Raw genomic sequence first — 144,179 nt, 5'->3', positions numbered from 1 at the left:
TGGGGTTACATGCTATGATGCAGACACATCTGGGGAATATGCTATGATGCGGACACATCTGGGGAATATGCTATGATGCGGACACATCTGGAGTACATGCTCCTATGCGGACACATCTAGGGTACATACTCTGATGCGGACACATCTGGGGTATATGCTATGATGCGGACAGATCTGGGGTAAATGCTATGATGAGGACACATCTGGGGTACATGCTTTGATGTGGACACATCTGGGGTACATACTCTGATGCGGACACATCTGGGGTTACATGCTATGATGCAGACACATCTAGGGAACATACTCTGATGCGGACACGTCTGGGGTACATGCTGTGTTGGCGCCACATGTGGGGCTACATGCTGTGTTGGGCCACATCTGGGGTAAATACTCTGATGCGGACACGTCTGGGGGTACATGTTATGATGTGGACACATCTAGGGTACATACTCTGATGCGGACACGTCTGGGGTTACATGCTATGATGCAGACACATCTTGGGAACATACTCTGATGTGGACACGTCTGGGGCACATGCTGTGTTGGGGCCACATCTGGGGCTACATGCTGTGTTGGGCCACATCTGGGGTATATGCTATGCTGCGGACACATCTGGGGTATATGCTATGATGCAGACACATCTGGGTACATACTCTGATGCGGACACATCTGGGGTTACACATGATGCGATATATTTTATATTTGGGACCTAACCTGGGTAAGGTTATTACACTACTTTATTTACAGATGCCTAACCAGGCAATAGAACCTGTCTTGACCCAGGTATAAATTAATACTTCACTTTTATTGAGATAGGTATAAAATATAATGTAATGTACTACGTGTGTCCAACGTGCACTCTTTAATTGAACTTAGACAAAACCAAAAAATGAGAAGTGTTAAAAGCACAGTGCACCACTACACTGATGAAAATATTAACTGGACAATTAGAAGGGAAGAGAGATGTGCACTATCTCTCACCCTATGTGCCTGTAGGCTTGCGCCTACTGATATCACTGTGAAGGACAATCAATACCGTAGCAGCGTCCGCGGTATCCCTACCAGCTGAGAATAGTTGTCATGGCAACCTTATAAAGTGGTGGGAAACAGTCAGTATCAACCCACTATACACATGGCGCATTACGCGTCTCAAATAGTCTCAGACTGGGATTTGTAGCGATTGGGACCGCACCAAGGACTTAGTGCCCAGCAGTGAATGCCCAAGATAGCTTAATGGTTGGACTGAACCAAGCACCATCGGCCTGATGACCGCTAGATGCTAGTACACAGTGGAGTGGTGCAGAGCGATTAAAAACTAACACTGCCCCCTGACATGTTTCGCCAGTATTCTGGCTTCTTCAGGGGTGAATGGGCAGCCATGAGTAACCCCGGCCACCTAGAAGTTTAAATAGTGTGCGAACTGATTGACAGGTTAGCCATCCTATCATCCAAAGCGCACAAGGTACGACCAACCAATCAGAGCCATAGACACTCCCTCATAACAATTCGATTGGAATACCAAACTCCGTCGCCCACTGTGCACGTCATCAGTGACGCACTGCGCCCAGAGTAGCTGCGCGAACACTTGGACTATGTCCGCTGAACCTACAGTACTGCGCATGTGCCCGTCACCGACTAGACACGTCCTCAAGGACGCGCTGCACCCAAAGTACCTGCGTGTACACTTGGAATACATCTGCTGATTCTGTGGGGCTGCGCTATACGTGGATGCGCACGGACTTAGGTCAAAAAAAGAGGTGTGGGGGAGAGAAGAAAACTGCGCAAATGGATGATGCGCCAAGACTTAGAGCTGAAAAGTGTTGTAGGTAGGAGCCACCACAGGCCTCACACCACAGCGATATACAAAAGAGCACCTTACTAGGTGCTACTACGCATATGCCCACTGATAAACAAAGAAGTGAAGCAAAACATAGATGCCCATCTGCTCAGCTGGTAACTATAGTAAACATACTAAGGGGCAGAAAAGAACATACATCGCAGGTATAGAGCCAATTGGCCAGTATGTAGCTATAAACGCGTTCATAACACTAGCAGGAAATCAGCCAACTACGACTACAAATAGTATTGCTATATGATGACACATCCTCTGAAGAATCAGAAGAAAGTGATTGGTTGGGTAACATGTGCACTGGTAACATGTAACATGTGCACTGTCCAGGGCAGGTGTCAATGTTTATATGTTGCTAATAACATGACACCAGAGTGGCCCTTTTAGTCAAATAGATGGTTGGGGTCCACAAGAAAATTCCTTGGCTCAATGTCAGAATACATATATGAAAAAATTGTCAAATAGAAAAGATAGAACAGGAGACTACAAACCTTCCTTAATTATCCAAGGAATGCAGTGAAGGCAAATCCTTCATTGAGCCCTTTGGGGCTAAGACTGTCCAAACGATAGATCCATCTAGTTTCTTCTTTCAATAGAATGGCATCCAAGTCTCCCCTCCTAGCTCCCAGGGTTTTTCTACAGATTCCCCAAAATTTGAGTACCTTGTAGTCACCACCATGATGGTCTCTAACGTGTCTGGAGATCGAAGTGTCTGCCTTGGTATTGATGCTGCTAATATGCTGACAGATCCTTCTCCTAAATTCTTGGGATGTCTTTCCAACATAGATCTTGAAACAGGGACATTGGATGGCATATACAATGCCTTTGGTCTTACAATTAATGTATTGCCTTATCTGGTATTCTCTTTTGTCAACAGGATTAACAAAGGATCGACATTTATTAACAAGAGGGCAGAAGACACAGTCCCCACAAGGGTAAGTGCCCACTACGTTAGATTTAAGCCAGGTGGTTTTAGGCGGTGCTTGGCTCTTGGCTTAAATCTAACCACTTTATAAGGTTGCCATGACAACTACTCTCAGCTGGTAGGGATACCGTGGACGCTGCTACGGTATTGATTGTCCTTCACAGTGATATCAGTAGGCGCAAGCCTACAGGCACATAGGGTGAGAGATAGTGCACATCTCTCTTCCCTTCTAATTGTCCAGTTAATATTTTCATCAGTGTAGTGGTGCACTGTGCTTTTAACACTTCTCATTTTTTGGTTTTGTCTAAGTTCAATTAAAGAGAGCACGTTGCACACACGTAGTACATTACATTATATTTTATACGTATCTCAATAAAAGTGAAGTATTAATTTATACCTGGGTCAAGACAGGTTCTATTGCCTGGTTAGGCATCTGTAAATAAAGTAATGCTATGATGCGGACACATCTGGGGTATATGCTATGATGTGGACACATCTGGGGTACATGCTCTGATGCGGACACATCTGGGGTACATGCTCTGATGCGGACAAATCTGGGGGTACATACTCTGATGCGGACAAATCTGGGGGTACATACTCTGATGCGGACACATCTAGGGTACATACTCTGATACGGACAGGTCTGGGGTACATGCTGTGTTGGCGCCACATGTCGGGCTACATGCTGTGTTGGGACACATCTGGGGTATATGCTATGATGCGGACAGATCTGGGGTATATGCTATGATGCGGACATATCTGGGGTATATGCTATGATGCGGACACATCTGGGGTATATGCTATGATGCGGAAACATATGGGGTACATGCTCTGATGCGGACACATCTTGGGTACATACTCTGATGCGGACACATCTGGGGTATATGCTATGTTGGGCCACATCTGGGGTATATGCTATGATGCGGACAGATCTGGGGTATATGCTATGATGCGGACAGATCTGGGGTATATGCTATGATGAGGACACATCGGGGTATATGCTCTAAAGCGGAAACATCTCGGGTACATACTCTGATGCGGACACATCTGGGGTTACATGCTATGATGCGGACACATCTGGGGTATATGCTATGATGCGGACACATCTGGGGTAAATGCTAAGATGCGGACACATCTGGGGTACATACTCTGATGCGGACACATCTGGGGGTACATGCTATGATGCGGACATATCTGGGGTATATGCTATGATGCGGACAGATCTGGGGTATATGCTATGATGAGGACACATCTGGGGTACATGGTCTGATGCGAACACATCTGGGGTTACATGCTGTGTTGGGCCACATCTGGGGTATATGTGCAGCACGCCAGACCTGCAGGGTATTGCGAAGTGAGGTCACGGTTATGGGCAATCGAGGGTTACTCACTGTTCATAGGAGAACCCTGGGCAGGCATGCGACAGTGAAGGAGAGGCTGACACAAAGTTCCTCTGGGGCACACTCTGTATATAGGGACCAAGCCTGATGGTGGATGAGGTGCCCTGGATGTTGCAGGTGTTTTGAGTGCCTGGGGCAAGTTCCCTTTAAGGATCGTGACGCCAGTGCCTGTAACGGTGGCACACCGGTTTTCAATAGCAATAAGTGAGGTACACAGGTAGTATAGTGTCACGACTGTGACTGATCCAGACAGGTCTGGGAGGAGAAGGTCGCAGCAACTTGCTACTCGCGATAGCTTGTGAGTTTGCTCCGTGGTTCAGGGTATGTCATCTGGGTTTTGCCTTGTGAACCTTTTTGTCCTGACTGGGAGTTTGTAGGCATCCTTCTCAGGTGAGTCCTGTCTGCCACTCCCAGCTACTATATTAATTTCACTTTCACTTGCAGTCATTGCCAGATATAGTCCTTACTTCCAGTGCTACTCTGACCTTGGAAGGAGATCATTTGATGGTGTTGCTGTGGAGCTCTTGTCCGGCGTGGACTGTCGTGTTTGGGATCGCCTTCTCTGCTCGTGACTGGATAAGTCTATCTCTGCTGTTGTTTGTTTGTTGCTGTCTTCCACTGTTGTTTTCCTAGACGTGAGTGATGGTGACTAGCGCTCCCATCAGCCTTTCCCCAGTCCAGTCTTGTTAGGGCGACTGAGGGTTTAGGCATCCTGCTCGCCGCACGGGTTCACACCCCGTCTAGGGTATCAGGGCAGACAGGTGCCAACTTAGGGTTAGTCAGGGGTGGCCATTCTATTTCCCATCCGTAGATAAGGGTCCCCCTTCCCCTCCGTCTAGTGCGACACGACTGCTGCTGGGATAGCGGTCGTGACAGTATATCTGGCCTTTTAAAAAAATAAAATAAAAAAAAAGTGACATTTCTTTTTTTTTTTTTTTTCTTTTTTGCTTGCTGTTTTGCTTTGTATTTTGTCTGTTCCACTATGGATCCGGTTTCGGTTTTGGCGAAACAATTACAGGGGTTATCCCTTGAAGTGGCAGGATTAAAAGCAACAGTGCTGCAGCAGCAATCCTTGGGTTCCACCGTTGCTACGGGAAACCAAGGTACTCCTGAGCCAAAAGTGGCTTTACCTGATAGGTTCTCTGGAGGGAGAGACCAATTTGTAGACTTCAGAGAAGCTTGCAAATTGTTCTTCAGGTTACGCCCTAGATCCTCCGGTGGTGAGGAACAACGGGTGGGCATTGTAATTTCTCTCCTGCAAGAAGATCCGCAGGCTTGGGCTTTCTCCCTACCATCAGACTCTCCGGCCTTACGATCAGTGGAGGAGTTTTTTGAAGCCCTGGGTCTCGTATATGATGACCCGGACAGAGTCTAAGCTACGTAGACTTCGGCAAGAGAACCGGTCTGCTGAACTATATTGTTCCGAATTCCGTAGGTGGGCTACTGATACGTTATGGAACGACTCGGCCCTTAGGAGTCAGTTCTGCCAGGGGTTGTCTGAAAAATTAAAAGACTGCGCTGGCGGTATACGAGGTCCCTGGGTCTCTTGAGGCTGCTATGTCTCTGTCCATAAGAATCGACAGACGACTCAGGGAGAGACTATTAAATTTTACGGAGGCCTCTATAGCGCAGGGATCGGTCTGTTATGGTCCAGTCGAACCAATGCAAATAGGGGGCGCCACTAGACGGGTGAATCCTCCTAAGTTCCGCCGTAGGTCAGAGGTTTGTTTTCGTTGTGGGGGGAGGGGTCATTTTGTAAAGGTTTGTCCCTCAGAACCCAAGAGACCACAAACAAAGGAGCCGCCGGAAAACTAGAGTCCCCAGATTGTGCGGAGGAGAACAGTCTGGGCGTATTCGTTTCCTCCATACGCATGTCTCAGTTTTTGTTGTCCGCTAGCGTTGAGGCGGGCAATAAAACTGAGATCTGTTCCGTCTTTTTGGACAGTGGGGCGGGGGTCAACTTGGTGGATTCACGGTTTGCTCAGGCTCTGGGTTTTACTCCGGAACCGGTATGCAGAACTATTCCTGTGTTTGCCATCGACTCCTCCCCTCTTACTCAGAGAGAGTTAACTCAGATCATCCATAATATCCATCTGCAGGTAGGGGACCTCCATAAAGAGCATATCTCTTGTTATGTCCTGGACGGTCTTCCGGCTCCTATGGTATTGGGGCTTCCCTGGCTGGTGACTCACAATCCAGTGGTGGATTGGCAGGCCGGGGAGATTGTGGATTGGAGTGAACATTGTAAGGACAACTGCTTGAGTAGTAGGTGCTCTACACTCTCTGTAACATCTTTACCTGCCTTTCTGTCAGATTTTATGGATGTGTTCTCTGAGAAGGGTTGTCAGGGGTTACCACCTCATCGTCCATATGATTGCCCTATTACCTGGGGCAAAACTACCTAAAACCCGGTTATACAATCTTTCCGGCCCGGAGAGGAAGGCTATGAAAGATTATATTTCGGAGAGTTTGGCTAAGGGAGGGAGAGCAGACAGGAGAGCAGACAGGCCGGCATCGCGTAAGGCGCATGCGCGATTCTCTTACATGATCGCGCTTTTGTCAGCAAGAAAGACGGGATCGCGCGGCGAATCAGGAGGACGGCGCATGCGCAGGTTTCGGAAGCGCCGTCTCGGCGACTGAGCCGGCTGTCAGTTAAGGAGCATAGAGGAGGGGTTAGGGCAGGGGCGGTACGGCCAGAGGAGATGGAAGGGCTACCCCCTTGACTGGTTGCATGACTGTTGGAGCACCGAATGTGAAGTTTATAAGACGATTTTTTGAAGTATAAAGAGCCCAGGAAAGCGGCACTAACATGGATAACAACACACTCAAGATAATCTATAAGGTACTGTTGCTAGTTTATAAAGTGAAAATGAGGTGAAAGGTTCGCTTTAAACCAGATAACTATCCGGGATCCCTATCCTCTTCCTCTCATTCCCGACCTCTTTAATCAGGTTGCTGGTGCTAAATGGTTCTCCAAAATGGATCTCAGAGGAGCCTATAACCTGGTTCGCATCAAAGAGGGGGGTGAGTGGAAGACGGCCTTTAATACTCCGGAAGGGCATTATGAAAATCTGGTCATGCCATTTGGTCTTACTAATGCGCCTGCGGTATTCCAACATTTTGTCAACGATATTTTTAGTCACCTTATCGGGAGATTTGTTGTGATATATCTTGATGACATCCTGGTCTATTCACCGGATCTGGATACACATAAGATCCATGTGAGACAAGTGCTGCAGATATTAAGGGCCAACAAATTGTTTGCTAAGTTAGAAAAATGTATGTTTGCCGTAAAAGAACTGCCATTTCGGGGGTATGTGTTGTCAGATTCAGGTTTCCGCATGGATCCAGAGAAAGTCCGGGCGATTATAGACTGGGATCTGCCTGAGAACCTGAAGGCATTGCAACGCTTCCTGGGGTTTGCCAATTTTTATAGAAAGTTTATAAAAAACTATTCCTTGGTGGTCAAACCACTGACGGACATGACCCAAAAGGGATCCGATTTTTCCAAATGGTCACATGCAGCCAAAACTGCCTTTGCATCTCTGAAGGAGAGATTCACCTCGGCCCCTATTCTCGTACAGCCAGATGTCTCGCTTCCTTTTATTGTAGAGGTTGACGCATCAGAGGTGGGGGTGGGAGCGGTACTATCTCAGGGCCGGTCCCCTGGTGAATGGCGTCTGTGTGCTTTCTTTTCGAAGAAATTGTCTACTGCAAAAGGAACTATGATATTGGCAAAAGGTGAACTTTTGGCTATTAAGTTGGCTTTTGAGGCGTGGCGTCATTTTTTGGAGGGGGCGGTTCATCCCGCCACGGTGATTACTGATCACGAAAACTTATTATATCTGGAGTCTGCTAAACGTCTCACCCTTTTTACTAGGTTTAATTTTGTAATAACCTATCGCCCGGGGGCAAAAAATACTAAGGCGGATGCATTGTCTCAAAGTTTTCCTGGAGGGGGTGATGTTGAGGTACCAGAGCCCATTTTTCAAAAGGGGGTGGTGGTCTCTGCATTACACTCAGGTTTGGAGGGGAGGGTGTTGGAAGCTCAGGGGGACGCCCCGGCCTCCTGCCCCTCGGGTAAACTGTTTGTGCCAGAAAATTTACGACTGGAGATACTAAAAGAACACCATAACTCCACACTGGCAGGACACCCAGGTAGTAGGGCAACCTCTGAGTTAGTGTCTCGTCGGTTCTGGTGGCCTAAATGGCGCCAGGAGGTGTTGAATTTTGTGTCTGCATGTGCTACCTGTGCTCGTTCTAAGGTAGATCATACTCGTCCGGCAGGGCGTCTTTTACCTCTGGCCATCCCCAACAGGCCTTGGACGCACCTGTCAATGGATTTCATTACGGATCTACCAGTATCAGCGGGGAAGACTGTTATTCTTGTAGTTGTTGACAGATTCAGTAAAATGGTGCACTTTATTGCTCTTGCCGCATTGCCTAATGCTAACACACTGGCTCAGGTTTTTATTGACCACATCGTGAAGCTTCACGGGGTCCCTTCCGATATTGTTTCGGATCGTGGTAACCAATTCGTTTCTAAATTTTGGAAAGCTTTTTGTTCTCGTTTAGGGGTTCATCTGTCGTTTTCTTCATCTTTCCATCCACAGTCCAACGGTCAGACTGAACGTACCAATCAAAACCTAGAGACATATTTGAGATGCTTTGTTTCCGAAAATCAGGAGGAATGGTCATCTTATTTACCGTTAGCCGAGTTTGCCATTAAAATCGACGTCAAGAATCCACCGATAAGTCACCATTTTTTGGTGCGTATGGTTTCCATCCTCAGTTTTGTACGTTTAGTGAGGGGGGGCCGTCTGTGATTCCCGAGGAGGAACGATTTGCGTCTTCACTTTCTTCAGTGTGGCAGAGTGTGCAAGAAAGTTTGAAGAGAATTGGTGGTAGATACAAACGTGCGGCTGATAGGAAGCGCTCTGAAGGTCCGGACCTTGGGGTGAATGACTTGGTGTGGTTGTCTACCAGAAATATCAAGTTGAAGGTTCCCTCGTGGAAATTAGGTCCGAGATTTATTGGTCCTTATAGGGTAATTAAGATCATTAACCCGGTGGCTTTTCGTCTGGAGCTACCTCAGACTCTAAGGATCCATAATGTCTTCCACAGATCTCTGCTTAAGAGATATGTAGAACCTCCTGAACCATTGCCACTACCGCCTCCACCGGTGGTTGTTGATGGCAGTCTTGAGTTTCAGGTAGAAAAGATTGTTGATTCACGATATGTTCGCCGCTCTCTTCAGTACCTGGTGCACTGGAAAGGTTATGGTTCCGAAGAGAGAATGTGGGTTCCAGCATCAGAGATAAAAGCGGACAGACTCATTCGGGCTTTTCATAGCTCCCATCCGGAGAGGCCTGGTCTTGAGGGTCCAGGGGCCCCTCGTAGAAAGGGGGGTACTGTCACGACTGTGACTGATCCAGACAGGTCTGGGAGGAGAAGGTCGCAGCGACTTGCTACTCGCGATAGCTTGTGAGTTTGCTCCGTGGTTCAGGGTATGTCATCTGGGTTTTGCCTTGTGAACCTTTTTGTCCTGACTGGGAGTTTGTAGGCATCCTTCTCAGGTGAGTCCTGTCTGCCACTCCCAGCTACTATATTAGTTTCACTTTCACTTGCAGTCATTGCCAGATATAGTCCTTACTTCCAGTGCTACTCTGACCTTGGAAGGAGATCGTTTGATGGTGTTGCTGTGGAGCTCTTGTCCGGCGTGGACTGTCGTGTTTGGGATCGCCTTCTCTGCTCGTGACTGGATAAGTCTATCTCTGCTGTTGTTTGTTTGTTGCTGTCTTCCCCTGTTGTTTTCCTAGACGTGAGTGATGGTGACTAGCGCTCCCATCGGCCTTTCCCCAGTCCAGTCTTGTTAGGGCGACTGAGGGTTTAGGCATCCTGCTCGCCGCACGGGTTCACACCCCGTCTAGGGTATCAGGGCAGACAGGTGCCAGCTTAGGGTTAGTCAGGGGTGGCCATTCTATTTCCCATCCGTAGATAAGGGTCCCCCTTCCCCTCCGTCTGGTGCGACACGACTGCTGCTGGGATAGCGGTCGTGACATATAGTGAACCAAACGTTGCTTTACTTATAAGAGTCCAACTTTGTACATCAAGATGGTAATGCAGTCCCTTATATCAAGTGCTTTACAAGCAGGCTTATTTCAAATACTGGCAGGTATAATCTTGCAAGATACTTGGAGGGTAATCAACAACACACTCAGAATCAGGTTGTACCTTCTCCTCAGAAATAGTGTACACTGTTCTTTAGAACTCCTGTCTGGTTTCTATCCCAAGGCCCGGATGCCTAAATGCTGGCTTTAATCCTTGGTAAATAATCTTCCTCCCGTATTGACCCTTGCTCTCACTTTATAGTTCCTCTGCCCATCAGTTTACTTATCTGAGCTGGTTGCACTGTCTCTGCTTGGCTTGAGGGTAACTGCAGGTTTCTCCCAGGAGGCACATCTCTTCCCTTGGGGTAATCTTCTGAGCTAATTGTGGCTCACTTTATCAACAGGCAGGCTATAATAGTTCACTAGCCTCCTGATAGCAACTAGCAGCCTGGACTATCTAGCTGCATGTCAGGAGGAGGCCCTCAGCATATCTCTGGCTAAGATGCCCTCTCACTTCTGTGTCCACAGACTCCTGACTACAGACTAACTCCTCCCTGTCTGGGCCTGAACATTTATACTAGGGGCTCCCTATCTCCCTCTAGTGTCTAGGATGCCTAACTACACCCTCATAGGCCTGCTATGCATGTCACAGGGGAACAATATACACAAAAGCACATAGAAAATACATTAAAGTACATGGTTAAATATAATATCACTGTCCCTTAAGAGTAGGAGTAACACGTGACCCAATTGACCCTTGTGTAGTGCCCACCACTACCTAGTGGGACACTACATATGCTATGATGCGGACAGATCTGGGGTATATGCTATGATGCGGACAGATCTGGGGTATATGCTATGATGAGGACACATCTAGGGTACATGCTCTGATGTGGACACATCTTGGGTACATACTCTGATGCGGACACATCTGGGGTATATGCTATGATGCGGACACATCTGGCGTATATGCTATGATGCGGACACATCTGGGGTACATGCTCTGATGCGGACACACCTGGGGTACATACTCTGATGCGAACACATCTGGGGTACATGCTGTGTTGGGCAACATCTGGGGTATATGCCATGATGCGGACAGATCTGGGGGATATGCTATGATGAGGACACATCTGGGGTACATGCTCTGATGCGGACACATCTTGGGTACATACTCTGAAGCGGACACATCTGGGGGTACATGTTATGATGCGGACACATCTGGGGTATATGCTATGATGCGGACACATCTGGGGTACATACTCTGATGCGGACACATCTGGGGTTACATGCTATGATGTGGACACATCTGGGGTATATGCTATGATGAGGACACATCTAGGGTACATACGATGATGCGGACACGTCTGGGGTACATGCTGTGTTGGGCCACATCTGGGGTATATGCTATGATGCGGACAGATCTGGGGTATATGCTATGATGCGGACAGATCTGGGGTATATGCTATGATGCGGACACATCTGGGGTACATACTCTGATGCGGACACATCTGGGTGTACATGTTATGATGCGGACACATCGAGGGTACATACTCTGATGCGGACACATCTAGGGTACATAATCTGATGCGGACACGTCTGGAGTAGAGATGTCGCGAACATAAAATTTTCCGTTCGCAAACGGCGAACGCGAATTTCTGCAAATGTTCGCGAACGGGCGAACCGCCATAGACTTCAATAGGCAGGCGAATTTTAAAACCCACAGGGACTCTTTCTAGCCACAGTAGTGATGGAAAAATTGTTTCAAGGGGACTAACACCTGGACTGTGGCATGCCGGAGGGGGATCCATGGCAAAACTCTCATGGAAAATTACGTAGTTGACGCAGAGTTGGATTTTAATCCATAAAGGGCATAAATCACCTAACAATCCAATTTTTTTTTGAACAACGTGGTTTAAAACATCCAGTGTGTGTATACGATCAGGTATGATGTTGTATCGATCAGGTAGTGTAAGGGTTACGCCCGCTTCACAGACATTGACAGACCAAACTCCCCTTTTGATGGACCGCAAACAGTCCATTTGCCCAACCGCAAACTCCCCATTTGTACAAGGTTGGATACCAAGCTAGCCATGTCCAGTTGATGTCATTGAAGGTTTCTTCCTCCACCCAGCCACGTACAACACCAAGGGTCCCGGAAAGGTGAATTGAATCGATTTTTTGAACGGGGAGATGGTTAAAAAAACGCTGGCTCCCTCCCCTTTGTTTGAATCCATGGTCACTGCGTCTGTGCCGTGCAATTTACTGTCCCACCCGATATGAGTGGTATTTTCTGTAGTTCTCTCTTCTCATCAGTTTAATCCCTGTTACGTCCCCAATCTGGGGTCCATTTAATAAATTGATTTTTCGAACGGGGAGATGGTTAAAAAAATGCTGGCTCCCTCCCATTTGTTTGAATCCTCGCCATGGTCACTGGGTCTGCGCCGTGCAATTTACTTTCACACCCGATATGAGTGCTATTTTCTATAGTACTATTCTCATCAGTTTAATCCCTGTTACGTCCCATATCAGGGTGGGATTGCCTTTTGTGAAAAAAAATAAGGCCGGGTCCCTTCGACTGCCTTCACAGTGACAGACCAAACTCTGATATACCAAACTGAATTGATTTTAGGAACCGGGAGATGGAAAAAGCAGCTTGGTCGGTCCTCTTACTCCCAAGTTGGGGCACTGCGCATGCACAGAGCAATGTGCTGTGACACCCTACATGAGTGGTGTCTTAACTAGTACTAATACTATCAGTTTAATCCCTGTTACGTCCCCTATCCGGGGACGTGTGTCGAATTGATTAACCATTGTCGAATTAACGAACCATTACGACATCCTGGAATAATTTAGTTCTGAGCTTTGTACTTGCTTTGTATTGGAATTGATGGGGATTTTTTAAATTGTCTGCATTATTTCTAATAAACTATTAAGAGACTTTATTATGATTTTTTTATTTTATGTATTAAAAACCCACCCATACAACTTAAAAATAAAAAATAAAAAAAATTAAGTTTTTTCTATGAAAAATTATCCAGCCGATCGCTTTTGGTCTAATCATAATAAAGCAACGGCCTTATCATCTGGGGTGTGGCAACATTGCCAACACACTCATAGAGGTGATGATCGCTTCATTGTGATACGCAAGCCCCTTCACCACAACAAGGTAACGATCACGAAGGGGAATTGACACTTGCATGTGCCTTTTTTTTGTTTTGTTTTTGCAGCCACAGTGCAGCACCAGAGGCCAAAAAAATTAGGCATGTACAGTCGTGGCCAAAAGTTTTGAGAATGACACAAATATTAGTTTTCACAAAGTTTGCTGCTAAACTGCTTTTAGATCTTTGTTTCAGTTGTTTCTGTGATGTAGTGAAATATAATTACACGCACTTCATACGTTTCAAAGGCTTTTATCGACAATTACATGACATTTATGCAAAGAGTCAGTATTTGCAGTGTTGGCCCTTCTTTTTCAGGACCTCTGCAATTCGACTGGGCATGCTCTCAATCAACTTCTGGGCCAATTCCTGACTGATAGCAACCCATTCTTTCATAATCACTTCTTGGAGTTTGTCAGAATTAGTGGGTTTTTGTTTGTCCACCCGCCTCTTGAGGATTGACCACAAGTTCTCAATGGGATTAAGATCTGGGGAGTTTCCAGGCCATGGATCCAAAATGTCAACGTTTTGGTCCCCGAGACACTTAGTTATCACTTTTGCCTTATGGCACGGTGCTCCATCGTGCTGGAAAATGCATTGTTCTTCACCAAACTGTTGTTGGATTGTTGGAAGAAGTTGCTGTTGGAGGGTGTTTTGGTACCATTCTTTATTCATGGCTGTGTTTTTGGGCAAAATTGTGAGTGAGCCCACTCCCTTGGATGAGAAGCAACCCCACACATGAATGGTCTCAGGATGCTTTACTGTTGGCATGACACAGGACTGATGGTAGCGCTCACTTTTTCTTCTCCGGACAAGCCTTTTTCCAGATGCCCCAAACAATCGTAAAGAGGCTTCATCGGAGAATATGACTTTGCCCCAGTCCTCAGCAGTCCATTCACCAAACTTTCTGCAGAAGATCAATCTGTCCCTGATGTTTTTTTTGGAGAGAAGTGGCTTCTTTGCTGCCCTTCTTGACACCAGGCCATCTTCCAAAAGTCTTCGCCTCACTGTGCGTGCAGATGCGCTCACACCTGCCTGCTGCCATTCCTGAGCAAGCTCTGCGCTGGTGGCACTCCGATCCCGCAGCTGAATCCTCTTTAGGAGACGATCCTGGCGCTTGCTGGACTTTCTTGGACGCCCTGAAGCCTTCTTAACAACAATTGAACCTCTTTCCTTGAAGTTCTTGATGATCCTATAAATTGTTGATTGAGGTGCAATCTTAGTAGCCACAATTTCCTTGCCTGTGAAGCCATTTTTATGCAACGCAATGATGGCTGCACGCGTTTCTTTGCAGGTCACCATGGTTAACAATGGAAGAACAATGATTTCAAGCATCACCCTCCTTTTAACATGTCAAGTCTGCCATTTTAACCCAATCAGCCTGACATAATGATCTCCAGCCTTGTGCTCGTCAACATTCTCACCTGAGTTAACAAGACGATTACTTAAATTATCTCAGCAGGTCCTTAAATGACAGCAATGAAATGCAGTGGAAAGGTTTTTTTGGGATTAAGTTAATTTTCATGGCAAAGAAGGACTATGCAATTCATCTGATCACTCTTCATAACATTCTGGAGTATATGCAAATTGCTATTATAAAAACTTAAGCAGCAACTTTTCCAATTTCCAATATTTATATAATTCTCAAAACTTTTGGCCACGACTGTACACATGCCTGAAAAATAATGTTATTGTTGCAGCCGCTGTTGTAGCAGCAGCCGGAAAAATTGATGTTTTCAAGGCAGAAAGGTGACTAAAACATTGCGGCTTGAACCCTAGTTGGTGGCGGAAAATTCACGAAAGTCATCCGGTATGCAGACATTAAATACAGCAGCGTGGGGACCATTTTGAGGCCAAGGCATGTCATCAGGCCTTTTGTTAGTCAAACGTATCCCCCACTGTCAGTCCCTTCGGGATCCATGCCTCATTCATCTTAATGAATGTGAGGTAATCAACACTTTTTTGACCGAGGCGACTTCTTTTGTCAGTGACAATGCCTCCTGCTGCACTGAAGGTCCTTTCTGACAGGACACTTGAAGCGGGGCAGGCCAGAAGTTCTATCGCAAACTGGGATAGCTCAGGCCACAGGTCAAGCCTGCACATCCAGTAGTCAAGGGGTTCATTGCTCCTCAGAGTGTCGATATCTGCAGTTAAGGCAAGGTAGTCTGCTACCTGTCGGTCGAGTCGTTCTCTAAGGCTGGATCCCGAAGGGCTGTGGCGATGTGTAGGACTGAAAAAGCTCTGCATGTCCTCCATCAACAACACATCTGTAAAGCGTCCTGTCCTTGCTGCCGTGCAGGGGCGGTTTAAGTGCATGATAGGCCCGAGGCTGTCTAGCCAACTTGGGCCCCTCCCTCCATTTTAGTTTAGTTTTTTTTTTGTATGAAGAGGCTGCGGTGCTTCATGAGCGCCACAGTCTCTTCCTAGGCTATATGACATCTTCAGACTAAAAAAAATAAATACTCCAAATTGGGTCCTAAACTGAAAAATTTGGTCGCCAAATTTAAAATACATATAATTGTAATAAAAAAGACATGGAGGAGAATACAGCACCACATACCTCTTACATCCAGTGACATCTCCTGTCAGGTAGACCTTCTCGTTCCTCTTCTCCTCCATTTGACCCAGACTACCATGGCAAATTCTTTCAGCCACATCTCGTCTCTACAGTTTGTAACACAGACACGTTAGATTTCTAAATTTTTCCATCAACCTCCTCATCCTGGTGTCCCCACAGTGTCATCCTGCTGCCACCCCCAATACTGTGCCCATTGTGCTCCCCAATGCCCCAGGTACTATACTGCTGAAAAAATCATGACCCTAAAAGACATAATTGGAGTCATTTATCAAACTGGTGTAAAGTAGAACTGGATTTCCAAAAGAGCTGTCAAATATGAAAGGTGGAATCTGATTGGCTGCTATGGGCAACTAAGCCAGTTCTGCGTTACACCAGTTTGATAAATCACCCCAAATGTTCCTATAGTGTCCACAGCAGCTATAATGTCCCCTAGAGTGCCCCGAGTAATAATACCACCCTCTATTGTGCTCCAGGCAATAATCCCTATATAGTGTCCCCAGAAATAATAGAATGACCCCTACAGTGCCTCCCCAATAGCAACACCCCCATATAGTAATTTCCACCACACTGCCTCATATAGTAATCCCCCCATAGTAATTTGCCCCCACACAGTAATTTCCCCCAAACTGCCCCCATATAGTAGTTTGCCCCCACACAGTAATTTCCCCTACATAGTAATTTGCCCCACACTGCCCCCACATAGTAATTTCCACCACACTGCCCCCACATAGTAATTTCCCCCACACTGCCTCCAAAGTAATTTGCCCACACACTGCCCCACATAGTAATTTTCCCCCACATAGCAATTTCCCCACACTGCCCCCACATAGCAATTTCCCCACACTGCCCCCACATAGCAATTTCCCCACACTGCCCCCACACAATAGTTTCCCCCACACTGCCCTCACATAGTAATCTGCCCCCACATCGTAATTTGCCCCTACATATCAATTTCCCCACACTGTCCCCACATATCAATTTCCCCACACTGTCCCCACATAGAAATTACCCCACACAATCCCCACATAGCAATTTCTCCCACACTGCCCCCACACAATAGTTTCCCCCACACTGCCCCCACATAGTAATTTTCCCCCACACTGCCCCATATAGTAATTTGTCCGCACATAGCAATTTCCCCACACTGTCCCCACATAGAAATTACCCCACACTGTCCCCACATAGAAATTTCCCACACACTGCCCCCACATAGTAATTTGCCCTCACATAATAATTTGCCCCCACACTGCCCCATATAGTAATTTGTCCCCACATAGCAATTCCCCCACACTGTCCCCACATAGCAATTACCCCACACTGTCCCCACATAGCAATTACCCCACACTGTCCCCACATAGCAATTACCCCACACTGTCCCCACATAGCAATTACCCCACACTGTCCCTACATAGAAATTACCCCAACTGTCCCCACATAGCAATTACCCCAACTGTCCCCACATAGCAATTTCCCCCACACTGCCCCATATAGTATTTTGCCCCCACATAGTAGTCCCTCCCAGAATAATTTGCCCCCACAGAGTAATTTGCCCCCACACTGCCCCATATAGTAATTTGCCCCCACATAGTAGTCCCTCCCATAATAATTTGCCCCCACAGAGTAATTTGCCCCACACTGCCCCATATAGTAATTTGCCCCCACATAGTAGTCCCTCCCATAATAATTTGCCCCCACATAGTAATTTGTCCCCACATAGTATTCCCTCCCATAATATTTTGGCCCCATACAGCCCCCACATTCCCCCCCCCCATGTATCTTCCCTAATATGTCCTCCTGTGAGTGTCCGCCCCACATGTCCCCCAAAGTAGGCACATGAAATAAAAAAATAAAAATTGAAAAAAAATGAAAAGCTAAATACTCACCTATGTCCAGGGCCAGGCGCTTACTCGCAGAGGAAGGCGGGATGAGGCAGGCGCGTCACAGTGCTGCGTCCGGTCACAGGCACGCAATGACGTAATCACACACGCCTGCGCCAGGATTTCACTACCTGCTAGGCCTGGAGCCTATGGCGGTTATCGGCGACGGGACAGGGAGCTATGCGCTCCCGTGCCCCGCCACAGTATGTGGGCGTTCGGGTCAGCGTTGGGCCCCCCAGCAGTGCTGGGCCCGGGGCTGCCGACCCGAACGTCCCTATTGTAATCCGCCACTGCTGCCGTGGTCGTGGTAGGAGGAGGATTACTTTCACCTCTTCCCCTGTTAGATTCCCGTTGTGCTGTGACATCCCCCTTATAAGCTGTGTAAAGCATATTTTTTTGTTTTGTTTTGAACTGCTGCATCCTTTCTGACTTTCGGTAAGTTGGTAACATTTCCGCCACTTTCTGCTTATACCGGGGGTCTAGTAGCGTGGCCACCCAGTGCAGGTCGTTCTCCTTCATCCTTTTTATACGAGGGTCCCTCAACAGACATGACAGCATGAAAGACCCCATTTGCACAAGGTTGGATGCCGAGCTACTCATTTCCCGTTCCTCGTCCTCACTGATGTCATTGACGGTCTGTTCTTCACCCCAGCCACGTACAACACCACGGGTCCCAGATAGGTGACAACAACGAGCACCCTGGGATGCCTGCTGTGGTTGGTCTTCCTCCTCCTCAAAGCCACATTCCTCCTCTGACTCCTCTTCCTCATACTCCTCTTGCAGCGTTGCCGCAGGTCCGGCAAGCGATGATGACAAGGCTGTTTCTGGTGGTGATGGTGACCACAACTCTTCCTCTTCCTCTTCACGCTCATCTACAGCCTGATCCAGCACTCTTCGCAGGGCACGCTCAAGGAAGGAAACAAATGGGATGAGGTCGCTGATGGTGCCTTCGGTGCGACTGACTAGGTTTGTCACCTCCTCAAAAGGACGCATGAGCCTACAGGCATTGCACATGAGCGTCCAGTAACGTGGCAAAAAAATTCCCAGCTCCGCAGAGGCTGTCCTAGCACCCCGGTCATACAAATACTCGTTGACGGCTTTTTCTTGTTGGAGCAGGCGGTCGAACATTAGGAGTGTTGAATTCCAACATGTCGGGCTGTCGCAAATCAAGCGCCTCACTGGCATGTTGTTTCGGCGCTGAATGTCTGAAATGTGCGCCATGGCCGTGTAGGAACGCCTGAAATAACCACACACCTTCCTGGCCTGCTTGAGGACGTCCTGTAAGCCTGGGTACTTAGACACAAAGCGTTGTACGATGAGATTCAACACATGTGCCATGCACGGCACATGTGACAATTTGCCCAAATTCAATGCCGCCAACAAATTGCTTCCATTGTCACACACCACTTTGCCGATCTCCAGTTGGTGCGGGGTCAGCCACTGATCCACCTGTGCGTTCAGGGCGGACAGGAGTGCTGGTCCGGTGTGGCTCTCTGCTTTCAGGCAAGTCAACCCCAAGACAGCGTGACACTGTCGTATCCGGGATGTGGAATAGCGCCTGGGGAGCTGGGGGGATTCAGTTGATGTGCAGCCAGACACCGCAGCAGAAGAGGACTCAGCCGAGGAGGTTATGGAAGAGGATGGAGTAGGAGGAGTAGAGGAGGTGGCAGTAGGCCTGCCTGCAAGTCGTGGCGGTGTCACCAACTCCGATGCAGAGCCACGCATTCCATGCTTGTCAGCCGTCAGCAGGTTGACCCAATGCGCAGTGTAGGTGATATACCTGCCCTGACCGTGCTTTGCAGACCAGGTATCATTGGTCAGATGGACCCTTGCCACAACACTGTATGCTAGAGATGCCATGACTTCCTTTTCAATCACTGAGTAGAGGTTTGGGATTGCCTTTTTTGAAAAAAAAATTTGTCCGGGTACCTTCCACTGTGGTGTCCTAATAGCGACAAATTTTTTTAAAGGCCTCAGACTCCACCAGCTGGTATGGTAAAAGCTGGCGGGCTAAGAGTTCCTGTCACGGCTGAGGATGGGGGAAACCCTCAGCCGTGAGGTGCCAGGTGTTGAAGTAGCTACTCGGCCATGAAGCCACAGGACAGGGAGCAGGTCACCTCCTACAGCGTCCCTACCCTGACCCTAACTCCTAACCTGCATGGGCCGACCTTTAAGGTAGGAGGGCCCATGCGCCGGAACCTCGGAGCCCTATCTTACCCTCCGCAGATCCCTGAGCTAGGAGCTGGGTAAGGCAACCTACTCCTCCTTGACACGGAGGAGCAGGAGCCTCAATGGCCAAGCTGTTGGGAAAAGGGGGACAAAAACAGCAATACGGAAATGGCAGGTGAACAGACATTCACCAACCTGCCACAGCCCTGCTGACTGGATCCCTAAACAGACAGGGATCCAGAACCGTTATGCTGCACAAACACATATGAAAATCCCAACAGACAAACTTGCTACAACACACACATAAAGACATAGGCATACATAAAACTTTAACTTAAACCTATGAACTCAAACTTAAACTATGACCACAGTGGTGGCTCTCACTGGCGGATGACAAACACAGGAGGCTGCTATCAGCAAGCATGCTGAAGCAACCTACTGAGCTCTGCAAGAGAGAGGGTCTTTATAGGCCCCAGTGGCCACACCCAAGGATTGGACACACCCAGTGACATCACACACACACTGGGAAGGAAGTTAACCCTTCCAGTAACACAGAAGGGAAAACAAACATACATAAAGGGAAAGTGCACACAATAACTTACAACACAGTGCACACAACAAACACACCTAACAAAAGGAACGTCAGGTGAGACCGCATGCCAGGGCAGCAAGCTGCCTAGCGACGCTCAGGCTGCTCTGCTGCTAACAACAACACTGGTTGCCCGCGGCAACCACAAGTGAAGCCACAGACAAGCAGCCCTCACCCGTGGTTGAACGCCCATACAAAACCGCAGGCAACCGCATGCGGTAAAGGAGTCACGGTCATGGGCATGGCCGTGACAGTTCCGTCAAGCCAGCTGTCAGACACCGGGCAAGGGGGTGACTCTGTGACATTGGCTTCCTACGCTCAAACATTTCCTTTACAGACACCTGACTGTAGGCAGATGAGATGGAACTGCTGAAGGCGAGAGGCGGAGTGGCGGGTGGTTGAGAGGGGGCAAGGAGGACAGCAGTGGTTGACGTGGCTGAAGATGCGGGACCAGGAGGAGGATGGTGGCTTTGAGCTTGTGTGCTGCTTCTACTCGTCATCATGTGTTGATCCCATAGGCGTTTGTGATGTGCGATCATGTGCCTTCGCAAAGCAGTTGTACCTAGGTGGGTGTTGGATTTCCCACGACTCAGTTTCTTTTGGCACAGGTTGCAAATGGCATCGCTGTTGTCAGAGGCAGACACACAAAAAAAATGCCACACTGCTGAGCTTTGCAATGACGGCATTCTGGTGGTGGCAACAGCATGTGTTGATTGGCGTGCTGTCTGGCTGACCCCGGGTGCCGATACATGCTGTCTGACTGTGCCACTAGCTCCTTGCGACGACCTCTCCCTGCTTCCAACTTGTCTCCTCCTTCTCTCTGTCTCCCCTTCTGAACTTTCCCCCTCTTCTTCTTCTCTTCGAGCAGGCACCCACGTGGCATCCACGGACACATCGTCATCATCAACCACTTCACTTGTATCTGACACCTCAGCAAAGGAAGCAGCAGCGGGTACAACATCATCATCATCATCACACTGTACGTCCATGTGTATAATGCTGCCTGACTGAGACATATCCCTGTTATCTCCATCCTCTGACAATAATGGTTGCGCATCACTAATTTCATCCAACTGATGTGTAAATAACTACTCTGAGGGATCAAGTGAAGCGGCTGTGGTGGTAGTGGTGGTGGTGGCGGCGGGCGGGAGAGTGGTAACTTGAGAGCAGGTGACCAAAGCTCAGCTGGAGGAGGATGGTGCGTCAAGGTACTTAGCGGAAGCTGTTGAAGATTGGGTGTCCTGTGTAAGCCAGTCAACTATTTTCTCTGAATTTTTTGGGTTCAGGGTACGTGGCCTCTGAACACTGGGCATTATTCCAGGGCCAGTGGAAATCACAGCACCACGAACACGACGGCCCCTGCGGCGTGGCCTGCCTCTGCTTGTCATTTTTTATTAGATAAGTGTTACTATGCGTGCAAGGTACTGTGCCACCCTATATAAGTGGTGGGCAGTGGGCACAGTACAGTCTGTGTGGGCCTGACACACACTGGCTTGCAACTGTGATTATATCACAGAAAAATATTAAATAGAATTTTTTTTTATCTGCGAGGTATTTGTGAGTGACACCCTGTAACGGTATAAGTGGAGGCCAAGCCACTAGCCAGTGGCCACAATACAGTCTGTGTGGGCCTGACACACACTGGCTTGCAACTGTGATTATATCACAGAAAAATATTAAATAGAATATTTTTTTATCTGCAAGATATTTGTGAGTGAGTGACACCCTGTAACGGTATAAGTGGAGGCCTAGCCAGTGGCCACAATACAGTCTGTGTGGGCCTTACATACACTGGCTTGCAACTGTGATTATATCACAGAAAAATATTAAATATAATTTTTATTTATCTGCGAGGTATTTGTGAGTGAGTGACACCCTGTAACGGTATAAGTGGAGGCCTAGCCAGTGGCCACAATACAGTCTGTGTGGGGCTGACACACACTGGCTTGCAACTGTGATTATATCACAGAAAAATATTAAATAGAATTTTTTTTTATCTGCGAGGTATTTGTGAGTGAGTGACACCCTGTAACGATATAAGTGGAGGCCTAGCCACTAGCCAGTGGCCACAATACAGTCTGTGTGGGCCTGAAACACACGGGCTTGCAACTGTGATTAGATCACAGAAAAATATTAAATATAATTTTTTTTTAATCTGAAAGGTATTTGAGTGAGTGACACCCTGTAACGGTATGAGTGGAGGCCTAGCCAGTGGCCACAATACAGTCTGTGTGGGCCTGACACACACGGGCTTGCAAATGTGATTATATCACAGAAAAATATTAAATATAATTTTTTTTTATCTGCGAGGTATTTGTGAGTGAGTGACACCCTGTAACGGTATAAGTGGAGGCCTAGCCACTAGCCACAATACAGTCTGTGTCAATGTAGGATTGGCACACTCAAAACATGCGGAGCCCCACGGAGTTGAAACAATTTATTGTGACTACGTTTGATAAAATATGATAAAATACAATAAAATACATAAAATTAAATTAAACAATGGTTGTAGTTTTATAATGTTCAGATCAACTTGTTGCAGATAAGGTGCCCTGAGTATTTTCAATGGCGGATGGGTCTGCAATGACACACAATGGATTCTGTGTATGTTCAATTGCAGATCCTAACAACAGGGTGTTAACATGCAAATAAACCGCACTCTATGTCGCTGCAATTCATACATATACAGGTTATAAATATTCAAAAAACCTGTTAAAATTTCCGGAGGTTGCCGAAAACGATCTCTCAAAAAAGAATCCTTTCAGAAAGATTTTTCGCATCAAACTCCGGTTGTATTCACATACGAAAAACACTAGAAGACTCCACATGCAAAAAAACGCATACAATGGTTTTCTATACAGGCACTATATTCCTATCTCTTTGTGCCTATAATTACTGCAGTCCATGCGTTTCCTAATTGTTATAAACTCCGTTTTTCATAAGAGTTTCTGCATGCATCTATATTCGTATTTTTTCTCAAGGATTGTCAAAAATTCTATTCAGGAGGATCCTCAGAAAAGTTATTCCACACAAAGTCCCGATTGCATTCACATGCAATATTCACATACAGTCGTGCTCTATATGGACACTATGTTGTTATTTCGTTATAAGATGTAAGTTTGTACCGATAACCCAGTCCTTTCCTTACCTGTCCTTTTTATTCAGCTAGTTTTTCTGGGTGGTTGTCACTTCCGACTTTAGGCCGGCGTCCCGGTCTTTGCTGTGTCGGCGGCTTAATATTCCCCAGTAATGACTTTCAGCTGGTTAAAGGCAGGTTGATATAGAGCGTCTTGTTTGAATCCTCGATATCCTTTAGTTTTTAACAGTGCACTGTTCTTTCGGGGTTCAAATCCTTCAGGGGTGAAACTCTCGCCAGGCGCGTTTCGGGGATACTCTCCCCTTCCTCAGTGGCATCACCCCCTATAAGTGAATGGTGGGTTTTTATATCCCTCAATGGTCTTGTGAAGAAAAATGTCATGGGAAAAAAAGGGAATCATGGGAAAACAGTGTTCTGGAAGAGAAGGAATATGGATTCTCCCAATATGGATCTTCCCCAACTATACTTCTTTTTTCAATCTTAATAGTCCATGATCATTCCAGAATTCATAGATAATATAATTTTGTTGATTTTCAAGTGTTTTTGTGCATGCGATTTTTAATTGCGTTTTTTGTGCGTTTTTTTAAAGATGCGTTTTTTTTATATTTGTTGCATTTTTTACTTCTGAGTCTGCTGTATACCATATTTTCTCAAAATAACATTCATAGATAGTTCAGAATTCGTAAATAATATAATTTTGTTGATTTTCAAGTGTTTTTATGCATGCGGTTTTTAGTTGCGGTTTTTGTGCGTTTTTTTCACCATTGATGCGTTTTTTTTATATTTGTTGCATTTTTTACTTCTGGATCTACTGTACACCATGTTTTATTAGAATAACATTCATACTTAAAATTATGAGGCAATTTTAGCAGTAACCTTCAAAACATTGGCCTCAAATTGGGTCGGATGGCGATGCATCTGACACATTCAGGGAAGAGTCAAGGGGCGCACACCCGTAGTCCAGAGAGAGTCACAGTGCTGATAAACAGCCTAGCATGCGACTCTCTGTGGACACACGGGCGGACGACCCACTATCTTATAAAAAGCCGAATATTTCAAGCTCTGAGTTTAGCCCCTTTGGCATCATGCTTCCAAAATCATATATACGCCTCGATTCCGCTCTCGACATTTTCTCTATGTGATTGCCCCCCCTCCAGTGTGTGTCTATCTTCTCCAGCGTCATAAATGTCAGGCCTGTACAGCTTTTATTGTGCATCTCTTTAAAATGTTTAGATAATGGATTATTTTCACATCCTTTTGTGATATTATTAAGATGTTCTGATATTCTCACTTTCAGCTGTCTTTTAGTGCGGCCAATATACTGTTTGGGACAAGGGCACTGGATTAGATAGACCACACTGGTGGAATTGCATGTCAGAGGTTGTTTTACTGTCATCGAGAAGGCGTTTTGGGTTGAGGAAATTTCTGTCGTTTTTTTGGGAAATTTGGTATTCCTACATCCTACGCATGTTCCGCATCTAAAGAAACCTTTGGTGTTCAGCCAGCCTGATGTATTTATTTTCTTCTTTTTGTCCTTTATTGAGGGGGCTATTTGTATACCCAAATTGGGAGCTTTAGTATAGGTAATGAGTGGTTGAGCTGGTAAAATAGGGCCAATTGTTTTATCATATAGCACGTGGTGCCAATGTTGTTTAATCAGTTGTGAAATTTGTTTTGATTGAGCATTGTAAGGCAGGATTATTCTGAACTCAGAACTTTTATCAAAGTTCTGTGGGGATTTAGTTTCAAAAAAGGACCCTCTGCTCAGCTGCCTCACCTTTCCCAATGCTTCTTCAAGTATTTTAACCGGGTAATTCTTTTCTCTAAACTGCAGATTAATTTTTATGGCTTCCTCCTCAAAAACTTTATTTTCAGTGCAGTTACATCTAATGCGGCGGAACTGCCCGAGGGGGACGTTTGTGAGCCATCTTGGCAAATGGCAGCTAGAGAAAAGAATAAACCCATTTTTAGATGTTGGTTTGTGATAAGTATTACACAGGTATTTGTTTTCTTTTTTTGTTATTTGTATGTCTAGGAAGTCTACCTTTTCTTTGTTCATGCCTGCCGTAAAACATAGGTTATATACGTTCTTATTCAAATCTTGCATAAACTGTTGTAGTCCATCTTCACCATTTCTCCAAATGAAAACAACATCGTCGATGTAGCGCCGCCATAGGACCAGGTCGCCCGCAAGCTTGGGATCTATAAAGTCATGTTCCCACTGGGCCAAAAATAAGTTAGCATAGCTGGGGGTGAACCTTGTACCCATGGCGGTGCCCCGCAACTGTAAATAATATTCATCATTGAAGAAAAAATAGTTGTGGTGAAGGATATGATCCACACCCTCTATTATAAAATCTATCTGTTCCTGCTGCATAGTCCCATTGGAATTCAGTTGTTCCCTTAGGGCCAAAATTCCCTGTGTGTGGTCTATTATCGTATAGAGGGACTGTATGTCCAGTGTATTAATAATCCACTCCGATTGGACACAATACAGTCTGTGTGGGCCTGACACACACGGGCTTGCAAATGTGATTATATCACAGAAAAATATTAAATATTATTTTTTTTTATCTGCGAGGTATTTTTGAGTGAGTGACACCCTGTAACGGTATAAGTGGAGGTCTATCCACTGGCCACAATACAGTCTGTGTGGGCCTGACACACACTGGCTTGCAACTGTGATTAGATCACAGAAAAATATTAAATATAATTTTTTTTTATCTGCGAGGTATTTTCTGTCACACCCTGTATGAATGGTGTGCACACAGTACTGTCTGTGACTGAGCCTGCAGCCTCTCACACACGGGCAGGCAACTGCAATATATATATATATATATATATATATATATATATATATATAAAATTAAAATAAAAGGCTGACTGATGTACTAGCCCTGAAAAGGGCTTTTTGGGGTGCTGTCAGGACGCTGTCCTTACAGCAGATGAGTCTGTGGACACAGAACACTGCCCTAGCTAACGCTTTCCCTATTGAATCAGCAGCAGCACTGTCCCTCCTCTCACTGAGAATGCAGATTCCGAATGAATCTAAAATGAATGCTGTCCAGGAGGTGGGAGGGTCTGGGAGGGAGGGTCTGCTGCTGATTGGCTGGAATGTGTCTGCTGACTGTGAGGTACAGGGTCAAAGTTTACTCAATGATGATGTATAGGGGGCGGACCCAACATCGCATATGTTCGCCCGCCGCGGCGAACGCGAACAAGCTATGTTCGCCGGGAACTATTCGCCGGCGAACAATTCGGGGCATCTCTAGTCTGGAGTACATGCTGTGTTGGGGCCACATGCTGTGTTGAACCACATCTGGGGTATATGCTATGATGCGGACAGATCTGGGGTATATGCTATGAAGCGGACACATCTGGGGGTACATGTTATGATGCAGATACGTCTGGGGGTACATGCTATGATGCAGACATGTTGGTAGTACATATGATGCGGCCACGTCTATGGTAGTACATATGATGCGGCTTATGCTTCTTATGGTGTACATCCTTGGTATATAATTTTGAGGGGGGGGGGTGTGGGGGTCCAGGATGTAAAGGGGTGAAAATTGGGGTATAATAATTTTGAGGGGGTATGTCACAACTAGACAGCTGAGAAGCTCTGACAGGAGCTTTCCAGATCCTCCTCCTTGAGTTTCTTTGTTTTGGTTAAGTTCCTCATCTCGTTAGTCTATCTCAGCTGTCATGCAGTTGGACTGATTGCTTCCCTTTAAGTTCCTCCCCATGATGCATTAGGTTACGGCTTATACAACTTCCTGGAGTGTGTGTGCATGCTGTTTCTATTCCTCAGTCCTCTGCAAGATAAGTGCTGTTCCTTTATTTGTGATTTTCTGTCTGCTGGATTTTCAGGTGACCCTGACTCCCTCCGTATCTTGTGTAGGGAGCCGGTGGTCGTGTCCCCTCACTATTGTAGGGTCTTCAGGTTTTAGATAGCCGAGGTACGTGGATATGCGCCCATCCACCTTTGGGGTGTTCGCATAGGCTGAGCAAATTAGGGAGAGTGGCAGGTCTCATGTAGGGGTCTCCCTTTTGTTCCTTAGTTGTGGATCCAGTGAGTCATTAATTGTATTGCATTGTCTTGTTTCCTGTACACCATCCGTGACATTATAAGCCGCCAAAACCGTCTCAAGCATGGATCCGGTTTCAGTTTTGGCTGAGCGCTTCCAGGGTCTTTCATTGGAGGTAGCTGATCTCCGTAAGACTTTTTCTCAGTTTCAAGTGACCGGTTCAGCTTGCGTTCATGGAGTTTGTTCTGAGCCTAAGATCTCGCTCCCGGATACGTTCTCCGGGGGTAGTGAGTATTTTGTGCGTTTTAGAGAGGCTTGCAAACTCCATTTTCGCCTTCTTCCCCATTCCTCTGGTGATGAAGAATGGAGGGTGGGGATCATTATATCGCTGCTCAGGGGTAACGCTCAATCCTGGGCCTTTTCGCTGCCGGAGGGGGCACGGCCCCTCCGTTCAGTGGATGAATTCTTTTTAGCCCTGGGTCAGATATATGATGATCCGGATCGTATTGCTCTGGCTGAGTCTAGACTACGTCTGTTATGCCAGGGTAAACAATCCGCAGAAATATACTGCTCAGAATTTCGGAGATGGGCAGCTGATACTGGTTGGAATGATGCTGCACTCCGAAGTCGATTTTGCCATGGTCTTTCAGAGGGATTGAAAGATGCATTTGCCTTTCATGAGAGACCTACCTCCTTGGATTCTGCTATGTCTCAGGCCGTTCGTATTGACAGGCGTCTTAGAGAGAGAGGAGAGATCTCTCCTTCCTGTCATACTCAGTCCCGGGACAGTGCAGCGGTCTCTTTCTGTGCGCAGGGATCTCAGTCGCTGTCAGCCCCTTCTGAGCAGGAGCCCATGCAGCTGGGGTTGATTGCCTCGGACAATAGAAGATTCAGCCCGCATGGGAGCGTTTGTTTTTGTTGTGGAGGTATAAATCATTTGGCAAATGTTTGTCCCTCTAGGAGATTCAGGCAGTCTTCTGGGAGTAATAAAGAAACAAAAAGGAAAAAATATTTTAATAATGTTCCGTCTGTTACTATTGGCAGGGTTGAGGCGGAAATTGAAGGTTTTCCGTTTGCTTGTAGTTCCCGTTTTGTCCTGCCTGCTAGGGTGGCGCTAGAGAGCAAGAGCATTTTTTGTGAGATTTTTGTGGATAGTGGAGCAGCTGTCAATCTCATTGATAATCAATTTGCAATAACTCATGGTTTCCAGGTATGCACTTTGGGAAAGGATATTCCTGTTTTTGCTATTGATTCCGCTCCACTTTCTCAGAAATCATTAAAGGGCATAGTTCACAATATTCGTTTAATTGTGAGTGATGCTCATGTTGAGGATGTGTCATGTTTCGTCCTTAGCGGTTTGCCTACTCCTCTAGTGTTGGGGCTACCCATGCTCACTAAACATAACCCCACCATTGATTGGCAAGCGAGGCAAATAAATGGTTGGAGTGACTTTTGCAGAGAGAATTGCCTCATGACATCTGTTTCTGAGGTTTCTACTAAGACTGTACCACCTTTCCTCTCTGAATTTTCGGATGTCTTCTCTGAGAGTGGAGTTCAGGATTTGCCCCCGCACAGGGAGTACGATTGCCCTATTAATCTCATCCCAGGCGCCAAACTGCCTAAATCTCGTTTATACAATCTTTCCCAACCTGAGAGGGTCGCTATGCGTGCTTATATCTCTGAGAGTCTGAGAAAAGGACACATACGACCCTCGAAGTCACCTGTTGCCGCTTGTTTTTTCTTTGTTAAGAAAAAAGATGGTTCTTTAAGACCTTGTCTGGATTTCAGGGAGCTCAACAGTATCACTATTCGTGACCCTTATCCGCTTCCTCTGATCCCGGACCTGTTTAACCAGGTTGTTGGGGCTAAAGTCTTTTCCAAATTAGACCTAAGAGGGGCATACAACCTGGTCAGGGTCAGAGAAGGAGACGAATGGAAGACGGCTTTCAATACCCCTGAGGGCCATTTTGAGAATTTGGTTATGCCTTTTGGTTTGATGAATGCCCCAGCCGTTTTTCAGCATTTCGTGAACAGCATTTTTTATCATCGTATTTACGTCAGGTCTTGCTCATCCTGCGGGAGAATAAATTATACGCGAAACTGGAAAAATGTGTGTTTGCGGTTCCAGAAATTCAATTTCTGGGGTTTCTTCTCTCCGCTTCTGGTTTTCGCATGGACCCCGAGAAGGTCCGCGCTGTACTTGAGTGGGAGCTTCCTGAGAATCAGAAGGCGCTGATGCGTTTTTTGGGCTTTGCCAATTATTACAGGGAATTTATTTTGAATTATTTGAATTATTTGAATTATTTTGAATTATTCCTCTGTTGTTAAACCACTCACTGATATGACCAGAAAGGGGGTAGATTTTTCTTCCTGGTCGGTAGAGGCGTGTAAGGCCTTTTCTAATATCAAGGAGAGTTTTGTTTCCGCTCCCATCCTGGTACAACCTGATATTTCGTTACCCTTCATAGTTGAGGTTGATGCTTCTGAGGTAGGGGTGGGTGCGGTCTTGTCTCAGGGTTCCTCTCCTGCCAAATGGCAACCATGTGCCTTTTTCTCGAAGAAACTCTCCTCCGCAGAGAGAAATTATGATGTGGGAGATAGGGAATTGTTGGCCATCAAGTTGGCTTTTGAGGAATGGCGCCATTGGCTAGAGGGAGCCAGACACCCTATTACCGTGTTTACTGACCATAAAAATCTCGCCTACTTGGAGTCAGCCAAGCGTCTGAACCCGAGACAGGCCAGATGGTCTTTGTTCTTTTCAAGGTTTAATTTTGTTGTCACGTTCCGCCCTGGGGTTAAGAATGTGAAGGCAGATGCCCTGTCACGTTGTTTTCCGGGAGGTGGGAATTTTGAAGACCCGGGTCCCATTTTGGCTGAAGGTGTGGTGGTCTCTGCTCTTTTTCCTGAATTGGAGGCAGAGGTGCAGGCAGCCCAGTCAGAGGCTCCTGATCTTTGTCCTCCTGGGAGGTTGTTTGTGCCTCTCGCTTTGAGACACAAGATTTTTAAGGAACACCACGATACGGTCCTTGCTGGGCACCCGGGGGCAAGAGCCACACTGGATCTCATCGCTCGGAGATTCTGGTGGCCTGCGCTTCGTAAGTCGGTTGAGGGTTTTGTGGCAGCTTGCGAGACTTGCGCTCGTGCCAAAGTCCCTCATTCACGGCCATCAGGTCCTCTCCTTCCCTTACCCATTCCTTCCCGTCCTTGGACACATCTGTCCATGGACTTCATAACGGACTTGCCTCGTTCCTCGGGGAAGACTGTGATTCTGGTGGTGGTGGACCGTTTTAGCAAAATGGTGCATTTCATCCCTTTTCCTGGTTTGCCCAATGCTAAGACGCTGGCGCAGGCATTTATTGACCACATTGTCAAATTGCATGGTATTCCTTCAGACATAGTCTCTGATAGGGGCACGCAGTTTGTTTCCAGATTCTGGAAAGCTTTCTGTTCTCGCTTGGGGGTTCGGTTGTCATTCTCTTCTGCTTTCCACCCGCAGTCGAATGGCCAGAGCGCGTCAATCAGAATCTGGAGACATATCTGCGCTGTTTTATGGCGGAGAATCAGGAGGATTGGTGTTCTTTTTTGCCCCCTTGCTGAGTTTGCTTTAACCACCTCCGGACCGCCTAACGCAGGATCGCGTTCCGGAGGTGGCAGCGCTGCGCACAGTCACGCATATACGCGTCATCTCGCGAGACGCGAGACTTCCTGTGAACGCGCGCACACAGGCGCGCGCGCTCACAGGAACGGAAGGTAAGAGAGTTGATCTCCAGCCTGCCAGCGGCGATCGTTCGCTGGCAGGCTGGAGATGTGTTTTTTTTAACCCCTAACAGGTATATTAGACGCTGTTTTGATAACAGCGTCTAATATACCTGCTACCTGGTCCTCTGGTGGTCCCCTTTGTTTGGATCGACCACCATAGGACACAGGTAGCTCAGTAAAGTAGCACCAAGCACCACTACACTACACTACACCCCCCCGTCACTTATTAACCCCTTATTAGCCCCTGATCACCCCTAATCACCCCTGATCACCCCATATAGACTCCCTGATCACCCCCCTGTCATTGATTACCCCCCTGTCATTGATCAACCCCCTGTAAAGCTCCATTCAGACGTCCGCATGATTTTTACGGATCCACTGATAGATGGATCGGATCCGCAAAACGCATCCGGACGTCTGAATGAAGCCTTACAGGGGCGTGATCAATGACTGTGGTGATCACCCCATATAGACTCCCTGATCACCCCCCTGTCATTGATTACCCCCCTGTCATTGATTACCCCCCTGTAAAGCTCCATTCAGATGTCCGCATGATTTTTACGGATGCACTGATAGATGGATCGGATCCGCAAAACGCATCCGGTCGTCTGAATGAAGCCTTACAGGGGCATGATCAATGACTGTGGTGATCACCCCCCTGTCATTGATTACCCCCCTGTAAAGCTCCATTCAGATGTCCGCATGATTTTTACGGATGCACTGATAGATGGATCGGATCCGCAAAACGCATCCGGACGTCTGAATGAAGCCTTACAGGGGCATGATCAATGACTGTGGTGATCACCCCATATAGACTCCCTGATCACCCCCCTGTCATTGATTACCCCCCTGTCATTGATTACCCCCCTGTAAAGCTCCATTCAGATGTCCGCATGATTTTTACGGATGCACTGATAGATGGATCGGATCCGCAAAACGCATCCGGACGTCTGAATGAAGCCTTACACGGGCGTGATCAATGACTGTGGTTATCACCCCATATAGACTCCCTGATCACCCCCCTGTCATTGATCACCCCCCTGTCATTGATCACCCCCCTGTCATTGATCACCCCCCTGTCATTGATCACCCCCCCTGTCATTGATCACCCCCCCTGTCATTGATCACCCCCCTGTCATTGATCACCCCTCTGTAAGGCTCCATTCAGATATTTTTTTGGCCCAAGTTAGCGGAATTTTTTTTTTTTTTTCTTACAAAGTCTCATATTCCACTAACTTGTGTCAAAAAATAAAATCTCACATGAACTCACCATACCCCTCACGGAATCCAAATGCGTAAAATTTTTTAGACATTTATAATCCAGACTTCTTCTCACGCTTTAGGGCCCCTAGAATGCCAGGGCAGTATAAATACCCCACATGTGACCCCATTTCGGAAAGAAGACACCCCCAGGTATTCCGTGAGGGGCATATTGAGTCCATGAAAGATTGAAATTTTTGTCCCAAGTTAGCGGAACGGGAGACTTTGTGAGAAAAAAATTAAAAATATCAATTTCCGCTAACTTGTGCCAAAAAAAAAAAATTTCTATGAACTCGCCATGCCCCTCATTGAATACCTTGGGGTGTCTTCTTTCCAAAATGGGGTCACATGTGGGGTATTTATACTGCCCTGGCATTCTAGGGGCCCCAAAGCGTGATAAGAAGTCTGGTATCCAAATGTCTAAAAATGCCCTCCTAAAAGGAATTTGGGCACCTTTGCGCATCTAGGCTGCAAAAAAGTGTCACACATCTGGTATCGCCGTACTCAGGAGAAGTTGGGGAATGTGTTTTGGGGTGTCATTTTACATATACCCATGCTGGGTGAGAGAAATATCTTGGTCAAATGCCAACTTTGTATAAAAAAATGGGAAAAGTTGTCTTTTGCCAAGATATTTCTCTCACCCAGCATGGGTATATGTAAAATGACACCCCAAAACACATTCCCCAACTTCTCCTGAATACGGCGATACCACATGTGTGACACTTTTTTGCAGCCTAGGTGGGCAAAGGGGCCCATATTCCAAAGAGCACCTTTAGGATTTCACAGGTCATTTACCTACTTACCACACATTAGGGCCCCTGGAAAATGCCAGGGCAGTATAACTACCCCACAAGTGACCCCATTTTGGAAAGAAGACACCCCAAGGTATTCCGTGAGGGGCATGGCGAGTTCCTAGAATTTTTTATTTTTTGTCACAAGTTAGTGGAAAATGCTTATTTTTTTTTATTTTTTATTTTTTTTCATACAAAGTCTCATATTCCACTAACTTGTGACAAAAAATAAAAACTTCCATGAACTCACTATGCCCATCAGCGAATACCTTGGGGTCTCTTCTTTCCAAAATGGGGTCACTTGTGGGGTAGTTATACTGCCCTGGCATTCTAGGGGCCCAAATGTGTGGTAAGGAGTTTGAAATCAAATTCTGTAAAAAATGACCTGTGAAATCCGAAAGGTGCTCTTTTGAATATGGGCCCCTTTGCCCACCTCGGCTGCAAAAAAGTGTCACACATCTGGTATCTCCGTAATCGGGAGAAGTTGGGGAATGTGTTTTGGGGTGTCATTTTACATATACCCATGCTGGGTGAGAGAAATATCTTGGCAAAAGACAACTTTTCCCATTTTTTTATACAAAGTTGGCATTTGACCAAGATATTTATCTCACCCAGCATGGGTATATGTAAAAAGACACCCCAAAACACATTCCTCAACTTCTCCTGAATACAGAGATACCAGATGTGTGACACTTTTTTGCAGCCTAGGTGGGCAAAGGGGCCCACATTCCAAAGAGCACCTTTCGGATTTCACAGGTCATTTACCTACTTACCACACATTTGGGCCCCTAGAATGCCAGGGCAGTATAACTACCCCACAAGTGACCCCATTTTGGAAAGAAGAGACCCCAAGGTATTCGCTGATGGGCATAGTGAGTTCATAGAACTTTTTATTTTTTGTCACAAGTTTGTGGAATATGAGACTTTGTAAGAAAAAAAAAAAAAAAAATCATCATTTTCCGCTAACTTGTGACAAAAAATAAAAAGTTCTATGAACTCACTATGCCCATCAGCGAATACCTTAGGGTGTGTACTTTCAGAAATGGGGTCATTTGTGGGGTGTTTGTACTGTCTGGGCATTGTAGAACCTCAGGAAACATGACAGGTGCTCAGAAAGTCAGAGCTGCTTCAAAAAGCGGAAATTCACATTTTTGTACCATAGTTTGTAAACGCTATAACTTTTACCCAAACCATTTTTTTTTTACCCAAACATTTTTTTTTATCAAAGACATGTAGAACTATAAATTTAGAGCAAAATTTCTATATGGATGTCGTTTTTTTTGCAAAATTTTACAACTGAAAGTGAAAAATGTCATTTTTTTGCAAAAAAATCGTTAAATTTCGATTAATAACAAAAAAAGTAAAAATGTCAGCAGCAATGAAATACCACCAAATGAAAGCTCTATTAGTGAGAAGAAAAGGAGGTAAAATTCATTTGGGTGGTAAGTTGCATGACCGAGCAATAAACGGTGAAAGTAGTGTAGGTCAGAAGTGTTAAAAGTGGCCTGGTCTTTCAGGGTGTTTAAGCACTGGGGCCTGAGGTGGTTAAATAACCGTCGTCAGGAGTCCTCTGATAAGTCACCATTTTTTGGTGCATATGGGTTTCATCCGCAGTTTGGGACTTTCTCGGGAGAGGGGTCTTCTGGTTTACCTGATGAGGACAGATTCTCCTCGTCTTTGTCATCTATTTGGCAAAAGATTCAGGATAATCTAAAGAGCATGAGTGAGAGATATAAGCGTGTGGCAGATAAGAGACGTGTGCCTGGTCCGGACCTGAATGTTGGTGATCTGGTGTGGTTGTCTACCAAGAATATCAAGTTGAAGGTTCCCTCCTGGAAGTTGGGTCCTAGGTTTATTGGGCCTTACAAGATCCTGTCTGTCATCAATCCTGTTGCCTACCGTCTTGATCTTCCTCAGACTTGGAAGATCCATAATGTTTTTCATAAGTCCTTATTGATACCTTATGTTCAACCTATTGTACCCTCGCCTTTGCCTCCTCCTCCGATTATGGTTGATGGAAATCTTGAATTTCAGGTCTCTAGGATTGTGGATTCTCGTCTTGTCCGCGGTTCCCTCCAGTACCTCGTTCATTGGGAGGGTTATGGTCCTGAGGAGAGGATGTGGGTCCCAGTGACGGACATTAAGGCCACTCGTCTCATCAGGGCTTTCCATAGGTCCCATCCTGAGAAGGTGGGCCCTGAGTGTCCGGAGTCCACTCGTAGAGGGAGGGGTACTGTCACAACTAGACAGCTGAGAAGCTCTGACAGGAGCTTTCCAGATCCTCCTCCTTGAGTTTCTTTGTTTTGGTTAAGTTCCTCATCTCGTTAGTCTATCTCAGCTGTCATGCAGTTGGACTGATTGCTTCCCTTTAAGTTCCTCCCCATGCATTAGGTTGCGGCTTATACAACTTCCTGGAGTGTGTGTGCATGCTGTTTCTATTCCTCAGTCCTCTGCAAGATAAGTGCTGTTCCTTTATTTGTGATTTTCTGTCTGCTGGATTTTCAGGTGACCCTGACTCCCTCCGTATCTTGTGTAGGGAGCCGGTGGTCGTGTCCCCTCACTATTGTAGGGTCTTCAGGTTTTAGATAGCCGAGGTACGTGGATATGCGCCCATCCACCTTTGGGGTGTTCGCATAGGCTGAGCAAATTAGGGAGAGTGGCAGGTCTCATGTAGGGGTCTCCCTTTTGTTCCTTAGTTGTGGATCCAGTGAGTCATTAATTGTATTGCATTGTCTTGTTTCCTGTACACCATCCGTGACAGGGTACTGATTTCATTGGGGGTCACATGTGGGGGTACCAGATGTGGTTGAGGCACATAATGAGATTAGTGTAACATCTGATTAAACATCTAAATATAATTGTGGTATACATTTTTTTTCAATTCTATGTTGGTGGTGGGGGTGTTTGGATACACAAAACATAATATATACCTACAAGTATAAGATAGAACTATACTTCTATATATTCTGGGCACTTTTTCAACGATATTATGTGGGTACAGCCTGAAGCCGATCCTCTCCTCTGCGCTTCCTCCTCTGGAATCTCTCAGAGGCAACAGCGCTCTGATTACGTCACTGGGCTCGGCGCATGCCCAGTGACACTATTGAGGCTGTTGCCCTCTGGAGCAGGAGTATCGTTCAGGCGCAGGCACTCAGCGATACTGCGCCTGCGCGGGATTTCGGGCGCCAAGAGAGGAGGACGCAAGGATGGTGGGGTGAATAAATTACATGACGTAGTGGAGGGGGTGGCGCCGTTCGGCAAGGATGTGGGAGTAAGTTTATTTCTTAGGAGGCGTGCTGAGCTTGGAAGAAAGGCGGGCTGGGCACTGCAGGGGGGCGTTACTGGGCATTAGAGGAGAGTAATAACGCCCCTCTGGGCACCTTGAGGCTGAATTAGCATATCAGAAAAATTGCTTTTTCATCTGAATGAAAAGTTGAATAAAAGAAAGAGGACACATGCAGGAATGAAGGTACTTTATTGCACATTGCTATGTTAACAGTTTTATATGCTCAAAATAGGTGACAGATTCCCTTTAAATTATTTCTGTCATTTAACCACCTCCCGTCCGCCCATAGGATGTAAACGTCCGGGAGGTGGATCTCTATTTCTGAATGGACGTTCCAGAACGTCCGTTCAGAAACTGCAGCTGCACGCTAATCAGTGACAGCAGGGCAACCCAGAGAGAAGGCAGGGACAGTGCCCAGTTGTCCCTGCCTTCTGGATCGCTGCATACACAGCGCTCACCGAGCGCTGTGTATGCAGAGCAGGAAGCGCTATGCGCTTCCTGTTCCGACCCGGCGGTCATGTGGCCGCCGTGACCGGAGAGTGCAAGTGCTGTGTGAGGTCTTTCAGAGGCCCCCAGCCTACTATGTCAGCCCCAGTTACAGGAGAAATCAACAGTGAAAAAAAAAAGAAAAAGTGAAGTAAATGTCCCCCAGAGGTCTTGTATGACCTTATGGGGGACGAAAAGTGTAAAATAAAAAATACAAAAATAAAGGGTTGAAAAAATAAAATAAAAAAAAGGTTTCACATGTAAAAAAAAAAAGGTAAGGAATAAAATAAAATATTTGGTATTGCCGCGTCCATAAAAAGCAGTTCTATAAAAATATCACATGACCTAACCCCTTGGGTGAACACCGTAAAAAAAAATAATTGTGTCAAAACAAGCAATTTTTGTCACCTTACATCACAAAAAGTGCAACACCAAGTGATTAAAAACGCGTATGTCCCACAAAATGGTACCAATAAAACAGTCACCTCATCCCGCAAAAAATGAGCCCCTACATAAGAAAATCTCTCAAAAAATAAAAAAATATATAGCTCTTAGAACATGGAGACACTAAAACATCATTTTTTTGGTTTCAAAAATGCTATTATTGTGTTAAAGTGAAACAAATAAAAAAAAGTATACATATTAGGTATTGCCGTGTCCGTAAAAAAACAGCTCTATAAAAATATCACATGACCTAACCCCTCGGGTGAACACCATAAAAAAAAAAAAAAAAAAAAAAAAAACTGTGTCAAAACAAGCAATTTTTGTCACCTTACATCACAAAAAGTGCAACACCAAGTGATTAAAAACACGTATGTCCCACAAAATGGTACCAATAAAACCGTCACCTCATCCCGCAAAAAATGAGCCCCTACATAAGAAAATCTCTCAAAAAATAAAAAAACTATAGCTCTCAGAATATGGACACATTAAAACATAATTTTTTTGTTTCAAAAATGCTATTATTGTGTAAAACTTTAATAAATAAGAAAAAGTATACATATTAGGTATCGCCACGTCCGTAACAATCTGCTCTATAAAAATGTCACTTGACTGAACCCCTCAGGTGAACGCTGTAAAAATAAATAAATAGAGACTGTGCTAAAACAACCAATTTTTTGGTCACCTTGCCCAATAAAGTGTTATAATGAATAATCAAAAAATCATATGTACCCAAAAATAGTAGCAATTAAACTGGCACCTTATCCCCTAGTTTCCAAAATGGGATCACTTCTTGGGAGTTTCTACTGTAAGGGTGCATCAGGGGGCTTCAAATGGGACATGGCATCTAAAAACCATGTGGAGTTCCTTTTCTTCTGCGCCCTGCCGTGTGCCCATACAGCAGTTTATGACCACATGTGGGGTGTTTCTGTAAACCGCAGAATCTGGGCAATAAATATTGAGTTTTTTTTGGCTGTTAACCATCGATGTGTTAAAGAAAAAATTTGATTAAAATGGAAAATCTGCCAAAAAAGTGAAATTTATAAATTTGATCTCCATTTTCCTTTAATTCTTGTGGAACACCTAAAGGGTTAACAAAGTTTGTAAAATCGGTTTTAAGTAACTTGAGGGGTGTAGTTTCTACAATGGGGTCATTTATGGGGGTATCCACTATGTAGGCCCCACAAAGTGACTTCAGACCTGAACTGGTCCTTAAAAAGTGGGTTTTGGCAATTTTCTTAAAAATTTGAAGAATTGCTTCTAAACTTCTAAGCCTTCTAACGTCCTAAAAAAAATAAAATGACATTTCCAAAATGATGCCAACATAAAGTAGACATATGGGGAATGTTAAGTAATAAATATTTTATGAGGTATCACTTTCTGTTTTAAAGGCAGAGAAATTGAAATTTAGAAAATTGCGAATTTTTCAAAATTTTTGGTAAATTTGGGATTTTTTCATAAATAAAGATGAAATATTTTGACTCACATTTATGACTATCATGAAGTACAATGTGTCATAAATGTTGACTGGTCAGGTGTGCATGACTCAAAGGAGATCGCCACGCCTCCAATATATAATACAAAGAAAAAATGTGGGGGGTTGAGTCAGCACAACCCGTATGTAGGTGCATATCACTATGGCGAAATACATATACACCTGATTGTCTTCCCAACATAGAATTTGCCGCACTTGCAGAGCAACAAGTATACCACATACGTGCTCCTGCAATTAATAAAGCTACAGATTCTATGTTGGATCCCTGCAAACTGGATACACTTTTTTGGGGAGTTATATTTACACAGTGAACAACTCCCACATTTAAAGTTCCCCTTTGGTAGCTTCTCTGATAGCCAATTATTATTTCTAACAGGGGCAAACCTGCTCCTTACAAGCTTATCCTTGATTGTATGGCTTTTCCTAAAGGATATAAGTGGTTTGTGTTCAGTGAGTTTATTCAGGGTCGCATCTCTCCTCAAAATGTCCCAATTTTTGAATATCACAGAACGGATACGTTCAGCCATAGGACTATATTTAAAGGAGAATGCGAACCTGGAACTCGCATCCCTGTCCTGTACCTGTTTGTTCCTGTCGTCACTCCTATGGAGTAGAGCACTTTGAGAAAAAGTCTCTTCAACTTTCTTCATATCCTAGTGATTCCTCTGCATAACCTCTTTCCATTAGGCGTTGTTTCAGTTCTAATGCTTGTTTATGGTAGCCCTCATCCTTACTATTTATTCTTCTGAGTCTGATGAATTGGCCGTATGGTACAGCTTTTTTAACACTTCGTGGATGGAAGCTGTCGTGGTGGAGCAAGGAATTGGTCGCCGTGGGCTTCCTAGAGCCCTCTGTGACCAATCCGTCGCTCTCAACCACGACAGCCACATCCAAAAACTCCAAACGTGTACCCCCAAAATTCAGGGTGAATGTCATTCCCATGTCATTTGTATTCAAGTATTCCACAAATCTTTTACATTCGACTTCTGTATCTTCCCACACTATAAACACATCATCCACAAACCGTAAAAACGTTTTCAGATGGGATAAAAAAGGATTTGAGATTGAAAAGACAAAAGAGTATTACACTCACCGGTAATCCGGTTTCCTGGAAGTCTCCATGACACCAAGTCCTGAGATTGACTTTCTTCTGATTGGATAGGAAAAACACAGAGAGGTTAAAAACCCCACCCCCACCCTTCATCGCCAGTGTATTATAACGAAAACCCCAGGATAAAAGGATCATAGATATTAGCAGAAAAAATAAGGGTGGGATGTATGTGGTGTCATGGAGACTTCCAGGAAACCGGATTACCGGTGAGTGTAATACTCTTTTCCCCAGTCGTCTCCATGACACCAAGTCCTGAGACAATATCAAAGATACAATTAGGGGGGGGACGACTGCAGACAGGACCTTACGTCCAAATCTTAGGTCATCATTAGCAGCTAAATCTAGTCTGTAGTGTTTAGTGAAAGTATGAACTCTTTTCCAGGTTGCTGCCCTGCAAATCTGTTGTAAGAAGGCTGAAGCTTTTTCCGCCCAGGAGGCAGCCATGCCTCTCGTAGAATGTGCCTTTAGGGAAGCAGGGACATCTTTTCCCTGAGCTTTATACGCTTCGGAGATGGCCATCTTAATCCATCTGGAGATAGAACTTTTCGCCGCTTTCTTTCCCTTGTTAGGACCTGAAAATTGGACAAACAGATTTTTGTCTATTCTCCAAAGACTGGTAGCTTCCAGGTACTTTAAGACCGCTCTCCGGACGTCTAGTGTGTGGTAAGTGATTTCCTGATCATTTTTCGGGTCGTCACAGAACGAAGGAAGAACAATGTCCTGAGACCTATGGAAGGTCGAAACTACCTTGGGGAGGAAAGCCGGATCTAATCTGAAAATTAATTTGTCCTCAAATACTGAAAGGAACGGTTCTTGGATGGACAAGGCCTGTAGCTCACAGACCCTTCTGGCTGAGGTTATTGCCACCAAAAAAATAGTTTTAATGGTTAGCCATTTGATGTGTGTAGAGTCCAAAGGTTCGAACGGATCGGAGTTTAGACCCCCTAGTACCGTATTGAGGTTCCATGGTGCCACCATGTTTCTAATCGTAGGTCTGATCCTATCTGCTGCCTTAAGGAATCTTGATTTCCAGGGATGTTCCGTTAGCTTGGTATTATAAAGTGCTCCTAGAGCCGATACCTGGACCCTAAGGGTATTGGGTGATAGACCTAAATCTAGCCCTTCCTGAAGAAAATCGAGGATTAGTGGGATGTTGGCTCTGAACTGGTTGAAGGTGGTTCCAGACCAATCAGCAAATTTCTTCCATATTTTTAGATACTTGTCGTTGGTACTTTGTTTCCTGCTAAGGAGTAAGGTGTTCACTACTTTTTTAGATAAACCTAACTTTAATAAGTTGGATTCTTCAGAATCCAGGCTGTTAATTTTAGTATTTTTAGGTCTGGGTGAGTAATGGGTCCCTGACTTAGAAGGTCCGGCCTCAGAGGTAGAAGGAGAGGGGCTTCTATGCTGAGGGCTTTCAAGAGAACCAACTTCTCTTGGGCCAGAAGGGGGTTATCAGGATTAGCGTACAATTTTCTTTTAGGAACTTCTGTAACACTCTGGGGATAAGTGGAAATGGGGGAAACGCGTAGACTAAGTTTGTTGTCCAATTCTGGTTGAAGGCGTCTACTGCCCGAGGTTGATCCCTGGGGTTGAGGGAGAAGAACTGGTTTAGCTGATGATTTCTCCTGGATGCAAACAGGTCTATCGTCGGCCTGCCCCATTTCTTTGTGATTAAGTGGAAGGTTTCTGGTGCTAACATCCATTCTCCTGGGTCTAGTCTGTGCCAGCTTAGGTAATCGGCCTGAATGTTTGAAACTCCCTTCAGATGAACCGCTGAAAGAGATTGTATGTTGTCTTCTGCCCAGGAAAAGATTTTGTTTGCCAGGCTCTGTAGTAGGCGATGCCTTGTGCCTCCCTGGAGTTGGATGAAGGCCACGGCTGTAGCGTTGTCTGAGTAGACTAGGACATGACGACCCTCTGCCAACTGACTCGTGTGTTTCAGTGCTTCCCACACTGCCCTCAGCTCCTTGAAATTTGAGGATTGTTGTTTCATGTAATTCCTCCATGTTCCCTGGTAGGAGTTCCCCTGGACGACCGCTCCCCAACCGTGGAGGCTGGCATCTGTTGTAATGACTAGAGGGAGATCTTGTGCCCAGAAAATCCCATTCTCTAGGTTGGATTTGCTGAGCCACCAATTTAGTGATTTTTTGGTCTCTGAATCTAAGAATATTTTCCTCTCTAGAGTTAATTGCGATCTGTTCCATTTGTCTAAAATGAACTTCTGGAGTGGCCTTAGATGGAATTGTGCCCAGGCTACTGCTGGGATGCAAGCTGAAAGACTCCCTAACACCTTCATGGCATGTCTTATTGAACAGAATTTCGCCTTCTTGAACTTCCTCAAAGCTGTTTGAAGTTTTACTATCTTTTGAGGTGGAAGAAAGGATCTTTGGGAAACTGTGTCTAGAGTTATGCCCAAAAAAACCTTCTGTTTGGACGGGATTAAATCCGATTTTTCCCAATTGATGAGCCAACCTAGGCTCTGTAGATGATCCAGGACTAACCTGAGATGGATTTCCAGGGTCTCTATGTTGTCTGCCACTACCAGTAGGTCGTCAAGATAGGGGATCACACAAATTGCCTTTTCTCTCAAGGTTGTCAAGGCTTCCGCCATTATTTTGGTGAAAACCCTTGGGGCAGAAGAGATCCCAAAGGGGAGACACCTGAACTGGAAATGCTGAATGCTTCCCTCCAACTCTATTGCAAACCTTAGGAACTTCCTTGATGACCTGTGAATTGGGACGTGATAATAGGCATCGCTTAAATCTATTGTGGCCATCACTGCATCCTTCTTTAAGAGCTTCACTGCCGACTTCAGAGTCTCCATTTTGAATTTTTGATATCTCACATATTTGTTTAGGTGTTTCAAATTTATAATCACTCTGGATTTCCCGTTTGGTTTCCTTATAATGAAGAGACGGGAATAGAATCCCAGTCCTGTCTGATTTTTTGGAACGGGCTCTATCGCGGCCAAAGTTAACAAGTTCTTTATGTTGTTTTTTAAGGTAGTAACTTGAGATGGGGGAAGGGTAGTGATCACATATTTCTGTGGAGGGGGAGAGAGTAGATCTATCAAATAACCCTCTTCTATAATACTTAAAATCCACCAGCTGTTTGTTACGTGCTCCCAAGATCCTAGAAAGGAGCTGAGTCTTCCCCCCACTGGTATGGCGTCATTGTTTGCTGTTGGATGAGGAGGCTTCAGCACGATTTGGGTTGAAGAGGAAATTTCTCCCCCTGCCTCCCTTCGCATAGCTCCACCTCCCAGTCTTCCCTTTATCTTTTTTATTCTCGGGCTGAAAGAATTGGTCACGAAAGGGCTGCCTTTTTTGTTTATATCTCTCCTCTGGGAAACCCCTTTTTTTATTTGTTGCGTTCTCTAGAATTTTGTCTAAATCTTCTCCAAAAACATACTGACCGTGGAAGGGGAGTGTGATTCATTTATTTTTAGACGTGATATCTCCTGACCACGCTTTAAACCATAGTGCCCTTCTCGCTGTATTTGAGAGAACAGCTGTACGGGCGGACAGTTTAACTGATTCGGCTGCTGCGTCTGCTAGAAAGGAGGTTGCCATCTTTAATAAAGGCAAGCTCTCTAGAATTTGATCGCGCGGTGTCTTATTGACCAGATGTATCTCCAGCTGTTCTAGCCAAAGGTTTAGTGTTCTGGCCACACATGTAGAGGCAACGCCCGGTTTGAGAAGGGCTGCCGTAGTCTCCCAGGTCTTTCTTAAGAGACTCTCCGTTTTCCTGTCTAGAGGATCTTTTAACTGTGCTGAGTCCTCGAAAGGTAGAGCCGTATGTTTCGCCACCTTAGCCACTGGCGCGTCTACTTTCGGTATGGTCTCCCAGTCAGTACAGTCCTCTTGGCTAAAGGGGTAGCGCCTCTTTATTCCCCTTGGGATAAAGGATCCCTTATCCGGTTTTTCCCATTCTGACCGAATTAATTTTTGGACACTGTCTGGAACTGGGAAAACCGCCTTCTTCCTTTCTCTTAGACCCCCAAACATTTCTTGTTGGGTAGATTTAGGAGCTTTTGGCATCTCCATCTGAATGGTGGCCCTGATAAGTTCATCAATATCTTCGGGATTAAACAGGAAGCGCTTGTATTCACCCTCTTCATCTGAAGATGCCGGGTGTTTTTGCACTGATTCGGAGTCTGAGACCGCCAGCCCCTCAGAGTCAGAATCCAGGATAAGCGATTTAACGCTACGGGAGTCCTGAGGGGGGGGGGTAACTTTGGGGGGAGTAGGTTCCCTGGCAGTTAAGGCCAGCTGAACCTCTTCCTTAACCACTTTTCTAATGTCTTCAATTAAACTAGACTCAGATTTGACGACACTGGAGGTACACTCTTTACACAGGGGCTTGGATCCAGTGGGAATCAATCTTTTGCAGCAGATAGCACATTTTCTAGTTTTTTTTAGTTGTAGAAGCCGAATCCTTTTCTCCCTGAAATGGTAAGGGAGGAAAGGATGAGCAGACTGAACCATCTATACAGAGCATGTGCCTGAGAGTAGGTTACTCACGGTCCCAGAGCCCGGCATGAGGGGGGTGCTCATTCTGACTCCCGACCGCTCCAGAGATGCTCCACCATACACGTGAGCCACGCTATGCAGGGCGCCATTACACAGGTCCTGTGAGGTTTTATAGTGTCCTCTTTAGGCTTCAGGACCTGTGGCGCATGTGGCTGACGTCAGCGCGCTTTGCTCCGCCCTCGGCATCTGATGTCATCCGCCTGCCGGCCGGAAGGGACGCATCACAGTGACGATCCGTCGCGTTCCTCCTTCCCCCTACATCAAGCCCTCCGGGGCCGCCGCAGAGGGAATCTTCGCAGGGGCAAACTACATATGCGCCCGAGCCCGGCCTGGACAGAGGAGGAAGAGCTGCACTGCAGATCCGACCTCGGCCTGCAGATGAATGAATCCAAGTTAGCCCAAACAATCTCCGTGCACCTCTTCTGCTTCCTATCCTGATGGGACAGGAAAAACACTGACGATGAAGGGAGGGGGTGGGGTTTTTAACATCTCTGTGTTTTTCCTGTCCAATCAGAAGAAAGTCAATCTCAGGACTTGGTGTCATGGAGACGACTGGGGAAATCTGTCCTCCAATCTAGCTCGATACATGTTTGCGAAGGTACAGGAGATGGGGGTTCCCATAGCCGTACCCAACTTTTGCCTGAACCACTCATTTCCAAACCTAAACACGTTATTGGTTAAAATAAAATCCAGTGCTTCAACAATGAACTCATAAAACATACTGCTCTTTCCTAAGTTAGTTACGATGTCAAGGACCGCCTCCACACCCGCACCATGTGGGATGCGGGTGTAGAGGCTTTCCACATCGAGAGACACCAATTGGTACCCCCTTCTGCCAGTGTATCTCTTTAAGAGCCAGTAAAAATTCATTGGTGTCCCTGAGGTATGCAGGGGCACTTGCCAAAGCTGGTCTCAAAAGCCAGTCAATATATTTTGACAGAGGCTCAATCACTGAGCCAATCCACGACACGATAGGACGTCCCGGGAGTTGGCTCAGCGATTTGTGGATCTTTGAAAGGAAATACCACGATGGCTTAGCTGGAAATGAAGGTACCAATTTATCCATCATATTTTTTGCAAGGAAACCCAGTTCCACATATTTTGAAACCAGGCATCTGAGCTTTCCTTGGATATTAACTATGGGGTCACCCCGTTCCTTTTCATAGATGAGTGTGTCCCCTAACTGTCTGAGGGATTCACTCACGTAATATTCCCTAGACATGAGTACTACATTGCCCCCCTTGCACATTGGAGTATAGTACAGCCCGAACATCTCGCATCACCTGATGTTGAAAAATGTCAATGCTACTGCCGGTGGGCATAGGGGAGCAAAAAGTGGACTTTACACCACCTGTAAATGAGACTCTGGGGGTATCGCTTGGACCAGCCTCAATAAGTGTTGTCCCCGTAAGAAACTCTAAACAAGCCAATTCATCTTCATCAAACTTAGTGGACACATTAAAACCAACAAGGTTAGGACAGACTGGTATTTCTCCTTGGGTGCGGGGGACAATTGATTGCGGTGTGTCCTTGAACATTTTGTGCGAATTTAGTTTTCTAGTTGCTTTGAACAGGTCCACTTCGAATGTAACTGGGTCGAATTGTTCAGTAAAGCTGAATCCGAGCCCCCGGCTGAGAACTCGGACACAGCCCGGTGGCAATACAAGATCCGTGAGGTTAATCACCAAGTTCTCATTTGGCGCTACAGGGGCGGTTATCTCCTCCAAGACACTTGTTTCTTTTCCCTCTCTGATTTTCTGATCCCTTTTCGTTTTTTTCTGCGGCCCCTTCTAGTGCTTTTCCTAAAGGGCCATTTGTCTCACTCGTAACATCTGTTGCCATCTGATTAGGTTCATCTGATATACTTGAGTCCGAATCCGTCGTCCAATAATCATTATTTTGGCGGCAGTTCGGTTTTCTTCTTTGTTGTCTGAACCTCCTACCCAATGCACCCGCACGAATAAACTGAACGCGATCGCATACAAAACTGAATGAACTTGCTTGCGAAATCGCGCATTTTTCACAGAACGCATCAGGACCTATTCCGCTAACGCTCGTCTGCAAAGGGCCTTACTGTACTTTTATACCATAAAACAAACTTTTTAGCAAGAAGAAAATCTTATAGTCCAAAGTCAGGGGACCCAGCAGTGTCAGACCGCTAGGATATGCCACCATTGTCTTATAGGTGTGGGTCCCATAGCCCCAAAAGTGTTGGAGGACGCACTGCGCAGCCACCCTCCAATCATTTTCTATGGGGCCGCAAAAAATAGCCAAGCGCTGGCTCGGCTATTTCTGTTGGGCCCATAGAAGTGAATGGGAGTAGTGGCCAGTCATTCCCATTCACTTCTATGGAGAGAGTGCTTGGTGGTGGCCGGACCGGAGTTCTCCAGCCACCACCTTGAAGAAGTTCCTGATATAGGTGCGGGTCCCAGCGGTGGGACCCGCATCTATAATCCAATGGGGGTATATCCTAGCGATATGCCCCCATTGTCTGTAATGAGACAACCCCTTTAACCCTTTACATTGTTAAGTCAGGTTTTGAGATCCTGCAGAGGATTACAAAACAGGAATTAAATAGATCCGTGCCATTTAATGCCCCATTCACACGTCAGTGTTTTCCATCAGTGATTTTGAGCCAAAACCAGGTGCGGCTCTAAACACAGAACAGGTGCAGATCTTACCCTTATACATTATGTCTGTGGAGGCTCCAATCCTGACTTTGGCTCCCAATCACTGATGGAAATCGCTGACCAAAACACTGACATGTGAATGAGGCTTAATGCATCAGTTTCGGCCGGGTCCGGATCTATTAACTCTAAACTGAAGAAAATAAAATAAATGGATCCAGTATGAAAATCAATGTAAGTCAATAGGTGCCAGATCCAGTATTTTCGCTAACAAAAATAAGGGATCCGGTTTGTTCTGTTTTGCAGACCAGACACAAAACTGCAGCTTGCAGCGGTTTTGTGTCCAGTCAATAAATGCTACAAAACGGAACGAAATACATTTTCATCAGTTTTTCCTCATTGACAATGATTAGCCCGTTTTTTAGATCCTGTGCTGAATCTCAGAACCAGAAAGCCACAACACAAGTGTGAAACAGGCCTTAGCTATGACTGCTCAGCTCAGCCTCCCAGAGTCAGGCACCCAAGTTGCTCTCTCGACGTAACCTCTTCTTCGTAGCCATTGGTCCATAATCCATATCCACAACTGAATTCTTAGTCTACTTTCACACTGGCGTTTTGGTTTTCCGTTTGCGAGATCAATTCAGGCCTCTCACAAGCGGTCCAAAACGGATCCGTTTGCATTCTAATGCAAAACGATCCACTCAGAATGCATCAGTTCAGTCTCCATTCCGCTTTGGAGACAGACACCAAAACGCTGATTGCAGCATTTTGGTGCCCATCTGATGAAACTGAACCAAAGGGATCCGTCCTGGCACACAATGTAAGTCAATGGGGACGGATCAGTTTTCACTGACACATCAGAAAACGATCCGTCCTCCATTGACTTTCAGTGGTGTTTAAGACGGATCCGCCTTGGCTATGATAAAGATAATACAAACGGATCCGTTCTGAACGGATGTTGACGGTTGTATTATATGAACGGATCTGTCCATGACAGATCCGCACAAAATGCGAGTGTGAAAGTGGCCTTAGATAACCCGAACCTTGTACGCCGAACTTGAAACATGAGTTCACTCAACACTAGATAAGGTCTTTTTAGAAAGGCGAAAGAGCATCCAAACCATTGTTCATAAGAACACTTGTTCCTGATCACTGCCCCATATGTAAAGGTAGACAGTACAGAAAAGTGGCGGAAATCTTTCATAATTCCATTTCGCTCAGCGCTACCTGACTGCATCAGCACCTTTCCAAACAATGGAATTTGTATTGAAAGTATAAAAGGAGGCCTTGAAAGATTGAAAGCAGGAAAAGGTGTTATTGCAATTATGCCAGAGACCTAAAGAACAGCCCTGATAAATCCCTGGCCATTTGTGGATTTCTTTTGCAACCTTCACATACGTTGCTTTTTATAAAGCCATGCATGATGCTTGCCTCAGGGACTCTACCACCCTGCTCTCCACAGGCCATGGACTCCATGTCAGCACCACCCTTCTCCGTGTGCCCAACTTAGGAGCAGTGTTAAAACATATGGTTTTCTAACGGGCGTACTGCAGAGAGAGAAAACATTTCTCCCACGCTACATTATACAGCAGTGGCATGCACTTAAATTAAAAAGGTGGGGGGGGAGGCGGCCTAACTGAGCGACCAGCAGATTTTAAACTCGAAAACCGTTATTAGCCATCCTCCACCAACCCGTCAGAACCCGCCGTTTTTCCCTACAAAGCACTGCGTCACAACGCAGCATTTTTGCCGTACAATACGGCAGTAGGAAGACTCTGTGCTACCCCGCCCTCGTGTGATTGGCGGAAAAGCAAGCATGAAGCGTCGTGCGCAGGCGCTTAGAGCTCTAGGCCAGGCCCGGCGTGGAGCGGATGGGGATAGGTCTGACACAACGGAATTGTGTCACGTGGGGCGTCGTCGGCCGGCGCGGAGGTCGCTGGAGTCCAAGATGGCGGCGGAGCTAGTGGAAGCGAAGGTGAGACCGGGAAAGATGGGGGAGGTATCGTGAACCATGCGTTCTTGGTATTGTTTTATAATGCGGCGTCATCTTAATTGCTCAAGAATCCGTTTATAAGAATTTGTTATCCCGCAGCTCTCTGTACGCGGCTCCCCGCTATGCGCCCGTTCTTACTGCTTCTCTGGCAGTGGGGTAAGTACCCGCGTCACTCACATTTCCTGTCAGGTGATAACAAAGCGCATTCTGTAATTTTCGCTCGCAGTCTGCCCATCTGACGAACCCATTTCGGGTGGCTCGAGGATATCCGGCTGCTTGCCTTTCTTGGGGCTGTAAACTGTATGGCTAAAAGATTATCCACTTGGACTATGTTGAAGGCAGTATAATATGTCAGTCCCAGCAGTAGCATGAAATGACAGAAAAAATAAGTAGCGCTGAACTTTTTTTTATTTTTTTTTGTCTAAATTGTCTTTAAGAAAATAGAATTTTAAGTAATCCTTTTGTAATTAAAGTGATATTCCACAGGAACGAGTGAACATTCTCTATCATTGCTCACACTACTGCCAGTGTGCCGAGTAACTTATTACAGGGCTGGGAACTGGACTAGAGGCCTACATAAATACGGAGAGACTGCTTGCTGTCCTTACAGCTGTTGGGCTCCGTTAGGCTGCACACTGTTCGTTTCCATCATATGGCAGAACCAGCGAAGGAATGGAACAGAACTGGTGCAGAGTTAATGCGATCTTACACTCTGTAGTGATGGTGCAGTGTCATCACAGCTTCCTCTCCTGTTCACTTGAATGGGATGAACAGCTGTAATTCCACTGAACCACCACTACAGAGTAGATGGGGTTAACACATTAAAGGGGATGACACATCCTTGATAGATCATCAGTATCTGGTGGGGCCCAACCCCCCCAGGACCCCTGCCGATCCCTGTATGAGATGGCTGCGGCGCTGATAGTAGCGAAGAGGCCTTCTCACAGTTTTTCCCTGGCCAGTGATGGCACGTTAATGTGTCACATGGCCTAGGTGCAGCTCAACCCCATTCAAGTAAATGGGGCTGAGCACGATTCCAGGCACAGCTTGCTATACAATGTCTGTGCTTGGTAAGGGCTCTTTCACACTTGCGTTGTTGTGTTCCGGCATAGAGTTCCGTCGTCGGGGCTCTATGCTGGAAGAATCCTGATCGGTTTTATCCTAATGCATTCTGAATGGAGAGAAATCCGTTCAGGATGCATCAGGATGTCTTCAGTTCAGGACCGGAACGTTTTTTGGCCGGAGAAAATACCGCAGCATGCTGCGCTTTTTGCTTCAGTCAAAAATCCTGAACACTTGCCGCAAGGCCGGATCCGGAATTAAGGCCCATTGAAAGGCATTAATCCGGATCCGGCCTTAAGCTAAACATCGTTTCGGCGCATTACCGGATCCGACGTTTAGCTTTTTCTGAATGGTTACCATGGCTGCCGGGACGCTAAAGACCTGGTTGCCATGGTAAAGTGTAGTGGGGAGCGGGGGAGCAGTATACTTACCGTCCGTGCAGCTCCCGGGGCTCTTCAGAGTGACGTCAGGGTGCCGCACGTGCATGGATCACGTCATCCATGCGCATGGGGCGCTCTGACGTCATTCTGGAGCGCCCCGGGAGCCGCACGGACTGTAAGTATACTGCTCCCCACTACTACTTTGGCAGCCAGGACTTTAATAGCGTCCTGGGTGCCATAGTAACACTGAACGCATTTTGAAGACTGATCCGTCTTCAAATGCTTTCAGTTCACTTGCGGTGTTACGGATCCGGCGGGCACCTCCGGCAAATGGAGTGCACGTCGGATCCGGACAACGCAAGTGTGAAAGAGCCCTAAGCTGCACCTTTGCTCATCAGGGTAAAGCTAAAGATGGTGTGTGGACGCGCTGTTCTAGACAGCAGGTGAACAGGCACAAGATCTCAACGCTAGACCAGAGGTCTGGCGCTGTCGATCTAAAAGGGAGGATGGTGTCAGTATGGAGCACCAAGGGAGTCGATGGAGCGGTGCATAAGCCCTCCTTCATTAGCATATTTATACAGGTTTGACATTCTCCACAATGCTACTACCTACAGATAAGATGAGCATCATTTAATCCCTTCCCAACCAGCACCATACTGGCGCCCGCTCTGCTCAGGAGCTCATAGCAACAGGGTGCCTTCTTTTTCATACAGCAGACACCTGTGACCGGCGATAATGCTGGTTTCAGACATTTAACACGTCTGATGCCGCGGTCAATCCTGACCACGGAATCTGAACTTGTGCAAACCCGAAAGCAAGGGTATGCGCCAGCGGCGATCGGAGGAGCTGCAGCTTGTATGCAGCAGCCCCTGTAATAGAAAATGAAAGGAGGCTGCTGCACAGTGTTTCCTGTGGAGCCCCTTTCTGTAACAGGGCCCCATAGGAAACTAGTACATTTCTCATAGACTCCAATGCTAATGCATTGGCGTCTGAGTATCAATCTAATGATTTCTTGTTATAATTCCATATGGGAACCATAAAAGTGTCCTAAAATATAAAGTTTTTAAAAATTCAAATCATGCCCTTTCCCCAAAAAAAAAAAAAATACACATCCTGGTTATCGTCACGCGAGAAAACACCCGTATTATAAAAATATCTTCGGCAAACAGGAAATAAAGTCAAAATGGTCGATTTGCATTTGGTTTCTTCATTTCCCACAAAATATTAAATTAAGTGATCAAAAAGTCATACTCACACCAGGATGGTATCAATGAAAAGTTAGGCTACTTTCACACTTGCGGCAGTGTGATCTGGCGGGCAGTTCCGTCGTCGGAACTGCCCGCCGGATCCGCCGATCTGCCGCTGACTGAAAGCATTTGTGAGACGTATCCGGGTGCGGATCCGTCTCACAAATGCATTGCAAGGCCGGATCCGTCTTGTACATTTTTTTTCACATTTTTACCGATATGCGCATGACTGATCCGGCATTCGGGTATTCTGAATGCCGGATCCGGCGCTAATTCATTCCTATGGGAAAAAATGCCGGATCCGGCGTTCAGGCAAGTCTTCAGTTTTTTCCGCCGGAGAGAAAACCGTAACATGCTGCGGTTTTCTCTTTTGCCTGATCAGTCAAAACGACTGAACTGAAGACATCCTGATGCAAACTGAACGGATTACTCTCCATTCAGAATGCATGGGGATAAAACTGATCAGTTCTTTTCCGGTATAGAGCCCCTGTGACGGAACTCTATGCCGGAAAAGAAAAACGCAAGTGTGAAAGTACCCTTATAGGGGTCAGAATATTGCAACGAAAAAATAACTGATTTTGGCAGAACTCTGGCTGAATTGCATTTTTTTCCCACCCCATCTGGAATTTTTTTTCCTGCTTCCCACTACATCATATGCAATAGTTAATGGTGGCGTTGGAAAGTACAACGTGTCCCGCAAAAAACAAGCGCCCATACGGCTATGTGAACGGAAAAACAAAAAGGGTATGGCTCTGGGACGGCAGGGGGCGCAATATGAAAACTCCAAAAATGAAAAACGAAAGGGTTAATCAGTCAGCAACCCTACCGGGCTATATGCCTGGTTGTATAGAGTTGATCCAGGTGACAGTTTATTTAAATTGCCAAGCATTTAAATGCTGGATTGGTATATGTATGGAAAAGTGTTTTGTTGAGTGACCAACCACACTTCTCTATCTAGCAGTCTAATAGACTACCTGACTGTATTGTGGAGAAGGGATAATGCTATGGGGTTGTTTTTCCAGGGGTTCGGCTAGGCCCATTAGAATGCTGAAGCATTAAAGCATCACTAGCTTTTCAAAAACTTTTGAGATGTCAAATATGAAAGTTTTGATCTGAGATCTCTAGACCGGCGGGTGGGAGAGAACACGTGGTTCACTTTCCCCTTGTTGCCGAGGACAGAATGGATACCGACCTATAGACGTCTATGGAGCCAGTCTCGTGCAGTGAGGAGATAGAACACTTCTCTCCCTTTGCTCTAGAGACGTTCAATATGTCTCTGATGTAGCAAAAAAAAAAAAATAGTAACTGAAAGAGACATTTTGGACAATAGTTTTGCTTCTAGTTTTGTGGGCAGAGTTCTGGGAAGACCCTTTTCTGTTCCAGCATAGCTAAACCCCGATGCGCTCTTACTTTTCTTCCAGCTCTGAACTCTGACAGGAATAAGCCGGTTGTATAGACAGTGGGAGCAGGGAGCGCACCAGTGGCAGGGGCAGACTGGGCATGCGCTGCTTTTATTACGAAAAGCAGCTCATGTGCAGTTAGAATATAGCCATGGATGAGCTTTCTCTAAAGCTCCTCCATGTCGCGTACAGCCATGAACGAACTGGTTGCACGCAGAGCGGGGCTGAGGGGGCGGGGCTCATTATAAAAACATTACCATTCAGAATTTTTTTATAAAGTATATTAGGAAACTCTTTGTACGTATGAAACTGGCTGACCTGTTAGGCTCCATTCACACGTCCACAAATGGGTCCACATCCATTCCGCAATTTTGCGGAACGGGTGCGGACCCATTCATTCTCTATGGGGATGGAATGGATGCGGACAGCAAACAGTGTGCTGCCCGCATTTGCTGAGTGACGCCCTGATCTTCTGGTCCACAGCTCCGCAAAAGATAAAACATGTCCTATTCTTGTCCGCAGCTGTATTAATCTTGTATAGTGAACGCCGTAATGGGGGGGGGGGATCAAGATTGCTAGTTCAAGGTTTTTTTCATTGCTTCACCCCCCCCCCCCCCCCCCCCAAAAAAAATAATACAAAGTGGTCAAGATGTAATACACACTCCATAATGGTATCAATAGAAACTACAGATCACCCTGTCTGTTTCACTGCATAGGGAACACTGTTGAGACTAAACCCATAGCGGCAGAATTGCCCTTTTTATTCCTATTTCCACCACATTTACAATTTTATTCCAGCATCTGGGGCTATGTGAATGATAACTTTTACATTATGGCTCCAGGAATGCAAGGAGTAAAAAACAAAAAAAGGGTTAGGGTACATTCACATGGCCGTATGTATTTAGCATTCTGCAAAACGCGTATTCACAAAATACAGATGTCCGCATGGCATCTGTTTGCAGACCCACTGACTTCAAATGGGTCCATGGTCTGCTTTTGTAGCCAAGATTAGGACATGTTTTATTCTTGGCAGAACGGTCATACAGATGTCGAAAGCACACAAATATACAGTGAGGAACAGAAGTATTTGAACACCCTGCGATTTTGCAAGTTCTCCCACTTAGAAATCATGGAGGGGTCTGAAATTTACATTGTAGGTGCATTCCCACTCTGAGAGACAGAATTAAAAGAAAAGTTCAGGAAATCACATTGTATGATTTTTAAAGAATGTATTTGTCTTGCACTGCTGAACATAAGTATTTGAACTCCTGAGAAAATCAGTGTTAATATTTGGTACAGAAGCCTTTGTCTGCTATTACAGAGGTCAAATGTTTCCTGTATTTCTTGACCAGGTCTGCACACACTGCAACAGGGATTTTGGCCCACTCCTCCACACAGATCCCCTCTAGATCTGTCAGGTTTCGGGGCTGTCGCTGAGCAACACAGAGTTTCAGCTCCCTCCAAAGATGTTCTATTGGATTTAGGTCTGGATACTGGCTAGGCCACTCAAGAACCTTGATATGCTTCTTACAGAGCCACTCTTTGGTTATCTTGGCTGTGTGCTTCGGGTCGTTGTCATGTTGGAAGACCCAGCCACGACCCATCTTGAATGCTCTGACTGAGGGAAGGAGGTTGTTGCTCAAAATCTCACAATAAATGGCCCCATTCACCCTCTCCTTAATACAGTGCAGTCGTCCTGTCCCCTTCGCAGAAAAGCACCCTTAAAGCATGATATTACCACCCCCATGCCTCACAGTAGGGATGGTGTTCTTGGGATGCAACTCATCCTTCTTTTTCCTCCAAACATGACGAGTGAAGTTTAGACCAAAAAGTTCTACTTTGGTCTCATCTGACCACATGACTTTCTCCCATGCCTCCTCTGGATCATCCAGATGGTCATTGGCAAACTTCAGACGGGCCTGGACATGTGATGACTTGAGCAGGGGAACCTTCCGTGCAATGCATGATTTGAAACCATGACTGTGTGTAGTGTTCTACTGACAGTGACCTTTGAAACTGTGGTCCCAGCTCTCTTCATGTCATTGACCAGCTCCTCCCTTGTAGTTCTGGGCTGATTCCTCACCTTTCTTATCATCAGTGATGCCACACGAGGTAAGCTCTTGCATGGAGCCCCAGTCCGAGGGAGACTGACAGTCGTCTTTGGCCTCTTCCATTTTCTAACAATTGCTCCAACAGTTGACCTATTTTTACCAAGCTGCTTTGCAATTGCCCCGTAGCCCTTTCCAGCCTTGTGGAGGTCCACAATTGTCTCTGGTGCCTTTTGACCGCTCTTTGGTCTTGCCCATGGTAGTAGTTGGCGTCTGACTGACTGTTGGGTTGACAGGGGTCTTTAGAGCTCAGACAGGTGCTACTAAGTTAGATTGAGTGCAGTAGAGGTAGACTTTTTAAAGGCACAGTAACGGGTCTTTGAGAGCCAGAATTCTTGTTTCTCAGGTGTTCAAATACTTATGTTCAGCAGTGCAAGACAACTAAATAAATTCTTAAAAAATCATACAATGTGATTTCCTGAATTATTTATTTTTTAAAATTCTGTCTGGGAATGCACCTACAATGTGAATTTCAGACCCCTCCATGATTTCTAAGTGGGAGAACTTTCAAAATCGCAGGGTGTTCAAATACTTCTGTTCCTCACTGTATATGTACAGTGTGTAGTACACACTGATTTTCGTGCAGAAAATGTGAAGTGTGAGGCCTCTTGCACACGACCGTATGCCCTCCGTGACATATGGTCTGTGAGCGAGCCATATGTCCCGAAGTGGCATTGATCTTGCGCACAGAATCATAGGTTACAATAATGCTGTGCACGTTGGGCCGCCCGCGGCGCTCTTATCCCGCACTTATGATTTGAGTACCACGGGCGGCCCGCCGTGCACAGCATCATTGTAACCTATGATGCTGTGCGCACGATCAATGCCGCTCACGGACTGTATGTCACGGAGGGCATACGGTCGTGTGCAAGAGTGCAAATACTGTACTGGCTTAGTTGATGACCTTTCCAATATGTCATGGCCATGGTGCTGAAATTTTCCGCGAGGGAATTGACTGCCGCATGTCAATTGTTTGTGTAAGTAATTCTGTGCAGATGTCTCCCAGTGGATCAGATTCCGCAGTAAAATCTGCAAGTAACACGTGGATTTTGGTGCAGAAATGCAGTGAAAACCACATGAAAATCTGCATAAACTACACTGCCGTGTGCATATACCCTAAACCAGGGATGCCCAACCTGCGGCCCTCCAGATGTTGCATAACTAGAACTCCCAGTTTGCCCGGACAGACTACAGCTATCAGCCTACAGCTGGGCATGATGGGAGTTGTAGTTTTAAAACAGCTGGAGGGCTGCAGGTTGAGCAACCCTGCCCTAAAGGAGTTCTCTAGGGGGGAAAAAGACTGAAAATACAGAAAAACATTTAAATAAATTCCTAAATGCCTTTTTTATAACGGCTCATTTTGTTTAGGAGACAATTAAAATGGCCGCTGTTACATTCCTAAATAAAGAATTCACCCTACTCGCTCAGCAAGATGGGCTTTGTCAGCATACAGAGCACAACCCCTACATTAGCTGTGCTCCCTTGCCTGTCCGTTATCAGCACTGTGAAGCACTATACTATGTACAAGTCACAGCTGAGATAAGAACCGAGCTGTGTCTGTGTCCAAATGGAGATCACCTCATACGCAAAGATTAAGTATTTTCTAATGATTCCCATAGCCGCTTTTCTGGTCCCTCATTCCTATACTATTGCCAATAAGAACCTCACATTATAACACAAAAAATACCGAGCCGAGCAAAAGAACCATCAAACCTGTATAGATAATGCCAATAGCCCAATAATGTAAGGCTACTTTCACACTCGCATTTTGGACGGATCCGTTACAATAATACAACCACATGCATCCGTCATGAACGGATCCGTTGGTATTATCTGTAACATAGCCAAGACGGATCTGTCATGAACTCCATTGAAAGTCAATGGGAGACGGATCCGTTTTCTATTGTGCCAGGTTGGCTCAGTTTCGTTAAGTTGACAACAAAACGCTGCAGGCAGCATTTTGGTGTCCTCCTCCAGAGCAGAATGGAGACTGAACAGAGGCAAACTGATGCATTCTGAGCGGATCCTTTTCCATTCAGAATGCATTAGGGCCAAATTGATCCTGTTTGGACCACTTTTGAGAGCCCATGACGGATCTTGCCAACGGAAAGCCAAAACACGAGTGTGAAAATAGCCTAAAGAGGCATCAAACTGATAATAAACATATACATTTTATTGTAGTCTACATCACATAAATACTAAAATCGCATAGTGAGAGAAACGGAGCAAGCATGGAAAATACCAGGGCTGTGGAGTCGGTAGATAAATGCTCCGACTCCTCAGTTTTTGGTACTTCCGACCCCGACTCCTCTGTAGTTAATATTAGGGGTGCACCGAAATGAAAATTCTGGTCCGAAACCGAAAATTCAGGATGCCCTTGACCGAAAACCGAAACCGAAACCGAAACTGCCTTTTTGCCCAAATACTTTTAAAATACTTTTTTTTAATGATTTTATTAATAATTCTTTTTCATGAATGAAATTCATCTGTGGGTGGCTCTGTTATGGAGAGGGGGATCTGTGGGTGGCGCCGTTATGGAGAGGGGGATCTGTGGGTGGCGCCGTTATGGAGAGGGGGATCTGTGGGTGGCGCCGTTATGGAGAGGGGGATCTGTGGGTGGCGCCGTTATGGAGAGGGGGATCTGTGGGTGGCGCTGTTATGGAGAGGGGGATCTGTGGGTGGCGCCGTTATGGAGAGGGGGATCTGTGGGTGGCGCCGTTATGGAGAGGGGGATCTGTGGGTGGCGCCGTTATGGAGAGGGGGATCTGTGGGTGGCGCCGTTATGGAGAGGGGGATCTGTGGGTGGCGCCGTTATGGAGAGGGGGATCTGTGGGTGGCGCCGTTATGGAGAGGGGGATCTGTGGGTGGCGCCGTTATGGAGAGGGGGATCTGTGGGTGGCGCCGTTATGGAGAGGGGGATCTGTGGGTGGCGCCGTTATGGAGAGGGGGATCTGTGGGTGGCGCCGTTATGGAGAGGGGGATCTGTGGGTGGCGCTGTTATGGAGAGGGGGATCTGTGGGTGGCGCTGTTATGGAGAGGGGGATCTGTGGGTGGCGCTGTTATGGAGAGGGGGATCTGTGGGTGGCGCTGTTATGGAGAGGGGGATCTGTGGGTGGCGCTGTTATGGAGAGGGGGATCTGTGGGTGGCGCTGTTATGGAGAGGGGGATCTGTGGGTGGCGCTGTTATGGAGAGGGGGATCTGTGGGTGGCGCTGTTATGGAGAGGGGGATCTGTGGGTGGCGCTGTTATGGAGAGGGGGATCTGTGGGTGGCGCTGTTATGGAGAGGGGGATCTGTGGGTGGCGCTGTTATGGAGAGGGGGATCTGTGGGTGGCGCTGTTATGGAGAGGGGGATCTGTGGGTGGCGCTGTTATGGAGAGGGGGATCTGTGCACTGTTATGGGCATAACAGTGCACAGATCCCTTTCCCCATAACAGTGCACAGATCCCTTTCCCCATAGCAGTGCACAGATCCCCCTCCCCATAGCAGTGCACAGATCCCCCCTCCCCATAGCAGTTCCATAGACCGATCCCCCTACCCATAACAGCCCCGGCCCTGCTGCTCACAGCATCTTTATTTTACCTTACAATCGTGAGGCTCCAGTAACTAACAACTCTGCAGGCAGAGCGGAGGGCGGCGTAACGTCACTTACTCACGTGACGCACCTGCTCCGCCCACTTTATGAATGAAGGAGGCGGAGCAGGCGCGTCACGTGAGTAAGTGACGTTACGCCGGCCTCCGCTCTGCCTGCAGAGTTGTTAGTTACTGGAGCCTCACGATTGTAAGGTAAAATAAAGATGCAGTGACAAAGTAAACCGCCCGCCCGGCGCCCGCCCGCAGATGGTGGGTGACAAATCCCACACCCCATATTTTCGGCCGATATGTAACAATATCGGCCGAAGTGGATTAGGTGCATTTTCGGCCGATATTTTCGGCTGCCGAAATTTCGGTGCACCCCTAGTTAATATGCAAATGTATTTTATACATTCCTTAAAGGGAGTCTGTCGCCTCCATATGGCCATATACAGTGCTTACATGGCTCTGTAGCACACCTATACAGGATTGTAACGGTACCTTTGTTCTTTTCTTTAGACTTGCACCAGCAGGAAAAACGAAGTTGAATTCATATGCAAATGAGCACTCGCAAGTGCCCAGGGGGCGGCGTCATATTTAAAGTTTAAAGAGGACCTTTCACCGATTCTTACCCTATGAACTAACTATACAGATATGTAGAGCGGCGCCCGGGGATCTCACTGCACTTACTATTATCCCCGGGCGCCGCTCCGTTCTCCTGCTATGCCCTCCGGTATCTCCGCTCACTAAGTTATAGTAGGCGGAGATACCAGTCCCTAAGTTATGGTAGGCGGAGTCTGCCCTAGCGCTGGCCAATCGCAGCGCAGAGCTCACAGCCTGGGAGGTTATTTTCTCCCAGGCTGTGAGCTCTGCAATGCGATTGGCCAGCGCTAGGGCAGACTCCGCCTACTATAACTTAGTGAGCGGAGATACCGGAGGACATAGCAGCAGAACGGAGCGGCGCCCGGGGATAATAGTAAGTGCAAAGAGATCCCCGGGCGCCGCTCTACATGTATGTATACTTAGTTTATAGGGTAAGAATCGGTGAAAGGTCCTCTTTAAGCTAACAATCTGAGTTTACAAGTTTTTATAGCCTTAGCTGAATGACAGCAGTTTTTCAAATGGTTTACAGCTTCAGTCTTGAACTATTGACTATCCATTCCCTTCACTTATACAAGTGTCTCTAGTTCTGCAAAAAACATATTTCTTTAATCAGTTATCAGTGAGAGGCTAGGTTAACCATGGGCGTTGCGTTCCATGTAACAGCGGAACACAACACAATGGAAAGTATAAGTATTGCCGCTCCTTAACTGTGCGTTGCGTGCCATATAGTGAAGCATATGAAAAGCATGCTTCTTCATGGTCACTTAACGTGTTTGTTTTGCGGTAACGTGACGCACTGCATGCATTGGCCTTTATTCTTACAGTAGAGAAGTACCGTATATTTCGCAAAAGTGGGGGAAAAATAGCAGTGCGTCTTATGGGACGAATGCTGCAACCGTCCGGTGAATAGGCTGAGAGGGAGGAGGGGCTGGGGGCCGGCATCTGTTTATGTAATGGCAGCGGGGCCCAATGCACTCACTGTATTCTACTACACCGGGCCCCGCTCGCTGTAGTATACGGTAATCATATCTAACTTGTGGGTATTGTTAAAGTATTCCAATCATCTTAACTCTAGCGCTGTACTACTAACTTCTTGGCAGTCAGGAGGCCGGGTGGGCGCTTGTAGCGTAGCTCACTACATCACACGCCGGCTCCGCACGCTTTATGAATGAAGCAGGCACCTGTCCCCGCTGCCATTACAGAAACAGATGCCGGCCCCCATTCACTACACAGGGACACTGTTATGGGGGGGATCTGTGGATGACACATAAGATAAGATGCTGTATATGTGTCATCCGCAGATGCCCCCTTAACGGTGCCCCCCACAGATGCCCCCATAACGGTGCCACCCACAGATGCCCCCATTAGTTCAAAATATTTTTTCCTTATTTTGCTCCTCAAAAACCTAGTTGCGTCTTATAGGGCGAAAAATACGGTAATTAATTATAACTTTTTGTGAATTGGGACATTTAAACTTGCTTTTTCTTTTTTTTTTTTTTTTATTCCAATTTAAATCTAGTAGGAGTCGGTTCATTTTTTGCTGACTCCAGGTACCCAAAATTGCCTGAGTCCACAGCCCTGGAAAATACCCCAAATTATTGCTAATGACATAGAAACACCGTTGAGTGTTAAAACCAGTAGAGACCATATTTTAGTATGTAGTAATATTGGCCCATGCTAGTGCATAAATGCATAGTAACTAATAGAATCAAAAGAATATTGTGTGTGTGTGTATATATAGAAAAACAGTAATGTACCCCATAGCATAAAAGCAGCAGTAATTTAATAATGGTAAAGGCTGGAATGGCACATTCACGAATCAACAAATTACTACTACTATAATGCTAAAATAATAACGGTCCAAACAAGACCATTTACAGGCCAAACAACCAGCAAAAGTGCAAAGATACGGAACGTCCCTACCCATGATGAAAGCTGGTCAACTCCACTCGGTGAAAAGTACCTCAACGTTCGTTTCTCCACAGAGCTGGCTTCATCAGGAGGTCATTCCTATACTTCAACTTGTGTGTACGAGGTAAGTTCCGTTCAGAGGCACATACACAGCTCAGTGCCTTCATAAATGTTTGTGAGGAATGACAGAGGAACAACACAGAGCAGAGTTTATAAGAAAGCTGATAAGATTGGTTTATCAAATATTTTTGATGGCTATGGACACTTGGGGGCCTTATTCTACTCATTTTGGGCTAAAGTTTTTTTCTCAGTTGGTCTTTATTAAAACATTTCAACAGTTTTTCTCTTTCGCTTATGACAGCACCCCTGGAGACCGCCTCCTCCTCTGGACAGGAACCAGAACGCCTTTTTAAAAGAGGGGTCCTCCAGTTCTGTTTCCTGTCCTAAGAGGTAGGAAGGAATCGGATCGCCGATACACTATTAGAGCTGCGGGGACCTGCAATTTATGCAAGTGAGGAGGGTTACCCCGAGCGGCTTAAGACTCCATGGGGAGCTGCTGCCAAGTCTGGGGGGGGGGGGGGGGGAGAGTGTTGTACCTACTGGGTCTTCTGCAGATGTGTTTGCATGTTCGGCCGCCGGCCTGTGTGTGTCTCTGCACTTCAGGGTGCGGCGGTGGGAGGAAGCCGATGCTGTGTACCGGAAGGGGAGAGAGCCGGCAGCGTGCGCTGAGGACAAAATGCCCAGCCATCTCACTGCCATGCGGACTGAAGAGCCGGCAATTTCCCATTCCAGCTGAGTTTGTTGTGTAAGGAATGGAGCAGGTTCAGCGTGCTGAGACCACCAATGATACATCGGTACCATGGTGGGGTAAGAGGGGTCATTCCTCAGCAGATTTTAATTTAGTATTGTTTATGGGGTTATGTTTGTGCCTAGGTGTCTGTCTTCCAGGAAGACCACCAGAGCTAAAGAGAGGGGGTGTGAGGTTTGTAAAAAGAAGCTACCCTCTACATGTAAAAAGAAGCTACCCTCTACACCCTTTGTTAAGGATGTGTCAGCAAGTTAATGGAGGAAGTAGCTCCATCCTTGATGAGCAGTATTAGGGCTCATTCACACGAATGTGTGAAGCCCGTGCTGTGGACCGCAAATCGCGGTCCGCAATGCACATGCACAGGCTGTGGGGCAGGCGCATGGGGATCGCAGACCCATTTACTTGAATGGGTCCGCGATCCTTCCGTTCCACAAAAAGATAGAGCAAGTTCTATCTTTTTGCGGTGTGGAAGAGCGGAACCCCAGAAAGCACCCCGTAGTGTTCAGTTTCACATCTTCGGATTTGTGGACCCATTGAAATGAATCATGCGGAATGGCCACGTAATGGTGCCTGTGTATTGCGGATCCACAAATGCGGTCCGCAATACGGCAACGGGCAGCACACAATCGTGTGAACGAGCCTTTTAAGCAGATGATCGGGGATGAGGACAGAGAGTCGGTTAGCGGATTGATTAAATGTCGCCCCGGTACTTCTGCTGCTGCATCTAAAGATTCCCTCTAGTGACAGCGGTATGCTATCTGGGTTGGAGGAAGAAGAGTGTTTGTCATCGGACGGTTCTTCTGAGGACGAGGCCGCAGGGAAACCGCTGTTTCATACTGAGAACACTAACTCCCTAGGCAAGGCGTTTAGAGCTACTATGGGATTGGATGAACAAAGACCTCAGCAATTGGTGCAAGACTCTGTTTGAGGGCCTAGGTCCTAGAAAGAGGAAGGTGTTTGTACATAAGAACATTCAGGTGGTAATCGCCAGGGAATGGAAGAGACCAGATAGGAAGTTTTTCGTTCCTTCCTCTGTTAAACGGAAATATAAGTTTGAAGAGGTCGCCGCCGCCTGGGATAGGGCCCCAAAGCTGGATGCTCCTGTGACACAAATGTCCCGGAAAAATTTTCTACCCTTTGAAGATATGGGTTCCGTAAAGAAAAATTGGGAGGCCTCTGCTGCAGCCTTTAAACCTGCTATTGCTGCTACCTCTGTCGCTATGTCCCTAAAGGTGTGGATGGGAGAGTTAGAGGCCCACATTAAAGGGGGTACTCCTAGGGAGCAGTTGCTTACCTCCTTCCCCATTATAAACAATGCCCTAGATTTCTTGGCTGATGCCTCTGCGGATTCCTTAAGATTCTCTGCCAGGGCTTCAGCCTTATCCAACTCTGCCCGTAGGGCTATTTGGCTAAAGGGCTAGAATGGGGACACTACCTCTAAGGCTAAGCTTTGCGCTTTCCCATGTCGGGGTGAGTTTTTGTTTGGCCCAGTCCTTGACTACCTTTTTAGAAAAGGCTTCCGACAAGAAAAAAGGTTTTCCCTCCGCTAGTCAACCCCCCTAGGAGATCTTTCCATCCTAGATTTAATAAAGAAGGGTTTAAATGGTTTCTACCACCAGAAATACTGTTATGTAGCTGACTGACATTAGCGATGCGCTAATGTCAGCACTACAGAACAGTGTTTTTTACATTTCTCCCTGCAGCTGTTCTGATAAAATAAGCACTCTTATAATATGCTAATGCACCTCTAAGTGCTATGTAGGTGTAAAATCGGCCCCTATAGGCTCCGTCTACTCGCCCTTTATCTCGCCCAGGTCCCCTGTTCTGCCTGCCCCGCTCCTCTTGATGTCACGGTTCGCAGCATCATTCACGAAATCCTGCGCCGTTCACTTCTGTATTCGGCGCAGTGAGCGAAGGCCGCTCTCCTGGTGCCGGCTTCCTCACTGTGACGTAGTCGGCGCAGTGAGGAATCTGGCACCAGGAGCGCATCATTAACTCACTGCGCCGAATACAGAAGTGACCGATGCTGCGAACCGTGACATCAATCAAGAGGGGCGGGCAGGGGGAGTGTTTACGGAAAATAAGTTAAGATGATGTGTTTTAGTTCTTGAGAAAGGACTGAGGTGGAGGGGAGGGACCCCCTTTTTTTTTTTTTTTAAAGGCGTTCTGGTTCCTATTTCCTGTCCAGAGGAGGAGGGAGTCTCTCCAGGGGTGCTGTCATAGGTTTAAAGAAAAACGATTACCGATAAGTGTAATCCAATTTATTTATTTTTTCTATAGATTTCACTTTTGCAGATGAGCAGGATTTCTTGTTTTACACTGACTTTGTCATGGAACTGCTCTGATGGCTTAATCTGCTTTAATTATAGCTAAACTCAAACTTCAACGTATTCTAGGCCTCCAGTACAAGAGGCAGTAAAGCAGTCTCACATTATGGATCCTCCACCATGTTTCACTGTGTGTAGGTTACGCATTTCTTTAGACTTCATTTTGTCATACAGTGGGGCAAAAAAGTATTTAGTCAGCCACCAATTGTGCAAGTTCTCCCACTTAAAAAGATGAGGCCTGTAATTTTCATCATAGGTATACCTCAACTATAAGACATAATAATAAGAAAAAAAAACTGAAAATCACTCAGATTTTTTTTAAAGAATTTATTTGCGGATTATGGTGGAAATTAAGGGCTCTTTCACACTTGCGTTATTGTCTTCCGGCATAGAGTTCCGTCGTCGGGACTCTATGCCGGAAGAATACTGATCAGGATTATCCTAATGCATTCTGAATGGAGAGTAATCCGTTCATGATGCATCAGGATGTCTTCAGTTCCGGTACGGAACGTTTTTTGGCCGGAGAAAATACCGCAGCATGCTGCGCTTTTTGCTCCGGCCAAAAATCCTGAAGACTTGCCGCAAGGCCGGATCCGGGATCAATGCCCATTGAAAGGCATTGATCCGGATCCGGCCTTAAGCTAAACGTCGTTTCGGCGCATTGCCGGACCCGACGTTTAGCTTTTTCTGAATAGTTACCATGGCTACCGGGACGCTAAAGTCCTGACAGCCATGGTAAGTGTAGCGGGGAGCAGGGGAGCAGCATACTTACCGTCCGTGCGGCTCCCCGGGCGCTCCAGAGTGACGTCAGGGCGCCCCAAGCGCATGGATCACGTGATCACATGGATCACGTCATCCATGCGCATGGGGCGCTCTGACGTCATTCTGGAGCGCCCGGGGAGCCGCACGGACTGTAAGTATACCGCTCCCCCGCTCCCCGCTACTACTATGGCAACCAGGACTTTAATAGCGTCCTGGGTGCCATAGTAACACTGAAAGCATTTGGAAGACGGTTCCGTCTTCAAATGCTTTCAGTACACTTGCGTTGTTACGGATCCGGCAGGCACCTCCGGCAACGGAAGTGCATGCCGGATCCCAACAACGCAAGTGTGAAAGAGGCCTAAGTATTTGGTCAATAACAAAAGTTAATCTCAATACTTTGTTATAAACCCTTTGTTGGCAATGACAGAGGTCAAATGTTTTCTGTAAGTCTTCACAAGGTTTTCACACATTGTTGCTGGTATTTTGGCCCAATACCTCCATGTAGATCTCCTCTAGAGCAGTGATGTTTTGGGGCTGTCGCTGGGAAACATGAACTTTCAACTCCCTCCAAAGGTTTTCTATGGGGTTGAGATCTGGAGACTGGCTAGGCCACTTCAGGACCTTGAATTGCTTCTTACGAAGCCACTCCTTCGTTGCCCGGGCCGGTGTGTTTGGGATCATTGTCATGCTGAAAGACCCAGACAGTTTTCATCTTCAATGCCCTTGCTGATGGAAGGAGGTTTTCACTCAAAATCTCACGATACATGGCACCATTCATTCTTTCCTTTACACGGATCAGTGGTCCTGGTCCCTTTTGCAGAGAAACAGCCCCAAAGCATGATGTTTCCACCCACCCATGCTTCACAGTAGGTATGGTGTTCTTTGGATGCAACTCTGCATTCTTTCTCCTCCAAAAAATGATGAGTTGACTTTTTGCCAAAAAGTTCTACTTTTGTTTCAACTGACCATATGACATATTCCCAATCCTCTTCTGGATCATCCAATTGCTCTCTAGCAAACTTCAGACTGGCCCAGACAAGGACTGGCTTAAGCAGGGGGACACGTCTGGCACTGCAGGTTTTGAGTCCCTGGCGGCGTGGTGTGTTACTGATTGTAGCCTTTGTTACTTTGGTCCCAGCTCTCTGCAGGTCATTCACTAAGTCCTCCCGTGTGTTTCTGGGATTTTTGCTTACCATTCTTGTGATCATTTTGATCCCACGGGGTGAGATCTTGCGTGGAGCCCCAGATCGAGGGAGATTATCAGTGGTCTTGTATGTCTTCCATTTTCTATTAATTGCTCCCACAGTTGATTTCTTCATACCAAGCTGCTTGTCTATTGCAGATTCAGTCTTCCCAGCCTGGGGCAGATCTACAATTTTTTTCTGGTGTCCTTCGACAGGTCTTTTTAGTTTTGGCCATAGTGAAGTTTGGAGTGTGACTGAGGTTGTGGACAGGTGTCTTTTATACTGATAACAAGTTCAAACAGGTGCCATTAATACAGGTAACGAGTGGATGACAGAGGAGCCTCTTAACCCCTTAAGGACTCAGCCCTATTTCACCTTAAGGACTTGGCCATTTTTTGCAAATCTGACCAGTGTCACTTTAAGTGCTGATAACTTTAAAACGCTTATCCAGGCCATTCTGAGATTGTTTTTTCGTCACATATTGTACTTCATGACACTGGTAAAATGAAGTAAAAAAAAATTTCAGTTTCTCTACTTCTGTAATACATAGTAATACCCCCAAAGATGACTTTACATTCCCCATATGTCTACTTCATGTTTGAATTATTTTGGGAATGATATTTTATTTTTTGGGGATGTTACAAGGCTTAGAAGTTTAGAAGCAAATCTTGAATTTTTTCAGAAATTTACAAAAACCCAATTTTTAGGGACCACTACAGCTCTGAAGTCACTTTGCGAGGCTTACATAATAGAAACCACCCAAAAATGACCCCATTCTATAAACTACACCCCTCAAGGTATTCAAAACTGATTTTACAAACTTTGTTAACCCTTTAGGTGTTGCACAAGATTTAATGGAAAATAGAGATACAATTTCAAAATTTCACTTTTTTGGCAGATTTTCCATTTTAATATTTTTTTTTCAAGTAACAAAGCAAGGGTTAACAGCCAAACAAGACTGTATCTTTATTGCCCGGATTCTGTAGTTTACAGAAACACCCCATATGTGGTCGTAAACTGCTGTACAGGCACACGGCAGGGCGCAGAAGGAAAGGAATGCCATATGGTTTTTGGAAGGCAGATTTTGTTGGACTGTTTTTTTTTTTTTACACCATGTCCCATTTGAAGCCCCCCTGATGCACCCCTAGAGTAGAAACTCCAAAAAAGTGACCCCATTTTAGAAACTACGGGATAGGGTGGCAGTTTTGTTGGTACTAGTTTAGGGTACATATGATTTTTGTTTGCTCTATTACACTTTTTGAAATAACAAGAAATAGCTTTTTTGGCACTTTTTTTTTTTTTTTTTTTTTTTTTTGTTATTTTCAACATTCATCTGAAAGGTTAGATCATGTGGTAATTTTATAGAGCAGGTTGTCACGGACGCGGCGATACATAAATAAAAAAATTGTATACATAGTAGGTAAGTTTTACACAGATTTCATTTTTAAAACAAAAAAAGTTTGTGTCTCCATAGCCTAAGAGCCATAGTTTTTTCAGTTGTTGGGCGATTATCTTAAGTAGGGTCTCATTTTTTGCGGAATGAGATGGCTGTTTTATTGGCACTATTTTGGGGTGCATATGACTTTTTGATCGCTTGCTATTACACTTTTTATTTTTAATTTTTTTACGGTGGTCACCTGAGGGGTTAACTCATGTGATATTTTTATAGAGCCGATCGATACGGACGCGGCGATACCTAATATGTATACTTTTTTTTTGTTTATGTAAGTTTTACGCAATGATTTCATTTTTGAAACCAAAAAAATCATGTTTTAGTGTCTCCATAGTTTTTTCAGTTTTTTGGCGATTATCTTGGGTAGGGTATGATTTTTGCGGGATGAGATGACTGTTTGTTTGTTACAATTTTGGCGTACATGCGACTTTTTTGAGCAAAATTTAAATTTCAAAATAGTTTTTTATTATTTTTATGGCGTTCACCATTCGGGTAAAGTAACATGACCGTTTTATAGATCGGGTCGTTACGGACGCGGCGATACCAAACATGTGTAGGGTATTTTCTTTTTTTTTTTTTTTTTTTTTAATCAGTGATAAATGTGTTTTTGATTTTTACTTTTTTTCACTTTTTTTTTTACCCAGACCCACTTGGTTCTTGAAGATCCAGTGGGTCTGATGTCTGTATAATACAGTACAATATATAGTGTACTGTATTTTACTTACACTTTGTCTGAACAGATCTCTGCCTTTAGCACAGATCTGTTCAGCACCATGGACAGCAGGATGCCTGAGACGGCGTCCTGTTGCCATGGGAACCTTCCCCGTCTGCTCAGTAGTTGTCAGAACTTCGCAGACGGGGCTGTCTGGGGGCTCTCTCCCTCTCCATCGGGGGGCTGCAAAGGCACTGCAGCCCCCCGATGGGAGAGAGCTCCCTCTTACTGTTAACTTTTTCCATACCGCGGTCCGTACAGACCGCTGTATGGAAAGGGTTAAACGGCTGACATCGCATCACCGATGTCAGCCGTTTATACCAGGGTGTCAGCAATGTGCTGACACCCTGGTATACCACTGTACACCAACGATTATTCAAGGGGAGGCGGGCAGGGGGTCGCGATCCCTCCTGCCGCACCTCCCGCACCGCCTGCGACACCCCCCCCTGCACCACCCGCCGCCATAAAACCATTCAGGGGTGCAGGGGGGGTGGAAAAAAATGTATATGCGGCATTTTGAAGTTTGATCCGCGGGGATCAGAATCAGCCAAAAAAGCAGCAAACCGCAGGTCTGAATTGACGTGCGATCGCTGATACGGGGGGGGGGCATATGACCCCCCCGGCGTTGTGACAGGATGCCAGCTGAATGATTTCAGCCGGCATCCTGTGCGGATTAACCCCAGCAGCGCCGCAATCTCATTTTAAACTCATGACGTACCGGTACGTCATGGGTCCTTAAGGACTCGGGACCCATGCTGTACCGATACGTCCTAAGTCCTTAAGGGGTTAAAGAAGAAGTTAGAGGTCTGTGAGAGCCAGAAATCTTGCTTGTTTGTAGATAACCAAATTCTTATTTTACTTAGGAATTTACCAATTAATTCATTAGAAATCCTACAATGTTCATTTCCTGTATTCTTTCCCCCAATTCTGTCTCTCATAATTGAAGTGTACCTATGATGAAAATTACAGGCCTCATCTTTTTTAAGTGGGAGAACTTGCACAATTGGTGGCTGACTACTTTTTTGCCCCATTGTATGTAAACCTAATGCTGGCATACACTGCAAAGGAGCTCTGGTTGCATCTGTCCAAAGAACATCTAACTTGTCAAAGTTCAGTCTTTTTATGCCTTTACCCATAGAACCTTGTTTCGGATAATTTGTGGCATATATTATGGGTTGAAACAATCATTCCAGAAGTCTCCAGCTCAGCCAGCAGTTTGGATGTTTGAAGATTCTTAGCCACATTTTGAACCATCTTTCATAGGGTTTTGGCCACTTTTCCCCTTTTCCGCCACGTCCTGTAATGTTCTTGAGTGCGACGTGAGAAGCAAACTTCTTGATAACATTTTGAACTATTGAAGCTGGGATGCCAAGTACTTTGGAGATTTTGTACCCTTTAGACTGCTTGTGCTTAGTGAGAATAGCATTTCTAGTCTGCTCAGAGAGCTTTTCTTTGGTGTTTAAGCTCCTTACTCATAATGGTAAAGCCACAATGCATAGGCCAATTGAAGTCATGTGAGCACTAATAAGGTGGGGAGAGGTGTGGTAGTGCTGCTCCCCTTAACAAGTGTCTCCAGATAGCAATGATCAGTCATTGCTATGTTAAAGCTGATACAACCGGATCTGTTCATAACTGATGCAGATGGTTGTATTATCTGTAACTGAAGCGCTTTTGCTGATCCATGACTGATCAGGCAAAAAACATAAGTGTGAAAGTAGCCTTATACTGTGGATAGGCAATCGGTAAGTGAGTGGACATTCGGGGGTGCCAATAATAATGACCACAAATTACAAAGTTTAAATTGTAACTAAACGTTTATTCAACTTTTTTTCTTTTTTTTTTTTAAGTTATCCCAAATCTGCTATGGTGAGCAGGCTCAGGCAGGGTACTAATGTGCTGTGGCAGAGTTTATCTAAACTTGAGGGGGCCCACGCAGGAGCAGTGATGCCTGCTCCAGCCTGTACAGCGTTGGCTGTGGCCCCAGTGAAATCTATGCTCCAGTACAGCTGACACATCAGCACCATGCTAGAATACATCTATGCTAGATAGACATCTAGACTTCAGGTGCCTATTTCGCTAGGGAAAACAGCAAAATCCTTTTAATAAACTTTATTGGCCAGAAATACACTGCTCAAAAAAATAAAGGGAACACTTAAACACAATGTAACTCCAAGTCAATCACACTTCTGTGAAATCAAACTGACCACTTGGGAAGCAACACTGAGTGACAATCAATTTCACATGCTGTTGTGCAAATGGGATAGACAACAGGTGGAAATTATAGGCAATTAGCAAGACACCCCCAATAAAGGAGTGGTTCTGCAGGTGGTGACCACAGACCACTTCTCAGTTCCTATGCTTCTTGGCTGATGTTTTGGTCACTTTTGAAAGCTGGCGGTGCTTTCACTCTAGTGGTAGCATGAGACTGAGTCTACAACCCACACAAGTGGCTCAGGTAGTGCAGCTTATCCAGGATGGCACATCAATGCGAGCTGTGGCAAGAAGGTTTGCTGTGTCAGCGTAGTGTCCAGAGCATGGAGTTTCTACCAGGAGACAGGACAGTACATCAGAAGACGTGGAGGAGGCCGTAGGAGGGCAACAACCCAGCAGCAGGACCGCTACCTCCGCCTTTGTGCAAGGAGGAACAGGAGGAGCACTGCCAGAGTCCGGCAAAATGACCTCCAGCAGGCCACAAATGTGCATGTGTCTGCTCAATCGGTCAGAAACAGACTCCATGAGGGTGATATGAGGGCCCGACGTCCACAGGTGGGGGTTGTGCTTACAGCCTAACACCGTGCAGGACGTTTGGCATTTGCCAGAGAACACCAAGATTGGCAAATTCGCCACTGGCGCCCTGTGCTCTTCACAGATGAAAGCAGGTTCACACTGAGCACATGTGACAGACGTGATAGAGTCTGGAGATGCCGTGGAGAACGTTCTGCTGCCTGCAACATCCTCCAGCATGACCGGTTTGGCATTGGGTCAGTAATGGGGTGGGGTGGCATTTCTTTGGAGGGCCGCACAGCCCTCCATATGCTCGCCAGAGGTAGCCTGACTGCCATTAGGTACCGAGATGAGATCCTCAGACCCCTTGAGACCATATGCTGGGGCGGTTGGCCCTGGGTTCCTCCTAATGCAAGACAATGCTAGACCTCATGTGGCTGGAGTGTGACACTGGCCACCAATGATATTAATACAATAGAGGGAGGGAGGGGGGGGGTCACACACTGGCCACCAATGATATTAATACAATAGAGGGGGGGGGGGGGCGCACTGGCCACCAATGATATTAATACAATAGAGGGAGGGAGGGGGGCGCACACTGGCCACCAATGATATTAATACAATAGAGGGAGGGAGGGGGGCGCACACTGGCCACCAATGATATTCAAACTGGGGAGGGAGGGGGGTCTGCTGCCTGGCAGCCCCTGATTTCTTACAGGGGGCTATGATACGCATAATTAACCCCTTCAGGTGCGGCACCTGAGGGGTTAATTGTGTTGATCACAGCCCCCTGTAAGAGATCGGGTGCTGCCAGGCAGCAGGGGGCAGTCATGTCCACAGTACGTAGTATATTCTAACTTGAAGCGTCCCCATCACCATGGGAACGCCTCTGTGTTAGAATATACTGTCGGATATGAGTTTTCACGATGTAACTCAAATCCGATGGTATATTCTAACATTAACTCCTGACTTTACATTGAAAGTCAATGGGGGACGGATCCGTTTGCAATTGCACCATATTGCGTAAACGTCAAACGGATCCGTCCCCATTGACTTGCATTGTAAGTCAGGACGAATCCGTTTGGCTCCGCACGGCCAGGTGGACACCAAAACGACTTTTTTTTCATGTCCGTGGATCCTCCAAAAATCAAGGAAGACCCACGGAAGAAAAAAGTTCACGGACCGTGAAAAAATACTGTCGTGTGCATGAGGCCTAAGGGGTTTTCCGAGATTTCGACGGTCATCAATATTTGATCGGTGGGGGTATGACACCTGGGACCCCCTCCTCTGTTTACTAAGCACAGCGCCGTTCATCGTGTAGTGGCTGTGCTTGGTATTACACTCAGCCCCATACCAAGCATAGCCAGAATACAATGTACAGCAGTGTGCTTTGTAAGGTGTGAGAAGGCCACAGTGCTCACCGGTGTCTTCTCAAACAGCTGATCAGCAGGGGTGCTGGGTGTCGGACCCCCACTGATCAGATACTGATGACCTATCGCAGTGATGGTGAACCTCTTAAAGACCGAGTGCCCAAACTGCTACCCAAAATCCACTTATTTATTGCGAAGTGCCAACACGGCAATTTAACCTGAACACCAATATCATATATCTTTCATGTACTTTATCATTTAGCTATAATAACCTGCCTACATTCAATGTGCTGCCTGTGCTGTTCATAGCATGTCCTGCACTGATGAATGGCAGGAAAAGTCTAAGGCATATTGGTACACCATAGACTTTCTCCAGGGTGCGGGTGCCCACAGAGAGGGCTCTGAGTGCCGCCTCTGGCACCCGTGCCATAGGTTCGCCATCACTGACCTATAGTGTCAAAACCACAGAAAACACCTTTAATGATGGGTGTAGAATAACAGTGCCTTTTTGTGTAGGCAACAAAGACTCGACACTGAGATCCCCAAAAAAAATTGTGTTTTTATAACTGTCAAATCCAATAACGCTAAAGTCAGATTTGTTAGTCTGAACTTTTTTTTACCTGCCTTGTGGCGTGCAGCTGGATTCTGGAGCCCTCGCTGTGCTATAGCTGCTCAACTTGCCCTTTGGATATTGCTGATGGTGTTTCCAGGCATTGTAATGAACTGCTGCGTTTCGCTTACCTAATTTTCAACCCAGCAGATTCCATTAGATGCAACACAGTGACAGGCAAGACCCACTTCACATGAGCTTGTTCGATGCTCACGAAATCATGTTAGTCTTTGGTAAATTACTATGGTATTCCTTTCTGTGTATTTAAAAACAATTTGAAATAGGATTCCGAAGTGTTCTTTTGTACCGAGGTACCAGCCAGTATCAATGCCAACTTCAGATTCCTGTTTTAAATTATTTTAAAATACATAGATATCAATACAGTAGTAATTCACCCCGGTTTCGCGTGACTAAGGGCAAGGCGAACTTTGGCTCCATGGAGCCAATACATTTTATGGAAACTGCATTAAAATCGAGGTATTTGAACAAATTGGGAACTAATGCTTGTTCTCTATAATTGACCTTGGTGAATGTGTTTCCAGTCACCTTAGGCCGAATGCACGCAGCCGAGAGCGGTCCATGGTAACACTGCCTGGATTCCTGTTGAGAGCAGGAGCGCACGGCGCCATTGGTTGCTATGACGCCATGCGCTTCATGCTGCCGCTGCACTACAGTAATACACTCATATAGTGCATTTCTTTAGTGCAGCGGCGGAATGAAGCGCACAACGTCATAGCAACCAATGACACAGTGCGCTCCTGCTCTCAACAGGAATCCAGGCCGTTACCACGGACCGCTCTCGGCCGCGGAACACGGCCGTGTGCATTCGGCCTTACAAACAGGCAAAACATGGTCAGAATTTTTACACTTAACGAATAATTGTCAGCAGCACATCACCTTGTGCAACTAATGAGTGGCCAGAATTCAGGAACAAACATTCATATTGACATTCATTCACTATTATTGCCAATGATATTCCATGTAAATAAGCTCATTTGTTTAGAATATCCCAAGGCTTGTTGAAAAGTTGGATTTTGACTCGTAGGGAGCTAATTCCACAAGCTGGCGCAAGCGAGATGGTTCTTTCCTTGGGTGAAACCTTTTTGTGTATTCTTTCCTATAAAGCATTGCCAATAAATTCCCTATTGTGGAGCACTTTCATCGCGTCTCCATACAGTGCTGGTCTCTAAGGACAACCAGTACCCTGCCTAAGAAATAAACTTAACCCCTTAGTGAATGTGTTTCCAGTCACCTTACAAACGGGCAAAAGGTTGGGCCACTGCTTTTTCATGGCGGCCTGGTCTAAGCATTGCACGGGTCTTCCCCCCCCCCCCCCCCCACACAACAGGCTGGTCACTAAGGGGTTAACGGGACATCCATGTGTTTCTTAGCACAATGACAGCCTTCTCCTCTTGCAGTGAATTTGACTGCAACATATCTCTGTTCAGTGGAATGAGCCTGTGTTTTTTCCTGCACAGCATATGGGTACACAGCAGAGACAACCCAAAGGATATGCCATCACCTCTTTGGGAAACCCCTTTTAATATTTCAATAGGTGAGCTTGAAAATACTGTAGATGATTAACTGGCAGATTAATATTAATTCATAGTTTATTATTAAAGTGGTTGTCCAAGATAATGAACAAGCCCTGAATGGTCTAAAATAAAAATAAAAAATGTGTATAGTTGCCTCCAGAGGGTGCAATAATGTCTGTACAAGTGTCATAGATGCCTTAGAAGACCTTTCCCTGAAATTCATCAGCACAAGGTGCACAGCCATGCTGCCTGTGCCTGAAATAACCAATAGCAAAGCTCCTCACCGCAAGGAGCTTTGTTATTGGTTGGTTTGGGCGCCTGCTGGAGCGATACAGTTGCCTGCATGTGGAGGCTGGCAGAAGCTATAAGGAGGAGGGGCTAACTCGGAGGATTTCTTTAGTAAGGAGAGCAGGGCACGCTGCAACCCGGCAAACATGGCGGCGGAGGAGTTAAAGAGGACGCCAGTATTGAAAAACTACAACCCGGACATCAAGGTGACAGCAGTGTGTGATCACCATACAGTGCACCTCACACTGATGTCTGTAGTGCAGTGTGTAGTGAATGCAGGCAGGCTATTAAAGCCAAGGGGTAAATTACAGGGAAGATCCGCTATATGGACTTGATTTTATCACTTTTCTATAATTGCCTGATGTTTAGACTAGTAATGATTCCCTGCATAAATACCCACCTCTTGGGCTACATGCATCCGCATTTCCGGAGCGCGCCGCTGATCTTCCGGTCCGCGGCTCCGTAAAAAAATAGAACATGTCCTATTCTTGTCTGCAATTGCGGGCAAGTATAGGCATTTCTATGGGGGTGCCGGCCGGGTGTATTGCAGATCCACAATGAAGCGTGGGCTATGTGATTCTGCCGCCTCCTGTATTTGTATTAGAAGTTAACTTTTTCATTGTTGGCGCAGTGCGTCCGCCACTCCTCCCGCCTCTCCTCATTGGCAGTGGTGGCACAGGGGAGAGGGAGAGGCTGCTTCTTTCTCCCCTGTGCTGCTGAAGGAACTTGGAGCGTGCTGACAGCAACGCGCTCCAAGTTCTGTGATACTAGACTGCGCAGCCCAGTATTGAAAAAATGGATATCCTGGTATCGTATCGAAACCGGTACAAAAGTATTGATTGGGTGAACTTACCATCACCACCTCCTCAGGCAGAGTTCCATAGTCTCACTGCTCTTACCGTAAAGAATCCTCTTCTATGTTTGTGTACAAACCTTCTTTCCTCCAGATGCAAAGGATGTCCCCTCGTCTGTCAGTCCTTGGGATAAATGGATGATGGGATTTATAATTGTAGGATAACCCCCTTAAGTACTAATATGACACTTTAACTTTTTCTTTTTTCTTATTTTTTTAAGAACATGGTCATGAGTTTTCGAGTATCAGATCTTCAGATGCTTCTGGGATATGTTGGACGCAGTAAAAGTGGTTTGAAGCATGAGCTTGTCACTCGTGCATTGCAACTGGTGCAGTTTGATTGCAGCCCTGAAGTCTTCAAGAAAATAAAGGAGCTTTATGAGACTAGGTATTCAAAGAAGGTCACTGATGTTGTTCCTGCTGCCCCAGTGCCACAACCACACCGTTCACCAGACTCTTTGGCTGTCCATCCATCTTATGACCATGGAACATCGGGCCCAAGGACTTCTCTTTCTCCACCTAACATGGACTACCCAGCCCTCTATGGCAAACATGTTAATGGCCTTTCCCGTATACCTCCCAAAATAATGACCAAACCTGAGGTTCGACTTGTGAAGCTGCCCTTTTATGATGTAGTGGATGAACTTTTAAAACCAACGGAGCTTGGTGAGTTAAGATGTTTTCAGTTACTTGTAACAAATCTTAATAGTATAGACTGAAATGTTGATATCTTTGAAGGTAGTTTTTCATGTGAAATGAGCACTATATAGTAAAATAAAGTGTGTGTACATACATACATACATACATACATACATACATACATACTCAGTGGAAAGACAGATGTCCGGTACATTGCAGGCTGCTATCCCTATGCTGCACAGCCTGCGATGTACCGGTAACATGCAATGCGCCGGCCAGGTCATTTGCTGGCTAGTGTCAGACAGGACTACTCCAAACTCCTCTGACATAACGGCAGGGGGCATGAAGGGGATGGCCGATCCTGGTAATTTCAGTAGGACCAGTTGATAATCTAATGTTTATGCTTTCAGCTCTCTTCGATGGTAGATGTTGGGTAAAAGAAGGTTCGAGTGTGTCAGATTCCAACACAGGAGAAAAGCTGTAACCAAGGACATTGGCAGTGGTTTATTTCATTCTCCCAATTGGGTTGGTGGAGTGTCACTAGGAATGGTGGTTGGCTATACATCTTTCTTTCCACAACTACATACGCTTGGAGATCCCTTATTTTCCTTGAGAGCAGTAGGATTGGGCACGTTGAAATCTAGCATGACCTGTCATTTATTCCTTTGACATACGGCAGCAAGGGACAGTTAGGACACATTCAATGGTTGGTTTCTCTTGCCCTAATTGTTGTGTTCCAACAACGCTCATCTAACCTCTATGGACACCTTAAAGAGGACCTGTTTTTATAGGCATGTCTAGTTTTTTAAATGTGCGTGTATTACCTATAACCTAATTCTGTACCATTTTCTTTTAGAACTCGACTGTCTGTTCCTCTGTTGGGCTATGTTCATATGTGCATCAGAGGATTCATATAGCAAATAGCATTTATGTAGAGAAAGGTAATACAAGCCACTTTCTAATGTATTGTGATACTGAGAAAAATGTATCAAGCCAGCAAAGAAGCAATATGGATAATGAAAATACATTAGTAAGTGCCTTGTACTTTCTCTACATGATAAATGCCATTTGTTGAAGTGACAACCCTTTTTAAGGACCTCCTTTTATGATTCTGTCAAAATACAGTACGAAGTAGCACAGTATACTCTTTTGTCTGGTAAAACGTGGGTCACATGACTGGAACCCCATGGACTCCATTATACCAAGTGGAGCCTGTTGCACACTGCTTGTGTTTTTTATGTTATGGATCTCACGCTTGCATTATTTACGTTCACCACCTAATACAAAGCGGAACTGTAGAACACCTCATATGCCACATCATATTTTATTTGTTTTATTTCCACATAATTTGTCCCCAAGAGGTCACTAAAAGACCTATGGGAGACAACGAGACTTTCTTGCACTATTTCCACTGTAACTGGGGCATTCGAAGGATGGGGGCTTTGTACAAGGCAGAGCTGACCAGCATCTCCTCCTGGGACCTGGCAGCTCTGAGCACCTCTGCTCCAGAGACACCTGGCGATCATGTGATTAGGGACAGGAGAGAGAAAAAAAGAGGGGGTTAGTCACCTGGCTCTCAAAATGAAGGTCAGGAAACCTAACTCGCAGGGCGCCAAAGGTGTGGGTCCAACAAAAAAGTGTGTGTGTGTGTATATGTGTATATATATTAGGGGTGCACCGAAATGAAAATTCTGGTCCGAAACCGAAAATTCAGGATGCCCTTGACCGAAAACCGAAACCGAAACTGCCTTTTTGCCCAAATACTTTTAAAATACTTTTTTTTAAATGATTTTATTAATAATTCTTTTTCATGAATGAAATTCATCTGTGGGTGGCGCTGTTATGGAGAGGGGGGATCTGTGGGTGGCGCTGTTATGGAGAGGGGGGATCTGTGGGTGGCGCTGTTATGGAGAGGGGGATCTGTGGGTGGCGCTGTTATGGAGAGGGGGATCTGTGGGTGGCGCTGTTATGGAGAGGGGGATCTGTGGGTGGCGCTGTTATGGAGAGGGGGATCTGTGGGTGGCGCTGTTATGGAGAGGGGGATCTGTGGGTGGCGCTGTTATGGAGAGGGGGATCTGTGGGTGGCGCTGTTATGGAGAGGGGGATCTGTGGGTGGCGCTGTTATGGAGAGGGGGATCTGTGGGTGGCGCTGTTATGGAGAGGGGGATCTGTGGGTGGCGCTGTTATGGAGAGGGGGATCTGTGGGTGGCGCTGTTATGGAGAGGGGGATCTGTGGGTGGCGCTGTTATGGAGAGGGGGATCTGTGGGTGGCGCAGTTATGGAGAGGGGGATCTGTGGGTGGCGCTGTTATGGAGAGGGGGATCTGTGGGTGGCGCTGTTATGGAGAGGGGGATCTGTGGGTGGCGCTGTTATGGAGAGGGGGATCTGTGGGTGGCGCTGTTATGGAGAGGGGGATCTGTGGGTGGCGCTGTTATGGAGAGGGGGATCTGTGGGTGGCGCTGTTATGGAGAGGGGGATCTGTGGGTGGCGCTGTTATGGAGAGGGGGATCTGTGGGTGGCGCTGTTATGGAGAGGGGGATCTGTGGGTGGCGCTGTTATGGAGAGGGGGGATCTGTGGGTGGCGCTGTTATGGAGAGGGGGATCTGTGGGTGGCGCTGTTATGGAGAGGGGGGATCTGTGGGTGGCGCTGTATGGAGAGGGGGATCTGTGGGTGGCGCTGTTATGGAGAGGGGGATCTGTGGGTGGCGCTGTTATGGAGAGGGGGATCTGTGGGTGGCGCTGTTATGGAGAGGGGGATCTGTGGGTGGCGCTGTTATGGAGAGGGGGATCTGTGGGTGGCGCTGTTATGGAGAGGGGGATCTGTGGGTGGCGCTGTTATGGAGAGGGGGATCTGTGGGTGGCGCTGTTATGGAGAGGGGGATCTGTGGGTGGCGCTGTTATGGAGAGGGGGATCTGTGGGTGGCGCTGTTATGGAGAGGGGGATCTGTGGGTGGCGCTGTTATGGAGAGGGGGATCTGTGGGTGGCGCAGTTATGGAGAGGGGGATCTGTGGGTGGCGCTGTTATGGAGAGGGGGATCTGTGGGTGGCGCTGTTATGGAGAGGGGGATCTGTGGGTGGCGCTGTTATGGAGAGGGGGATCTGTGGGTGGCGCTGTTATGGAGAGGGGGATCTGTGGGTGGCGCTGTTATGGAGAGGGGGATCTGTGGGTGGCGCTGTTATGGAGAGGGGGATCTGTGGGTGGCGCTGTTATGGAGAGGGGGATCTGTGGGTGGCGCTGTTATGGAGAGGGGGATCTGTGGGTGGCGCTGTTATGGAGAGGGGGATCTGTGGGTGGCGCTGTTATGGAGAGGGGGATCTGTGGGTGGCGCTGTTATGGAGAGGGGGATCTGTGGGTGGCGCTGTTATGGAGAGGGGGATCTGTGGGTGGCGCTGTTATGGAGAGGGGGATCTGTGGGTGGCGCTGTTATGGAGAGGGGGATCTGTGGGTGGCGCTGTTATGGAGAGGGGGATCTGTGGGTGGCGCTGTTATGGAGAGGGGGATCTGTGGGTGGCGCTGTTATGGAGAGGGGGATCTGTGGGTGGCGCTGTTATGGAGAGGGGGATCTGTGGGTGGCGCTGTTATGGAGAGGGGGATCTGTGGGTGGCGCTGTTATGGAGAGGGGGATCTGTGGGTGGCGCTGTTATGGAGAGGGGGATCTGTGGGTGGCGCTGTTATGGAGAGGGGGATCTGTGGGTGGCTCTGTTATGGAGGGGGGGATATGTGCACTGTTATGGGCATAACAGTGCACAGATCCCTTTCCCCATAGCAGTGCACAGATCCCTTTCCCCATAGCAGTGCACAGATCCCCCCTCCCCATAGCAGTGCACAGATCCCTTTCCCCATAACAGTGCACAGATCCCTTTCCCCATAACAGTGCACAGATCCCTTTCCCCATAACAGTGCACAGATCCCTTTCCCCATAACAGTGCACAGATCCCTTTCCCCATAACAGTGCACAGATCCCTTTCCCCATAACAGTGCACAGATCCCTTTCCCCATAACAGTGCACAGATCCCTTTCCCCATAACAGTGCACAGATCCCTTTCCCCATAACAGTGCACAGATCCCTTTCCCCATAACAGTGCACAGATCCCTTTCCCCATAACAGTGCACAGATCCCCCCTCCCCATAACAGTGCACAGATCCCCCCTCCCCATAGCAGTGCCATAGACCGATCCCCCTACCCATAACAGCCCCGGCCCTGCTGCTCACAGCATCACTCACTGCATCTTTATTTTACCTTACAATCGTGAGGCTCCAGTAACTAACAACTCTGCAGGCAGAGCGGAGGGCGGCGTAACGTCACTTACTCACGTGACGCACCTGCTCCGCCCACTTTATGAATGAAGGAGGCGGAGCAGGCGGGTCACGTGAGTAAGTGACGTTACGCTGCCCTCCGCTCTGCCTGCAGAGTTGTTAGTTACTGGAGCCTCACGATTGTAAGGTAAAATTAAGATGCAGTGACAAAGTAAACCGCCCGCCCGCAGATGGTGGGTGACAAATCCCACACCCCATATTTTCGGCCGATATGTAACAATATCGGCCGAAGTGGATTAGGTGCATTTTCGGCCGATATTTTCGGCTGCCGAAATTTCGGTGCACCCCTAATATATATATATATATATATTTATTATATTTGCTTTGAATGATTAGTGGAAGCAAGTAAAATGAACTAAATAAATATATTAAGAAGGCTGCCAATGAGATAAACTTGGCTAGGAAACGTACCTAGGCAAGAGTATGCAATTGGAGGAAAATATAAAAGGTTTTTATCTCATAAAGGGGCGCCACTCTTTCTTTGAATAATTATAACATGAAAGGCATTAATCCGGATCCGGCCTTACGTTGTTTCGGCGCATTACCGGATCCGACGTTTAGCTTTTTCTGAATGGTTACTATGGCACCCAGGACGCTATTAAAGTCCTGTTTGCCATGGTAAAGTGTAGTGGGGAGCGGGGGAGCAGTATACTTGCAGTCCATGCGGCTCCCGGGGCGCTCCAGAATGACGTCGGGGCGCCCCACACGCATGGATGACGTGATCACATGATCATGTGATCCATGCGCATGGGGCGCTCTGACGTCATTCTGGAGCGCCCCGGGAGCCGCACGGACTGTAAGTATACTGCTTCCCCGCTCCCCACTACTACTATGGCAGCCAGGACTTTAATAGCGTCCTGGCTGCCATAGTAACACTGAAAGCATTTTGAAGACGGATCCGTCTTCATATGCTTTCAGTTCACTTGCGTTGTTACGGATCCGGCGGGCACCTCCGGCAAATGAAGTGCACGACGGATCCGGACAACGCAAGTGTGAAAGAGCCCTTAGAATATTAAAATATTTTACCAGTCACTATGTCTGACAAACTGGAGATAAATTTTACAGTGTATAGTCAATTTAAGCCAATATCATATAAAACACATCTGTAAAGTGAAACAAGGTTTGTACTCACTTTACCCAGGAGGAGAGATGAAGGATAAACTCAAAACGCCCCCAAACCCTTCCTCCTGCGCCTGGTTCGCTTGTAGAATGTCAGGAAATAACGGCAGTCCTGCAGCTTGTACTTCTTGTCAATTCCTGGTCTTCACAACGGGAGGTAGTTTGTATGTACTGTTGGAGGGGTGATGTCACATCCGAGTCTCCGCCCACTTCCGGTTATTGGAACGCAAGCGGCAGGACAATGAATACTTCCCCTCTGACTGTATACGCGATGGTTCTCTTCACCTCTATGGCAGGTCTCTGGGACTTTTAGTCCTTCACCACCTCACACTTCGAATATACCAGGACGCATTTGAATACAGTAGTATCCCGAAGTTTCGAACGAAGCAACTTCGGATGAACCATCCGAAGCTCTCTTTGCTCAACACTAGTCAGGAGGTATCAGCAGCTAAAGCAGCCCTCCACTTCTGCTTGAGCTCAGCTTGGGCAGAACAGTTCAGTACTTTTCCCACAGCCGGAGTTGAGCTCAGGCAGGACAGTTGGGTCGTAAATATAGGCTTAGAGTAATTTTCCCCCAATTTTTGAAATGTCATAGGGACATATCAGAAGTGTTGATCAGCAAGGGTCATAGCTCAGAGACCCCCACTGATCGCTGGAACGAGGGGTCAGAAGCGCTCAGCCGCTCCTCACTGCCGAGAGTGAGACTGTAGACTAGCTCATAGACTTTCTATTGAAACCGTCTACAGTCTCATGCACAGCAGCTAGGAGAAGCTATGCTCGGCTGAGCGCTTCTGACCCCTCGTTCTAGTGATCTAAAAATCAATCGACACTTCTGATATGTCCTTATGACATATGAAAAATTCAAAAAAGTGTAATTACTCTTTAAAGCAACTTTTTTCATTGGATTGTGTTTCTATTAAGTTTAAAGTGTCAGATCTACAGACTGCAACTAAAGCTACTTTCACACTGGTGTTTTGTGCGGATCAGTTCAGATAATACAACAGTCTGCATCCATTTAGAACGGATCCATTTGTATTATCTATAACATAGCCAAGACGGATCCATCTTGAACACCATTGAAAGTCAATGGAGGACGGATCTGTTTTCTATTGTGCCAGATTGTCAGTGAAAACGGATCTGTCACCATTGACTTACATTTGTGTGCCAGGACGGATCCGTTTGTCTCAGTTTCATCAGACTTTGCAAGCAGTGTTTTGGTGTCCGCCTCCAGAGCGGAATGGAGACGGAACGGAGGCAAACTGATGCACTCTGAGCGGATCCTTTTCCATTCAGAATGCATTAGAATGCAAACTGATACGTTTTGGACATCTTGTGAGAGGCCTGATTGGATCTCACAAACAAAAAGCTAAAACGCCAGTGTGAAAGTAGACTAAAATAGTTGCAAATGACACCAGAGTTCTAGCTGCGGTTGTAGTTTTTGACTGTAGCCTCCGTTTGCTGTATATTCACATGCATCCACTAGGTGTCCCCAGAGTTATGTTGGTCTTAGTAGCTGCTGCTTCTGACATACAAAAGGTGCTTTCTAGACAGTGCGAATGCACTTTTATCCCGACGCCCTCATCCTGCAGACTTAGCACAACAAGCGGCAGAAGTCTGATGAAGGCAAAGTGTGGCGAAACGTCAAAATTGTACACAGCCGCAAATATCAATTAAACAATTCCTTTTTTGCAACGCAATTGCTGGAGTTTCTATATTTTCATTGTAACTGGGTGGGAACCCGAATTCCAGCGGCAAACGGACGGCAGAGTGCCACGAAGTTTTCCTTTATATATTGCATCTGACATAGTCAGTGTAGCTGATAATCCTCACCATCCTTCAGCATTATGGGCCTAGAATTCTGGACGACCAAAGCAGTTTTCTAGAAGAGGCAAGTTTGGCTTTTATTATCGCAGCATTTGTACATAGCTGGTTGATTCTAATAAAATATTACATGTGTCCTGCCATGTTGTCCCTCAAGTCATGATACTTCGGTGATGCACTATTCCAATCAGGCTGACATGGCATAAGACTGCTAAATGGTCACGTCGTCAAAAATTGACTGGTAAACAGCAGGTTGCCAGACATGACTGGTATGATGAGACCAAATTTGCACACCATCTTAAGGCTAGAGAAGAACCCTCACAAAATGTTACTGATGCTGGTCATTTTACTACTGGTGCCTTTATTTATGGGTTCCAGTCGCTTGCTGCACCAGACTAGCTGAATCTTACAATGTCTTGTGTGCAAAGATCTCATGTCATTCATTCCTCTGAGACCAAGTGGGAGTCTCATAGGAGTGGAATAAGTGCTGTCACCCTGCAATCACTGTGTCAGAAGAAGCTGGGCTGTGACTCAAGGACCTGGTTTCCTCTTGAGATCCTCAGCTAGACATTGAAGTAACAATCGGTTGTAGAGGAATAGACAAACTGAATGCACATTCAGTGTATATGGATTTCCCAATTTTTAAAAGTAACTTTCACTCTAAGGCCGAGTTCACACGAACGTGTGTGACCCGTGACTGTGCTGCCGTAGGTCAGCCGCATCGGATCGCGGACCCATTCACTTTAATGGGTCCGCGATCCGCCCGTTCCGCTAAAAGATAGAACAAGTCCTATCTTTTTGCGGAACGAAAGTACGGGACGTAACCCCACGGAGGCACTCCGTAGTGCTTCCGAGGGGTCCCGTCCCGTGCGGCCGTTCCGCGATTCCGGATTTGCGGCCCCATTGAAGTGAATGGGTCCGCATCCGTGATGCGGAATTCACACGGAACTGTGGCCGTGTATTGCGGCCCGCGATTTGCGGGCCGCAATACGGCCACAGATCACACGCGTTCTCAAACGGTTTTTTTTTTTTTCCCGAGTGTATGGGCCGGTTTTTTGTGTTCCGTATATGGAACCATTCATTTCAATGGTTCTGCAAAAAAAGGAATATGTTCCGTATGCTTTCCGTTTTTCTGTTCCGTTGAAAGATAGAACATGTCCTATTATTGCCCGCATATCACGTTCCGTGGCTCCATTCAAGTCAATGGGTCCGCAAAAAAAACTTAACACATACGGAAATGCATCTGTATGTCTTCTGTATTTGTTCCGTTTTTGCTGAACCATCTATTGAAAATGTTATGCCCAGCCCAATTTTTTCTATGTAATTACTGTATAATGTACATGGCATACAGAAAAACGGAAACGCAACGGAACAACGGATCCGTGAAAAACGGACCGCAAAAAACTATAAACTACATACGATCGTGTGAACTAGGCCTAAGGCTACTTTCACACTTGCGGCAGAGTGATCCGGCAAAGCGTATGGCAACTGATGGCATTTGTAAGACTGATCAGTCAGAAAAATGCATTGAAATGCCGGATCCGTCTTTCCGGTGTCATCTGGCAAAACGGATCCAGCATTTTTTGACCTTTTTTTTTCGGTCTGTGCATGCACAGACCGGAAGGACGGATCCGGTATTTTGAATGCCGGATCCTGCACTAATACATTCCTATGGAAAAAGATGCTGGATCCGACATTCAGGCAAGTCTTAAGTTTTTTGGGCCGGAGATAAAACCGTAGCATGCTGCAGTTTTATCTTTTGCCTGATCAGTCAAAAAGACTGAACTGAAGACATCCGGAACAGATAGCTCTCCATTCAGAATGCATGGGGATATAACTGATCAGTTATTTTCCGGTGTTCTGACAGATTTCTATACCTTGCCAAAACGCTATACTGGAAGTGACGCGACCGCACAGGAATCAGCTGGAGGAAGGTGTGTGTGACGCTGCGCAAGCGCACATCAACTGGATCATCAACAAATCATTGCAGTGCCACAGGAGAAGGCCTTCATGTGCATGTGCGAAACCGTACACCACATGTGTGCACTTAGGGGTAGGTAGATTTTCCAGCGCAAAATGTTCTATCAGATCTCTCTTTTTCTGAGTGCGCACACACAAATCATCAGGAGTAGTTCATCCTTACCGCAGAAAATCTACCTACCTCTAAGTGCGCACGCGCGGTGTAGTTTTGCGCATGAAGTCCTTCTCCTGCGGCGCTGCAATGATTTTTGCTAATCCAGTGGCTCCTCCAGCTGATTCCTGTGCGTCCGCGTCACTTCCAGTATAGCGTTTTCACAAGGTATAGAAATCTGGCAGAACACCGGCATTGAGCCCTTTTGACGGAACTTAGTGGCGGAAAAGAAAAACGCAAGTGTGAAAGCACCCTAATCCACATACTGTACCTTCTACTTGTCTGGAGTCCTGTTGTCCCTGGATACAACCTTGATGCCTCACTTTTCAAGAACACACTTTACCACCACATGTGCTGTCACCATGCTTTCCCCAGGGCACCTCCCAATGGGCAGTAGAAGAACTCCAGTAACATGCAGGCAGTGTAGACCAGAAAGTCGCTAAGCATACATGTCTTTAACCTAAAAGGTGGTGCTCTTCTAGAGTTAAATGCTTAAGATCCAAACAAACCTTTTTGCTCTGTTACTCCCTGCCTTCAAAGAGTCTTAACTTTAATATTTTTTTTCATTAACAGCCAGATGATTGTTTTTGCTGGACAATTTGTACTTTTCAGTGGGTCCGTTTATTGGTTTATACAACGTAATGAGACACTGTAAAAAATGTTTTTCGGTTTTATCATGTTCACTGTGTGTGATGAAAAATTGACAGCATTATTCCTCAGGTTAATACTATTACAGTGGTACCAAATTTTAAAAATACCTTGTCACCATATTTTGACTTCGTAACTATTTTTCTTTCCAAGCGAGCTGCACTTTTATAATTATGCCATTTTTGTGTACATTTTATTTATTCAGGGAGGCAAGGTGACCAAAAAAATTACAATTCTGGATTTGTTTTTTGTGTTTTTCAAGCCATAATCAATGTGATATTCTAGTTTATTTTTGGTTGTGGCAATACCAATTATGTTATTGTTTAGGGTACTTTCACACTTGCATTAGAGGATTCCGGCAGACAGTTATTTTGCCGGACTGCCTGCCGAATCTGGAAATCTGTATGCAAACGGATGGCATTTGTTTCCGGATGCGGATCCGTCTGACAAATGCATTGAAATACCGGATCCATCTCTCTGGTGTCATCTGGATAAATGGATCCGTTTTTACTGAACACTTGGTACCGGAACCGGCATTAATACATTTCAATAGAAATTAATGCTCCGACATTCCGGCAAGTGTTCCAGCAAAAACGCTTCCGTCACGATAATGCAACAGTCTGCATCGGTCAGTCCCTCTTCCAGAATTTTTGCCGGAGAAAATACTGCAGTATGCTGCGGTATTTTCTACAGCCAAATACCGTAAGAGGGACTGACCGATGCAGACTGTTGTATTATCGTGACGGAAGCATTTTTGCTGATTCATGATCAGGCAAAAATGCTGGTGTGAAAGTAGCTTAAACGAGACAGTATGGGGAAGAGTCATGGCCTTGGCGATCGCTCCTCCCCATACTCGGGAGGAGATTGGTGCATGTAAATGAATCAGTCTCCTCAGCTAGCGATCAGTAGATCGTTGCTAGATCATTGTCATGTGTGAATGGACCATTAGATGCTGTGGTCACAGTAGGATCAGAGTTCTCTGATCCTGACTGCTATGAGCGGCTATCCGCTCTAACACTGCAGTACAGAGGTCATAGATAACTGTTCAGGCCATTTTACTCCCTGAAAAAAGTACCAATACGCCTTAGACTTTTCTCCCACATTCATCAGCGCTGTGAACGGCGCGGGCAACGCAGCGATGCTGCATGTGCCTGAAATAACCAATAGCAAAGCTCCTTACAGCAAGGAGCTTTGTTATTGGTTGGTATAGGCTCTCACCTACAGGTCCTGCAGCAGTGGAAGTCGGCGGGAGCTGGAAGGAGGAGGGGCCGGCTCCAGGGCTGGCTGTTGTAAGGAGAGTGGGGTGCGCTGCCCGAGGACCCTGGGAAAGATGACAGGGCCGCTGGAAAGATGACAAGCCCCCACCCCCCCCCACCTCCGGCTGCAGGATAAGGAGGAGCGTAGTCTCTAGGTGTGCAGAATAGTTTTGATGAGAACATGACCTACAGAAATACAAGAAAAGGGGGGGGGGGGGGGTGAAATCTAATAGGATTCCTCCTCCTGTCACCCCACAGGGAAGAAGCTGAACAGACTCCAGCAACTATGATGGGATCTGTTAAATTTCTGTTCGGGATCTGTTTTTTTTTTTTTTTTTTTTTTTTTTTTTTTTTGGACAATAAAGTGCTGCATATAAGGCTTTGAAGCCTCTGTTGCAGATTGTTGAAAGACCAGGCAAAAAACTGAGCCTCCAACGCAGATTTGAACAAGTGCTGGCCTACGTATTGTGTATTTGAACTACTGCAACTTTTGTACTCCTCCTCGGGTAAAAATACTCCAAGAATGGTCAGGAGTATTTTTACTCCTGCAAAAAACGTAGTGCGACCTCTGAGTAGTATCCACAGCTCATGAGCCTGGTCCATACAGCTTTGAGAAATGGTAGACAGGTGACTGTGCCACAGTGTGCCAGTAGGAAGCTGAGATGCTCAAGTTATAAGCTCTGTTTCAGGCATTCTGAGAGGAATGAAGGAGAAATAATGCTAATTTATTAAGAGAACTGGCTATGCACACAACATTTAGCACCCTCAAAGGGTTGGTCAAAGATGCAGGCTCCGCCACCCCTCTTTTCAAATTGGGGCGCAAAGGACCACTGTTCTTGTGAATAGTGAAGGCTCCAGCTCTCATACCCCGCAGATCAGACACTTATTATTTATCCACAGGATAGTTGGTAAGTTTAAAGTGTAACTTCTCCCCATATCTTCCCAGTGCTTAGAGACACACTGGATGGATAGGAAAAGAACATGGATCGCACATCCACATGCTTATGTGTCTTTGTATCTATCACTGCTCTTCAGTGTAATTAACCGTATACAGCGACATAATCTAAATATTGTACTTGATGCATCTGTATACGTTTTGATCAAAATGCATCGGTCCCATCAAACTCCAAATGCCTTGTGTACAGTATGTAGATTAGAGGACTCTATAGATGAAGGCATAGCATGTGGATGAGCGATCCATGTTTTTCTTTTTGTTGGAAACTGTATATTTGCTATCATTGTCATTGCCGAGCAGTGGAAGCCCCAATCTCCATTCATCCCTGTGCTTGCTGAGAGAGAAACATAGGGAAGAGAGCTAAACTAGCAGAGCTGTCTGTGCTTGCAGCAAGTCGGGCAGGAAAATTGGCAGTGATGGTTGTGACAAGCAACCCGCCAATCCCGTCGTACTATGCCACAGTTGCCATCCAGGTCTTGTCCACTAGAGACTTCTGAAAGGCAAATCCACTGTGAGCACAGTAAAGGTTTAAAGGGAACCTGTCACCTAAAAAAGCCTTCCAATCCACCAGAATTACCTTTAAGTAGCCAGCAGTATGTTCCTAAGGCCTCATGCACACGATAGTATTTTTTCACGGTCTGCAAAACGGGGTTCCGTGATCTGTGTCCGTTTTTGTTTTTTTTCCGTGTGTCTTCCTTGATCCCCAGACAAGAAAAGTGAAAAAAAAATCTAAGTCAAGTTTGCCTTGGAAATGATAGGAAAAAAAGGGAACGGATCACGGACACGGATGACAATCTTGTGTGCCTCCGTGTTTTTTCACGGACCCATTGACTTGAATGGGTCCGCGAACTGTTGTCCGTCCAAAAAATAGGACAGGTCATATTTTTTGGACGGACTGGAAACACTGATCACGGACACGGATTACAAACGGTGCATTTTCTGAGTTTTCCACGGACCCATTGAAAGTCAATGGGTCCGCAGAAAATCACGGAAAACGGAACAATGGACACGGATGCACACAACAGTCGTGCATGAGGCCTAAAGATCCTTTTCTTCCTCCGGCCAGATGCACCAAAATCTTGAAAAACTAACCTTAATCCCTTGCACGTGCTATGTAACAGCAGAGTTTGAAGTCAAGGGGGCAGCTGCCTCCTCGATTCAATTGAAGATAACCACGCCCTTTCCCTACCCCATTGCTTTTGATTGACAGCCAATAGCTTTTGGCCGTTCAGCAAAGCCGCCTGTGTGTGAAGTGGCAGTCAAAGGGGGCATGGTTATCCTGACTTGAATCGAGGAGGAGCCCCCTTGACTTCAAATTCTGCTGTTACATAGCGCGTGCAGGGGATTAAAGTTTGTTTTTTAAGAAAAGGATATTTAGGAACATACTGTTGGCTAATTTAAGGTAATGCTGGTGGTTTGGGAGGTGTTTTTAGGTGACTGGTTCCCTTTAACCTGTTGGGAACACAGGGCGTACAGGTACGCCCTGATTTCCCGATACTTAAGGACACAGGGTACCTGTACGTCCCTATGTATTTCCAAACACCGGCCGGTGATCAGAACTGGGTGCCTGCTGAAAACAATCAACCTGTGACGTAGACCAAATTGGGTAACCAGGGCAAAACTGGAACGATTAAATTGTTAGTTTTATTATAAAACTATACACAGAAATATACATTAAAACTGCCAGATAAATATACCTGCTAGTCGAACAAATTAGTTGGATAGAAGTAAGAGGTGGAAATGAGTAGAATGTCCAAGTTCAGAATTACCGTGGTAGAGTCCAGTAAACGATAGTCTTTGCAAGGAATAATCCAAGATGGCGGGGTGCCCATGTCCAGCAGGCGGTTGTGATGTTATTTGACTTCAGATGGTAGATGGGGGACCCCCAGACCTGAGTGGGTCACTGTTTTTACCCACTCTGTAGCTGGGAGCGGCTATGACACTCACAAGTCCAGCCTTGTGTAATTGGAAAAGGGGGCAGTTTTTGCCCCAGAGAGAGAGAGAATTTGGCAAAATCCTTGCTTTGCCAGTTTATCCGTACCCGTAGGTCAAATTTTAAGAAATAGAATTCATATTTATAATCAGTAGAACTTTACGAATCATCTGATACCAAATATGACCGCAAGACAATAGTGTGCCTGAGAACCTTTATATCTCAAAGCGATTTGTTTGCGGATTTCCTGGAAGGTGTGTTAGAATAACCCCAACTATTTAGGAAGAGATTGTTCACTTCGTATTTTCCTAACCCATGAAATATGAAGAAAATATGGGAAAAATATGCAATCTATGGATTGGAGGTGACTAAGTTAATCTTACTCCTTGTACCAACCAACTGTGTGATAAGGATCTGCCATTCTTTCTTGAAGTTTCTGACCAGGCTTTAGGGGTGTTAAGACCCCTGCTGTGCTGGTGCCGCTCAGACTATCGAATCGAGAGGACACTTTTTTTTTATGGGGTTTTGTCAAAATAACAGATTGGATACTTAACCTGGCAGGGGGTGTTCCTGGTCTTCAGCGCTCAGTATAATTCAGAAGATGGCCTCTCCCTAGTAATGCAGTAACTGAGCTAGGGCTGAAACTATTATATTGAGTAATTCGACACACAAAAATCAGCGATGCAAATCTTTTGCATCGAGGATTTGTTTGTCATGTGACCACGGAGCGAAAGTGCAGCGCTTGCTTTTACTTACCGCTCCGTGGTCACCCGCTGGTTCGTACCACGCTGCACTGGATCCTGACACATCGTCGGGTCATAGTGCACGCTTACGTGCACTATGACCTGACGCTGTGTGACTTCTGGATCTAGTGCGGAGAAGAGGAGAAAGGAGCTGTGGAGCGGTGCCCCTACAGGAAAGTTAAGTATTTTATTTCACTGGCACTGGGGACATGGCACTGAAGGGGGACAGCCGGCTATGGATGGCATGGAGGGGCTGACTGGCAGTGGGGGACATGGATGGGTTGATCTGATAGAACTGGGGGTCTAGGGCACATGGAGGGGCTTAACTGATGGCGCTGGGGGACATGGAGGGGCTGATCTGATGGCACTGGGGGGGACATGGAGGGGCTGATCTGATAACACTGGGGGGGACATGGAGGGGCTTATCTGACACGGGGGGGGGGGGGGTACATGGAGGGGCTTATCTGGCACTGGGGGGGGACATGGAGGGGCTTATCTGATGGCACTGGGGGGGGGATGGAGGGGCTTATCTGATGGCACTGGGGGGGACATGGAGGGGCTTATCTGATGACACGGGGGGGGACATGGAGGGGCTTATCTGATGACGGGGGGGGGGGGACATTGAGGGGCTTATCTGATGACACGGGGGGGGACATGGAGGGGCTTATCTGATGGCACTGGGGGGGACATGGAGGGGCTTATCTGATGGCACTGGGGGGGACATGGAGGGGCTTATCTGATGGCACTGGGGGGGACATGGAGGGGCTTATCTGATGACACGGGGGGGGGGACATGGAGGGGCTTATCTGATGACACGGGGGGGGGGGACATGGAGGGGCTTATCTGATGACGGGGGGGGGGGGTACATTGAGGGGCTTATCTGATGACACGGGGGGGGTACATGGAGGGACTTATCTGATGACACGGGAACATGGAGGGGCTTATCTGATGACACGGGGGGGGTACATGGAGGGGCTTATCTGATGGCACGGGTTGGGCATGGAGGGGCTGAGCACAGGAGGGGGGAACGAAGGGTGTTGGGGACTGATGGCAGGGGTGTTTTTATAAAGGAAAACAGTATTAATTCATTTTTTGTTATTAGAGTACTCTAATAATCGTAAAAATAATCAATAGAATAATCAATTACTGAAATAATCGTTTACTGCAGCCCTAAACTGAGCACTGCTAAGGAGACTGTTCAGACTTTTCTAGTACAGAAAAACCGCTTTCCCTAAAAATAAAAAATTTCTAAAATATTTATCACTGTCCCTACAGTATTAAAAATGAACTTAAACACACTTTAAATGGACTGTCAACAGTTTTGACCATGCAGCACTGCTAACTATACTATCTAGGGGTTGGGAAGAGCAGGAGACACTAACTTTGTGGTACTTTTATTATCAGTAGTGTGAATATGACTTTTTATTCTGTTAGGTCGTGGTGCTGAAAGTGCTCCCTGCTCTCCAAACCCCTCTCCTCTGTTCTGAAAGCTGTAATGGTCTCTAGTTGGATGCTATAGCTGTCTCTCTAAACAGAGAGGGGCTCCCTTCAACCCCTTAGGGACCCATGACGTACCCGTACGTCATGTGGTGTTCCGGTCATTGAGCAGGCACCTCGGCTAAATGCCGCCCCCATTTATTATCCCTGGGCGCCGCTCTGTTCTCCCGTTATGCCCTCCGGTATCTTTGCTCACTAAGTTATGGTTGGTGGAGTCTGCCCTTCTGCTGTAGCGCTGGCCAATCGCAGCGCAGAGCTCACAGCCTGGGAGGTTCTTTTCTCCCAGGCTGTGAGCTCTGCAATGTGATTGGCCAGCGCTACAGCAGAACAAGGGCAGACTCCGCCTACCATAACTTTGTGAACAAAGATACCGGAGGGCATAGCGGGAGAATGGAGCGGCGCCCAGGGATAATAAGTGCAGTGATATCCCCGGGCGCCGCTCTCCATGTCTGTATACTTAGTTCACATTGTCGTCATGGGTGAAAGGTCCTCTTTAAAGTGACACTGGTCAGATTTGCAAAAAATGGCCAAGTCCTTAAGGTGAAATAGGGCTCAGTCCTTAAGGGGTTAAAGGGAACCTGTCAACAGGATTTTGTGTATAGAGCTGAGGACATGGGTTGCTAGATGGCCGCTAGGGCTGCACGATATATTGAAAAAATAATCGAATCGCGATAATCGCCAAATGTGATATGGCGATTTGGCCGACCCAAAAATGCTGCGATTTTATATATGAAGGGGCCCCGCGCACATAACTGACTTTGTGTGTAAAGTATTTTACTACTGTCTGAAGCAATCTCTCTCCTATTGATAAAATGGCCAGCCTCTGTACTCACTTTCACGATGAATGCACTCCAGCGAGCCGGCCGGCGCGTGACTGACGTCACTTAGTCACGCTCCTGCTTCCTGAATTAAGTGGGAGGAGCATGACGGTGACGTCAGTCATGTGCCGGCTGGCCTGCTTGCTACCGTGCATTTATAGTGAAAGTGAGTACAGAGGCTGGCCATTTTATCAATAGGAGAGAGATTGTTACAGACAGTAGTAAAATACTTTACACAGTCAGTTGTGTGTGCAGTTTAGGACACATGAGGGGACACATAAAGCCATGAGGGGGACCAGCATAAGATGCTATGTGTCTTATGCTGGCCCCCCTCATGGCCCTATGTGTCATAGCACACATCCCCCATAACAGCGTCATCCACAGGTCCCCCCCATAACAGCGTCATCCACAGGTCCCCCATAAGTGTCCTCCACAGATCCCCCACATAACGGCGTCCTCCACAGATCCCCCCCCCACATAACGGCGTCCTCCACAGATCCCCCCCCCCACATAACGGCGTCCTCCACAGATCCCCCCCCCCCCCCCACATAACGGCGTCCTCCACAGATCCCCCCCCCACATAACGGCGTCCTCCACAGATCCCCCCCCACATAACGGCGTCCTCCACAGATCCCCCCCCACATAACGGCGTCCTCCACAGATCCCCCCCCACATAACGGCGTCCTCCACAGATCCCCCCCCACATAACTGCGTCCTCCACAGATCCCCCCCCACATAACGGCGTCCTCCACAGATCCCCCCCCCCCCCCCCACATAACGGCGTCCTCCACAGATCCCCCCCCCCCCCCCACATAACGGCGTCCTCCACAGATCCCCCCCCCCCCCCCCCACACATAACGGCGTCCTCCACAGATCCCCCCCCCCCCCCACATAACGGCGTCCTCCACAGATCCCCCCCCCACATAACGGCGTCCTCCACAGATCCCCCTCCACATAACGGCGTCCTCCACAGATCCCCCCCCACATAACGGCGTCCTCCACAGATCCCCCCCCCACATAACGGCGTCCTCCACAGATCCCCCCCCCCCCCCACATAACGGCGTCCTCCACAGATCCCCCCCCCCCCCCCCCCCACATAACGGCGTCCTCCACAGATTTCCCCCCCCCCCCCCCCCCCCCCCGATAACAGCGTCCTCCACAGATCCCCCACATAACAGCGTCCTCCACAGATCCCCCCCCCCCCCCCCCCCCCCCCCCCCCCACATAACGGCGTCCTCCACAGATCCCCCCCCCCCCCACATAACGGCGTCCTCCACAGATCCCCCACGTAACTGTCATACCCAGCCGTGTCAGCGGCTCATATGGGAAAATCCAAGCAAATAGACCTCTAGCACAATTCCCTTTAAAATATGGCATCGCATATCGTTATCGCAATTTTTAGGGCCCTAATCGCAATCGCACAAAATTCCCATATCGTGCAGCCCTAATGGCTGCTAGCACATCCGCCATACCCAGTCCCCATAGCGCTGTGCTTTTTAACTTGCAAAAAAAACTATTTGATACATATGCAAATTAACCTGAGATGAGTCAGGGACAGGACTCATCTCGGGTTCATTTGCATATGTATAGAATTTTTTTTGACACCAAATCTATGGGAAAGTATTTAATATTTCTTTCTACCTACTATGTTTGCCCTTCCAGAAAAGATAATATTTTTTGGTAGGCATATCATTAGCTTGAAGTGGTTGAAATGCAGTTTGAGTGAATTGAGCTATGGTCAACAGATACTACATACTGTACGGATCTATGCCTAGTTGTGGCACACCATGACTTCAGGCATAGCTCCCTACAGTGTTCTAAAGGTTTTATGCGACTCAACTTTGGATGTTTCATCCGAAGTCGATTCACTCATCCCTACTCACAATCCCTAGAAAGCGGTCCCTTTCCTCACCATTCTGGAGGAGTCTGTGACTTCAAGATGGCCAAGAACTGTGTTCTGCTGCCACCATCGTTCCCATATACATTGGATGGAGCAACAGGGTGCACATAGTGACTGATTACTAGAACAGCGGTCCTGAGCCCCTTGCTCCAGGGGAGTCTGTGGAAGTGACAGAGGTAGCAAAGCTCTCTCTAATAGTTCAGTCAGTCATAGATATTAAATGGAATAATAGGGTTCATGCGTAACTATCACTTCTTTCATACTCCTCCAGAATAGAGGGCTCTGCACCCCTGTTGTAGTGATTGGTGAAAATTATGGTTGCTGGGGCCACACGGATCCTGTTGATAGCTGCTGATTTTTGGAGGATAAGTTCTTAAACCCCTTCAGGACACAGCCTAATTTTGCAAATCTGACACGTCACCGTGTGGTAATTTTAAAACTCTTTTACTTATCCAGGCCATTCTGAGATTTTCTCGTCATTGTACTTCATGACAATGGTAAAATTGAGTCAAAATATTTCATTTTTATTTATAAAAAAAATACCAAATTTACCCAAAATTTGGAAAAACTTTCTAAATTTAAACTTTTCTGCTGTTAAAACAGATAGTGATACCTCCTAAAATAGTTGCTTTACATTTCCCATATGTCTACTTCATGTTTGGATAATTTAGTAAGACATATTTTCTTTTTTTTTGGGACGTTAGAAGGCTTAGAAGTTTTGAAGCAAATCTTGAAATTTTTCAGAAAATTTCCAAAACTCACTTTTTAAGGGCCAGTTCAGGTCTGAAGTCACTTTGTGATGCTTGCATAATAGGCCCCATTTTAGAAACTACAGCCCTCAAGGTATTCAAAACTGATTTTACAAACTTTAACCCTTTAGGTGTTCCACAAGAATTAAAGGAAAATGTAGATTACATTTCAGAATTTCACTTTTATGGCAGATTTTCCATTTTAATCCATTATTTTCTGCTAACAAAGCAAGGGTTAACCAAACAAAACAATATTTATTGCCCTGATTCTGTAGTTTATAGAATCACCCTATATGTGGTCGTAAACTGCTGTACAGGCACACAGCCGGGCGCAGAAGGAAAGGAACGCCATATCGCTTTTGGAGGGCAGGTTTCACTGGGATAATTTAAAGTTGCCATGTCACATTGGAAGACCCCCTGATGCACCCCTAGAGTAGAAACTCCAAGAAAAGACCCCATTTTGGAAACTATGGGATAAGGTGTCAGTTTTGTTGGTACTATTTTAGGGTACATATGATTTTGGTTGCTCTATATTACACTTTTTGTGAGGCAAGGTAACAAAAATAGCTGTTATGTTCATCTGACAGGTTAGTTCATGTGGTATTTTTATAGAGCAGGTTGTTACGCATGCAACAATACCCAAATTGGTTGTTTCAGTTTTACATAAAGCATTCTTGAAAAAAAAAATTTGTCTCCATATTCTGAAAGCCAGCCTTTTTTTTTATTTTTATTTTTTTTGCAATTGCCTTATGTAGGGGCTCATTTTTTTCGGTATGAGTCTGAGATGACTGGTACTATTTTAGGGTGCATGTGACTTTTTGATCGCTTGGCATTAACTTATTGTGATGTAAGGTGACAAATTACTTTAATTTTTTTTTACGGTGTGATTTTTATAGAGCAGGTTCTTACGGATGTGGCAATACCTAATAAGTATACTTTTCTATTTATTTAAGTTCAGCATACATACATATACTTTTTTTTTCCTTTCTTATATTTGTCCCACTGTGGGACTTCAGGGTTTGATCCCTGTTTCAATTCAGTACAATACATTCTGTATTGTACTGAATTGAACTGTCAGCGTCTTAGACTGGATCTCCCGGGCTTCCGTAGCTGGCAGATCCCGATGCCTGACCGCGGCATGTGAAATGGTTAATCCTCCAGCATCACTGCATGCAGCAATGTCGGCAGATGCAGCAGGGGCTGGGCCCATGCTGCGCATCGGGCGAGTGCAGCATGCAACATGCACGTGAGGATGCGGTAAGGTACCACATTCCCACATGTATGTGATTTTGCATGAAGGTGTTAAAGGAAAGTGTCGCCAACAATTGTCAGTTAAAACCAGATAGCAACACACACACTTTTTTTCTAATCTGATTTTGTATTCTGATTTACAGATTTCTTTATGCCTTTTCTTAAACATGGTTATGGGGGCAGCCATCTTGTCTAAGCTGCTCTTAACAGCATTTAGAAAGCATTAAGCAAATTGCTTTACGGCAGACCCATGGGCTACAGACACAATTGACAGGGTGGGACCTCATTGACTTCTATGGGAGAGTTTTATAGGCATGCTCTACTTGTGCAGAGGCCATTGTACAGATGGCTACAGAAGGAATAGATAAACTTTGATCCTGTCTTATCTATACACAGAGGTGATATCGCCTTATTACATGCAGGTTTAGAATTAGGGCTGTATTACATTGAGCGTTTTTTTTTTTTGTTTGTTTTTTGCGCTGATAATCACTAACAAGCTTGTTAGCAACCATCTAGCTTGCCGGCAGCAGATCATGCTGTCTCATAGTGATCTGCCCCAGGCAAACCACTGGACAGTATGGGGATGAGCATGGCATAGCGATAGCTTCTCTGCTAGCTTGCGATTGCCAGGAGGGAACGCCTCCTTCCTGACAATAGCTTGCTCAATCAGCCCATGTAATACAGGCTTAAAGGGGTTGTCCGGGAATTAAAAAAATGCAAATACTTAAATATTACTTTATTATAAATATGTTCCCAATACCTTTCGTTGGTTATAATAGCTCATTTTGTCTGGGGAGCAATCATTAGGAGAAATGTCCGCCTTCCTATTAGCACACACAAAACCTGTCCTAATCTCTCACAGCAGGAAACGTTACTTCACAACACTGAGGTAAAGACCTGCTTAATCCTCCTCTCTGCCCTGCTTGTCAGGGATTATGATCCTGAATACAGATAAGAACTTCAGCTGAATCTCTGTAGGAATGGAGCTCATGAGCAGACATGAAGTATAGAGAGGAGGTGGGGATGTGGATAATTAGCAGCAGCACTTGTATGCAGTCTCCATTACTTCACATAACCACTGTCTGTCCTGTCCGTCCTCTCTGTACTTCATGTCTCCTCCATTCCTACAAAGATGCAGCTGAAGTTCTTATCTGTAATCAGGATCATAATCCTTGACAAGCAGGAGAGGAGGATGAGGCAGCTCTTTACGTCAGTGTTTTGTGCATTAACCTTGTGGAAGTCCTCCTTTGTGATTAGTAGAGGTTTTGTGTGTACTTATAAAACTGCGGCCATTTTGTTTCTCCTAATGATTGCTTCCCAGAGAAAACGAGCCATTTTAACTAATGAAAGGTATTTGGGAATATATTTATAATAAAGTAATATTTATTTTCAGTTTCTTAATTCCCAGAGAACCACTTTAACACACAACTGACATGATCTACATACACAAAGTAGTGGTGCCTATTAGGCTTAGTGGCCAGTGCGAAAACTGCAAGATTTTATGGTTTTTGTTTAAATGTTTGACATGGAAACTTAAAAATAACCATCCAAAATTCTTTAAATATTGTTAACCATAAAAACGTAATTTAACCAATTGGCCATTTTCTTATGGCACAGATTTAAAGGGAATCTGTCACCAATTTTGAGCCTATATTTCTGTTAACATAGCAATGTGCAATAAAGTGCCTTCATTCCAGCATGTGTCCTCTTTCTTTTATTCAACTTTTCATTCAGATGAAAAAGCGATTTTTCTGATATGCAAATGAAGTCTCAAGGTGCCCAGAGGGGCGTTATTACTCTGCTCTAGTGCCCAGTAACGCCCCCCTGCAGTGCCCAGCCCGCCTTTCTTCCAAGCCCAGCGCGCCTCCTAAGAAATAAATGTACTCCCACATCCTTGCCGAACAGCGCCACCCCCTCCACTACGTCATTTAATTCCTTGCGTCGTCCTCTCTTGGCCTCCGAAATCCCGCGCAGTATCGCTGAGTGCCTGCGCCTGTACGATGCTCCTGAGGGCAACAGCCTCAATAGTGTCGCTGGGCATGCGCCGAGCCCAGTGACTTAATCAGAGCGCTGTTGCCCTCTGGAGCAGGAGTATCGTACAGGCACTCAGCGATACTGCGCCTGCGCGGGATTTCGGAGGCCAAGAGGAGGGCGCAAGGATGGTGCAGTGAATAAATTAAATGACGTAGTGGAGGGGGCGCCGCTGTTCAGCAAGGATGTGGGAGTAAATTTATTTCTTAGGAGGCGGGCTGGGCACTGCAGGGGGGCGTTACTGCGCACTAGAGCAGAGTAATAACGCCCCTCTGGGCACCTTGAGACTTAATTAGCATATCAGAAAAATCACTTTTTCATCTGAATGAAAAGTTGAATAAAAGAGACACATGCAGGAATGAAAACACTTTATTGCACATTGCTATGTTAACAGTATTATAGGCTCAAAATAGGTGACAGATTCCCTTTAATACATAGGAGGTATTTATGTCCAGTCACTTGACTGTTTGTTTGTTTTTGTCTTTCAGTTGCACAGAACAGTGAAAAACTCCAAGACAGTCCCTGTGTTTTTGTGCTGTCTCCAAGACAAGTGGACCTAATAAAAAATTCAAGGTACTGGTTTTGTGCAGTTGGCGTGCTGATAACAAAACGCTCTAGAACACTAACAATAGTGTCATGTAATATGTTGTGTACTGAGGAATTACACTCCTCATTATTCCTTGCTACAAGACAGAGGTTTCCTTCCATGTGGTGCCTTTGAGACATTGGTGGGCTGGCTTTTTCCTCTTATCCTTGTTGATTTATGTGCATAATCATAAGCAGAGTAACTTTGAGCGGAACAACCTTAAGACAAGCTGTCACAGACCTCGCTGAATGAAAGCATCAGAGGCAAAGCTAGTGTTCTCACCAGGTGAACATGTTCAAATGGCTTGGTCTACTGTGGCTTGAAGCACCCTTGAGAATCCAGCAAAACCTGCTCTGTTCTGGTCAAGCTGGAGTGCACAGTGGGTCCACTATCCCCAAGAGCTCACATCTGTAGTTGGCATTGAATGTGATGCCCCATGGTGGTAGACACTGAACATACACCCCAGCACCACTGAGGACAGGCCATCAATATTGAACTCCCAGAAAACCTATTTAAGTGTCAGTGCAGTGGAGACCTACCAGAAAAATAATTGGCCTCTTGTGTACATGTATTAAAAGCAGTGAGAATAAAATGTGCACATTTTTTAATATACACCAACAACCTCTTAATTTTCTTTTGAAGATTTTATTTTCCAGCCTCCGTTAAACTAATTCTCTGTCAGGTAAATTTGCATGTGAAGTTGTTGAGCTGGCACGCTCTTGTGCGGCTCATGTCTGGGTTTATGTTGGGATGAAACAGAGTAACGCAACCTCCAACTCCGCTATGTCTGCCTTGGTCACAGGGTAGGACTATGTTCCCATCATGGGCATCTATGCCCCTTTTGATGCAACCCATTATCTTATTGGCCTTGGCAGCAGCTGCCTGACACTGGTTTCTATAGCTTAGTCTACTTTCACTCTAGCGGCCCTGGACTACAGCTCCGGCCCCTTTGACAATGATGGGGGGCGGGCCGGAGTTCCGGCAGCAGCACGGCAAACATGCCGAGAGGCCCCTGGAATAAAAACTACGACATGTCAGACAGGGCACTTTTAATGGGGAATTTACTTTTACATTCTGCATTTCATCTGACAGTTTATTTTTTTTCACTGAATACAGTCGAGAGAAAAAGATTTAATAGCTTTGCTTTCTTCTCATCACTCTCTGCAACTCCCCCCTCATCACTCTGTAAACGGCCAACGCCTTCAGATTTATACTTTTTACCATTTATATAATTGAATAACATTTTAGGGTTAGTTTTACTCTTTGGCAATTAATCTCTTGGTCTCTGGTTTGGCCGCTTTTTTGACTTTTACATATTCTATTTTTCTCCTTATAGTTCGTCATTTATTGCTTTCTTTAAATTTCTATTTATCCACACCTTTTTTTTTTTTTTTTTTTTATTTTCTTGTTCCTCAAACTTTTATTCCCATAAGGTATGTACCTCTCACAATTAGATTTTAGGATGGTTTTAAAAATATCCAATTTTCTGGCTGTATTTTTATTTTTGAGGACTTTGTCCCAGTTAAATAAGCCAATAGCCTCTTAGTTGGCTAAATTTAGCTTTTTTGAAGTTTGGTATTTTTGTTACTCCCTGAAGAAACACTTTTTTTTTATTTTTTTATTTAATGACAATTGGAAGGTTATTACTTTATGGTCACTATTTCCCAGGTGTCCCCCCAACCTGCACATCTGTTGTTCTGTCAGGTCTATTGGTTAATACTAAGTCCAGTATGGCCGTCCCTCTAGTCGGTTCCTGAACCAGTTGGGAAAGGTAAATGTCTTTGGTTATTGCCAAGAACCTGTTTCCGTAATAAGATGTACAGGTTTCAGTTTCCCAGTCTATATCTGGGTAGTTGAAGTCCCCGATAATAATAATTTCATTATGATTTTCCGCCTCATCTATTTTGTTTAGAAGTAGTTTTTCTGTGGACTCTGGTATATTAGGTGGTTTATAATAAACTCCTATTAGTATTTTATTGTTTTTCCTCCATGTATTTCTACCCACAGTGACTCCACATGTTCATGTTGGAGATGGCAGTAGTATAGCAGTAGTATCATGGCTGTAATACACAGCTGGGTGGAATTATATGTATATGTACATATCAACTGACAGGCCATTACACTGAAGCCAGGGTGTATGATAAAGATACACCACCCCATATGAGATCCCAGTGAAAGAGGGAAAAACAGCAGCCAAGCAGCCAGATGAAAAATAAATAAATGTCACTTGCAGGTAAGCCAGACACCAACCCCAGTATGACGGGAAAACACAGGTGTGTAGGTAATTACAAACACCTGTGGCTGGACTAGCGTGCATATAGAAAACAATAGTAGACGTCCACCAGGATCCCCACCATCCGGCGCTAGTTCGACGGTTTGACCCTCCCTCCCTCTTATTTTAGTAAAAATTTTTTAATAAAGTTGTCGTTTTAGCGTCTCTATCTCCGTCCGTGAATGTTTTCTCATCATTGAGACATACTATTGATCCAATTTTCTTAGTCCTTGAATGTTCCTAATAGTTTGTGCCCATGGTATGCCAATGTGAAAAGCAAGCCCTCTGCATTTCCTGGTTTCAGAAACGCCCTACATGTGGCCCTAATCTTTTTTCTGAACATACAACTCCCTGTTGAACCCCTGAGAAGGGACATTTTAAAAACTCCTCCCAACAAGATATTAAGAGGTGGAGTGAGCATTTTGACACCCCAGGCAGAAGTTGCAATAACTCCTATACAAGCGTCACAGATGCCTTTACAGGACATTTTATCCTCCAACAAAAAAAGTGTATTAATACGTGTTAGAATTTTCACTGCCATTCAGCACGAACACTGCAATGATATTGCTGGTGGCTGAAATGGCTTATAAAAAAAACTCCATAAAGCAAGGTTTGTGTTGGAGAGTGTTTCCCAACCAGGGTTCCCAGGAAGTCCTGACCAGAGTTTCTGAGAACACTGCAACATCAGGGGATACCGGAAAATGCTCCCAGACCATCAACAGGTTAATATAAGAAAAAAATGCCTCTATGCTTTTCACAGCTTCTCTCTTTCCCCCCCAACTAAAGAGCTCAGTCATGAGAGAGAGACAGAGATTGTCGACTCGCTAATCGATTAGATGACACAACCGTACCTGTTTTTGCGGACTGCAAATTGCACGGATCCGGCCGTGTGTGGTCTGTATTTTGTATTTCCCTATGTTAGAAATGTCCATTCTTGTCTGCAAAAACAGACAAGAATAGGACATGGTTTCTTTTTTGTGGTGCTGAAGTGCGGATGCAGACAGCACAGTGTGCTGTCCACGTCATAGGTGGCCTCATTGAGACAAATGGGTCCACATCCGATCAGCAAAATTGCGGAATGGACAGAAAAATACGGTTATGTGAATTGTTCCTGGAGACCTTTTCCCTCATAAGATGTCCTGCATAGTTTCTCATATTAGCCTGTACTATTGATTTATGTAAAGTTGTCTGAAAAGTTATTATTCATTTAAGGATAAAATATAAGTTTTAGTACTTCTTGATTATATAAGTATATATTTTTATATTTTTTTGTCCTTAGGGATTTGCATCCTGGCACTAAATCTGTTCAGGTTGTCTTGAGGTAAGTAATTTCCAGTACTTGGCTTTCTTTTTGTCGCTCAAGGTGTCCCCACATTTGTGTGTTAACCTTTCTTTCAGGATTTGTTACACTGACACTAGCTGTCCACAAGAGGATCAGTACCCTCCCAACATTGCTGTAAAGGTCAATCACAACTATTGTTCAGTGCCGGTAAGTAAATTAATCTTGATCCCATGGTCTTTGATGCTCCCCTTATGTTTCACCTTTTGTAATATCAAGCTTCATATTAAACTTTTATTTTATTCTTTTAGGGTTACTACCCCTCCAATAAACCTGGTGTTGAACCCAAGAGGCCGTGCCGCCCTATAAATCTTACTAATCTCATGTATCTGTCTTCAGCTAGCAACAGAGTTACGGTCACCTGGGGAAACTATGGCAAGGTATAAGTCCCTTTGATTAATTTTTCTATGCCGTATAGAGGTCAAACATTGGTGTTATTCAGGGTCTGAGTCTTAAAGTGATCACTAAAACTAGGGTTTCCTAAGTCTGCAAATGCTTATGCTCAGCACACGTCAAATTTGTCAGAAGATAGCTTTCTAGATGTTTGGTTTAAAGGGCTTATTCCATGAATAAAAAGGAAAGATGTCACCCGCTCACGCTTGCAGCGGGCATCTGGTTTATGCAGCAGGCATACTGGGATAATGACTGCAACAGGCAGTAATGCCAAATTGTGGACTTTTAACCTGTCAGATGCCGCGGTTAAATGTCGCAGCATCCGGAGGTGCAAAAAGTGTATGAGAAAAGCAATCTAATGATTACTTGATATAGTTCCCTAGGGGAACTATAAAAGTGTGTAAAAAAAAAAAATCCCCGCCCCCCCCCCCTCCTAAATTAAAAGTTCGTATTAAAAAATCATTAAAAATAAACACCATAGGTATCGCCGCATGCAAAAAACGCCATACTATTAAAATATAAGTCTAAAAAGTGATCAAAAAGTTATTGAAATGCTGTAAAAACACAACCCATAAAACTCTAGCGGAATTGTGTTTTTGACTATTGGGGCTAGTCCCTATTGCATAGGATTGGATGCTGATTGGCACCATAAAATATAAAGTTATACTGTGCACTTTCACACTGGCGTTTTTGCTGGATCCGTCATGAATCAGCAAAAACGCTTCCGTCTGCATCCGTTCTGAACAGATTTAGTTGTATTCTCTAAAATAGCAAAGACCAATCCGTCTCTAAAACCATTGTAAGTCAATGGGGGACTGATCTGTTTTCTTTACTGTCTGAGAAAACGGATCCGCAACCATTGACTTGCATTGTGTCATGACGGATCTGTCTTGCTCTGCACCACATCGTGGACAGAAAAACTCACCTTTCAGTGTTATTCTGTCCGCGATGGGGACGCAGCCAAACAGTGCATTCCGTTTCGTTCAGTTCAGTTTTGTCCCTATTAACAATGAATGGGGAGAAAACTGAAGCGTTTCACCCCTGCTATTGAGATCCTATGACTGATCTCAATAGCAGAAAGGGAAAGCGCAGATGTGAAAGTAGCCTTACCCGACCTTGGGATTTTGATGTCTAGCTGATGTGGTGTTCCATATGCTACTTATATGTTTAATTGTAAGTTATTTAATCATGTCTAAATAAAATGAGATTAGATGTCATGCGTAGTTTCGTTTTTGGGGTATATTGTAACATTGGATTGCGCTCTATTCTGTTTGATGTATTGTGGAGCTATATTTTGTGTGGTAAAGCTGCTGGGAGACTGCATGGCTCACCACAGCTCGGGTGAGTGCAATGGGTCCATGAAACAGCAGGGATGGTGGGAGTTTGTTAGCCGTGCTGTCAGAATAATCTGCTTCTATTGGTATCCTTGCATTATAGGTGTTATAGGAAATTGCATTTATCATGTAGAGAAGGTTAAAGGGAATCTGTCACCCCAATTTTGGACTAATGGCTACAGTAATACATGCTTAGTACTTCAGATGTAGACTCCTGATCACTAATATATTATTTTTTTCTTACTGCCCCCGGTTCTACTGCTGTCAGCATTTAAAGCTGCATCGAAATACAGTCCAGACGTGCTGTTCTAACATAATAAGGAGAACTTATGTGCACAAGCTCTGAGCGCTGACAGCAGGGAAATGGGGGTCAGAAGGAAAATAAAAACTAGTGATCTGGACTCCATATCTGCAGTACTGCTCATGTATTAATGTAGAAAATGGTCCAAAGTCAGGGTGACAGATTCCCTTTAACCCGTAGAGGACCCGCGCCGTACATGTACGGCGCAACCAGACGTGACTTAAGGATCAGCGCCTTACTTTTACAGCGCGAGGTCAGTTTGGCTCTGGGTGAAAATCGTGGGGGGACCGGAGCGTGATGGCTGCTCTTACTGACAGGCAGCTATGCCGGGTAAGGGTAGCATCGGCTATTTCGGCTCCGTGCGCTTTGTTTGGCTGTTAACTCTTGATTTGTTGCAGAAAAATAGATTAAAATTTAAAGTCTGCTAAAAAAATAAAAATAATTATTTGAATTTCATTCCCATTTCTCGTGTGGCACCTAAAGGGTTAACTAAGTTTGTAAAATCAGTTTTGAATATCTTGAGGGGTGTAGTTTCTAAAATGGGGTGGTTTTAATATGTAAGCTCCAGAGAGGGACTTCATAACTGAACTGGTCCTGAAAAAATTTGGGTTTGGAAATGTTTTCCTTCTAACGTCCCCCAAAAATAAAATGGCATTCACAAAATAATCCAAACATGAAGTAGACATATGGGGAATGTAAAGTAATAACTATTTTTGGAGTTATTACTATCTATTATAAAAGTAGAAAAATAGAAATTTGCTAGTTTTTCAAATTTTTTGTAATTTTTTTTTTTATTTTGATAAATGACATTTTTTGACTCCATTTTACCAGTGTCATGAAGTACAATATGTGACTAGAGAACAGTCTCAGAATGGCCTGGATAAGTAAGTGTTTTAAAGTTAACACACAGTGACGCATAAGATTTGCTAAAAATGGCTTTGTCCTTAAGGTAAAAAAATGGCAGGGTCCTAAAGGGGTTAATACAAGGCACTTAGTATTTATTTCTCCATCACATTATACTCTGCTTATTTCCAGGGATTACTGGCATAGCTGCAGCATAGATATGAGGTGGCCTGGATGGGAGGTGCTGCACATGTGTGCCTATGCATGCTTCCACAGTCACGACCACCAAGGAGACTGGCTTTTTTCTTAGAGCAGGGGGTCAGCAACCTTCGGCACTCCAGCTGTTGTGAAACTGCAATTCCCAGTATGCTCCATTCATTTCTATGAAAGTTCTGAGAAGAGTAGAGCAAGTATGCATGCTGGGAGTTGTAATTTCACAACAGCTGGAGTGCCGGTGGTTGCCTACCCCTGCTATAGAGTGAAAGCACGGCTGTCGCTGCTGGATTGCAGGGTGGTCATACCCCTTGTTAGTGTATAATGTAGGGCTGCACGATATGGGAATTTTGTGCGATTGCGATTAGGGTGCTAAAATCTGCGATATCGATATTTTAAGGGAATTGTGCTAGAGGTCTATTTGCTTGGGTTTTCCTGTATGAGCCGCTGACGCCGCCACAGGAGCCCCTGCCGTGACCAGTCCCCCAGGTACCGTATTTTTTGCTTTTTAAGACGCACCTAGGTTTTTGAGGAGGAAAATTAGAAAAAAAAGATTTTGAACCAGAAGGTGTGCTTTTGGTGGATTTTGAACTAATGGTTGTCTGTGGATGGCACTGTTATGCGGGGACCCGCGGATGACGCACACATTACTTTCTTTGTATGCAAAGTCTTTCTTTACTGCTGAAACAATCACTCTCCTATTGATAAACTCCTATTGATAAAATCACCAGCCTCTGTACTCACTATGAATGCACTGCAGCAAGCAGGCCAGAGCATGACTGACGTCGCTCAGTCAGTCACGCTCCTCCCACTTCATTAATGAGGCGACTGAAGTCATGCGCCGGCCGGCTCGCTGCAGTGCATTTATAGATAGAGTAGGTTCCCACTTAAACAAGAGGCAACCTTGTCGCGGTAAGTGGGCCTATGCTCTTTGATCAAACTGTATACTAATGCCTCTTTATAGTGCACAGCAAATGATTGATAATAGTGCTGTATAGCCATGTCTTATCAAAAGAAATGCTGAAAATTGAAAACAGTTGTCATATCAGAAGCATAGGAATAAGGATGTGCGATTTTAGATTCTCTATACATATCAATAGCATTTATAGATAGACTGGTGATTTTATCAATAGGAGAGCGATTGCTTTAGCAGTAAAGAAAGACTTTGCATACAAAGACAGTTATGTGCGCAGGGCCCGTCGCGACTTGCCTCCAGCCCCTCCCTATAACTGATGTATCGCCAGCCGCATTATGCAGCATAGCGGCCGGCGATACATCAGTGTCAGCCACGTAAAAAGTAAACCATCACTTTGAGACGCACAGTGTCTCTTATAAAGCGAAAAATAATCGCAGCATTTTTGGGTCGGCCAAATCGCCATATAGCAATCGGCGATTATCGCGACACGATTGCTTTGGCGATATATCGTGTAGGCCTAGAATGTGATTGAAAAATGAATCTACCCAGCAAAGAAGGCAATATGGATAATGGTACAGGCCTTGTATAAACTTTATCTACATGATAAATGGCATTTACTTAACCCCTTAAGGACTCGGCCCTATTTCACCTTCTGGACTTGACCATTTTTTGCAAATCCGACCAGTGTCACTTTAAGTGCTGATAACTTTAAAACGCTTTGACTTATTCAGGCCATTCTGAGATTGTTTTTTCGTCACATATTGTACTTCATGACACTGGTAAAATGAAGTAAAAAAAAATGTATTTTTATTTATAAAACAAAATACCAAATTTACCTAAAATTTGTAAAAAGAAATTGCAAATTTCCAAGTTTCAATTTCTCTACTTCTATAATACATAGTATTACCTCCAAAAATAGTTATTACTTTACATTCCCCATAGGTTTACTTCATGTTTGGATAATTTTGGGAATATTTTATTTTTTCGGGATGTTACAAGGATTAGAATTTTTAGTTGCAAATCTTGAAATTTTTCAGAAATTTTCAAAAAACCCATTTTTAGGGACCAGTTCAGGTCTGAAGTCACTTTGCGAGGCTTACATAATAGAAACCACCCAAAAATGACCCCATTCTATAAACTACACCCCTCAAGGTATTCAAAACTGATTTTACAAACTTTGTTAACCCTTTTAGGTGTTCCACAAGAATTAATGGAAAATAGAGATACAATTTCAAAATTTCACTTTTTTGGCAGATTTTCCATTTTCATTTTTTTTGGCCAGTTACAAAGCCAGGGTCAACAGCCAAACCAAACTCAATATTTATGGCCCAGATTCTGTAGTTTACAGAAACACCCCATATGTGGTCGTAAACCGCTGTACGGGCACACGGCAGGGCGCAGAAGGAAAGGAATGCCATACGGTTTTTGGAAGGCAGATTTTGCTGGACTGGTTTTTTTGACACCATGTCCCATTTGAAGCCCCCCTGATGCACCCCTAGAGTAGAAACTCCAAAAAAGTGGCCCCATTTTAGAAACCACGGGATAGGGTGGCAGTATTGTTGGTACTAGTTTAGGGTACATATGATTTTTGGTTGCTCTCTTACTTTTTGTGAGGCAAGATAACAAGAAATGGCTGTTTTGGCACCGTTTTTATTTTTTGTTACTTACAACATTCACCTGACAGGTTAGATCATGTGATATTTTTATAGACCAGGTTGTCACGGATGCGGCGATACCTAATATGTATACTTTTTTTTTATTTATGTAAGTTTTACACAATGATTTCTTTTTTTTTTTTTTTTGAAGCAAAAAAAAATCATGTTTTAGTGTTTCCATAGTCTGAGAGCCATAATTTTTTCAGTTTTTGGGCGATTACCTTGGGTAGGGTATGATTTTTGCGGGATGAGATGACTGTTTTATTGGCACTATTTTGGGGTGCGTGTGACTTTTTGATCGCTTGCTATTACACTTTTTGTGATGTAAGGTGACAAAAAATGGTTTATTTAGCACAGTTTATATTTTTTACGGTGTTCATCTGAGGGGTTAGGTCATGTGATATTTTTATAGAGCCGGTCGATACGTACATGGCGATACCTCATATGTATACTCCTCTCCTCCCCCCTCCCCCCCTACTTCTGTATTGGAATGCATTGGCTGTATGAGTAATAGTGTGTATTACTCATACAGTTTCCGGCCTGTGAGATCCAGGGGGCTGGATCTCACAGGCTCTTCACCGGAAGGCAGCGCGATGCCTTCCTTAGGCATCGCGCTGCCTTCCATGCTATCGGGTCCCCTCCACAGGCCCATGGGGACCCGATGGCACCACCGCCACTGCACCAGGTAAAAGCCGCAAACCGCAGGTCTGACACCCCCCCCCCCCCCCCCCCCCCCCCCGCGCATTTAGCCAAGGTGCCTGCTCAATGATTTGAGCAGGCACCTTGTTCCGATCAAGGTAGTGATCGGAACAACACATGACGTACCGATACGTCATGGGTCCCTAAGGGGTTAAGTGAGACAAACCCTTTAACCATTTTTTTTTTTTTATGCGTTGGTTGGATTACCTTAAATATATTACTTTTATACAATGATCACTAAGGCCTTGTTTCCATTATTCACCTGTACATACTTTGCTTTCTTGGACAGAGTTATTCTGTGGGCTTGTATTTGGTGAGACAGAGAACCTCATCTGAACTTTTACAACGTTTAAAAACCATCGGTGTGAAACATCCAGAATTGTGCAAGACCCTTGGTAAGAGTTTAGTTTGCAAGATAAATCCAAATTCAGGCTTCAATAGTCAGTAGTTAAATGAGAATCTTGGTTTAATCAATTAGTGCGGTTTGCTTTTGTCAGTCAGAGGGAGCTGGAGGATATAGCCATATTTCATAGATTAAATATAGAGCCGGAAAATTGTTGGTGATGTCACAAACACTATAACTGAAGGCATGCTTGACGCATTGTAGGTGCCATTCCTTGGTAAATGTTCCACTGTCAAGTGGTAACCAGCCCCACACACCCCCAAAAAAATACAGAAAGAAATGTCATTAGTCAAACAATTTTTCTTAATCTTTTACAATCTAACATCAGTGTTAGTGTTTATCTGTAATTTGTTATTTACATTAATAAATCGTAACACATTTTAATTTTTTTTTCTTCAATCTGTGCAGTTAGGGAAAAACTGCGTCTCGACCCAGATAGTGAGATTGCGACCACTGGTGTAAGAGTATCACTTATTTGTCCGGTAAGACAAAATATATAACATGTTTGAAGCTTTAACAGTCATGGGTGGTTTTTATTTTCAGCTTTGTCTTCAGAGGCTGTGGTTCTCCCTAGTAACTTCATCTTATGGCACTGTAATATTAAAGGGGTTGGTTGCAATGAGAAAAAGGCCATCCTCCAGACGAAGCACTACTTTAGGCTGATAGGCAGTCATTGGCAGGTCTGCAGCACTAGATAACAGGATATGGACATGATTTTCACTGTTTCTGTAAAAATGGCAGACACCATTAATGTTCCTGTGGGCATCAAGAATAAGTTCTCCAGGACTGAAATATTGAGGACCTATCCTCAGCATAAGGTTATCAGCATCAGATGTGCAAGAGGCTGAGTCCTGGCACCCAAGCAATCGACTGTTTGCTGGAGCTCCTGCAGTGCTTTTTCCACTGTGTAGGTGCCAGGGGCAGGTTACTGCAACACAGTGGACAGAGCTGTCTCACTCTGGTGGTGCCCTTTTCCAACACCAGAGCTCCTGCAAACAGCTGATCGTCTTGGTGTTCTGATGTTGATCTGGTATTAATGACTTGTTAAGTTTACAGATATTACGAGGAATGTCTCGCCATGTTCTGCTGAACATGCTGGCCATTCTTTTTGAATCCCACACTTGCTTGGTTTTAAATGTTAGTGACACCCAAATTAAAGATCTCATAGACTAGCATATAAAGGAGACTTTTGTTCCACACAGCAGATACTGTGTGAGTTTGTGTTTATCACCTGACCAAGCAGAGGATTAGGACAGACACTTCATAAGGGTACAGTCACACAACATCAGGGGGAGGGGGGGAGAGTCCATTAAAAATCTGTCAGTTTTTCATGGCCATTTTGCATCAGTAGGTGCTTCCATTTTCTGCTTGTTTATCAATTTTAATGGGCCTTTAAAAGATGAATTTCATAGGTCCCAGAGTTCCCTTAGTTATATATATTATATTCCCCCTGGCAGTGCCACAGTATCTATTATAGTCCCCATAGTGCCTCCAGTATATATATGTCCCTATAGTGACCCCTCATGGTGGCAATAATAATGTCCCCCATTAATGTCCAAAAATGTGTTTACATGATACCATGTGCCAACAGGCAAGAAAATAAAACACTTAGTCGGAGTATCATTTTAAAACTGGAGTGTAAAGGCTGCCATTTGTTTTTTTTAAACCTGGATACATGATGCACCTTAAGCACAGAGAACATCTTCTAATAGAATGGCTTTTTATTTTGCAGCTTGTAAAGATGCGCTTAACTGTACCATGTCGAGCAGAGACCTGCGCTCACCTGCAGTGCTTTGATGCAGTCTTCTATTTACAAATGAATGAAAAGAAACCAACATGGATGTGTCCTGTGTGTGACAAACCTGCTCAATATGATCAACTTATAATTGATGGGTGAGATGTCAATTTTGGCAAAAAAAAAGTTACCTTCCATGTTACAACAGTTGCTTTTAGAAGGAAAAGTGTTTGATAACTTGTCACCATTGTGTACAAAAAGCTGTGGCCGGGGACAGCAGCTCCCATCCCAGCTACTTTGTATCTGCTCTGCAGCAGTGTGTAATCGATGGAAAGATGAATTAATGGGGTTATCCAAACCTGGGAAACCCACCAGTGATGCCCGGGCCCCTCATACAGAGAATACTTCCTAGTCCTCAACATTCCTGCGTCCTTCCAGAGCCCTCCACGGCTGTTACTGCATCTCCCCGACGTGCAGATCACAACATCTGTCAACGGGTGGGGTGCAGACATGAGTTTGTACAATTACAGCGACACCAAATACAGTTTTGTTTACGTTTTAATACTTTTGCTCAATAAAAATAAAACTTTAAAAAAAGTTTTTATATTGCCTCATCCCAAGGCCTATACTTTTTGTTCTACAGAGCTGTCCATGGGCTCCATTTGATTGGTATCATTTGTGGTTTCTTTGTACACTTTTGATCGCTGCTTATTCAGTTTTTTTTGTGGCGAATAAGCAATGATTTGGGCTTTTTTTTTTTTTTTTGTCAGTTTTTTCCCTTAAAAATTTTTTTAAAACTATTTCAGAACCATTTAATTGTCCCACAAGGGGATGAATCGTCTTTTATTTGCTTCTATAATACTCTACTGATTATGCAGTGCAGAGCATTATACAGACAGCCAGCAGGCTGCACCAGAGAGGCACAGCCTGATGGAAATACACTGCAGGCAGGCCTGGTTCCTTCATTAGGCCCCAGGCTGCTATACCAAGACATCAGCAATCCGCAGTCTCATTTGCCGATGGGAGACTGAGGAATCTCTCTCACTCTAAACCACTTAGATGCTGCAGTTGCTATCAACCATGGCATCTAAGGGGTTAAATGGCCCAGATTATCGCTTCTTCCAGTCAGTGATCCAGCCTAAGGCCCCTTAGTGATCACTGTAACACTGTGTAAAAAGGCATATTGGCAGTCACTAAGGGGTTAACATTTTTGCAAACTTATTCTAAATTGACAACATACAAATTCAGTTAATTCCACACATTGAGAACGGACACTGGTGTAGAAATGAAAAATCAAAATTAAGTCATGCTGACTTTCGTACATGATGGATTTAAAAATTGCACAGCTTGTGACTACTTGCTGGGGTGTCCTGTGTAACTTCCCTCACAGCACTGCTGGAAAGGTATTGCAGGAAAGCAATGTATCTATTATACATGGTAATGTGGGTGTGTTTTTTTTTTTTTTCTTGTCTGAGTATGCATAAACGCATTATGCCACCGTTACAAAGTGCTAAATAAGAAATACTCCAGTTTGGTGTTTTTTTTTTTTTTTTTCTTTGTTTTGACAGTGTGGGAATCAATGAATTAAACCTTTCTTATCCCAGATCATGCTATTAGGAATATGAGCACTTCACAGTGATTTCTTGTCAGTTTCATAAATCTACCTCAAAATTGTTTCAGACTTTTGTCAAAGATCCTCAGTGAGTGTAAGGATGCCGATGAAATTGAATTCCTGGTTGATGGGTCTTGGCGTCCAATAAAAGCGGAGAAAGAGAGGAGCAGCAGTCCACTCTGTCCTATTCTTGATTTAGGTATTTGAAACTTCTCTTGCCTTTCCCCATCTTGTACTTGTTTCACAGATCTACTTGGCTTTATTTCTCTGTTCAATGAATTTTTCTTTTTTCCAAAAGCAATGCTTCTCCTTTTCTATTTATCAGGCTCTCCGGAAATGACTGCAAAGGTCCCCCCTCCTAGCAGCACCGTATCAACTGAGAATGGAAAGCCTGGGCCAGATGTGGTTGATCTGACACTGGACAGCTCTTCGTCTTCATCGTCCTCCTCTGAAGAAGACGAGGAAGAGGAGGAGGAGGACCGTCCATCACATAAGAGACGCTGCTTTGAAAAAGGACTCTTATCAGCTTGCTGACCCCCCCCCCCCCCCCCCCTCCCCTCCTGCTTTCTTACACTGAACTTGGACTTAATTGCAAACAGATGCAGCTGGGTGCTGTTATATCCCCTCTTCCTACCAAGACCTGTATGCATCACAATTTTTGCAATGTCCCTTGTACAATTTAGGAGGCATAGAACATCATGTTGACCTTCAGTGGGCGAATACTCGGTCTTCATTCCCCCCTTTTATTTTTATTATTTTTTCTATTTTAATGAAATGTATATTGACAGTGGGCCCAGGAGACAGACTGAGGGGAGAAACCATTCCATGCCTCCTTATCAACCACTCTCCTTGCCTTTAGAAACACATTTGAAATGCAGACTTTTTCCCCCCTTTGCTCTCATGTATGAGCAGTGAAGGGGCACAGTAGTATAGTTAAATATTTGGAACAATTGGATTGTCATTCAAGGGATGTGAATGTTGGTGGGAAAATAAATGCAAAAGATTAATACTGTAAATACCGTATCTATTTAGAGATGAACTTTGATGATGACACAGCCATTATGGGATTGAAAGAATGGCCGGCTCAATATACTAACATCCTGCAGATATGTGGGAGTGGGGTTTTATTCTTCAGTCTGTTTAGTAATATGCAAAAGCGGGGGGGAGGGGGGGTGCAGATTTTTGTAAGCAACATTGAGGGTGGGAGAGGGGTTTACACAATGCTTTCAGTCAAACTACCTCTCTGCTATTCAGGTTTTTGTTTGTGCTAGTTAGGGGAGGGGTAAATGCTGCTCTAGACCTCTTTCTTTCTCCTCCCCACAATAATCCTCCTTATTACATCCTTCACTCTGCTGCCCCCTCGCTCCACACAGTCTGTTCTCATACCATAGGAAAATTTTAAGAAAAAAATGCTATGGAGAGGGTTCAAATTATATATATGCACTTGCTAAGGGGTCCATTAGGGTAAGATGTCCTAGCAGTCTTCTTCATTTCGTAGGTGAATGCATTTGCAGAGTCCCAGCATACTACACACAAGGTGCACACATCATAGATTTTCATGTACTTCTGCCCTCACCAGAGCCTTATTTTTATTATCTTTAGTCTAGTCATATGTGGGTAGGTGACCAGGTCTTATCTATAAACTGTTTGTCCATACATCCTGAGTGGTTAACAGCTGATTGCCTCTTGTTTAGCTTTGTATTCATGCTCTTCACTTGACCATCACAACTTAGACTTTTCCTGGGTTTTTGTGTTGTGGCCACAGGGCAGTAGTGTGTCTCGTGGCTAAGAACTGTACGGCATAACCAGATGTGATTTAACACAAAATGATGTGCTTTACCTTGTCGCACATTTACAACAATATGGTTCTCCTACATGTGGTATACTGCTTGTATACACCCAGCCTAAAATAAAATGGCTTGTGCTTGTCATAATTAATGTGAAATAATCTCAGCAGCTCTAGAAATTTATTAATCAGGTAATTTCTTTTGGTTGTATATCATTCTGATCATAATATACTGCACACCTGAAAGCTGGAGCTGCATGTGAGCAAGTAGTTGGCATTCACTAGTGCAAATGAAAGCGATTGTCACCCGGAAATTCGCTGATGAACCAGGCACAATAACTTGTAGGGCTAACTCAGCCGAATGTAACAATACTTTTCACTCAGCAATCCATTGCTTCTTTCTGGAGAAAAGGTTCTGTTAATCCATATGAAACTTAAGTGCACTGAAGGGTGGGTCCAAGTAGGGGTGGGCGATATGCGATATAAATTTGTGCCACGATATGGATTTTGCGCATATCGCCTATATCGCTGGACTGCGATATGATCGCGCTCTCGGCGCGCACCATGGTTTCCTGAGCCGGCACAATGGAGAAGGAAGGAGTCCCTCCCTCCCCACTGTGTGCGGCTGCCGCTGGCCACTAAAAACAGAGGAGGAGGGGAGGGACTGTGGCCACTGCGCCACCAATGAATGCCTGAATACCAATGTGCCGGCCATATCCCGGCCCCTATGACTGCACGCTGTGATCCGCGCGATTAACCCCTCAGTTGAGGGGTTAATGGCGCGGATCACAGCGTCCTGTCAGAGGTCGGGTGCCGGAAATGTTCTTCAGTCTCTGCGGTGGGCATTTCCGATCAGTGGGCAGTTCCGATCGGAGTCCCAGCAGTGTAATGCTGGGGCTTCGATCGGTTACCATGGCAGCCAGGATGCTTATAGCATTAGCAGTGCGCCGCACAGACCTATGAGAAGGAGCGCCCGGCGGCCACGGCGCACGTGAGTATAATGCTGCTCACTAACATACCATCGCAGCCAGGACTTCAGTAGCGTCCTGGCTGCCATGGTAACCGATCGAAGCCCCAGCATTACACTCCGACGTCCTAAGAATTTAATAAAAAAAAAAAAAAAAGTTTAAGCAACCCCCAAATATAGAAAACAATATATCGCGATATATATCGCACATGCTTAAAATTATATCGCATTATAGATTTTAGGCCATATCGCCCACCCCTAGGTCCAAGCCACTCTGTGCACCCCTGCTCCTTCACATCCCTCTCTTGAATTGGCAGGGAGCGGTAAAATTACTGCAGGAACCTGGCCCTGTCACTCAAAAAGGTAGAGGCTGGTGGAGTAAGCAGGAGGAGCAAGGGTGCACAGAGTGGCTTGAGTGCACCCTTGGTGCACTTAACTGCTCATTTGCATATGAATAAAAGTAAATTTTCTCAATAATGAAGCAAAGGATCACTAAATGAAAAGTTTTATAATGTGTGGCTAAGCTAGCCCTACAAGGTATTGTGCCTGATCTATCAGTGACTTTCCTGGTGACACTCCCTTTTAAGTGCGTTATTGTTTGCTAAGAGACATTTTGTGTTACAAAATGAGTCTAGTTATACTGGTGTGTTTTTTTTTTTTTTTTTTTTTTTGTTTACATTCATTTTTTATTGGCTCAATCTTCCTCTTGGTCCTCAATTTCTTAGTTGCACTTATTTGACGTCCTAGGAATTACAATTGCAGGAGTATCCTGAGAGGATTAAATTGCTTTTCTCCCCCTGTATCATTTTTTTTTGTGCATATTTACTAGAGGCACTGTCATACATTTAGTAGGTATTCAAATTTCCATGTTACCTGTGTTGCTGGCCAGTGTTTTGAAATACTACCTGAAAATGTTTAACCCCTTTTTTATAATTTTTCAAATGGCAAATCCAGTATAATTTATTGCAGCTTTTTCTCAATTTTCAATCTTCTGTAGACATTCAGAATGATCATTCACTAAACTACTATGGCGTCTATGGAAATATGAATTGCAGCTGCCAAAGTAAAATATTTGACCCTAAATGGAAGGTGTAAATGGTTAATATGCACTTCATCTCATGAAAGGTAGTGATTGTGCCAATAATGTTCATGTCTGAAACAATTTACAATGTGGGCAGTACCCAAACTGAAATGTATAGAGCCAGTGACTTCTCTCCTCCCCTAAAGACACTGTTGTACTTTTTTAATCCCCTCCCGCTGCAGAGAGACATACATGACTTATTGCAACTGGTTCAGAATCGGCCACAATGAATTGTGTTTTATTTTCTTGCTCTAATTTAATTGTTTTTAAACCTTCCTAATCGGTCTCTAGTGTCTGTAAACATATTTTCTTTATGGATGTTTTTTTTTTTTTTACATGCTTTGCAAAAATACTTTTTAGTTTTTTTTTTTTTTCTTGTTTGTTCCCAAATTTAACAGGAAAACACAAAGATAGTGTTTGTTACAATAAAAATATTTGCAATTATGCAGTTGCAGAAAGAGATTTTTTATATGTATACATTGACATTAGATGGCTATAGCAGACATGTTGGATACAAAAAGGAGAAACTTTGAAAACGGTTTACTAAGGATTCATTCACATAACCGTGTTTTGTGGTATGCAAACCGCAGATCTGTAAAATACAGATACCGACCGCACAGATGCGAAGCCCTTCTGTGTGCTTCTGCATCCATGCAGCCGCACAGCAAAAAATGCGCCCGCCCGATCAGCGGCACCTACCCGTGAAAACACAGATGTCTGCGTATTAACCCCTTGTACGGGTGCCCTTCGCATCTCCATCGGTTCCCCGCACTGCAGTGACGGGGACCCGATAGCACATAAGGCAGCCCGATGCCTTCCATAGGAGTCAGGGCTTACAGAAGCCTGTGAGATCCAACCCCTTAGGCTGGGTCTCACAGGCAGGCTGTCGGCATACAAGCTGACAGTCAATGCATTACAATACATGCAGTTGAAGTCCCATAGTGGGACAAAAGTGAAGAAAAAAAAAAAGTTAAAAGCCCCTTTCCCAAAATAAAACACAAAATTGTAAAAAAATAAAAAATTGGTTATTGCTGCGTCTGTAACGACCAGCTCTATAACAATATCACATGATCCACCCCCTTACCTGAAACCTGTAGAAAAATAAAAAACTGTGCTAAAACCATTTTTTGCCACCTTTACATCACAAAAAGTGCAACACCAAGCGATCAAAAAGGCGCATGCCCCCCAAAATAGTACCAGTCCCCTCATCCCTCAAAAAATAAGACCCTACATAAAATAATCGGGCAAACAATAAAAAAAACTATGGCTCCAGAATATGGAGAAACTAAAACATGATTTATTTTTTATTTTTTTTCAAAAATGCTTTTATTGTGTTAAGTTAAAAAAAGACATTCGGTATTGCCACATCTGTAACAACCTGATGTATAAAATATCACATGACCTAACCCATCAGGTGTACACCGTAAAAAATTCAAAAAAGCTATTTTTTGTCCTTACATCACAAGTTTAATACCAAGCGATCAGTCATATGCACCCTAAAATAGTACCAATCAAACCATCTCGTACTGAAAAAAATGAGCCCCTACAGTTGCCCAAATAAAAAAAAAAATATGGCTTTCAGAATATAGACACTAAAAAAATCATTTTTTTCAAAAATGCTTTATTATATACAACTGAAACAAACAAAAAAAAAAGTTGTCATATTTGGTATTGTCGCTTCCGTGACAACCTGCTTTATAAAAAAAATAGCACATGATCTAACCTGTCGGGTGAACATTGTAAAAAAATTTAAACTGGCAAAACCGCTATTTTAGTTTTATTTTTTTGTTACCCTGCCTAACAAAAAGTGTAATATAGAGCAACTAAAAATCATATGTACCCTAAGGCTACTTTCACACTAGCGTTTCACTGATACTTTTGAAACAGATCCATCACACAAATGAAATAACTGAGGCGAACGGAAACCTTTTAGACTGATCCGTCTGTAAAGCGGATCAGTTTGTCACATTTGTTTCAGTTTTGGCTTGCGTGTAGATGATCCGTTTTTGGGGAGGCGTGTCTTAAAGTGTACACCCATTTTTACAGTGTATTTAAGCAGGGAAACCTGCATTTAGGCTCTGTGTTTTGGGACCATGTTGCCTGCACACTTACATCTGCGATTGAGGTTACTAATCCTGAAAGCGAGATGGAGAAGACGTGCCCAGGAAAGATGACTATGCTGGTATTGGGTCCACCCGGTAACTTCCAAACAGATGACCAGAGGTGTTTCTTCCATCCTGTATTTGGAGCTTTGTGCTTATCCAGAAAAAAGTGTCAACTATATGCGCATAACTGTTGAGAGTTATGACCAGCTACTGCAACCCTTGCCGTGGCCCGAATGAAGGACAGTTTCGCCGATTATTTTGTTTATGAAGCTGGCGTAGTGAGTTGGCAGGATAACGTTGTTTAAAATTCTAAGGCCTCTTGCACACAAACATTATTATTATTATTTTTTTTTTTTTTGTGTTTCCGTGGAGTTCCGCAGAGTCCGTATCCGGAACCATTCATTTCAATGTTTCCGCAAAAAAAATGTACTCCATATGCTTTCTGTTCCGCTGATAGATAAAACTTGTCCTATTATTAGAACGATCCGTAGCTCCGTTCAAGTCAATGGTTCCGCAAAAAAACTGAATGCATCTGTATGTCTTCTGTATTCTGTTTTTGCGGAACTATCCATTGAAAATTTTATGCCCAGGCTAATTTTATTATGTAATTACTGTTTACATAATACATTACATTATTGTATGCTTCAGTGTGAAATTCGCAAAAAACTGATCACGAACGGAAAACCGGATCCGTTTAAAATTGGCCGCAAAACCATACGATTGTGTGCTAGAGGCCGCCTAAATCAAATTTTTTTTTTTTTTGGTATATACCTTTTTGTTTTTTTTTGTTTGTTTTTTTTTACTCCGCCCCAAGAATGCTTCTGCTATACTGGTGATAAATTTTAAAACTTTTTTCACACAAGCTAATGCCGCCCATGATGTCTGGATTTTGTGCATGGCATAGTTCACGTTGCAGCATCACTCTTCTGAACATGCACACTGTCCAGATTCTCATGGGTGGCATTAGCTTTTGTGAAATAAACCTGACGGGTAGTAGCCACACATATGGTTATTAAAGGGGGGTGTCTCCTGTTAGACAATGGGTGCATATTGCTAGGATATTCCCTCCTTACAGGTGCAGGTCGCAATGCTGGGACCCGCACCTATATCTGTGACATAGCCACACAAGGTATGTTTGCTGGAGGAGTCCGGTCTGTCCACCACCAAGCACTTTCTCCATAGAAGTGAATGGGAGTGCACTGCACATGACCGGCCACTGCTCCCATTCACTTCTATGGGCCCGTTGGAAACAGCCTAGCCAGCGCTCTGCTATTTTTTGAAGGACCCATAGAAAAGCAATGAAGGGGATAATGTGCCTGCACAGTGCGCTCACCAGCACTTTCATCTCGATAAAGGTGCGCGCTGGTATGCAACTATAAGCTATAAGTCAATGGTGGCATATCCTAGCAATATGCCCCCATCTGTTTTTGTTGAGACAACCCCTTTAAGCTATTGGCCCTTCCTCAATATTGCAAGGTACCATTGTGGTTTTGTTTGACAACATCACACAATCTCCCTTGTCACGAGAAATAATGCTTGTTAAAGGGGTTGGCCGGGTTCAGAGCTGAACCCAGACATACCCATATTTTCACCCAGAATGCCCCACTCAGCTGAATCTCCCAGGGCAGAGGCTTTTTATGGAGATTCGGTGACGTACTGGAGTCTCCATAGTGCTACCATTTGGAGGTGTGAGCCCAGTGGTGTCACCTGCACTGATGGGCCAGCTTTAGCACTGCCCTAGCCTGTAAAACAGCTAGGGCAGCGCTTAAGCCTGCCCATTAAAGCCAGTGACGTCACCGAACACACTGGTGGAATTCTCTGCCTAGTCGCGTGTTATTGGAAGCCCTTGCCTGGCCCGATCCTGCGCAAGGGAAAGCATTGGAGTTTGAAATGCTCCGTTGCTAACATCAGGGCGGCTGCCCGAGTGAAATTCTGTGTAGGTCCGGCTTCAGCGCTGAACACGGAAACACCTTTAACAGCAGCATGTCCCTTGTGCTAATCACGCTAGTTATGTGAGAGCTTCATCTGGAAATCATTAAATAAAGAGTGAAATTAAAATTTTGCGCTCTGTAGTTAATTCTTGATGATGCTGATTTACATGGACTGTGACTCCTACAAGGGCTCATGTGAAAGGGCACAAGAATAACCGATGAACAAGCATTTGCTTGTTCATGTGCCAATCGGAGGGAATATGATCAATAAGGAGCTAAAAGCCCATTATTGATCATGCAACATGAAATGTTCAGGGTTTAGCCACCTTTGGCATTACTGCTGTTCTGAAACTCCCAGGGGCATTATAATAAACGCAGAGTAGTGAGCCGGTGGGAGTTCTACTGTCACAGCAGCTGGAGTGCCCAAGGTTGCTGATCCCCTGAGAAAAATATAACTATATATATATATATATATATATATATATATATATATATATATATATATATATATATATATATATATATATATATATATATATATTCTCTAATTAGCTTTTTTTTTTTTTTTTTTCCTCAGAGAAAAGGTGGTGGAACTCACCCCCCTCCCCTGGCCATGCCCCTACCCACCCCTAAAACCACCCCTTTAGAGAACAGGGATACAAGTAAAATTGCCAGTGACGGTCGTGACAGCCAGGCTGCCAGTGCCTGCGGCAGTGGCGACTCTAGGAACACTATATGGGGGGGGGGGGCACAAAGATACCATAGTCAAAAATGGGGGGGCAAAAACAAAAAAAGGATATATAAATAAGATTACAAAATATGAGAGAATTGCGGTATTTAGGGATACATTTATAATAAAACAATTTACTTCAATTAGCCCCCATTATGCCACCAGCAGCCACATTTTTTTTATAAAATAAAAAACCACTTACCTCTCCTGCTCCTGGACGGACGCCTGCAATTTTCTTTCTCCTCAGTCGACTGTGCTCTGAACTGGCGCGCACAGCGTGAGGTCACAGAGCGCCCTCACGCTGTGCGCAGCCCTGCACAGCTGACAGCTGAGGACCAGGAAGTGGTAAGTACAGAGCGTTTACCACTTCCTGGTCCTTTGGTACACTAATGAGCGCTTCCATAATGGAAGCGCTCATTAGTATTCACCTGGGAGAATCAGCGGGGGGCGGGGCAAGTCGGCGAAAATTTAAAAAAAAAATATATATATATATTATATATATATATATATATATATATATATATATTTTACAGGGAGTGCAGAATTATTAGGCAAGTTGTATTTTTGAGGATTAATTTTATTATTGAACAGCAACCATGTTCTCAATGAACCCAAAAAACTTATTAATATCAAAGCTGAATATTTTTGGAAGTAGTTTTTAGTTTTAGCTATTTTAGGGGGATATCTGTGTGTGCAGGTGACTATTACTGTGCATAATTATTAGGCAACTTAACAAAAAACAAATATATACCCATTTCAATTATTTATTTTTACCAGTGAAACCAATATAACATCTCAACATTCACAAATATACATTTCTGACATTCAAAAAAACAAAAAAAACAAATCAGTGACCAATATAGCCATTTTTCTTTGCAAGGACACTCAAAAGCCTGCCATCCATGGATTCTGTCAGTGTTTTGATCTGTTCACCATCAACATTGCGTGCAGCAGCAACCACAGCCTCCCAGACACTGTTCAGAGAGGTGTACGGTTTTCCCTCCTTGTAAATCTCACATTTGATGATGGACCACAGGTTCTCAATGGGGTTCAGATCAGGTGAACAAGGAGGCCATGTCATTAGATTTTCTTCTTTTATACCCTTTCTTGCCAGCCACGCTGTGGAGTACTTGGACGTGTGTGATGGAGCATTGTCCTGCATGAAAATCATGTTTTTCTTGAAGGATGCAGACTTCTTCCTGTACCACTGCTTGAAGAAGGTGTCTTCCAGAAACTGGCAGTAGGACTGGGAGTTGAGCTTGACTCCATCCTCAACCCGAAAAGGCCCTACAAGCTCATCTTTGATGATACCAGCCCAAACCAGTTCTCCACCTCCACCTTGCTGGCGTCTGAGTCGGACTGGAGCTCTCTGCCCTTTACCAATCCAGCCACGGGCCCATCCATCTGGCCCATCAAGACTAACTCTCATTTCATCAGTCCATAAAACCTTAGAAAAATCTTGAGATATTTCTTGGCCCAGTCTTGACGTTTCAGCTTGTGTGTCTTGTTCAGTGGTGGTCGTCTTTCAGCCTTTCTTACCTTGGCCATGTCTCTGAGTATTGCACACCTTGTGCTTTTGGGCACTCCAGTGATGTTGCAGCTCTGAAATATGGCCAAACTGGTGGCAAGTGGCATCTTGGCAGCTGCACGCTTGACTTTTCTCAGTTCATGGGCAGTTATTTTGCGCCTTGGTTTTTCCACACGCTTCTTGCGACCCTGTTGACTATTTTGAATGAAACGCTTGATTGTTCGATGATCACGCTTCAGAAGCTTTGCAATTTTAAGAGTGCTGCATCCCTCTGCAAGATATCTCACTATTTTTGACTTTTCTGAGCCTGTCAAGTCCTTCTTTTGTCCCATTTTGCCAAAGGAAAGGAAGTTGCCTAATAATTATGCACACCTAATATAGGGTGTTGATGTCATTAGACCACACCCCTTCTCATTACAGAGATGCACATCACCTAATATGCTTAATTGGTAGTAGGCTTTCGAGCCTATACAGCTTGGAGTAAGACAACATGCATAAAGAGGATGATGTGGTCAAAATACTCATTTGCCTAATAATTCTGCACGCAGTGTATTAGAGAGAGAGATATAAGAGGAAGAGAACACTGTGGACATAGCAGCACAATATACATTCGGGTCCATAAATATTGGGACATACAACATTTTTGGCTCTATACACCACCACAATGGATTTGAAATGAAACAAACAAGATGTGCTTTAACTGCAGACTGTAAGCTTACATTTGAGGGTATTTACATCCAAATCAGGTGAACGGTGTAGGAATTACAACAGTTTGCATATGTGCCTCCCACTTGTTAAGGAACCAAAAGTAGTGGGACAGAATAATAATCATAAATCAAACTTTCACTTTTTAATATTTAAGAGAAAATAAATGGTGGTCGCGCTGCCCACTATTTATTTTCGCTTGAACTCTATGTGAACTTGACCCACGTCACGCGGTGGACTTGCAGCGCCAATAAGTACCCTTAAACACATTGAGAGACACTTCTTTTTACTTTTTAATATTTGGTTGCAAATCCTTTTGTAGTCAATTACAGCCTGAAGTCTGGAACGCATAGACATCACCAGACGCTGGGTTTCATCCCTGGTGATGCTCTGCCAGGCCTCTACTGCAACTGTCTTCAGTTCCTGCTTGTTCTTGGGGCATTTTCCCTTCAGTTTTGTCTTCAGCAAGTAAAATGCATGCTCAATCGGCTTCAGGTCAGGTGATTGACTTAGCCATTGCATAACATTCCACTTCCTTCCCTTAAAAAAACTCTTTGGTTGCTTTTGCAGTATGCTTTGGGTCATTGTCCATCTGCACTGTGAAACGCCGTCCAATGAGTTCTGAAGCATTTGGCTGAATATGAGCAGATAATATTGGCCGAAACACTTCAGAATTCATCCTGCTGCTTTTGTCAGCAGTCACATCATCAATAAATACAAGAGAACCATTCTATTGGCAGCCATACATGCCCACGCCATGACACTACCACCACCATGCTTCACTGATGAGGTGGTATGCTTAGGATCATGAGCAGATCCTTTCCTTCTCCATACTCTTCTCTTCCCATCACTGGTACAAGTTGATCTTGGTCTTATCTCTCCATAGGATGTTGTTGTTCCAGAACTGTGAAGGCTTTTTTAGATGTCGTTTGGCAAACTCTAATCTGGCCTTGCTGTTTTTGAGGCTCACCAATTGTTTACATCTTGTGGTGAACCCTCTGTATTCTCTCTGGTGAAGTCTTCTCTTGATTGTTGACTTTGACACATATACACCTACCTCCTGGAGAGTGTTCTTGATCTGGCCAACTGTTGTGAAGGGTGTTTTCTTCACCAGGGAAAGAATTCTTCGGTCATCCACCACAGTTGTTTTCCGTGGTCTTCCGGGTCTTTTGGTGTTGCTGAGCTCACCGGTGCGTTCCTTCTTTTTAAGAATGTTCCAAACAGTTGTTTTGGCCACGCCTAATGTTTTTGCTACCGTCTTTCCCCGAAAATAAGACATCCCCCGAAAATAAGACCTACCTCTAGTTTTGCCTCTTGCTGAAATATAAGGCATCCCCCCGAGAATAAGACATCCCCCAAAAATAAGGCCCCCCCGGAATATAAGGTCCCAGAAGTTACTGCAAGGCATCTGACTCCTCCCGATCGTAGTGGCGGGCGCCGCCGCGCAGCTCACCGATTGGCCGCAGCACAGCCAGAGCTGTTCAGGCGGTGCGAGGTCTCTTTAAATCAGAGAGCCCGCGCCACTGCCAGGACAAGCTGCCGCCTGCTGCTCGCTCTGCCCTGACGGAGTCTGGCTGACTCACTGTCTAAATGTGAGTGAGTTGCGCAGGGCAGGAATCGGGCACATTGTGTGGAATCTGGCCGGCACGGACATACAGGGGTGACTGAGGTATGGGGGGGGGGGGGGAATGTCTGATAAAGTGGTTGGGGGATGTCTGGTGAAGGTGGGAGGGGGGAGAGACTAAATAATCCACTGTCCGCTGGCACAGGGGAGGGGGATCACTTAAAATGACACAGGGGGATCAGAGGGGGGAATTAAAATGACACAGGAGGATAAGAAAGGGTACTAAAATTGTAATCTTCCCTCAGATTCTCCTGTGTCATTTTGATTCTCCCCTCTGATCCCCCTGTGTCATGGAAAAATAAGACATCCCCTGAAAATAAGACCTAGCGCATCTTTTGGAGCAAAAATTAATATAAGACACTGTCTTATTTTCGGGGAAACGGTATCTCTCTGATGGGTTTGTTTTGTTTTTTCAGCCTAATGATGGCTTGCTTCACTGATAGTGACAGCTCTTTGAATCTCATCTTGAGAGTTGACAGCAACCGATTTCAAATGCAAATAGCACACTTGTAATGAAGTCTGCACCTTTTATCTGCTCATTGTAATTGGGATAATGAGGGAATAACACACACCTGGCCATGGAACAGCTGAGAAGCCAATTGTCTAATTACTTTTGGTCCCTTAACAAGTGGGAGGCACATATGCAAACTGTTGTAATTCCTACACCGTGCACCTGATTTGGATGTAAATACCCTCAAATTAAAGCTGACAGTTTGCAGTTAGAGCACATCTTGTTTTTTTTCATTTCAAATCCATTGTGGTGGTGTATAGAGCCAAATTTTTTAGAATTGTCTAAATAATGCAAGATATGGATGTGGGGGGCACTCTGTATCCAGGCTAGATATGTGCAGTTTGCAGTTACCAATTAGGAAAAAAGTGCAAAAGAGTGGCAGCAAAAACATGGAGTAGATGCTGCTGTTGTTTGCAGGATATGGTATTCCATGTTTCTATATATTTATTTGTAAGTGTATTGTTGGTTTGCTGATTTATCCATGTGTGGTGTGTGCCGATATGGCAGGGGGTGAGCTAGTGTGCATTCAATGAGTATTTGATGAGATTGTCATATTCATCATATATATAATTTGGGATGGTGCACTGGTGCGTTACAGGAGCGCCGTTGGTGTGTTATGTGGTGAAAGTGAGATCTTTAATAGTGGGGGTATAGAATGAATAATGGTATTTTCCAGGTGCTTGTGATAGTGGGATGAGTTGCTGGGCGTGGACTGCGTTAAGGAAAAAGGTTGCTAAAAAAGATTTTTTGTTTTCCAACATTTTTTTTTGCCAAAGATAAGTGTGTATGGGGGAGAGTTTTGTTTAGAAAATTGGTGGTGTTAGGGAACTGTTTTCTTCCCTCTATTTGAAATATCTCTCGGATTAGTGTGATCTGTATGTTTGTGACTACTACATGTAGAGACATGTTATATGTAGACGTGTTGATGATCCACTATTAACCACTTAACGACCACAGGTTTATACCCCCCTTGTGACCAGGCCCTTTTTTTACAAATCAGCACTTCACAAATTTAACGGTTTATTGCTCGGTCATGCAACTTAACACCCAAATTAATTTTACCTCCTTTTCTTCTCACAAATACAGCTTTCTTTTGGTGGTATCTGATTGCTGCTGAGATTTTTTGTTTTTCTGTTATTAATCAAAATAGACCGCAATTTTCTCAAAAGTAGTGTATTTTTAACTTTTTCTGGTTAAATCGTTCAAATATAATTACATTTCTATACAAGTTTGTGTCAGAATTTATTGTGCTACATGTCTTTGATAAAAAAAAATCCAATAAGTGTATATTTATTGGTTTGTGCAGAAGTTATAGCGTTTACAAACTATGGTACAAAAATGTGAATTTCCGCATTTTGAAGCAGCTCTGACTTTCAGAGCACCTGTCATGTTTCTAGAGGTTCTAGAATGCCAGGATAGTATAAATGACCCCATTTTAGAAAGAAGACCTCCTAAAGTATTCGCGGAGGGGCATGGTGAGTTTATGTATGATTAAAAAAAAATTCACAAGTTAGCGGAAAATGACACTTTCTTAGGAAAAAAATTAAATAAAGTTTCCATTACTGCTAACTTCTGGCAAAAAAAATTAAAAATCTCCCACGGACTCACTATGCCCCTCAGTGAATACCTTGGGGTGTCTACTTTCCGAAATGGGGTCATTTGTGGGGTGTGTTTACTGTTCTGGCATTTTGGGCGGGGCTAAATTGTGAGCAACCCTGTAAAGCCTAAAGGTACTCGTTGGACTTTTGGCCCCTTTACGCACCTAGGCTGCAAAAAAGTGTGACACGTGGTATCGTCGTACTCAGAAGAAGTAGGGCAATGTGTTTTGGGGTGTATTTTTACATATACCCATGCTGGGTGAGAGAAATATCTCAGTAAATTGACAACTTTGTATAAAATTACCTTTTAGAGGACAAACCTCTCCTTCCCCATGGGACAATGTGCAAAGCGCAAATCGCCCAGAGATGTGGCGAAGTACATTATGCACTTTGTCCCAGGTGAAAGGAGAGGTTTTTAGCAGCTCTGTGTGAAAGGGCCCTAAGACCCCTGTGTGCCTGTCCTGTGTCACGCGATCCCAACACTAATAGTGTACCTGTGTGTGGTACTTGCAGAAACACTCCCCTATGCATAGGACAGGCTAGTCAGGACAAAAAACGGTGGTGTCATGCCTTATTCCAGCCCTGCTACAGACACAACATCTTTTTCTTGGGGAACGGTTAGTTGGGGTACCAGGATAGACACTCGGGAAGTGTCTGTCATGTAGCCGGCTAACTACATCAGGGACTTGGGGCACGGACCCTCCTGGATACAGGAGTTCCAAAATGATCTCTTTCTGGAATTTTAGGAAGGATCCTGTTCTCCCAGCTTTACTGTAGAGAACAAAACTATTATAGACAGCCAATTGAATTAAATAAACAGACCCCTTATTATACCAGCGTCTGGTGCGGCTGGACACTAAATAGAGAGCCAACATCTGGTCATTGAAGTCCACCCCTCCCATGTGAAGGTTATAGTCGTGGACAGAGAGGGGTTTCTCAATGACTTTAGTTGCCCTTTCAATTTCTACTGTCGTGTCTGCGTGAATGGTGGACAGAAGGTAAACGTCCCTCTACTTCACCGCGAGCAGTTCTTGGGCACACAAGGCAGCCCTCTCCCCCCGTGCAAGTCGGGTATTAATGAGCTGTTGGGGGAAGCCCCGGCGACTAGGTCGCGCGGTGCCACAGCATTGCATTCCGACTATATGTAAGTGCCGAAAGAGGGCCACGCTTGTGTAAAAATTGTCCACGTATAAGTGGTACCCCTTGTGGAGTAAGGGTGACACCAAGTCCCAGACAATCTTGCCACTGCTCCCCAGGTAGTCAGGGCATTTGACCGGCTCCAGTTTTGAGTCTTTTACCTCATAGACCCTAAAACAATATGTATAGCCTGTGGCCCTTTCACAGAGCTTATACAGTTTGACCCCATACCGGGCGCGCTTGCTGGGGATGTACTGTTTGATGCCAAGGCGCCCGGTAAAATGTACAAGGGACTCGTCTATGCAGATGTTCTGATTGGGGGTATATACATCTGCAAACCTGGATGACAAACTGTCTATTAGGGGCTGAATTTTGTGGAGCCGCTCATTAGCAGGGTGGCCTCTTGGATGACAGGTTTTATTGTCAGTGAAATGCATAAAGTGCATGATGCCCTCAAAACGTGCCCTGGACATAGCAGCAGAGAACATGGGCATGTAATGCATTGGGTCTTTAGACCAATAGGACTGCAATAAAAAAAAAAAAAATTGTTAGACCCATGCTGAGGATAAGGCCCAAAAATATTTTAAATTCGGAAACTGTGACTGGTTTCCACCGGAAAGGCTGGGCATAGAAGCTTTCTGGATTGGCGGTTATATACTGTGTGGCGTAGCGGTTGGTTTCTGCCACAACAAAGTCATAGAGATCCACGGTGAAGAACAGCTCAAAAAACTCAAGGGCTGATCCTAAATGAGGCGGAAGCAGGGGATTCCCAATTTGGGTTTGCCAGCACCTCTGGGAGACTAAGGGCTCTACGTGCCTGTGAACGTGGTGGCTGCGACAGGGGAGTTACTGCACGTGCCACCGTACCAGCTTGAACTGCCCTTCTGGTGCTCGCCACTTCACCAGGGAATACGGCAGTGCTGGTAGAAGGTCCAGGATGTTCTGCGCTGCTGGTGTATGCCGCACCATAAAAAAAGATCAGCGCTAGCACCACTCCGCTGCAAATGAGGCTCATCACTCGGGGTAGGCAGAACACTGACATGGGGTCGGGTACGCCTGACCATAGCAGGCACCTCAACCCCGTCAACTTCACTAGCGGTTAGAGTGCCACTGCTGTCTACAGGTTCATATTCTGAACCACTGGATTCAGCGGGTGAGGCGTCCCCATCGCTTTCATCCATCACGGCCAGAATCCTGTAGGCCTCTTCAGCGGAATACCCCTTGTTTGATATTTTGGGCTAGCTAAATTTAGGGGGTATTTCTCTGAGACTACCCAGTAAAAAGAGAAAAGAAAAATCAGGTGGTCTCTAGGACCTTAGCGTGTTATTGCAGCCTCACCGGCAGTATATTAAAACTAATCTTTATTATTTTGCAACTAAAACGAACATATAGGTCTAGGGATCAAACAATTAAAACTATCAGGAATGGGTCATACATGGGATAACGATCTATATTGCTGAAATGTGATTCACTACTAAGCTAATGTGACCCTAAGGGGTTGAAGCCGCACACTCAGTGCCCACATGCATCAATTTAATTTCACTGTATGACCTTCCTGCCTAAAAACTGGTAACCTGCTTCCCTACATGTTTCGCCGAGCGATTCGGCGTCTTCAGGGGAAACTCGCAGGTTCAAATGTTGGGGGCGGGGTCTGGGCATTTAAACCCTCGGTTTCGGCTTACTATTGCTATCAGCCAATCCCTGTGGTTGTCTCATATGGGGAGCATGTCCGCGTCATCTGTGCCCTCCTACTTTGAGGCCGGGCTTCCCTATAGTCATAGCAATAGTAAGCCGAAACCGAGGGTTTAAATGCCCAGACCCCGCCCCCAACATTTGAACCTGCGAGTTTCCGCTGAAGACGCCGAATCGCTCGGCGAAACATGTAGGGAAGCAGGTTACCAGTTTTTAGGCAGGAAGGTCATACAGTGAAATTAAATTGATGCATGTGGGCACTGTGTGCGGCTTCAACCCCTTAGGGTCACATTAGCTTAGAAGTGAATCACATTTCAGCAATATAGATCGTTATCCCATGTATGACCCATTCCTGATAGTTTTAATTGTTTGATCCCTAGACCTATATGTTCGTTTTAGTTGCAAAATAATAAAGATTAGTTTTAATATACTGCCGGTGAGGCTGCAATAACACGCTAAGGTCCTAGAGACCACCTGATTTTTCTTTTCTCATTTGATGTATTAGCGTGGCAACCTCCTGTGGGATCCATCTGTTTGTTAATAAAGGTACCCAGTAAAAAGAGCACACCTGCCTAGTAAAAAGGAGTGCCTGCGAAGTAAAGCTGCGATCGCTAATAAAGATCCATAAAGCTCAAAAGTGATCTTTATAGCGCCGCAGCGATTTTACGGTGTTTTTGCAGTGATCAGAAAAAAAAAAAATTCTGTCACTGCGGTGGGTCGGACTGAACGCAAGTGTGGGCACAAGATCAGGCCTGATCAGGCGAACACTGCGTTTTTTTTTTTGTAGAGCCTAAGGTGACCCTAATGTACTGATATAGATCTGATTGCGAATTTAGGATTAAATGTAGCGCCAACTATCAAGACCAAAATCACATCTAATCCATCCAATTGGTTGTCATTTAAGGGGTTCCATAGGTGTGGCAGATGCAACAACTGCAAAACCACCTCTTTCCCTAAAAAAAAAAAAACAACGGAAATCACATCTTCACAGAATTCATACACATTCCAAATAAAAGACGGCCTCACCTGCGACTCAACAGACGTCATCTACGTTCTAGAATGTCCATGCCATAAGCAGTATGTCGGACGCACAGACCTTCAAGAAGAAGAATCTCAGAACACAATGCCAATATCAGAAAAGGGTTTGAATTACATACAGTTTCCAAACATTACAAAGATCCCCATAACAGCGACCCATCCACCCTCAAATTTGTGGCCTTTGAGAAGATTAGGAGACATTGGAGAGGGGGTAACCATATCATTAACATGTCCAAAACAGAATCAAAAAGAATTTTTGAATTCGATACCCTCATCCCAGCCGGTTTGAACACGGAAATAGAGCTCTTCGGCTTCTTATAATTTACTATCATTGGGATGGTGGCCGATCTGGGACGGGAAATCGAGGTCCGGCTGCTTACCAGCACCTCGATCTCCTCTCCCGGGTAGGCCCCCGTTCTCATTCTAGCTCCCACTGTATTCCTCCCAGATGTTTCTTCACATTTCCCATGGATGCATCCCTTCAGAAACTAGTGGAACAAAATAAATAGAGAAAGGATATTAATAGTGGATCATCAACATGTCTCTACATGTAACACGTCTCTACATGTAGTAGTCACAAACATACAGATTACACTAATCCGAGAGATATTACAAATATAGGGAAGAAAACAGTTCCTTAACACCACCAATTTTCTAAACAAAACTCTCCCCCATACACACTTATGTTTGCCCCAAAAAAAAATTGGAAAACATTTTTCAAAAAGTTTTTCTAAAAATCCTCCCAACAATTTTTTACACATTTTTTAAGCAATCTTTTTCCTTAACACAGTCCACACCTAGCAACTTATCCCACTATCACAAGCACCTGGAAAATACCATTATTCATTCTACAGGGTGGGCCATTTATATGGATACACCTTAATAAAATGGGAATGGTTGGTGATATTAACTTCCTGTTTGTGGCACATTAGTATATGTGAGGGGGGAAACTTTTCAAGATGGGTGGTGACCATGACGGCCATTTTGAAGTCGGCCATTTTGAATCCAACTTTTGTTTTTTCAATAGGAAGAGGGTCATGTGACACATCAAACTTATTGGGAATTTCACAAGAAAAACAATGGTGTGCTTGGTTTTAACGTAACTTTATTCTTTCATGAGTTATTTACAAGTTTCTGACCACTTATAAAATGTGTTCAATGTGCTGCCCATTGTGTTGGATTGTCAATGCAACCCTCTTCTCCCACTCTTCACACACTGATGGCAACACCGCAGGAGAAATGCTAGCACAGGCTTCCAATATCCGTAGTTTCAGGTGCTGCACATCTCGTATCTTCACAGCATAGACGATTGCCTTCAGATGATACGAGATGTGCAGCACCTGAAACTACGGATACTGGAAGCCTGTGCTAGCATTTCTCCTGCGGTGTTGCTATCAGTGTGTGAAGAGTGGGAGAAGAGGATTGCATTGACAATCCAACACAATGGGCAGCACATTGAACACATTTTATAAGTGGTCAGAAACTTGTAAATAACTCATGAAAGAATAAAGTTACGTTAAAACCAAGCAAACCATTGTTTTTCTTGTGAAATTCCCAATAAGTTTGATGTGTCACCAGACCCTCTTCCTATTGAAAAAACAAAAGTTGGATTCAAAATGGCCAACTTCAAAATGGCCGCCATGGTCACCACCCATCTTGAAAAGTTTCCCCCCTCACATATACTAATGTGCCACAAACAGGAAGTTAATATCACCAACCATTCCCATTTTATTAAGGTGTATCCATATAAATGGCCCACCCTGTATATTCCCACCATTAAAGATCTCACTTTCACCGCATAACGCACCTGTAACACACCAGTGCACCATCCCAAATTATATATATATGATGAATATGACATGACAATCTCATCAAATACTTATTGAATGCACACTAGCTCACCCCTTGCCATATCTGCACACACCACACATGGATAAATCGGCTAACCAACAATACACTTACAAATGAATATATAGAAACGTGGAATACCATATCCTGCAAACAACAGCAGCATCTACTCCATGTTTTTGCTGCCACTCCAAGGAACGCACTAACCCGAAAATTCTAATTAAGACCCGCTCTTTTTTTAAACTCCAAGCCGCCGCTCCCGCCAACGTGGGACGCCACGTCGCGGGCAGGTAGAGCAGGGCCGGCGAACAATACAGCAGCAGAACGGATAACGTAACGACAATAGGGTGCATCTGCATTAAGCACCTGTCTGCGCTCCTTTTTACTAGTTGTATAGTAATGTTTGCAACATTTTATTTTATTCTCCATTTCCGAGCGGCATAGCAACACACCGGAGTAAACACCCAACCTGCATTGCCACAAAGCCGTACAAAGTTACAAATATAGGGGAAGTTCATATGTTTATCCTGTTACATATTTAGTTACATTTTACTCCCAGCGAATCCGGAGCACCAACTACGGTATTACCGGCTGCAATCCTCCTCAGCTGTAACTATTTTTAGCTACAACAGCTCCCCCTACTGGACCACAACGATAAATCTAAGACTGCAGCAGCATTAACTATGTGAACTTTTACTTTTTCCTATACCATATTCTCATCTCTTGCTTCATACCAAGTGGACCCAAGACATTATCATTTTTTCATTCTTTATTTTATTTATATTTTTTATTTTTCACTTTCTCATTTTTTTGCAACTGTCTTCACTAATAAAATTTTTATAAATATCAATAAATCGATTAATTTTTAATAGCAACAAGTATAATGTGATAATTATATACTACTCCAAAAGTACAACCCACAACTATAGCATAATCATACCACAAACCCCGCCAACGACACAGTCACCAGGTAGTGCACCTACTCAAATTAATCAGTACGGTACAGCCACCACTTCTGCAAACTGCACATATCTAGCCCGGATACCGAGTGCCCCCCACATCCATATCTTGCATTATTTATCCATTTCCTGCGACACAGGGGTGAGTGACGTGGGGTGAGCACCATACCATTGTTTCCTATAGGTGCAGCCACTAACCCTCCTACACCAATGTTAAAATTGTTTTGATGTCTCAGTCTCAATATTTATGGACCTGACTTTATCAGTGCCTGCCACAGACTGAGAGGAGCCTGATATTCCATGGACTCCGATACCCTGACCCAGGGTGTGTCTGCTCCCTCCCCCCGTTATGATACGCCACCGACCCTGGGTGTGTCCCTATTTCTCAACCCCCTATTTCCCACATGCTTTGGCAATACTAATGTATAATTTTTTAGACCTGCCAATAAAGCTTTTTGGACTTGATATAGAGAGATAGATCGGTAGATATACCGTATTTTTTGCCCTATAAGACGCACCTAGGTTTTTGAGGAGGAAAATAAGAAAAAAAAAATTTTAACCAAGAGGTGTGCTTTTGGTGGGTTTGAACTAATGGCGGTCTGTGCATGACACTATTATGGGGGATCTGTGGATGATGCACTGTTCTGGGGTGGGGGGATCTGTGGATGGCACTGTTATGTGGGGGAGCTGTGGATGGCATTATGATTGGGGGGCATCTGTGGATGGCATTATGATGGTGGGGGGGATCTGTGGATGGCATTATGATGGTGGGGGGATCTGTGGATGGCATTATGATGGCGGGGCGGATGTGTGGATGGCATTATGATGGTGGGGGGATCTGTGGATGGCATTATGATGGTGGGGGGATCTGTGGATGGCATTATGATGGGGGGGATCTGTGGATGACACTGCTATATGTGTCATCCACAGATCCCCCCCCCATAACAGTCCCATCCACAGATCCCCCCATCATAATGCCATCCACAGACCCCCCCCCCCCACCATCATAATGCCATCTACAGAGCCCCCCCCCCCCACCATCATAATGCCATCCACAGACTCCCCCCCCCCCCCCCCCCCCCCCCAACATTATCCCATTCACAGTTTCCTAGGGAGGGACTGTAGTAGGCGGGGAGAGCGGCAGGGCAGTGCAGGCAGGCCCCCCAGCTCAGTATGTACTGTATTATACGTAGTGTTAATCATCAGATCTAAACTAAATAATGATGCGCTCCCCCTGCTCCCCATGTGCTTACCAGTACACATGTCACGCTCCTGTAGTAAGCACTAGCAGGTAGGTCGGACGGCTGTAACTCACTGAGGTCACGTGCCTGCTCCGCCTACTTCATTCATAAAGTAGGCGGAGCAGGCACGTGACCTCCGTGATTTACGGCCGCCCGGCCTGCCTGCTAGCTGCTAGTGAGGTGTGTCTAGGGCTGGCAATGCTGTCCTCCGTGTAGGCTGAATAAAAATGATGAGCCCCAGGAAAGGATCCAGGACGAATTTGTGGGGTGTGGAGAGAGGAAGGGTCAGAACTGGAGGTTTCTTGAGCATGTGTGGAGGAGGTAGTTTGGAAAGAAGTGGGAGGAAGATAGTGTGGGGTAGAAGAAAATGAGGCAGAAGGGAACACATGCTTGGGGGGTGGGAATGGGAAGGTTGTTGGAAAGGGGATGGGGGGGGGTGGTGCGAGACCCGTTCTCAACCATGTTTTTGAACTCATGCACCTGCTCGGGCGACATTTGGTCTATTGCAGGGATTAAGGTCAGCGCATAAAAGTGGTGAGGGCTGAGTCGACGTGCCAACTTCGCCCCCTCCCAGCGGCGTATCAAGTCATCCCTCATTAACTTTATTTCTTCCGCAAAACCTTCTAGAGCATCAGATATTATCTCTACAAGGTTCACAAAATCACTGACAGCTGCTACCGGATCTCTGGTGGAAATTTAAGAGCCTCTGTTAAACATAGGGACCAGGATTATGACTGACAGGAGGGTTAGGTGTAGCAGTCGTTTCCAGGTCCTCCTCAGGCGCCCGAGTGCTGCTGTCAGTTCTGTAGGAAAAGAAAAAAAACGAAATAATTGGCCTTCAAATACTGCATCCAGGTTCTATGCTATTGCTACCTCCGACTGTAGGGGGCTGCCCATAAAGTGGGATGCGCCTCCACCAATTGGATGAGGAGTTCATTATCAATGTGAGGGACAACGAACGCTTCATCTTCCCTGGTGGAGACTCTGGAACCCTGGAATAAAAAGAAAAACTAAATTTAGTGAAAGTCCAAAAACCAAATGCAAATTAGAACTATGTATTTGATAGTTACATGTCCCTGACCGCCACGGGCTCTCCTACGAACTCTGGAGGAGACTGGGGGATCCTGCCTGGCTGCAGGTTCCTACCAAAAAAACAAAAAAAGTTATGCCATAATTATATTTTTTTTTATTGAAAATATAAATAAATATACTTCTTGCAGTACCTGGTCCCGGTTCACCTCACCTTGATGCGGCTGAGGCCCCTTTGGAGGAAGACTACAATAAAGTACATATCGATTAATGCAAAGAATACAACTGTATTTCAAACTCCAAGCATTGCTTGTTATACTTACTGGCTGCGCAATTCGCCTTCTCTTTCTGGTTGGGCTTAGATCCTCAGATCCAGATGGTGAAGACATATGTACGAGATATAATACAAGCCCAAATGCAGATTAAAAACTGTATATGAACATGTTTAGAGCACCATTGACAGATATCACATTTATAAAATAGTTATTTCAATAACTTACTTTTGAGTAGATAAGCTTGTGCTTGCCCACCACAGAAAATCCCTCCAATTAAATATTTTTTTTTAAATGGGTTTTCGAAGATTCTAAAAAAATATAATAAAATTCCCATGATCATGTTTTTGAAGTAGAAAAAAAAAAAAAGGGGGAGTGTGGATGTGAGGCATATGGCGGCTGATGAGAAGCATGGGGTCCAACGGAAGCACGGTGGCAGATATAAGACATGGGGCTCTAAAATGAGGTATGAATGGGGGTCCTTCACATTAGGGTCTGAGTAGAAGTCTGATTGTGGGGCAGGGCAGAAAAATAGGTTGTATAGCTATGTATATTTGTATATATATTATGGCTGCAGCTATCGATTATTTTAGTAATCTATTGATTAATCCAACGATTAATCGAGTACTCTAATAAGAAAGAACTAATTTTAAAAAAAACGTTTTCCTTTATAAAAATTTCTTCAGACCTTTGTGCCATCACCCCCCAATGCCATTAGTCCTCAGTGCCATCAGCTCCCCCTCAGTGCCATAATCTCCCCCCATGCCATCAGCCGCTCTGTGTCATTATCTCATCCTATGCCATCAGCCCCCTCCAGTGCCATATTCTCCCCCCATGCCATCAGCCCCCCCAGTGTCATCAGCCCCCCAGTGCCATAATCTCCCCCATGCCATTAGCCCCCCCCCAGTGCCATAATCTCCCCCCCATACCATCAGCCCCCCCTCAGTGCCATATTCTCCCCACATGCCATCAGCCCCCCCAGTGCCATAATCTCCCCCCCCCAATGCCATAATCTCCCCAGTGCCATCAGCTCCCCCCAGTGATAGATAGATAGATGGTAGACAGACAGATAGAAAGAGATAAAGACAGATATTACAATTTTCTATACTTACCAGTTTGTCTTCCAAGATGGCCGATTAGAATGGCTGCTGGGGGAAGGGACAATTCTTGAGCATGCTCAGTGAGCAAAACGTTTTGAAACTGATCCGTCACCCATTGACAATCATTATATTGGATGGCGGATCCGTTTGGCTCCGCTTCGTCAGGCGGACAGCAAAACTCTGCTGGCAGCGTTTTGGTGTCCGCCTCCAGAGCGGAATGGTGACTGAACGGAGGCAAACTGATGCATTCTGAGCGGATCCTTTTCCATTCAGAATGCATTAGGGCAAACTGATTCGTTTTGGACCGCTTGTGAGAGCCCATGACGGATCTCACAAAATGGAAAGCCAAAACGCTAGTGTGAAAGTAGCCTAAAATACAGTCCTGATCAAAAGTTTAAGACCACTTGAAAAATGGCAAAAAATCATATTTTACATTGTTGGATCTTAACAAGGTTCCAAGTAGAGCTTCAACATGCAACAAGAAGAAATGAGAGTGAGACAAAACATTTTTTGAGCATTCAATTAATTGAAAATAACGATTAAACTGAAACAGGCTGTTTTTCAGCTGATCCAAATTTTAGGACCACATGCCTTTTAAAAGGCCAAATCTGTGCAAAGATGTGGATTCATTGTCATTTTCTGTCAGGTAGTCACATGTTCTGATGGCAAAGGCAAAAAAAACTCCCTTTTTGAACGAGTTCGGGTTGTTGAACTGCATAAGCAGGGTCTTTCACAGCGCGCCATCGCTGCTGAGGTGGGACGCAGTAAGACAGTCATTTGGAATTTCTTAAATGATCCTGAGGGTTATGGAACAAAAAAGTCAAGTGGAAGACCCAAAAAAGTTTCATCAGCACTGAGCCGGAGGATCCAATTGGCTGTCCATCAAGACACTGGACGATCCTCGACCCAAATTAAGGCCCTTACTGGTGCTGACTGCAGCCCCATAACCATCAGACAGCATCTGAGACTGAAGGGCTTCAAAAACAAAAAAACGTCTTCAAAGACCTCGTCTCCTTGAACGCCACAGAACTGCTCGTTTGGACTTTTCAAGAGAGCACCAAACATGGGACATTCAAAAGAGGAAGAAAGTTTTATTTTCTGATGAGAAAAAATTTAACCTTGATGGTCCTGATGGTTTCCAACGTTACTGGCATGACAAGCAGATCCCACCTGAGAGTTTTTCTACGCGCCACAGTGGAGGGGGCGCCATAATGGTCTGGGGTGCTTTTTCCTTCAGTGGAACAATGGAGCTTCAGGAAATGCAGAGGCGTCAAACGACCGCTGGCTATGTCCAGATGTTGCAGAGAGCATTCCTCATGACTGAGGGCCCTCGTCTGTGTGATAACGACTGGGTTTTTCAACAGGACAACGCTACAGTACACAATGCCCGCAGGACAAGGGACTTCTTCCAGGAGAATAACATCACTCTTTTGGCCCATCCTGCGTGTTCTCCTGATCTAAATCCAATTGAAAACCTTTGGTGATGGATGGCAAGGGAAGTTTACAAAAATGGACAACAGTTCCAGACAGAAGAAGGCCTTCGTGCGGCCGTCTTCACCACTTGGAGAAATGTTCCCACTCACCTCATGGAAACGCTTGCATCAAGCATGCCGAAACGAATTTTTGAAGTGATAAACAATAACGGCGGAGCTACTCATTACTGAGTTCATGTTTGGAAGTTGGATTTCTGTTTTGGGGGGATTTAGTTTTTTTTTGGAGGTGTGGTCCTAAACTTTTGATCAGATGAAAAACAGCCTGTTTCAGTTTATTCGTTGTTTTCATTAAATTGAATGCTTAAAAAATGTTTTGTCTCACTCCCATTTCTTCTTGTTGCATGTTGAAGCTCTACTTGGAACCTTGTCAAGATCCAGCCATGCTAAAGTGGTCTTAAACTTTTGATCAAGACTGTAGTACCAACAAAACTGCCACCTTATCCCGTAGTTTCCAAAATTGGGTAACTTTTTTGGGAGTTTCTACTCGAGGGATGCATCATGGGGTCTTCAAATGTGACATGGCAACTTAAAATTATCCCAGTGAAATCTGCCCTCCAAAAACCATATGGCATTTCTTTTCTTCTGTGCCCTGCCCGTGTGCCCGTACAACAGTTTACGATCACAAATGGGATGTTTCTGTAAACTACAGAATCAGGGTAATAAATATTGAGTTTTTTTTGGCTGTTAACCCTTGCTTTGGATTTTTTTTTTTATTAAAATGGAAAATCTGCCAAAAAAGTGAAATTACTACATTTTACTTTAATTCTTGTGGAACACCTAAAGGGTTAACAAAGTTTGTAAAATCAGTTTTGAATACCTTGAGGGGTGTAGTTTCTAAAATGGGGTCATTTATGGGTGGTTTCTATTATGTAAGCCCCATAGTGACTTCATAACTGAACTGGCCCTTAAAAAAGTGGGTTATGGAAATTTTCAGAAATTTCTAAATTTGCTTCTAAACTTCGAAGCCTTCTAACATCCCCAAAAAATAAAATGGCATTCACAAAATGATCCAAACATAAAGTAGACATATGGGAAATGTAAAGTAATAACTATTATATGAGGTATCACTCTGTTTTTAAAGCAGAAAAATAGAAATTTGGAAAGTTGCTAATTTTTAAAATTTTTGGGTAAATTATTATTATTATTATTTTAAATATAAAATGTTAACTGAAATTTTCCACTATCATAAAGCACAATGTCACGAGAAAACAATCTCAGAATGGATTGGATAAGTAAAAGCGTTCCAAAGTTATTACACAAAAGTGACACATGTCAAAAACTGCCTGGCCCTTAAGGTGAAAAATGCCAGGGTCCTGAAGGGGTTAAAGACCAGCCTCAAATAAATGTTCTGAATCTGTAAGTGGCTTTTCCTTGCTTAGAAGCCATTGTTCTTTCCATCATCCAGCATTGCACAGTAGGCATTCTTTATCAATCTACTGTGTTCTAAGGCTACTTTCTTATTCCTTAGTAGTTCTATATAACATAAAAACTCCAATAGTGAATAGTGAAGAGCCGCTATTCAGTAGATAAAACCTTTTTTAATAATACTCACATATGTAGGTGGACACATGCGATTATAACAAATAGCAGCCTATTGCTCCTGCCCGACCCGGGTTTCGCTCCAAAGCTTCATCAGGGGCGTAACGTAAAATCCCACAACCCGTCTTTAAATACCCACTCCCTTCCCCCATTTCAATCTGAAACAGTAAAAACCAAAATCCTTTTCATAATTTTTCCTCTCCTTAAAACCACCTATCCACATTAATATCTTCTCTATAAACCGCAATTTCTTTAGATGTTCCTTTCATTCATCCACAAATATTCTTTTATTCGCACCCATCCAGGTCACATGTTCTATTTCATTCATCTCCATATACTAGGTTTTTACACCAGTCAGGGTCACATATCCTGTTCTAACCTATCCTATACCAGCCGGCACACACACCCTCTTCCACTTACTCCAACATCCATTCTTCAGAGGTCAAACTCTCTTCTTAGCCTAGCTGCAAGGTATGTATTTGCAGAGTCCTCCCTGGTATAAGGGAACTGTGCTTCCATGATGTCTCCACTCAATCTACAAGGCAGGCCGCGAGATCGAACTCCACATTGAGCCCCTTTGGTTGAAGTGTATGTAATTCATAAATCCATTTAACTTCGCATCAATCTATCTTTGCAACCAAATTGTGTACTGCATTCTGAATGGAAAAGGATCCGCTCAGAATGCATCAGTTTGCCTCTGATCAGTCTCCATTCCGCTCTGGAGGCGGACACCAAAATGCTGCCTGCAGCGTTTTGCTGTCCGCTTGACGAAACTGAGACAAACGGATCCGTCCTGGCACACAATGTAAGGGTCCATTCACACGTCTGTAAATTGCGCATCCGCAATACACCCGGCCGACACCCCCATAGAACTGCCTATTCTTGTTTGCAATTGCGGACAAGAATAGAACATGTTCTATTTTTTTCGGGAGCCGCGGACTGGAAGATCGGGGCCGCGCTCCGGAAATGCGGATGCGGACAGCACACTGTGTGCTGCCCGCATCTCTTCCGGCCTCATAGAGAATGAATGGGTCTGGATTTGTTCCGCAACATTGTGGAACAGATCCGTACCCATTCTACGGATGTGTGAATGGACCCTTCGTCAACGGAGACGGATCCGTTTTATCTGGCCCAGTAGAAAACTGATCTGTCCCCCATTGACTTTCAGTGGAGTTCATGACGGATCAGTCTTGGCTATGTTACAGATAATACAAACGGATCAGTTCATGACAGATGCATGTGGTTGCATTATTGTAACGGATCCGCCCAAAACGCGAGTGTGAAAGTAGCCTAAACCGTTTTTGGCGTAACCAGTTGTTGCTACAATGCTGTATGCACATTATGCTAGGATATTCAAAATTTTACACTTTAATAGTTTAGTCCCAGTGAAATGGAAATATTCATTCAGGTCTGTTTTGCAGATGGTGACTAGTGGATGCCTGACTCCAGAGAGGTTTCCAAAGTGCCACAGCTTAATGGTTGTCTACCTACTATGATTCCGTTCAGCATCCGTTGTGTAGAATTTTCTTTTTTGGGATTTTGCTTATCACATCATTGGGCTTCATTTCTTCAAAACTCAGCCGTACCAGGGATTCCCAGGCAATCTCCCACACTCTACTTCGTAGGCCAAAACGTCCAAAACTTCTGCAATCTGAGTGCAGGCACATAGAGCTTAAAAA

General features: G+C 45.1%; 1 protein-coding gene across 1 annotated transcript; it reads left to right on the top strand.

Annotated features, from left to right (window-relative positions):
• The first annotated feature begins 49,452 nt into the window (after positions 1-49,452).
• PIAS4 (protein inhibitor of activated STAT 4) lies at positions 49,453-116,212 on the top strand. The gene is made up of 11 exons (XM_040417703.1): positions 49,453-49,549; positions 76,698-77,142; positions 100,774-100,858; positions 104,423-104,464; positions 104,542-104,632; positions 104,734-104,862; positions 111,126-111,231; positions 111,648-111,721; positions 112,972-113,132; positions 114,655-114,785; positions 114,912-116,212. Exons 1-11 carry the CDS (start codon positions 49,523-49,525, stop codon positions 115,118-115,120), a joined length of 1,500 nt encoding a protein of 499 aa, XP_040273637.1. The 5' UTR covers positions 49,453-49,522; the 3' UTR covers positions 115,121-116,212.
• The last annotated feature ends 27,967 nt before the right edge of the window (positions 116,213-144,179 follow it).

Source organism: Bufo bufo, chromosome 2 (genome assembly GCF_905171765.1).
Source record: "Bufo bufo chromosome 2, aBufBuf1.1, whole genome shotgun sequence".
NCBI lineage: Eukaryota > Metazoa > Chordata > Amphibia > Anura > Bufonidae > Bufo > Bufo bufo.
The sequence above is the reverse complement of the archived record's forward strand: the minus strand, read 5'-3'. Positions and strand labels throughout refer to the sequence as shown.

Coding starts and splice junctions, on each gene's coding strand:
- PIAS4 (XM_040417703.1), top strand. CDS start 49,523: ATGGCGGCGGAGCTAGTGGAAGCGAAG. Junction 104,633..104,733: donor ACAACTATTGTTCAGTGCCG/GTAAGTAAATTA, acceptor TTATTCTTTTAG/GGTTACTACCCCTCCAATAA. Junction 104,863..111,125: donor CCTGGGGAAACTATGGCAAG/GTATAAGTCCCT, acceptor TTTCTTGGACAG/AGTTATTCTGTGGGCTTGTA.